We start from the raw sequence: 107966 nt of genomic DNA, 5'->3' as shown, positions 1-107966 counted from the left end.
AAGGTGCTGGAGAAAATTCTGAAAGAGAAACTAGTTGAGGACCTGGAGGTTAATGGCAATTGCGATAAATTACAACATGGTTTTACGAAGGGCAGATCGTGCCAAACAAATCTGATCTCCTTCTTCGAGAAAGTAATGGACTTATTAGATAAGGGAAATGCGGTGGACCTAATATACCTGGATTTCAGTAAAGCGTTTGATACTGTACCCCATGAGGAATTATTGGTTAAACTGGAAAAGATGGGGATCGATATTAAAATCCAGAGGTGGATAAGGAATTGGTTAATGGGGAGAATGCAGCGGGTCATATTGAAGGGTGAACTGTCAGGTTGGAGGGAGGTTACCAGTGGAGTTCCTCAAGGTTCGGTTTTGGGACCCATTTTATTTAATCTATTTATTACTGACCTCGGAACCGATTGCAGGAGTGGGCTGATAAAGTTTGCGGATGATACGAAGGTGGGAGGCGTTGCAAATTCGGAGGAGGATAGGGATATTCTGCAGGGAGACTTGAATGAGCTTGTGAATTGGAGTATCAGAAATAGGATGAAATTTAATAGTGAAAAGTGTAAGGTGATGCATTTAGGGATGACTAACAACAATTTTAGTTACAAGCTGGGGATGCATTGGTTAGAAGTAACGGAAGAGGAGAAGGACCTAGGGGTCCTTGTAGACCGCAGGATGACTATGAGTCGACAATGTGACGTGGCGGTGAAAAAAGCCAATGCTGTCTTGGGATGCATTAGGCGAGGTATATCTAGTAGGGATAAGGAGGTCCTGCTTCCGTTGTATAAGGCGCTGGTGAGACCTCATTTGGAGTACTGTGTGCAGTTCTGGTCTCCCATGTTTAAAAAAGATGAACTCAAACTGGAACGGGTGCAGAGAAGGGCGACTAGGATGATCAGAGGAATGGAAAACCTGTCGTATGAAAGGAGACTAGAGGAGCTCGGGTTGTTTAGTCTGACAAAACGAAGGCTGAGGGGGGATATGATTGCTATCTTTAAATATATCAGAGGGATTAATACAAGGGAGGGAGAGGAATTATTCCAGCTTAGTACTAATGTGGACACGAGAACGAATGGATATAAACTGGCCGTGGGGAAGTTCAGGCTTGAAATTAGACGAAGGTTTCTGACCATCAGAGGGATGAAATATTGGAACAGCCTTCCGAGGGAAACGGTGGGGGTGAGGGACCTGTCTGGTTTTAAGATTAAGTTAGATAAGTTTATGGAGGGAATGATTTAATGGTAAAACATATTAGCCAAGGAAAACCAAGCAATGGTAGGTAAATAGTATAATGGCTAACAGGGGTCAGGCTGGAGACTCTTGCCTACATGCTCGGGGTCTTACTGATTGCCATATTTGGGGTCGGGAAGGAATTTTCCTCCAGGGTAAATTGGCTGAGCCTCTGGAGGTTTTTCGCCTTCCTCCGCAGCATGGGGCAGGGATCACTAGCAGGAGGATTCTCTGCCAATTGAAGTCACTAAGACGCAGGATTTGGGGACTTCAACAGCAGAATCAAGGGAAGGGGTAGGGACGGTTTTGTGGCCTGCAGCATGCAGGGGGTCAGACCAGATGATCATAATGGTCCCTTCTGACCTTAAAGTCTATGAGTCTATGAGTCCAGTGAATAGTGCTTAACATGGGACAGTGCTTAATAACACAGTATTGGCTAGGCCCACAGCTGGCACCCTGAAGTCAAGACTATTATGGGGAACCCACCATGCCTTTCCTGACGGCTGTACAATCCTACACATACACACGTAATGTCTGCCCGGTTTGTGACAATACCGGTGATGAATGAGGAGAGGGGACAGAGGGCTGGGGAGAAGTACAGTGTGGTTGAAATTAGGGCTGTCAAACAATTAAAAACAGTAATCGTGTTTAATCGCACTGTGAAACAAGAACAGAATACACCCAGTGAATTTTATTATATCCATTTTGGGATGTTTTTCTACATTTTCAAATACATTAATTTTAATTACAAGGCAGAATACAAAGTGTACAGTGCTCACTTTCTTTTTTTATTTTTGATTACAAATATTTGCACTGTAAAAAAAGATAAACAAAAGAATGTTTAGCATATCTGGCACCTAAATACCTTGCAACACCTGTTACAACAGTGCCATGTGAACTCCTGTTCTCATTTTCAGGTGACATTGTAAATAAGAAGAAGGCAGCATTATCTCCCATAAATGTAAACAAACTTGTTGTCTTAGCAATTGGCTGACCAAGGAGTAGGACTGAGTAGACTTGTGGGCTCTAAAGTTTTACATTGTTTTGTTTTTTGAGTGCAGTTATGTACAAAAAAAATTCTACATTTGTAAGTTGTACTTTCGTGATAAAGAGATTGCACAACAATACTTGTAAGAGATAAAATGAAAAATATTTTTTGTTTCTTTTTTATAGTGCAAATATTTGTAATAAAAATAATAATAGAAAGTGAGCACTGTACACTTTGTATTCTGTGTTGTAATTGAAATCACTATATTTGAAAATGTAGAAAAAACATCAAAAATATTTATAATAAATGTAAGGTGGTATTCTGTTTTACAGCGAGATTAAAACGGCGATTAATTACAATTAATTTTTTAATTGAGTTAATTTGTTTTTAGTGAATCGCTTGACTTAACTGCGATTAATTGACAGCCCTAATTGAAATACAAAATGTTGCTGTGCTGTATGTGGGAAGGGTTCAGGCCTGGACCCACAAAAGGATGTGGGCGTTGCAACAGCATCACACCGCTTGCCTGTTAGGTGCCTAGCAAATCACTGGCTCACTCTGTGATCCACGAGCCCATGGTAGGTGCCCAGGTTCCCTGTACGCTGCCCGGGGTGAGATGGGCTCCTGAGAAAGGGAGCATGATAGGTGGGAAGCTGCCTAAGCTAGCCAATGGGAGAAGCTGCCCTGGGGGGGTGCTGGGCCCCATCTCTCTCTCAGAGATAGGTCCGGAAGGCCAGGCTGCAGGGAGGCACCCAGCTCTGCTAGTGAATCTCATCTGAGAAACAGCTCCAGAAGGTGGGTGCCTCTTGCAACAAGCTGGCGGGAGGGCAGAGGAAGACACCCTCCCTTGTGAGACTTGGCCCAGCGGTTAGTGAACTCACCCAGCCTGCAACTGGGCCCTGGGTCCAGTCTCTCCTGTCTGATGAGAAGGGGACTGCTCCATGTTGGCTAAATAATGAAAGTGGGGGGGGGGCTGGAAGGAGCACACGAGCACGAGAATGATGCTGCAGCCTGGTGGGAGAGCGAGGACCCTGCTCCAATGACTCTGAGCAGGACCACCGGATCAGGCCCAGCAGGCAAGCACCTCTCCTCCCCCCAGGTGTGGTTCACTCTGGGGCTTAGCTGAGTGACAGACCTCCAGACCCCTAGAGGGAGGAAGCAGAGCACAGGTCCAGAGGGAGAAATGGAGACACTCGGGAACTTTTACTGCAAGACCTTGGCTCCTGGGGAGCGAAGGTGCCTGCAGGGTTTGGTGGTGGTGTGAAGTGCATCAGCACCTCCCTTAGGCAGCTAAGTGCCTCTGTGACTCCAGCTCTCAGTGCCAGCCCAGTGCAGCTCCATGGGGACAGGAGCCTGGGTGCTCATCGAGTAAAACACAGTATGCAGGCTGTGTCGTGAGCTGGCCCTGCCCAGTGGGCACCGGGAAGACCTCTGGCCCAGAGGCCTTTGCAGCTGGGCCCATGCATGAGCCCAGCCCAAGCTGTTATTCTGAGAGCAGAGAGGCAGCTGGAACTGCCCTAGGGCTGCAGCGGTGCAGGCAGGGTTCCCGGCGCTGCGTCTCCAGCAAGGCCCGTTTCTGGTGGCTCGGGAGGACACTATGTATTGTAGGTTCCCCCCACTGATGGCTCCGGCTTCTCCTAGCTCCACACACAGCTCACACCCTTGCTGAGGGCCTGTCGGGGATTCTCACTCACCGCAGGTGGTGCCTCCTCCTGGCTGCTCTGGGGAACAGCTCGCTTCCAGATCCGACACATCCCCTTGCCTCCCACAGGCTTCCTAAGTCTGCCCTTCCCCCAGAGCCAGGCCCCCAGGGGTTCTGCTCTTTTCCTGGCTTCCCTCCTACCCTCCCTGCAGCCAGTTCTGGAACCAGCTTCCTGGCTTTATTCTAGCCCAGCCCGCACCAGCTCCACCACCCAGTCAGGGGTTGCATCTCCAGCCTGAGCCCCCCCGTGGCTCCCTAATTGGCCCTTTCTCCTCCCAAAAGGCCTGATCGGAGGGGACTGGTCACACAAAGGGGTTAACAACAAAGGAAGACCCACAATGGACACAAAACTGCCCGAATCCCATTTGTTTAAATGGGATTTGGGTGTCTAAATCCCTGTGGCTACATTGAAAGTCTCAGCCATGGTTCCCAAACACCCCAGAGGCTGGAATTCATTTGCATAAAGTGTTCATCAAACAATTAAAATAAAAAAAAATAGGAAAAATCAATGTTTGTGAACAGTTTGGGCCAGTCTGATCCCCTTAGCTTCTTACGCTGGTGTAACGGGCTATTCAAGGAGTCAGGCACTAGTCACCATGAGCCAGGGGATCAGAACCTAGTCTTCTGGAACCAAAATATGGGCCAAATCCATCCACTGAGCTGTTTGTTACAAACCGGTCGCCCAGCCCAAGGCCTGCATTCTGTCATGCCAAAACCTAGAGACAGATAGTAACTTTTAACATGGAATCCTTCTCATTGGCACATACCTTAGCACAAACACACCTCGTGCGCACACACCCCCTATGATTACACACATACACACACACATGCCAGGTTCCTGTTACAAGAGGTCCCCCCCGAGGTAATTCACATCAGCCAAATTTATTGAGAACTTTGTGGAGGGATAAAAATATTTGCACTAGAGCTATACGATTTTATAAACCTATATTCTTTATATACTTTAATAAATGCCTCTCTGACAATCATGCAAAGATAGGTATTTCTGTAAGAAAATAGCTAGATAAAAAAGGAAATGGAAAGCACTAATCCATCTGGTGGGGCTCTCCTGCCCTGGACAGCTGCATGGTCCCTCACACAGCCAGGGAGAAGAGACCCTCTGGCTTTTTAGCCTACTCAGGAATGCAAATCACTCATGACGTGGTACAGTTTTCCCACAATGCCCTGCTTCTATCAGACTAGCCAGACCTGTCCCCTCAGAGTGTGGCATGACCTACAGACCTCTCGCCCAGCACAGGAGACGTCCTAGAAAAAGCTGCTTTGACCTATACTGACTACAGCGAAGGGCGGCAGGGAGACAGTTTGAGCTGAGCTTACAGGGGAAAGAAACAGCTTCCTTTCCTCCTATTGCAACTCTGTCCAGCACACCTGGAGAGACAGTGTGTCATTTGCGTCTCAGAAATCCTGTGGCCAGGAGGCTGACTGGCAAGTGCTCACAGCTTTGATGTAGCCTGCGATGGAAAATGGTGTTGAACTAGAATGTGCAAAAGCAGCCAGTATTTGGAGACAAATACATGTCACTGAGTGAAAAGCAAACTGTGCAAAAGGCAGAAGAGAAGGGGGTAGCCCACCAGTCAGACTTGAGCTCAGCTTCTGACCATCCGGCATGGGAGGGATGGGATCTGGGTGGGTGGTGAGCTTATCTGCACAAATACACACGCCAGTGGCAGGAAGCTTCTCTGTTGCATCCTGCCCTGCACAGGAGCAGGAAGTCTAGCACGCGGGCTGCGAGCTTCAGTGGCAACGAGACCGGGAGCAGGGACATGGCTGTTGGAGGAAAGCAGGCCACCTATTCGAACTTCCCAGCAGAACTCAGCCATTTCCTAAAGGTGGCACTAAGGGAAATGAAGCCCAGTTAGGCCTAGGAAACTGCCCCTTCCCATGAATGATGCCTTCAAAGAACCTTAGCTTGGTCTGGCACCCTACTAAGAAGCAGACATGTAGCTGTCACATTGGGCAGAAGGTTCTTGCCCTTGCTTATTAGGACCTTTACATACAAACAGGACCACTGGGGCTTAAGCATCCATGGGCTGCTTCTTGTTCCCCAGATTCTTCTGTGTGTGACATCACAGTGGTTGCTATGGAGATGATCATGATGTCACACAGAGGGTGCTCACTACTTCTGGGGAATAAACACTAATGAGCCTGCTTTCATGCAAACATCCCTTGTAGGAGACAGCATGGAGGTGACTTCTAGAGCTGCCGGACTCGCAGAGTGTTATTCAGAGCTCTCAGCTGGTCTGTACGGAGAAGGAATGGGCTTGCACTGCACAGCCTCTGGTTGGCGCATCCGCATTTTCTATGTTCCTCAATGGCTCCTCCGCTGAGAGGGGGCAGCTAAGTGAGGTCAGCTGTGCAGGGGCAGATGCAATGCCCTCAGAGGGCTCAACCTGAGAGCTACAAAACCAGAAAGGGACTCTTTTGCCACCTGGAGTCTGATTGTTCAAACCCAGGACTGCCTCTAGCTGGAGTTGCTCTGCAGAGCACTCTCACTGGGGTAATGATACTGTGCGTAGAGTGGGAATTGCTATTGTCAGTTGTACAGGATAGTTGCTTAGGACTAATGCTCACTCGGGTGGAACTTTGTTGCTGAAAATGGCTAGTGGGAAGGGATCGCCGGTCTGAGCCAAGCTGCTCAGAAATCACACAGCGCTTAAGAAGTTCAGGAAAGCCTTCCCCACTGGTCACTGAACGTTTGTTTCAATGGACATTTTTGATGGAACTAATTAATACACTGGCATTTCAAAGGAGCTGATTGCCATAGTACTTGAGCACCAGACACAAGAAGCTGAAGAATTCCCCTGTATTCGGCACTGGTGAGACCACACCTGGAGAATTGCGTCCAGTTTTGGGCCCCCCACTACAGAAGGGATGTGGAAAAATTGGAGAGAGTCCAGCGGAGGGCAACGAAAATGATCAGGGGGCTGGGGCACATGACTTATGAGGGGAGTCTGAAGGAACTGGGCTTGTTTAGTCTGCAGAAGAGAGAGTGGAGATTTGATAGTAGCCTTCAACTACCTGAAGGGGGGTTCCAAAGAGGATGGAGCTCGGCTGTTCTCAGTGGTGGCAGATGACAGAACAAGGAGCAATGGTCTCAAGTTGCAGTGGGGGAGGTCTAGGTTGGATATTAGGAAAAACGATTTCACTAGGAAGGTGGTGAAGCACTGGAATGGGTTACCTAGGGAGGTGGTGGAATCTCCATCCTTAGAGATTTTTAAGGCCCGGCTTGACAAGGCCTGGCTGGGATGATTTAATGGGGTTGGTCCTGCTCTGAGCAAGGGACTGGACTAGATTACCTCCTGAGGTCTCTTCCAAGGGAAGACCCTGAACTCTTTGCTAAAGGGATGCTGAACCAGAGACTGCAGCTGGTGCAGGGCCTGCGCATGGAGATTGACGTGACACAGGGACACCCACAAGAATCACCCATCTTTCTCCAGATGGCATTGGTCATCATCTGACAGAGGCAGGATGCAGAGAAAGTGATGGGAACACCTCAAGGACCTGGACTGTGCCCCAAAGTGACACACCCCAAAGGGTGGAAGCTTCTCAGAATTTATCTAAACTACCTTGAACCTAGTGAGTCTGCAAAGTTAGGCTGGATGACTCACAAGAACCAGCTTCCTCAGGAGATTTCTGGTCTTCTTTGCTTTGCTGGGCTGGAGATGCTGTCAGGACAATGCTCCTCTCCATTCTTCAACACCTCTGTTTCGGGGCAGAATGCAGGCTGCCACGCAAGTGTGGAAAGCCCTCAAAAGGTTTGGTTCAAGTTTTGGGCAAAGGTTCAAGTCAGTCTATTTTATTCAAACTGGTTTCTCCATCTGTGGTGTCCCAGTAGGATAGAAATACCAATCGTCTGAATGAGGAATGCTCTCCGGGCACATCTCGAGAAGTCAGTTGTAGGGGGTAGAAGCTCCATGAGGACCATTGAGGCAGGTCTTTAATCTGGATTGAGGCAAAGGGGTTTTCCATTGTGTTTGTGAGTGATATTTAGTAAGAGACTTTGCGAGACAATGCAGAAGACACTGAGAGTGGAGGTCTGGGTGTGGATAGATGAAAGCTGCTTCTGTCCTTGAAATGGTTTGGCCAGTCTCCAGGCCCCACCTTGTTGCCAAAGCTGGCTGGGAGGGTGAGCTCATCCAGGTCTTCTTGGTTCCTGTTCTTTGCAGTGATGCTGAGAAATCCACTCTGGACATTGTGAGTCTGTGGCCTCACCCACCAGTTTGCTACAGTCACGCTCCTTGCAAGGTGGAGTCCGCAATCAGCAAGGGGGGGTTACAGGGAGCGGTCAGCTGCTGTGTCCCTGGACTGGTGTACAGCACCCTGGGGGAAGGGAGACTGGAAATGGGGCCTTAACCTCCAGCGTGGCCAATGGAGGCTCTTCGAGCCTCTCCCAACGAGGCAAGGGCACTAGCTGAAACAGGGCAGAGAACGGCAACTTGCCCGGTCAGGGGATTTCTGGGAGGGCCTAGCGTCAGGGATCTCCTTGTGCACTGCCATGTACAACTCACAATGAAATGCTGCCTTCCTGCCCCCTTCACCCAGCTCACAGGAGAGAGGAGGGGCCCTGCAGTGTCTGTGTGCACATGTCAGGAAGGGACCTGGTGCCTGCTGTATGTGTGCGTAGGCACCTGTGCCAGGTCAGGGCTCTGCAGTGTGTGTGTGCATGTGTGAGCAGTGCAGCACCAGCCCTGTGCTCGCACACACAGCGTGTGTTTCTCACTGCCCTGCTGGGGGAGTGGCTGGTCAGGGAGATGCTGCCTGGCCACACCCGGATTAGCAGAGCAGACGGGGGTAGGGTGACCAGATCACCAAAGACAAATATCGGGACGCGGGGGGGGGGGGGGGGGTGACGTGGGGGGGGGCGGGGCGTGGCGGGGGGGGTGACGTGGGCGGGGGGCGGGGCCAAAAAAAAAAAACAAAAACTTCCTCCGCAAGTGCTGGAGGGAGGCCCGGGAGACTCAGGGGAAGCGCGGGCCGGGGTGAGTAACAGTCCGGCCTGGCCCCGAGCAGGCAGGACTCAGTCGGGCGGTAGGGAGAGGAGGGGGGCGGCCCGCGGGGCCAGGAGGCGGCTGTTCTCCCCCCCGGGCAGCGGGACTCGGGAGCAGCCGCTGCTGCAGCTCCCACTGCCGCGGGGGGAGGAAGCGGCCGATGGCCAAGCTTGGCGCCCGCGGCTCTGGCGCCCCCGAACCCCCCGAGCCGGGGCCTGCTGCGGGGACCCAGCAGCGCGCACGCTGCGCCCAGCCCCTGGCCAGCGTCTGGGCTGCTGCCCAGCTGGTGCTATCGCGCGGCGGCCCCGGAGTGGGGGCAGCAGGCCCCAGCCCCCCGTCCCGCAGGGGAACAAACGGGGCTGGGCGGCCGATGCCTCCACCCCGGGGCCACCGCGCGATAGCACCAGCTGGGCAGCCCAGACGTGCCTAGCCAGGGGCTGGGCCCAGCGTACGCGCTGCTGCAGGCCCCGGCTCGGGGGGTTCGGGGGCGCCAGAGCCGCCGAGCGCCATGGCCGCTTCCTCCCCTGTCGCCTGGCCCCGCGGGTCGCCCCCCTCCTCTCCCAACCACCCAACTGAGTCCTGCCTGCACTGGGCCAGGCCGGACTGTTACTCACCCCGGCCCCGCGCTGCCTCTGAGTCTCCCGGGCCTCCCTCCAGCACTTGCGGAGGGAGGGGGAATGGTGAGCCCGGGGAAGAGGCGGGGATTCGGGGAGGGAGCCAATCGGGGGAGGAGGGGGCGGAGTCGGGGCAGGGGGGGGGGGCGCGAGCACTTCCGGGCTCGAGGCTCGGGGCATTTCCTTGTTTGTCCGGTTGTCCCGACCGCACGTCGGTCGGGACGCGGGACAAACAAGGAAATATCGGGACGGTCCCGATAAAATCGGGACGTCTGGTCACCCTAGACGGGGGGCACTGGAGGATCCTGACATTCAGTCCCTTGAGGAAGGGGAGTTCCTGAGCATATTTACCACTATGGGACACGGGTTCTGTGGCACTGGGACTGTTTCTATCGTCTCTGCTCCTCTCCCACAAGGGCCATTGGGCCACACTCTTCTCTGAGTGCCACGCATGGAGCCCACTGGCTTCACTAGCATAGCACATGTAGGAGAGAACAGAATGTGGCCCACCCGTCCCAAGTCCTGGGTAGGTCCCTGAGGATGGCTCTCAGCTGGTGGCTGGGGGAGGGGGCTCACGAGGCTACAGGCACCCAGCAAGCTGTGTATGACTGTGGCTTGGGGACACAGACCCACACTAGTTTTAATCTAGCGAGGGTGGGTAACGAGAAATGAAGCTAACTGGAGTATGGACCCAGCGTCCTGGGAGGGCTTTACTTGGGTGGCTAGCCCATGTCGAAGCCTGTGCTGCCATCATTACTCATGCTAGCTAGACTGACGCTAACAGGGGCATGCAACCTCTGCTACCCCTTCGCTTGCTGTGTCGACATCCTGTACATCCAGTCTGCCTGGGCAGGGCTCTGGGGCAGCAGCTCATGCTTTGGGAGCAGAGCAGAGCACCCTGCAGAGGGATAGCTCAGTGGTTTGAGCATTGGCCTACTAAACCCAGGGTTGTGAGCTCACTCCTTGAGGGGGCCATTTAGGGATCTGGGGCAAAAATCTGTCTGGGGATTGGTCCTGCTTTGAGCAGGGGGTTGGACTAGATGATCTCCTGAGGTCCCTTCCAACCCTGCTATTCTATGAGCTGCCAGGCCACAGGCTGCCTCGGGGACTGCAAGTTTTGCTCCGGAACTGCTGCAAAATGCTGATTTCACTGGCTCCTCACACTGCTGGGGAGCAATCTGGGCACACAGCCATGGCCACGGCACTGCACCAATCAGCCACGTCTGGGGCCCAACTGTGCAGGAGCCTTGAGGGGAAAATGTGTGAAACCCGGCACGGTGTGGAGAGGGGGGGCTCTGCACACAGACAGGCGGCTGCACACATTCAACACGCGGGAAGCAGCCCAGTGGCTGGGCCTGACTCAGTCAGACCATGGGGAAGCGTTGCCGGCAGCCGTAGGCGGGCCAGGCTGGGTTTGCAGGAGCCTTGCCAAGGAAGCAGGCTGAGTCCGAGGCATGGGGAGGGTGGCTGCAGAAGCTCTGGTGCGGGTCAGCCTTTATTTCCTGTAGGTCGCTGAGGAAAGCGCAGCAAGGGTCCATAATAAGGCGTATCGCATCAGCTTAAGGTGCTAGGTGCGCTGTTGGTACCGAGTAGCAGAGCTGGCTTTGATGGCTGGGGTTTGATGTAAACATTTCTGGTCTGAGTGGGGCGGGAGCTGGAGGGGAATGTGGTGGCTAGTGGGAGTCCTTCATCTGCCTCTGGATCTTCTGCAGCATCTCCTGCATCCTCCGCAACTGAAACGAAAGAAACACACGTGAGGGCCAGCTCCCCGCAGCCCCTTGCCTGGGCACTCAGCATTCTGCTTCGGAGAGTGGGACTGCAGCACTGTGAGCTTCCCCAGGGCAGTGCCAGCTGGGACACAACCGCTGTGCTCCCTTGGGCCAGCCAGTGGGAGTTACACACAGGAGACTCGTCCTCTAGGCAAAGCCATGGGAATACAGAGAACGAGGTTTCTCCTGGGAACTCCAGCAGCAGGAGTTAATTAGAGCAATGCAGCGAGGAAGGAGGGGCTGGTGAGGCAGAAGGGGCCCAGGCCAGGTCTGGCTTTAGCTCATATCTTCAGTCCTGAGCTGGCAGAAGGCAGCAGGTCCCTGGAATGTGCAGAGCACGCCAGCCTCGGGGTGTGCCAGGGCCAGCGAGGGCAGCAAAATGGGCCGGTTAGCACCATGGACAGAGCAAACTCGACCTTCAAAGGATGCAGCTAATTGCTCTGGGGGAAAAGAACCCAAAGCCCAGATCTGCGCAAGGGAGACCCAGGGAGGTGGTAATGGCTGCAGGACAGCTTTGCACTGTGGATGGAGCTGGACTCTGTTAGCTCCTCCAGTGGGAGGGGAGTGGAAATATGCAAAGCGGGGAGTGTGTCAGGCCCTGCTGCAGGCTGCCTGTGCTGCCACGGAGAGCGAGGGGACCAGAGCCCAGCACAGCTGCATGGAGAGAGTGCAGCTCTCAGTTCTAGCCAGGCCTCCCACATGCGGCAGTGGCTCTGGTGCGGCCCCTGGCAGGAGACACAGGCCCCGACCCCGGCACTCACCTCTTCATCCTTCTCCCGAATGAGTTTCTCTGTTTCAGAGTCCGGCACTGCTGGGATAGCTGGGATGGGGAAATCTGTCCCGCTTTCCCGCGTCAGTTTGCTGGGAGGCAAGAAACACACGTGTAGTTAGCACGGCCCCAGTGCGCTGGAGAGGCCAGGCCAGCCGGGCAGGGGGCATTCAGAGTGACGGCACGAGGGCAGTGGAACCGCGGGAGACTGTGCCCCAAGAGCCGCACCTTCCAGTCCCTGCGAGACTGTGCACCAGTGGTACCAGCACCAGGGGAACTGGACCGGGCCTCAGACTCTGGTGCCCTGTGCCTCGTGTCCGTGTTTGCAAAGGGGAAGCGGGGACAGAGCAGCACCACGCTCACAGGTCGGCGTGTCACACCCAACCTGCACTAGGGAACGCGACCCCACAGACAGCAGACAAGGCGGACTCAGGCCGTGGCTGCGAAGGCTCCTCACAGTTGCTCTGGTGTCTGTGCTGTCCATGGTCACAAACTGCTGGGCCTGTCTCCTTCTGGGGAGCATGCAGGGCCAGGGCAGCCCACATGCTCATTCACTCTCTGGCCTGAAGGGGAAGTGAGCAGGGCCTGCTCCCTTCCGCAGAACTCCTGCCCCCCAATGGTCATGGTGCACAGGTGACTTCCCATCACCAGAGACAGGCCCACAGTAGGATCTTGCTGGAGAATTGGCAGATCAGAGAAAATCCAAATGCACAGAGGGATGGATTTACCACAGAGCCCAGAGCTGGGGGAGGGGAGTGACAGAACAGGCCAAAGTTCCTAATTCCCCCCGGGGTGGGGCCCACACTCAACACCCAAGCAGCTCCCCTTTGCCACTCAAAGCCCAGCCAAAGCACCAGATCTTGGAGACGGGGGAGCCCACTGGTAGGGCCCCAGTGCCTCCTCCCTCTCCTCTCACCTGTGGTGACCTGCAGATATGCACACTGGGTCCGTGAGCGCTGGGGCTTCTTTCCAAGAAGTCAAGCCCCAGCAAACCGCACACACAAGAGGGACTGACACTGTGCCCATCACCTTGGTATTTGATGTCTTCCAGAGAGGCATTCATGACCTGATTGGCCCTGGGCCCCCTCCCGCTGCTGTGCAGTGCTGAGTTTCAATTGGGGATGGCAGGCTGAAGCAGTGCACCTCAACTTGGAGCAGGACGGGGCGAGATTTCTGGAGGTTCTCGGTCCCGGTGGAAGCGAGTTCCACAGTCCCAGCCTGGCCCCTGAGAAAGCTCTGTCCCCTGCGCAAGTGAGCTACCTCCATGCCACTGGCTGCCAGTGCTGCAGGTTCCACTCCTGCTGCTGAGGGGCCTGCCAGACAGGCTCTGGGGCTACTGCTTGACCCCATTTGGATGTATGGGGATGTTCCATTCCCCACCCGAGAAGGCCCAGGCACACAGGCTCTGTGGTCACATCCAGCTACCCAGAGAGGATGCTAACGCATCCTCGGATCACGGTGCTCAGGAACAGTCCGGCTGGCAAGTGCAGCCTGGCCACTTCATGGCAGACACTCTCTTAGTCGCTAGCTTTGCATCCATTTATCTCAGGGTCAGTCAGCAGCTAGCCAGAGACCCAGGGCACCTCGCGTTCTGGCCTTTACAAAGGACACACCCAGGCCCTGCTCAGCGGGACAGCTCTTCCGAATGCGCAAGCTGTGTCTCATGTAGGGATCAGTCTTCTAATCCCCACCATAAGACTCATCATGAAATGTGCTAGCCCAGAACGACAATCCACCCAAGGCTTTTACTACAGAGCATCACCCTGGGACGCCAGGAACCTGTTCCTCCAGCATTCAGGGAAATTCCACAAGAGCATGAGTGCCACCTTGTGGGGCATCCAGGATTGTTAGGATGTCCCACGAGGTGTCCCTAACACCCACTGGGCCTTGCGTGTCTCTGGGCACTAGGAATAACTGACGGTCCCCGAGCATACTCCCATGGGGAACACACACTGGCCTCCCCTTGTCACTCTGCAGACAGAATGGGCCCATCAGCAACCAGGGGTCCTCTCTCCTGTACAGGCATCTGCGGCGCTTTTGATGGGTCAGGTACCCTAGCAAGGCCCTTCCCCTCCGTCAGTGGTCAGTGTCCTCTCTCAGCCACTGGCCGACATCCGGACCCATCAGCCACACAGCTTGGGGACCTTGATACTTGCCATCAGACGATCAGTTTGTAAACAGATAAGAACTGCTGTTGAAAGAAGCCCAGGACAAGTAGAATCCAAGGCCAGTGCGGGGGCAAGTGCTAGGACTAGAGCCCACCCTGCCATTTGTGCAGCTCACCAGTATAGCAGCAAACTCACTGTACGACAGGCAGCGCTCGCCAAGCAAGCGCTCGCTCCAGGAACTGCTGGATTCCAAACTCGGGTGCAAAACTTCAAAATACATTTCTTTAGGAGGAAACTCAATTTGTATAAACTTGGCCAGATTGGGACGGTCCCACGCTTCCCATGGGCAAAGGGCCATTTCACAGAAAGTGAGATTCCTGGGTGGGAGAAGAGTCCGGAATAAAACAATGGTGACTCTTGTTACACGAGGCGCAGCTCCTGTGGACAACTGCTCCGGCTGAGCTCAGTGACGAGTGAGTCACCCCAGTGCAGAGGGTTAGCGCACGGCCTGTGCACTGCTTCCCTCCCACCTAAACTTATGCCACTTCAGCGCTGCCCATGCCCCGGGCTTGCCCTCTGCCCAGCAGTGAATGCCACCCAACAGCAAACTGCAGACAAAAAGGCAGCATGTGTGCAGAGGAGCGGGACAGCGCTGGGGCGGAGGGGGTGTCACTCCAGGTAAGAGACTAAACTGGCAGCTGGAATGACCCATTCTGGGTGATGAATCAAAGCATGTCTCTTCGCACGCGGTGTTTTGCCACTTGCCCCTGGAGAACGAGGAGTGACACTGTGCTGCAGTGACTGCTCTCTGGAGTGAGCCTGTGGAGCGCTCGGCATCGGCTGACACCAGCAGAAGGGGAGAGGCTGTGGCTCTATGGAGCACTGGACTGGTTCATGTCCATCCTTGGGTGGAGTGTTGCTCTGACTTGTCACAGATCGTGGCCCCCTTGGGGTGGATCTTCAGACGCACTCAGTGCCTGGTTCTGCTCCCACTAACGTCAGGAGGAGTTTTCCCACTGACTTCACGGGCACAGAGAAAGGCCAGCACTGAGCACTGACCAAACTCCCACCCTGGGGGATTTTGTTATTTATTATCTAACGTGTGGTCATGCCCAACGTCCCAGCTCTGTCCAGACCTCATTGTGCTGGGCGCCGTACAAACCCAGAAGATGGAGACTGTCCCTGCCCCAGTGAGCTATAACCATATAACAGCGCCTGCAGGGGCTTGCTGCTTGTCACTAGCAAAGCATTGGGAGAGAGTCCAGGCTGGGGAGAGTTCAGGAGGCACAGTGCTCCCACGCTCCCAGGCTGCACCCCGGGGATCCCGTCACAGTGGCACTGTGAGCAGGATGAATTGCACAGCTTGTTGTACTGAGCAAGATTTGCACTTCATACACTGGTGTAAAGATTTTAAGTGTGGTAGCTAAGGAGAGTCAGGAGGAGGCTATCGGTTTGTTATTTTCTGTTTGCTTATTTCGGGAAATGGAAGTAGGGACAGAAAAGCAGGGAAATGACTGAAAGCAGTGAAGTCTTTGCAAAGTAGGAGCTTTTTAGACTGCAGGTTGCAGAAAAAGAGAGAGAACACCAGAGACTCTTAGCACTAAAGAAACTGGCCATGGAGGAGAAGGAATGCAAGTGGGAGGAAAGAGAGAGAGAGAGAAAACGTGAACTGGACCTGCTAGAAAAGCAGAACCAGAAACCAACAACCCCAACCATTCCCATCACTACAAAAATTCACAATTGGGACCACCTATGGGCTGCATACAACAAGACCAGCTCCTGCCCTGCAGCTGGAGGCAAGACCATATCAGGAAGAGATGGTGATGTAATGCCTGCCCGGGAGTGAATTGTCCAGGTTGTTAGCTGCCAGCAAATGGCAGCTGAACCAGAGACAGGAGCATAAAGAAATGTGTCCCAGAGGAGAGCCCAGAGAAGGGAGAGGGGATCTCACAAACCACTGAGGTGGTGAGGATTCTTGTGACTCTGTAACACAGGGAAGCAGGGTGCTTCCAAGTATGGGAGGGGCTGAGACTAGCTCCTTTCCTGCAGAAGGCAACATGCCCTCAGGCGCAGGGGCAGGAGCGGTGTTGCCAGTAATTAAGGAAACTGCCTCAGTTGGTAGCTGGCAGAGTTTTGCAGCTGAACAAGGGATGGATCCCTTCTCGGGGAGCACAGAGAAATGTGTCTTGGAGGGGAATCCAGAGGAGGAAACTGGGGAAGGAACAGTGGGAGTACAGGAATATCTCCTCATTGGTCACTTGGGAGAGGATGCTCAGGACCGAATGGCTGAGTCAGCATCTGATCAGTCTGTGACCCAGGTTTTGAGAAGGAACTGTGTAACTGACCTCCTGGAGGGGAGCAGTCACACAGCTGACTTCTCAGGGACAGAGAAAGGGGTGGCGGAGGGTACCCCAATCCAGGTCCCAGTTTTTCAGAATGCTATTTCTGAAAAGTTTTTGGAAAGTAACTGTGTCTCTTTAAATCAAGATGCAGCTCCAAGGCCTGTGATAACAGAGGAGTTGAGACCAGGAAATTGCCAGGTGGTAGTTTGTGAGAATGCCAATGGCCCAACTGACAGAGAAGGAGGTGAGACACAGAAAGCAGCTGTGGAAAAGGTGAATCTGATCAAAGGGTAAACACACCAAGCCCAGAGAGCACAGATCACAGCTCTCTAGGGGGCAGGGAAGGATTCAGTGGTGGGAGGGGGAAACACAGGGTAACCCCAAAAGGGGAGCTGGATTTTTTCCATATGTACACTCCTGGGGTTGGGAGACCGCTCCCCAAAGGGCCAGCCAATGTGCAGGATCTCCCTAAATCCCTATCTTGCCAGACCCTGAGGTACCAAAATCCCAGAAACATGATTAAAATAAGAACCCAGGCAGAGGGGAACACTGGAGGGAAAGAAAAGCCAGTGACTGATTACATGGGAGAGAGTCAAAGGACACCATGGGTGATGAACAAACCAACCTCAAACCAGACTGTCTGAACAGAGGGCGTGGTATCATAATGATACTTGTAAATGCCCATCGTGATAAAAATGTTGGTATTAATGTTAAATCTTGGGGTAAGAATTTTGATACTGATGTTAAAACTTGTGGTAACGCTCAGTTAATACATGTAAACAGATTTAAAGCTTATCACAATACAGAAACCATAACAAACTTGGCTTGCTGTATGTGAGGGGGAAACTGAGGCACACTGCCTCATGGTCTTGATGGCTGGATGCCAAGAGAACTATGACACAAACTGCCTTCAAGTTAGTCAGGGACTAACCCTCTTACAGTAAACTAAGGGGGGAGGGAGGTGTGACATTCTGTACCTTGGGGAACACCCTGTATTCCTCATTTTTATATAATTGTGATATTACATATAAAGCATACCTTGTAAGGTATCAGGGGAAAGGTTATGATCTGCTGAAAGTCATTTCTCTATCCATATATGTGTATTATTAATGCACATGAAGTTATGAGAATTGTGCAGTATGGTTGTCACTAAAACATGCTGTAAGTTGGAGAATCAGCCAGATATTACCTCCCCAGAGGCAACAGCCAGGAAAGTAGCCAGCACCTGGGTGGATGTCAAACCACCATCAACAGCCATGGTCCAGCAAGGGAGCTACAATGCAATGACTCACCTGCATGAGGCCACACGAGGGGAATTGCTCAACTTTGCCTGGGGACTCAGCAACGCCCCCCAGACATTCCTGGACTTGTGTTCCCCAAGCACATGGACTGAGGGTATAAAACAGAACACAGGAGGCCCATGCTTGGATTTTCTCCTTCACCCACCTATGCTGCAAGCAACAAGGACACTCTGAAGCCTCCAACTGAGGGGACTGGCCCAGATTTCAAGGGTGAAATCTGTGTATGATGAACTGCAATATCCAGTGGGGTGAGAAAAACTGCTTAGTCTAGTTGTTGCCCAGTCTAATAGGGTTGAGGGTTTCGACTGTATGCTTATACATTTTTTTCTTTTGGTAACTATCTCTGACTTTTTGCCTATCACTTAATATCACTTAAAATCTATCTTTTGTAGTCAATAAATTTGATTTACTGTTTATCTTTACCAGTGAGTCTGTATGAAGTGTGTGACAAATCTGCTCTGGTTTTGCAAAGGCTGGTGTCCACTTTCCATTGATGAAGTGGTGAACCAATTAATAAATTTGCATTGCTCAAGCCGGTATATTCCTGAGGTACAGTGCTGGGAGCTGGGGGGATTTGGCTCTGGTGCCTTTCTCTGTGTGATTCATGAGTGGCTCTGGGAGCATTCATGCAATCTAGCTGGGTGTGGGGCTCTACATGCTGTTGTGCTGAGTGATCACAGCACCTGGAGGGGTTTGCTGCTTGTCACTAGCAAAGCATTGAGAGACACAGCCCAGCCTGGGGAGAGTTAAGGGGGCACAGTGGTCCCACGGTCCCAAGCTGCACCCCAGGGAACCCATCACAGTTCATACTCTGTACTGTGGCCAAATAAATCTTCCTCTTGCTACCCCATAGCCTACAATTGGGCAGCACAGGGCATGAGGGAAAGCTCTGCTTGGCTACATAGGCCATGTGATATTTTTTGTGTTACCAGATAGGACGACTAATATAACTAGTCATAACCCCAGCACCAACCCCGATACCTGGTATTGACCCTCAGCCTGATTCCTGACTCCGTCCCTGACCCTTAGCTTGACTGCTGACTTGGACCTCAGCTTGTTCTTGACACGGATACTGGCTCTGACACCTTGCTTCAGTTCCTGGCTCCCAAGCTGTTGTCACTAGTCCTGCCTACCTCCGCCTTGGATCCTGAGAGTTTGCCTGGACCTCCACATAACGCATGGAGAAGGATAGCCCGGTAGGGACATGGAGGCAGCAGGACACTCCTTATCCGGTGTGACGTTGTGAGTGACATTGTACGCCATAAGGCTTCAGGGAAATATGCTTGTGAATGTATATATGATATAACTGGAATATGTTTTATGCTACATATGCCATGTAACATATCTATGTAAAGGTTATGATCTACTGAATATATTCATCCTATTTGTATGCATGTGTCATTGTTGTATTCAAAGTTATGAATATTGGCTGGGTACTTGCTTGATTTCTAAGTAGCCTTAGTAAAGCATTTGGTCAGTTTCTTGAGAAAGGAATGTGCAAATTAAGTGCCCAATCAAGAAACACTTAAAGGACAATGAATCTTGGAAGGCTCCAATCCACTTAAGAAGTCTACCTGAGGACGTTCAGGGTAGCATGTAAACAATGGCTGCTGCCTGTAAAGACTGAGTCATTCATGGACATGTGATTAGCCCATGGGACTCCAAAACTCCATGTTGGAGCTGGACTTTGCATAGGAGAGAGGAGGGGTCTCCACCCACAAGAGAGAGTCTATTTAAGCCCGTGGGAGACCCCTCCATTTTGTCTTCAGCTGGCTCAAGAGATAGCCTCTCCACCCCCAACGATACCTGAAAGAAACTGGAACAAAGGACAGTAACTATGGACATGACTTATGAGGAGAGGCTGAGGGAACTGGGATTGTTTAGTCTCCAGAAGAGAAGAATGAGGGGGGATTTGATAGCAGCCTTCAACTACCTGAAGGGGGGTTCCAAAGAGGATGGAGCTCGGCTGTTCTCAGTGGTGGCAGATGACAGAACAAGGAGCAATGGTCTCAAGTTGCAGTGTGGGAGGTCCAGGTTGGATATTAGGAAAAACTATTTCACTAGGAGGGTGGTGAAACACTGGAATGCGTTACCTAGGGAGGTGGTGGAATCTCCTTCCTTGGAGGTTTTTAAGGCCCGGCTTGACAAAGCCCTGGCTGGGATGATTTAGTTGGGAATTGGTCCTGCTTTGAGCAGGGGGTTGGACTAGATGACCTCTTGAGGTCCCTTCCAACCCTGATATTCTATGATTCGATGATGTGTTAATCACAGTTAGCAGGGCATTGGAGAGCAGTGCAGTATCCATCCTTTCACACAGAGATGGCGGGGCGAAAGCAAACAAGGGCCGTTGAAAAACTACTGCAAACTGAAGAGAGAAGCCCATGGAATTGAGTGGGCCTGACTGGTATATAAGGGCAGTCAGCAGCGAACCAGCTGAGCGGCGAACAGCAGAGGCTAACAGCAGGAGTTTGCCTGGGAGCTGTCCAAGAGGAGGTACGCTAAGTGCTGCATTAGGGGGGCTGTGTTGGTGAGTATCTGAGTGCCTGCTGCTGGGACAGTTGGTCAGTTTGACCGTGTGCTTGATTGCTTGCTTGTTTGTTTGAAAAGTGTGAATTGGGAGTGCTTTGTTCCAGGTGGGCCTTGAGTGGGCCTGACTGGTATATAAGGGCAGTCAGCAGCGAACCAGCTGAGCGGCGAACAGCAGAGGCTAACAGCAGGAGTTTGCCTGGGAGCTGTCCAAGAGGAGGTACGCTAAGTGCTGCATTAGGGGGGCTGTGTTGGTGAGTATCTGAGTGCCTGCTGCTGGGACAGTTGGTCAGTTTGACCGTGTGCTTGATTGCTTGCTTGTTTGTTTGAAAAGTGTGAATTGGGAGTGCTTTGTTCCAGGTGGGCCTTGAGTGGGCCTGACTGGTATATAAGGGCAGTCAGCAGCGAACCAGCTGAGCGGCGAACAGCAGAGGCTAACAGCAGGAGTTTGCCTGGGAGCTGTCCAAGAGGAGGTACGCTAAGTGCTGCATTAGGGGGGCTGTGTTGGTGAGTATCTGAGTGCCTGCTGCTGGGACAGTTGGTCAGTTTGACCGTGTGCTTGATTGCTTGCTTGTTTGTTTGAAAAGTGTGAATTGGGAGTGCTTTGTTCCAGGTGGGCCTTGAGTGGGCCTGACTGGTATATAAGGGCAGTCAGCAGCGAACCAGCTGAGCGGCGAACAGCAGAGGCTAACAGCAGGAGTTTGCCTGGGAGCTGTCCAAGAGGAGGTACGCTAAGTGCTGCATTAGGGGGGCTGTGTTGGTGAGTATCTGAGTGCCTGCTGCTGGGACAGTTGGTCAGTTTGACCGTGTGCTTGATTGCTTGCTTGTTTGTTTGAAAAGTGTGAATTGGGAGTGCTTTGTTCCAGGTGGGCCTTGAGTGGGCCTGACTGGTATATAAGGGCAGTCAGCAGCGAACCAGCTGAGCGGCGAACAGCAGAGGCTAACAGCAGGAGTTTGCCTGGGAGCTGTCCAAGAGGAGGTACGCTAAGTGCTGCATTAGGGGGGCTGTGTTGGTGAGTATCTGAGTGCCTGCTGCTGGGACAGTTGGTCAGTTTGACCGTGTGCTTGATTGCTTGCTTGTTTGTTTGAAAAGTGTGAATTGGGAGTGCTTTGTTCCAGGTGGGCCTTGAGTGGGCCTGACTGGTATATAAGGGCAGTCAGCAGCGAACCAGCTGAGCGGCGAACAGCAGAGGCTAACAGCAGGAGTTTGCCTGGGAGCTGTCCAAGAGGAGGTACGCTAAGTGCTGCATTAGGGGGGCTGTGTTGGTGAGTATCTGAGTGCCTGCTGCTGGGACAGTTGGTCAGTTTGACCGTGTGCTTGATTGCTTGCTTGTTTGTTTGAAAAGTGTGAATTGGGAGTGCTTTGTTCCAGGTGGGCCTTGAGTGGGCCTGACTGGTATATAAGGGCAGTCAGCAGCGAACCAGCTGAGCGGCGAACAGCAGAGGCTAACAGCAGGAGTTTGCCTGGGAGCTGTCCAAGAGGAGGTACGCTAAGTGCTGCATTAGGGGGGCTGTGTTGGTGAGTATCTGAGTGCCTGCTGCTGGGACAGTTGGTCAGTTTGACCGTGTGCTTGATTGCTTGCTTGTTTGTTTGAAAAGTGTGAATTGGGAGTGCTTTGTTCCAGGTGGGCCTTGAGTGGGCCTGACTGGTATATAAGGGCAGTCAGCAGCGAACCAGCTGAGCGGCGAACAGCAGAGGCTAACAGCAGGAGTTTGCCTGGGAGCTGTCCAAGAGGAGGTACGCTAAGTGCTGCATTAGGGGGGCTGTGTTGGTGAGTATCTGAGTGCCTGCTGCTGGGACAGTTGGTCAGTTTGACCGTGTGCTTGATTGCTTGCTTGTTTGTTTGAAAAGTGTGAATTGGGAGTGCTTTGTTCCAGGTGGGCCTTGAGTGGGCCTGACTGGTATATAAGGGCAGTCAGCAGCGACCCAGCTGAGCGGCGAACAGCAGAGGCTAACAGCAGGAGTTTGCCTGGGAGTTCGCGTGGGGAGAGCGCATTGAGGCTTTCATCCGCAGGTTTCTCCGAGTAGTTCCTGCAACAGTTGAGGAAGCTCCTAAGAGGACGGTGATATGGAAGGTGAGCGATCAGCTGTTGTAACCTGCACAGGTTGTGCCATGTTTGTCTTTCTTCCGCAGGACAGAAGTGACTTTGTCTGTACAAAGTGCAAGCTGGTCTCCATATTGGAGGAGAAGGTTCGAGGGCTGGAGAAACAAGTATCGACTCTGCGTTGCATAAGGGAAAATGAAGATTTCCTGGACAGACGTCAGGAGATGCTTCTACGGCCGCAATGTTCTGAAGATTCAGAGCAGGCGCAGCAGGGACAGAAGGATTGTGAGGAGGTTTGGCAGCATGTGACCTCCGGAAGAAGAAAGAGGAGCGTCCATGCACCAGCAATGGAGATACAGGTGAGCAATCGTTTCCATGTTCTCTCTACAGGTGCTAATGCGGAGAGTGGACTAGATGGCCCATCTGAGGGAAGGGAGCAGAAGGAGACTCCACCGATTGGAAGGCAAAAGATGCACTGTCCTAGGGATGGGGGTTCCACGACCACCACTCCCAAGAGGAGGAGGAGGGTGGTGGTGGTCGGGGACTCCCTCCTCAGGGGGACTGAGTCATCTATCTGCCGCCCTGACCGGGAAAACCGAGAGGTCTGCTGCTTGCCAGGAGCTAGGATACACGATGTGACAGAGAGACTGCCGAGACTCATCAAGCCCTCGGATCGCTACCCCTTCCTGCTTCTCCACGTGGGCACCAATGATACTGCCAAGAATGACCTTGAGCGGATCACTGCAGACTACATGGCTCTGGGAAGAAGGATAAAGGAGTTTGAGGCGCAAGTGGTGTTCTCGTCCATCCTCCCTGTGCAAGGAAAAGGCCGGGGTAGAGACCGTCGAATCGTGGAAGTCAACGAATGGCTACGCAGGTGGTGTCGGAGAGAAGGCTTTGGATTCTTCGACCATGGGATGGTGTTCCAAGAAGAAGGAGTGCTAGGCAGAGACGGGCTCCATCTAACGAAGAGAGGGAAGAGCATCTTCGCCAGCAGGCTGGCTAACCTAGTGAGGAGGGCTTTAAACTAGGTTCACCGGGGGAAGGAGACCAAAGCCCTGAGGTAAGTGGGGAAATGGGATCCTGGGAGGAAGCACAAGCAGGAGAGCGCAAGAGGGGAGGACTCCTGTCTCATGCTGAGAAAGAGGGACGATCATTGAGTTATCTTAAGTGCCTATACACAAATGCAAGAAGCCTGGGAAACAAGCAGGGAGAACTGGAAGTTCTGGCACAGTCAGGGAACTATGATGTGATTGGAATAACAGAGACTTGGTGGGATAACTCACATGACTGGAGTACTGTCATGGATGGATATAAACTGTTCAGGAAGGACAGGCAGGGCAGAAAAGGTGGGGGAGTTGCGTTGTATGTAAGAGAGGAGTATGACTGCTCAGAGCTCCGGTATGATACTGCAGAAAAACCTGAGAGTCTCTGGATAAAGTTGAGAAGTGGGAGCAACAAGGGTGATGTCGTGGTTGGAGTCTGCTATAGACCACCAGACCAGGGGGATGAGGTGGACGAGGCTTTCTTCTGGCAACTAGCAGAAGTTGCTAGATCGCAGGCCCTGGTTCTCATGGGAGACTTTAATCACCCTGATATCTGCTGGGAGAGCAATACAGCGGTGCACAGGCAATCCAGGAAATTTTTGGAAAGCGTAGGGGACAATTTCCTGGTGCAAGTGCTGGAGGAACCAACTAGGGGCAAAGCTTTTCTTGACCTGCTGCTCACAAACAGGGAAGAACTAGTAGGGGAAGCAAAAGTGGATGGGAACCTGGGAGGCAGTGACCATGAGATGGTCGAGTTCAGGATCCTGACACAAGGAAGAAAGGAGAGCAGCCGAATATCGACCCTAGACTTCAGAAAAGCAGACTTTGACTCCCTCAGGGAACAGATGGGCAGGATCCCCTGGGAGAATAACATGAAGGGCAAAGGGGTCCAGGAGAGCTGGCTGTATTTTAAAGAATCCTTATTGAGATTGCAGGAACAAACCATCCCGATGTGTAGAAAGAACAGTAAATATGGCAGGCGACCAGCTTGGCTAAACAGTGAAATCCTTGCTGATCTTAAACGCAAAAAAGAGGCTTATAAGAAGTGGAAGATTGGACAAATGACCAGGGAGGAGTATAAAAATATTGCTCAGGCGTGCAGGAGTGAAATCAGGAAGGCCAAATCACACTTGGAGTTGCAGTTAGCAAGAGATGTTAAGAGTAACAAGAAGGGTTTCTTCAGGTATGTTAGCAACAAGAAGAAAACCAAGGAAAGTGTGGGCCCCTTACTGAATGAGGGAGGCAACCTAGTGACCGAGTATGTGGAAAAAGCTAATGTACTCAATGATTTTTTTGCCTCTGTCTTCACGCACAAGGTCAGCTCCCAGATTGCTGCACTGGGCAGTACAGCATGGGGAGAAGGTGACCAGCCCTCTGTGGAGAAAGAAGTGGTTCGGGACTATTTAGAAAAACTGGACGTGCACAAGTCCATGGGGCCGGATGCGCTGCATCCGAGGGTGCTAAAGGAGTTGGCGGGTGAGATTGCAGAGCCATTAGCCATTATTTTTGAAAACTCATGGCGATCGGGGGAGGTCCCAGATGACTGGAAAAAGGCTAATGTAGTGCCCATCTTTAAAAAAGGGAAGAAGGAGGATCCGGGGAACTACAGGCCAGTCAGCCTCACCTCAGTCCCTGGAAAAATTATGGAGCAGGTCCTCAAGGAATCAATTATGAAACATTTAGAGGAAAGGAAAGTGATCAGGAACAGTCAGCATGGATTCACGAAGGGGAAGTCGTGCCTGACTAACCTAATTGCCTTCTATGATGAGATAACTGGCTCTGTGGATGAGGGGAAAGCAGTGGATGTGTTATTTCTTGACTTTAGCAAAGCTTTTGACACTGTCTCCCACAGTATTCTTGCCACCAAGTTAAAGAAGTATGGGCTGGATGAATGGACTGTAAGGTGGATAGAAAGCTGGCTAGATCGTCGGGCTCAACGGGTAGTGATCAATGGCTCCATGTCTAGTTGGCAGCCGGTTTCAAGTGGAGTGCCCCAAGGGTCGGTCCTGGGGCCGGTTTTGTTTAATATCTTTATTAATGATCTGGAGGATGGTGTGGACTGCACTCTCAGCAAGTTTGCAGATGACACTAAACTAGGAGGCGTGGTAGATACACTAGAGGGTAGGGATCGAATACAGAGGGACCTAGACAAATTAGAGGATTGGGCAGAAAAAAACCTGATGAGGTTCAACAAGGACAAGTGCAGAGTCTTGCACTTAGGACGGAAGAATCCCATGCACTGCTACAGACTAGGGACCGAATGGCTAGGTAGCAGTTCTGCTGAAAAGGACCTAGGGGTCACAGTGGACGAGAAGCTGGATATGAGTCAACAGTGTGCTCTTGTTGCCAAGAAGGCTAACGGCATTTTGGGCTGTATAAGTAGGGGCATTGCCAGCAGATCGAGGAACGTGATCGTTCCCCTTTATTCGACATTGGTGAGGCCTCATCTGGAATACTGTGTCCAGTTTTGGGCCCCACACTACAAGAAGGATGTGGAAAAATTGGAAAGAGTCCAGCGGAGGGCAACAAAAATGATTAGGGGTCTGGAGCACATGACTTATGAGGAGAGGCTGAGAGAACTGGGATTGTTTAGTCTCCAGAAGAGAAGAATGAGGGGGGATTTGATAGCAGCCTTCAACTACCTGAAGGGGAGTTCCAAAGAGGATGGAGCTCGGCTGTTCTCAGTGGTGGCAGAGGACAGAACAAGGAGCAATGGTCTCAAGTTGCGGTGGGGGAGGTCCAGGTTGGATATCAGGAAAAACTATTTCACTAGGAGGGTGGTGAAACACTGGAATGCGTTACCTAGGGAGGTGGTGGAGTCTCCTTCCTTGGAGGTTTTTAAGGCCCGGCTTGACAAAGCCCTGGCTGGGATGATTTAGCTGGGAATTGGTCCTGCTTTGAGCAGGGGGTTGGACTAGATGACCTCTTGAGGTCCCTTCCAACTCTGATATTCTATGATTCTATGAATGCTGGGACAGAAAGCAATGCATCATGGGACACTGAGCCTGGACCCATAATGCACTGCAATCCACTTCCACCTTCCCACAGGATCTAGCGGCAGAAGGTGGTGAGCTGAACTGTGAGATAGCTACCTACACTGCTCTCACTATCGATGGTAGTGCCCCAAGTGTGGATGCCCTCTGCCGACAGAGGGAGCATAGCGTGAACATGCAATATTAATTTTCTTATAGCTCTTTTTGATCGTCAACAAAGCTTTTGCTGACAAAATTCTGTAGTGTAGTCAAGGCCTTGAATGCATATCAGCAAACTATCCTGATGCAAAGGAAGAAAAAGGAAGGGACAGAACTGTTTAAACTGTGCCCTTCAGTAGGTGTGCGTGCTCGCCACATGCACAAGTGTTGTAAGTTTTTCCCCTAGCAGTACCCATAGGGGGGAAGCGCCCCTAGCGACCCCTGGAATGGTGCCTCCATGGCACGGTATAAGGGGAGCTGCGCACTCCCCCCACCCTCAGTTCCTTCTTGCCAGATAACTCTGACAGAGGGGAAGGAGGGCTGATGTGGACTAGACATGAGTAACACATCTCGAAGAACACCAGTTTCGGAAAAGTGGTGGAATCTCCTTCCTTAGAGGTTTTTAAAGGTCAGGTTTGACACAGCCTTGGCTGGGATGATTTAGTTGGGAATTGGTCCTGCTTTGAGCAGGGGGTTGGATTAGATGACCTCCTGAGGTCCCTTCCAACCCTGATATTCTATGATTCTATGAACTACAGGGGGTGTGAGTAATTGCTGGACTCAGACTAGAAGGGGACTAGTCTGTAAAAGGAAACTTACTGGAACACTCTGAGGGTGAGGTTTTATCTGTATTCAGTTTTATTACTGTATTAGGCTTAGATTTGCGTGTTTTATTTTATTTTACTGGGTAATTCACTTTGTTCTGTCTGCTATTACTTGGAACCACTTAAATCCTACTTTCTGTATTTAACAAAATCACTTTTTCCTTATTAATTAACCCAGAGTATATATTAATAGCTGGGGGGGGGAGGGCAAACAGCTGTGCCTACCTCTCTATCAGTGTTATAGAGGGTGAACAATTTATGAGTTTACCCTGTATAAACTTTATACAAGGTAAAACAGATTTATTTGGGGTTTGGACCACATTGGGAGTTGAGCATCTGAGTGTTAAAGACAGGAACACTTCTTAAGTTGCTTTCAGTTAAGTCTGCAGCTTTGGGGCACGTTGCTCAGACTCTGGGTCTGTGTTGTTGAGTCAGACACGCCAGTCTGCTCCAATACAGGGTGCTGGAGTCCCAAGCTGGCAGGGAAGGCAGGGGCAGAAGTAGTCTTGGCACATCAGTTGGCAGCCCCCAGGGGGTTTCTGTGATCCAACCTGTCACACCCGGCATGTCCCACCAGGCACTAGACATTCTTGAATGGCTTGACAACCCCCCAGAGGAACTTCCCCCATTGCGAACACAAGTGGTGCAGCTCTCATCTGAGAACCAGGCTCTGCCGGTGCAGGTCACCCAGTTACAGCGAGAGCAGGCCGCCCAGACTTGGGAGGAGAACACTGTGCAGTCGTTCACCTGGACCCCAGACTGACACTCCCCTTCCCAGAACACTTCAACAGAGACTACCAAAACTTCAGCAGGTTCCTAAACCAATGTTATCTGCTCCATCCCCACTGACCAGGCCACAGTAGGACTCATAACTACTCTCCTGTCAAGGGAGGCGCTGGATTGGGCTTTGCCTCTACTAGAACGACAGAGCCTGACACTGTCACACTGGGAAACCTTCCTCCAGGCCTTCTCCTCTATTTTTGATTACCCCCATCATGCTCGGTTGGCTGAGGCAGCTCTGCAAAAACTACAGCAAGGGCAGAGACCACTTGCCCCCTCAGCCACCCACTGTAGGTGGCTCCTCTCCAATACAGAGTGGAACAAAGTGGCCTAGCTCTACCAATTCTGGTGAGGATCATGCGAAAAGACCAAAGATGAGCTAGCTCACGTGGAAATGCCGACCCGTCTAGATGACTAAGCTGGCCTCACCATATGCACTGACAAGTTGCACAAGCAAAGTGAAGAAAGGAAGGGGCACTGCGTTGCCTCCTAGCTGATGGTCCCGAGTACCCATCTCCAAGCTGATCCCAGAAACCAAGCAAATTGGTGCAGCCCATTATCACGTGACCCCGAAGGAGAGGGAGCACCACCAAGTATTTCTACTGTGGAGAGTCCAGCCATACTCTTGCCCGCTGTCCCTTGCAGGCTCTCACACAGAAAAAGACAGTAATGACCAAACACAGGCCCGGAGTTGTGTGCCAGCATGGGTGGGCCCTGGGGTATATATCTTGCTGGCTGCCCACATCCTCATCATACTTGAAAATCCAGGTTTTCGTGCACATCCCAGGGAAGCCCCAAACAAATTCCTCACAGCAGCACTCATGGACTCCAGGGCTACGGTCACTTTTATAGACGCCAATATGGCACAAGCCTTGGGCATCCCACTGCAGCAAAAAACAGCCCCCAACCTCATAGAGACTATAGATGGCTCACACCTGTCCTGGCCCAGTAACTCGAAACTGTGCCCTTGAAAGTTGTTATCCAGGACCATGAAGAAATCCTATGGTTCAGAATGATTCGCTCGCCCCACTTCCCCATAATTCTCAGCACCTTATGGCTGGCCACTCATGACCTGCATGTCCTTTGGCATGAGCAGAAAGTCAGTTTCTGCTCTGAATTCAGTCAGCAAGTTTGCCTGAGTGCACCAACAGACAAGTCTTGGCTTCAAGATACACTCCTCCAGGCCAAATCCAGGTCGCCCCAGAGGTGCCCTCAGGCCCAGCGTGTGGCCCAGCTGTGTTCCACCATCCAAGCTGACTCCTGCTCTTCCTGCAAAGCGCCGTGACTATGCAGATGTTTTTGAGAAGAACACTGATGTCCTACCACCGCACTGTGACCAGGATTGTCCAACTGAGCTGCAACCTGGGGCCAAGATACCTTTTGGCCGCATCTATGCCATATCAGAGCTGGAGATGGCCACCCTGTGATCCTATGTCCAGGAGAACCTAGCTCAGGAGATTATCCATCCCTCCACCTCCCCTGCTGTGGCCCCAGTGCTTGTTGTGCACAGATTACTGGGACCTCAACCAGATGAACCATTAGAAACCAGATGAACCATTCCCACTCATTCTGGAATTGTAGGACTGTGTATGATCAGCCCAGATGTTTACCAAGCTCAGCCTGTGAGGCGCCTACAGACTGGTGCGGATCCGTGCAGGGGATGAGTGGAAAACAGCCTCTTGAACCTGGTCTGGCTGCTACAAATGCCATTTGGTTTTACAAATGCCATTTGGTTTTACAAATGCTCCAGCAACATTCCAGCACTTTGTGAACAAGGTATTTTGTGACATCCTAGATCACTATGTCTTAGTCTACCTTGATGATCTATTCATCTTGTTGGAGAGCCACGAGTAGTATATTCAACTTGTCCAGTCAGTCCTGGATCGATTCTGCTAACAAGATCTATATGCACAGCACCAAGTGCACCTTTGATCAGCACTCCATGGAGTTCTTAGGTTACATCTTGTCCTCTGAGGGCCTCCGAATGGATCCTGGAAAGGTGAATGCTGTTCAGTCCTGGGCAGTCCCCCAGAACATCAAGGAACTGCAACGCTTCCTGGGTTTGCTAATTTTTATAGGCACTTCTTCAGTCCTGGATTCTCAGACTGAATAGCCCCATTGACAGTGCTTCTCTGCAAACACAGCTCCTTCACTTGGTCTCCAGAGACTCAACAGGTGTTCAATCAACTGAAGATGGCCTTCACCAGTGCTCCAAACCTGATCCATTCCAACCACACATGGGCCTTTGTCCTCGAGACTGATGTATCTAATGAAGCAATTGGGTCAACATTTTCACAAAGATATGGGCCCCCAGCAGCAATTGCTCCCCTGTGCCTATTACTCCCAGAAACTCACTCTGGCAGAATAAAATCATTAGATTTTAAATAAGGAACTTCCATCAATCAAGGCTGCCTTTGATGAATGGTACCACTGCCGTGAAGGTGTCTGATACAGGTTTACACAGATCATAAAAACTAAGAGTATCTGCACAGGGCAAAGGTGCTCAGCCAAAGACAGCTTTGATGGGCCCTATTCTTCACAGGCTTTCATTTTACCATCATCTATCACCCAGGAACCCAGACCAAGGCAGCCGACATCCAGTGTTTCATATGTCTCTTTTAATGCCATACCCCTTTGTGCATCAAACACAACCACCTCCCCACCAGTGCAGGTCCAGGGTCATAATGAACACGTGATCCACAAAATACTGGATTCTAAAATGAAACGTGGCTCTTTCAGGTATCTAATTGACTGGGAAGGCTATGGCCCCCGAGGACTGATCCTGGGAGCCAGCATCCCAGCTCCCAACCTCAGGAAGCACCCATAGAGGGCGAGAGGTAATGTAAGGATCAGTGGCACTTGAAGCTGGGCCTGAAGGGCTACCAGGCAACCAACAGCCTCACACGGCCACCTGGTGGCAGCTGTAACCTGGCCACTCCCTGCGACCTGCAATCTGCAGAGATGGCATGCCATGGGAAGTTCTGCCCTAAGTGATCCGACTGATAGTTGTCTGGTGATCCCTGATTGGCTCCTTGATCCTATATAAGCTCATGGGGCGTGCCAAGAAGTATCCAGTTAACAATGTGGATCCTGGCTCACTGCCACAACTGCCCTGCTTCTCTGTTCCTGAACTCTTGGTATTGACCTCAGCTCCAACTTGGATTCTGAGTCCTGATCAACCCCTGGAACGCCAACACGTACCCCGATACCTGGTATTGACCTTCAGCCCGATTCCTGACTCCATCCCTGACCCTTGGCTTGACAAGGATACCGGCTCTGACCCTTGGCTTCAGTTCTTGGCTCCCAAGCTCCTCCCAAGTTTCCACCCAGGATCCTGACAGCTCCTTCTAGTAATCCAACTAGTACCATCACATGCTACTGAATCGGTCTGGATCTGGGCTTTGGGCACATGGAGACCCGAATGGGGGTGCCTCACTGAATCGGGAAATACACTTTGCAGCATGAACAGCCCCAGTGGACAAGCGGAGGGGGCTGCAGCAGTCTTTGGTTTTAGACTTGAAAGGAATTTTGGTTTCTTCTGTTCACGCCCACTTCACAATTATCTTCAGTTGTTCAGAGGAGCCAATAAAGCAACAAAGGTCTGTATGTATCTGTGGTATCAACCTTCCATCTCCAAGCAGCATTAGGTCTCCTTCAGATTTCAGGGAGGGAAATGAGGTTGGAATGACTGTGTAGTTTTGGTCTTCTCTGGCACCTGCTCCTGACCCACCTGCTCCTGACCCTGCACCCAATTGTAGCTGGACTTCCTTCTGGTAGAAAAGATTGAGATCACCTCAGGTGTTCCAAGAGCTGCTATTCTGAGAATCAAGGAAGACTCTGACAGAGATGAAACAATTCCCTCCCTTTGAGATGCTCAGGGCCTGGGGTTCATGCACAGCATTGTAGGTCAGGAGACCTGGCTTTTATTCCTGGTTGGGAACAGACTCATGTCTCAGCTGCCAAATGGGGATCCAATCCCAAGTGCCGTGTTTGTACAGTCTGAGAGACCCAAGCATGGAGGATGCTATACTGAGCAAGGGCAACTATTATAGTGCCAGGGCTTCTGCTGGAGTGGATTGGCACAGCTCCACTGCCTACAACGGGGTTACACCAGTTTACACCCCCAAAATACATATACATCACCACATGCACACACGATCACTGACACTTTTAGGACCCCAAAGCAACCCCCTGAATCAGTACAGTCCACGTGGAATGACAGAGGCAGGCTTCTCCCTGATCACAATATCGTGTGTGCTGGGCATGGACCTGTCATTTATGCCATGGAAGCCGGCCCAAGAACCAGTGATCCTACCTTTTACACACAAGAAACAGGGGCCACCCGCAGGGATGGGAATGGCTCATTAGCATCACCACTGTTTTACTGCTCAACGGCCTTCCCAAGTGACTGACAAGCCTGTATCTTCCTCACAGGCAGAGCATCTCAATAGTTCGTACAGATGTATCAGTCCAGGCTGAGGGCTGAAAACAGGTGGCCCCTATCTCTTGTGGCCTGGACACTGAGTGGATGCTAGGACCAGAAGCTTATCACCACATCTGGGATATCAACGGGGTGGGTAATATGGCCTGTTCCAACTCCCAGGGATTTGGGCAGAGGTTGCGAGCCAAAAACACATTAGCAGCATTCACTTGTTTTAGGGGGCTGGACTCCTCTTCCACACCATAATAGAGGCTCAAATTAAATGTGTATCCCAAATTAAAAAACATAGTAAGAGGACCAAAAAAGTGCCATCGTGGCTAAACACGAAAGTAAAAGAGGCGGTTAGAGGCAAAAAGGGCATCCTTTACAAATTGGAAGTGAAAATCCTACCGAGGAAAGTAGAAAGGAGCATAAACTCTGGCAAGTCAAGTGTAAAAGTATAATTAGGCAGGCCAAAAAAATATTGAAGAGCAACTAGCAAAAGACACAAAAGCTAACCGCAAATACATTTTTAAGTGCACCAGAAGCAGGAAGCTGCCAAACAGTCAGTGGGACCACTGGATGATCAAGGTGCTAAAGGAGCACTCAAGGCAGATAAGGTTGTTGGAGAAGCTATATGAATTCTTTGCTTCACTGCAGAGGATGTGAAGGAGGTTCCCACACCTGAGCCATTCTTTTTAGGTGACAAATCTGAGCAACTGTCCCAGATTGAGGTGTCAAGAGAGGAGGTTTTGGAACAAATTGATAAATTAAACAGTAATAAGTCACCAGGACCAGATGGTATCACCCAAGAGTTCTGAAGGAGCTCAAATGCAAAATTGTAGAACCACTAACTGGTATGTAACCTATCGCTTAAATCAGGCTCTGTCCCAAATGACTGGAGGATAGCTAATGTGACATCAATTTTTAAAAAATGCTCCAGAGGTGATCCTGGCAATCACAGGCTGGTAAGATCTAACTTCAGTACCAGGCAAATTGGTTGAAACTATAGTAAAGAACAGAATTATCAGACACATAGATGAACACGATTTGTTGGGGAAAGAGTCAACACAGGTTTTGTAAAGGGAAATCATGCCTCACTGATCTGCTAGAATACTTTGAGGGGCTCAACACACATGGAGAAGGGTGATCCAGTGAATATAGTGTACTTGGAGTTTCAGAAAGCCTTTGACAAGTTCCCTCACCAAAGGCTTTTAAGCAAAGTAAGCAGTCATGGGATAAGAGGGAAGGTCCTCTCATGGATCAGTAACTGGTTAAAATAAAGGATAGGAATAAATGGACAGTTCTCAGAATGGAGAGAGGTAAATAGTGGTGTCCCCCAGGTCTCTGACCAGTGCTGTTTAACGTATTAGTAAATGATCTGGGAAAAGGGGTAGACAGTGAGGTGGCAAAATTTGCAGATGATACAAAATTACTCAAGATAGTTAAGTCCAAAGCAGACTGCGAAGAACTACAAAAGGATCTCACAAAACTGGGTAACTGGCTGACAAAATGGCAGTTGAAATTCAGTGTTTATAAATGCAAAGTAATGTACATTGGAAAACATAATCCCCACTATATATCCAAAATGATGGGATCTAAATTAGCTGTTACCCCTCAAGAAAGAGATCTTGGAGTCACTGTGCATAGTTCTCTGAAAACATCTGCTCAATGTGCAGAGGCAGTCAAAAAAGCGAACAGAATGTTAGGAACCATTAGGAAAGGGATAGATAATAAGACAGAAAATATCATAATGCCACTATATAAATACTGCAGGCAGTTCTGTTCGCCCCATGTCAAAAAAAGTTATATTAAAATTGGAAAAGATACAGAGAACGGCAACAAAACTGATTAAGAGTATGGAACAGCTTCCATATGAGGAGAGATTAGAATGACTGGGACTTTTCAGCTTGGAAAAGAGACGACTAAAGGGGGATATGACAGAGGTCTATAAAATCATGCCTGGTGTGGCAAAAGTGAATAAGGAAGTGTTATTTATGCCTTCACATAACACAAGAACCAGGGGTCACCCAATGAAATTAATAGACAGCAGTTTTAAAACTAACATAAGGAAGCACTTCTTCACACAACACACAGTCAGCCTGTGGAATTTGTTGTTAGGTGATGTTGTGAAGGCCAAAAGCAATATTGTGTTCAAAAAAGAACTAGTTAAATTCATGGAGGATAGATCCATCAATGGCTATTAGCCAAGATGGTCAGGGATGAAACCCCATGCTCTGAGTGTCCCCAGCCTCTGACTGCCAGAAGCTGGGAATGGACGACGGGATGGATCACTTGATGATTACCTGTTCTGTTCCTTCCCTCTGAAGCACCCGACATTGGCCACTGTCAGGACACTGGGCTAGATGGACCTTTGGTCTGACCCAGTCTGGCCATTCTTATGCTCTTACCCATGTGAAGAAATAGTAGCAATAACCATGTCCAAGAGGAACCCTGTAGGTTCTAGGATGCTCCTCTGTCTTGGGGCTTTCTGTAGCACCTGTCACCACTGCATCTGAGTGCTATATGGAGTCTTTTGCCCCCTCCCTTCTCTGGTTATGGTCTGAAGGCCAGATATGGTGATGAAGTGTTAGCCAGCTGTTAGTGGAAATGTGGCAAAGAGATAGGCACATGTCACGATCCACCATGGAGGCATTGTCCTCAATCGTTCAAGAATGTGTGTGAGAGAGAGCACCTCGGATCCATCAGCCTCATCGTACATGAGCCCTAGGTACCCCACCAGCTGCTGTAGAGGGAATGTGGCTGCCCAGACTGAGTTTGCTACAACTGAGTGGGGAAGGAACTTGTCCTTTTTCAGTCTGGTGTTAAGTGATACTTTCACTGTGGCAGTTTATGGCAGCCACACTCTGAGCTCCCCGAACTCTTCTTATCTCTCTCCTCCCTGAGAGCCTGAACAGCTAATCTGTCCAAAAGCTGCAGGCCTTTACCACCCGAGCCCCAGGGTCGATGCACTTGAAACAGCCCCTCTTGGCTCAATGTTTGGGTGTGTCCTACGACCATACTACTTCACTTTCACATATGGTAGGGCTCCACCCGTACGTCCAAACTAAACTCCTTGGTCGTATGCTGCTACTGGATTCCCTCAAGACAGCAGCTCCCTATTATAATCCTAGAACGAAAGGCCATTGAATGTTGGCTCAGATTCTCAAGTGTAGTTAAGCACCTAATGCCCATTGATTTCAAAGGGAGTTAGTTGATTAACCCCAAGGAAATCAGTTAGGCACCTAAATATCACTGAGGATCTGAGCCACTGGGACTGAATTCTAATCCCTACTCTGGTGTCTGACCATCAGGCCTTTGCTGTACTCCACCTTTAAGCACAGAACTTGGGTATGGCCTGAATTTCCTGCTCTGCCAGTTGTCTGAAGGCTCAGTAATGCAGGAGGCTTAGCTCAGGAGAGGCAGCACCATGCTGGGCTCAGCAGGGTAAGTACCTGTGTCTGCCTTTGGTGGAATGGTCCATCTCCTGGCCACTGTTTAGGGCAGTGGTTCCCCTAAACGCCTCCTGTGTCCACTTGGCCCGGATCCGGGGCTCTGGCCAAGCTGTCTCCAGAGCCACCACGGGGTGCTCACAGACAGCGCATGCTTTAGTAATACTAGGGCTGCACAAGAAGGAATGCCTTCCCAACAGCACTGGTTACTGAGTCCCATTCACAATGCCAGCCCGTTAGACTAGTGCGTGCCACTGGTGAGTCTGGGCTGCAGAACCACCATGATTGATGATGATGCACAAGAAAGGAAGAGACCAACTTGACTCTCAGACTCCAGGCAGAGTCTGAAAAGAGACAGTCATAGTAACTGAGCCCTGCTGGATTGGAAATGACTGGGGCACAATAAACCATGGGCCTAGTGTGCCATTTCACATGGTCACTTTCCGGAGGAGATATGGACGGAACCAAGACAGCATTTGATACAACAAAATATTTTTTATGAACTAACACAGGTAGAACAGATACACAGGGCCGGCTGCAGCCTGTGACAGCAGATCAGAGCAACACTCCACCAAAGGACAGCCATGAACCAGCGCAAGGGAAGGGACCAGGGGAGAGTTCAGTACTCCAGAAAGCTCCCAGCCTGCTGGTGTCCTTGGGAGACAGCACTGCCTGGTGTCATCTGATGCCGAGGGATCAGCGGGGTCACTCCATAGAGCAGTCGCTGCAGCACAGTCCCAAGGTGGAGGACTCTCTCCTTCTTCCCCAGGGGGATGCCGCAAAACAACGTACACGAAGAGACGAGCTTAGAATGAGCCATTAGAGCTGCCAGTTTAGCCTGCTACCTGGGTGTCACCCTCCACTCAAACTATGGGCAGACAGCTCCTTACGGGACCGACCTGCCCTCTGCTGTGTTGGCCTAACTCCGGAGTAGCTCTGCTGAAGCCACTGGAGTTACACCAGGGTGAGAGGAGAAGCAGCAGTAGAGGCCAGAGCCACAGCTGGTGTAAACGGCAGTCATTCTCTGATTGCAACACGGGTACGGAGCTTTTCCCCAGCAGAGGTTCTGGCCCTACAGCTCAGTGCATACGTGAGGGCACTGCAGACAGTGAGCAGCAGATACAGGGGCAGAGGGCCTGGCTCTACCCTGCCCTGCGCCCTAGGCCACCACCTCCACCTGGGCAAAACGTGATCGGAGGAGAAGCCAGAGCACTGTGTACAGCAGCGAGTGACTCCACAGGGAGCTCTCCCTCCCTCCTGGAGTGCGACTGGAGAGACCTGTGCTCCCAGCCCTGTGCTGGCCCCTTGCTTTCCGGCTGTGCACATGGGGGAGGAATTCACCCTGGCCCTGCAGCCATGTTGTGCCAGCTACACGCGGGGTTGGATGTCCCGCCCAGGCAGTACTGCTGGCACAAGCACCTTCCGGGCTCGCTCGGAGCTAACTGTCCTGGTGCCAGGGATAGCCTGGGGCAAAGGGGCTTGTCGGGGTGGGAAGTGGCATGGCTGGGATGTTCCAATGATCTGGCTGGTGCCTGGCTGCTGCAAGGCCCATCTGGCAGGGATGCTCTTACCAGCCCCCATCAGCCACAGGAGTGGGTGCTTCAGGCCCCCCCTACTCCCGGGACTCTGCACAGCGCACAGATGAACGTGACCCATGGTTTTTCTGCACAGCGCCTGTCATCATGGTTCAGTGTGCAGGGAAGGGTGGCCTCACCTTGCACCCCTGCTGCCCGCACACCGGTATCATGCCACGTTCCTTCCCCAGCAAGGGAACCAGCCCAGCCTTGGGCTAACCCCCAAAGGGCAGAGGCTGTCAGGGATACATAGTTTCCTCTAGCTCTCGTCCCTGACCTGCCTCTCCCAGGCCCATTCCGGGATGCAGGCACCATGGCTCTGCTCCCCTGGACTTCTCTGTGCAATGCTCAGTGCAGAGGCTGACAGAGGCTGTCGTTGCGGGCTGAAGACCCTGCTTGTGACTCCCAAGGTTCTCAGCAGGGTGGGCACTTGTGCCTGGCTCCGTGCTGCTGCTCCTGTGCCTGCTCCCCCCGTACACCCCCAGGACCTCAGCCCGCTCCCTCCATACCCCCACAGGCCCTGTGCCCGCTCCTTCCCCTGAGCCCGCTCCCTCCATACCCCCACAGCCCTGTGCCCACTCCTTCCCCTGAGCCCGCTCCCTCCATAGAATCATAGAATATCAGAGTTGGAAGGGACCTCAAGAGGTCATCTAGTCCAACCCCCTGCTCAAAGCAGGACCAATTCCCAACTAAATCATCCCAGCCAGGGCTTTGTCAAGCCGGGCCTTAAAAACCTCCAAGGAAGGAGACTCCACCACCTCCCTAGGTAACGCATTCCAGTGTTTCACCACCCTCCTAGTGAAATAGTTTTTCCTGATATCCAACCTGGACCTCCCCCACCGCAACTTGAGACCATTGCTCCTTGTTCTGTCATCTGCCACCACTGAGAACAGCCGAGCTCCATCCTCTTTGGAACCCCCCTTCAGGTAGTTGAAGGCTGCTATCAAATCCCCCCTCATTCTTCTCTTCTGGAGACTAAATAATCCCAGTTCCCTCAGCCTCTCCTCATAAGTCATGTGCTCCAGACCCCTAATCATTTTTGTTGCCCTCCGCTGGACTCTTTCCAATTTTTCCACATCCTTCTTGTAGTGTGGGGCCCAAAACTGGACACAGTATTCCATACCCCCACAGGCCCTGTGCCCGCTCCCCCTGGACCCCCACAGGCCCTGAGCCTGCTCCACCTGTACCCCCACAGGCCCTGTGCCCACTCCCTCCGTACTTGCGGTTCCTCTCCTTCACCACCATGCGGGTCATGCTTTGGATGCACTGCGCCCGGTAGTTCTCGTAGTGGGTCTCTCGTGTCACGTCCTTGAGGTCCTGCATGTGGGTCTTCACCAGCATGGTGCGCAGCTTCACAAAGTCGCAGTGCGCAGGGTTCTCCACTGCAGGGGAGGGGCCTGGCTTAGATGGGCAGATCTCGGGGCCACCCAGCAGAGCAGGGCCTCCCCCAGGTGGGTGGGGGAGCTGAGGGCTGAGAGAACAAATGGCCTGGCACTGCAGAAAGGCAGAGCACTGCTTTGAATTGGCCTGGCTCCATAGCTGCACAAGGGGATGATGAGGGCTAAGGAGGGCCCTGCAGCAGGCCGGGGACCTCGCCCTGGCCTCCCCCAAATCATATGGAGGTGGGGCAGCACCTTAGTGCCCCCGAGCACCCCCACTGAGCTCGCCAGCCATGGCTCTGCCTGCTGAGTCCGTCAGCAGTCCCCGTCCGTGAGCACCACTGCCCTGGGGGTGGGGGTGGATGCAGGAACATGGAGGAGGACGTGGTCCCTGAGCCTCTGAGCTACAAGCCAAACCCGCCTTACCTTCCACGATGCCCCAGGGATACAGTCGCCCACGGACTCGCCTTCCTTTGGCCTCCACAACCGTGTTGCTGCCGATCACAGCGAAAGGGATGCTCTCCTGGAACAGAGCCATGGGGTTATTCCTGGCCACGGCCTCCCCCAGCCCCAGTGCTCTGGGACCCCAGGGTCCATCTGCACTGAAGTGGGGTTTGTCATTCCCCATGTGGGCAGACACACCCGCACCAGCTTGCTCACTACACTGGTGTAGCTCTGGCTGCCCTGAGAACAATCCCATCGGAACTCCTATGCACGTACTCGGACGGCCTGTCCAGCTGCGGTGACACTACTATTTTTAGCATGCGAGCTCTGATCCAGCTAGCGCGGGTGCGTTCACCTGAGTGGAAGTTACACAGGCAGCTCCAGTGTAGACGCACTGGAGTCCTGCTAACAAGCCTGGTTAATGCATTCACTGGGATCTCACTAGCCACCACCTAGCACAAAGTTGCCCAACCTACAACTGGAAGGATACACCGTGTCTCAGCCCTTGCCAAATCCAGCCCCTGGCATGGGAGTGCAAGTAGCTTTCCACTGCTGGCGCTCCTTCCCCTTGAGATCAGACTCAGGGAAGGAGCGGGGCCAGCGGGAGCAGTGAGAGCGGAGATGGGCTGGAAGGGAGAAGCCAGCTGCAAAGGGTCACACAGGGTTGGTAGTACCAGGTGTGTCCCGCTGAACGGGAGCCAGAGCACCCCAGAGCAATGGCTGGAAAGGACCTGGAGAGCTGCTGCTGGCGAGGAGCGCAAGAGCCATGTAAACTGACGGTTCAAGGGGAGCCGGAGCCGGGCGAGTCTGGGCCCAGACACTGATCTAGCAGCCCAGCAGCAGTGGACTCGCGACAAATCACTGCTGTGTTCATCCTGCTGCAATTCCTGCCAGCTGGGCAGGGAAACAGCATCTTACTGGCCCTCCTGGTCCTTTCTGCCAGCCCGTCATCAGACGCTCACCTCCCATACTCTCAGTAGCTCGCAGAGCTCGCTGGCAGATCCCCTACTAGCCCAGAGAACCAACTGGATGCCTGCCCCTCCCTCTGCTCCATACAGCACAGTGTGATGCTGGGGTCCACCATCCGGGCCTGACGTGCCATGCTACGAGCTGCCCTAGCCTGGTACCTCGTGCTGGGCCACCACCCTGGTTCTGTGCCCCCTGAGCTCAGAATGACAGCAATGCGCTGGCTGGGCAGGGGGGGCCCAGGGAGGAGGCTGGGAGACGCCATTGCAGGCGTGATCCTGCCCATGCTGGACTCAGTAGCAGGTTTGCTGTCGACGCCGGCGGGAGCGGGAGCAGGAGCAGGCCCAGGGTGCTTTACAGGCCACTCTGGCAAAGGAGCCGTGAACTCAGCTGACGCGCTCAGCAGTGTGTGTCCAGCTCTCCTCACTGCCAGCAGCTGTCAGCAGCTAGTAACACGAGTCCCCGTGACCACAGTCTATAATCTTCCCTTCAGGTTTCTTTTAAAAGATTTCTTGTCAAAGACAGCTGTCACTCTGCCGGCTCCCAAACCTCCCTAACCTGGGCACTGTCTCTCTCTAGTGCTTTCCCCCCAGGGTTCTTCTAATGCCCGCCCTTTGGAAGACCTAGCTGCCTTAGTCCTTTGGTACATGTCCACTCATTCCTTTATCTGCCGCTGGTCGCTCTCCCTCCAAACCCTTTGCTGGTCCTGAATACGGACTGGTATGGTTGCTTCCCCCACACTCTGTATTTTCAGGGTGTCAGATCTCTGAGCAGCCCCTCCTGCAGCCACACTGCCTGATTCGTGCTCCTTGCCTCTTTCCTTTTCAGAGGATCTAGCCTTTAGGGATCCCCCACCCTTCTCCCATGCCTGTGGATTTTAACCCTCCCTCCCATTGCTCCTTACTCACTAGATCAGGTGATTCTCCAGAACTGGCTAATGCCCAGGGGCTGCTGTGTTCTGCACATACCTTGTGGGGTCTAATTCCATTACCTCCTGTTCTTGGTCAGAGCCTCCCTCCCAGTAAACAGATGATCCAGGAAGGTTTCGCTTCTGGCTGGACTATAAAGCTGCCCTTCTCAGAGTGCAGAAGCCACTGGGCTGAGGCATGTCTGGCTGCATTTGTCACGCAAGATATACCTGGGGCTTAGCAGGTGACGCTGACCCTGTTCCCTGAGCTGCATTCAGTGGGACAGCCGCTCTCATCTGCTCACCTTCAATGCCTGGTCCTGCAGCTTGAAATCCTCATCTTCATCAGAGTCGCACTCAGGGAACTGGTAGATCCGGATCCCGTAATGTTCGATTTCTTCTCGAATCTGAACAAAGAAACAAGCCCCCAGACTGATGGCTCTGGCCCTCAGCCCTGTCTTTACAGCACCCTCATTTTAAGGGAGAGAGAGGAATACGTTATGCTCACCTACATGCCAACTACTGTCTGTTCTTCCATCTCACACCGAACAGTAGAATCCAGACACCGGTGGTTCATTTCCTATCGTTTCCAAACAGGCCAGGACCCCGACATGGTACATTGGCCGCTTTCTCCCCAGGGCCAGTTCTGACCATTGCCCCAGGGACCCTCTGGCACACAGGGTGTGGCAGCTGCACTCTCTGCAGCCTGGCCTGTACCTCCCTCCCTCTTCTCACCAATCCTCAGACTCCATGAGGCCAGAGGGACCAGCTCCTGTCCCTTACATCCTCCATGTCAAAGGGGTTGCCTCCTGTTGTCCCTTCCCTTAGTATCCTGTAGGACTCTGCAGCTCCCTCTCTGTCCTGGCCTCTCCCATTCCTGGGATACTGAGGGGGGTACTGGGTACTCTGGGAGGAGCCCTATAGAAATGCCTGTTTAAAACAGGCCTTGGCTACAGTGACCCAATGGGACGGAATCCCCTGAGGTGCAGCAGCACCCGGGGAGTGATGGCGGAGGCTGGGGTGTAGACAGGCTCATGGTACCAGGCCGGTGCCCAGACATGCGCAGGACACCCTGGCTGAGTCCCAGGAAGCACACAGCTGCTCCCCTGGCTGTCAATGGTTAATGGCACTGGTGGGGAATTGTGGCTCCCATTTTTCCAGAGGCAGTGCCAGAGTGAAAGACCCTAGTGTCAGCCAGGGGCGGGGGCGGGAGGAGCAGTCCATTACTTGGGCTGGGGGGAGGGAGGAATTCAGAGGCAGCCAGGCCTCCTCTCACCTTGCTTTTCTTACGCTCCACCTCTGAGGGCGTCAGGGTGTCAGCTTTTGCCAGGATGGGCACAATGTTCACCCGCTGATGGAGAGCTCTCATGAATTCCACATCCAGGGGACGAAGGCTGCCGACAGAGAGCAAAGTTAGCCCTGTAAATTGGGGCAGGACGTTCTCGTAGCTACAGGACTCCGGCAGTGCGAGCGTCCGCCAAGCATTGCCCTGGCAGTGCCAGCTGGGGACTCCACAGTGTGAGCTTCCCCAGCGCAGTGCCCTGGCAGTGCCCAGACAGGACTCCGGCAGTGTGAGCATCCTAGAGTCATTGCCTCCCCACTGCCCACTGAGCCCCCTGCAATGCAAGCGTTCCCACAGCAGCCCTCAGTCCAGACTCCTGCAGCAATGCCGTTAGTGCTTGGCTGGGAGTCCAGCGCTGTGAGCATCACGCCCAGGGCCAGCACTCATTTACTGAGCAGCAAGTCCAGCTCACTAGTGCTGTGTCTAGGACTTGTGGGTAAGGTGGTTTTTAGCATTCTCAGGGAAGGAGGGAGGGATCGGCTATGGATTTCCCATACCCATGTCCAAAGGGTGAGATGAAGTAGAGGCAGCAGTGCACGCGGTTGTCCTGGATGTTCTTCCGGTTCAGGCCGCTCTCATCCCGGAAATATTGCTCAAATTGCTGATCTATGTAATCAGCCACAGGTTTCCAGCTGGGAAGAGAGGGGACAGGGTGGAGAGAGCCAAGTGAGCCCAGTCCCCAGTGCGCCGGCCAGCATGTTAAAAGAACTCCCTGCACTAGGAAACGTAAGACCATCAGCTCGGAATTAGCCTGCTTCCATTGTCCTGCAGGAGCTGCAAGGAGCTGCTGCTCCTCTCCAGCCGGGACCCAGATGTGAGAAGCTATGAGCTTCACTAGTGCTGAAACACAGGGATGGCTGCACCAGAACCCAGGGCAGCATCTGATCTCTGACACTGCAAATGGCGGAGGGCAATCAGGGGAAATTCTCATCCTCCTCTGTCAGCCTCGCATCCTGAATTAACCTCGCAGGCCTGGGGAACTGTCCTTCATCCAGGCCTCAGCTAAGATAACAGAGCATGTGCAAGAGCACATCATAAAGTGCTGAAAATGTACCAGAGCCGCCCCGCACCTGACAGAAGTGATGTGCCAAATCAGGTGCTTCTGTACCCCACACTAGCACAGTGTGTTACTCATTAGTAATTACACCACAGCTAGAGATCTGGGACTCTGCTATTAGACCCATGTTATGATAGCTGCCTCTTTAGCTCAAGCAGTAGAAGCTCATGCTTTCCCCCCCACCCCCACGGTGCTCCCGATGACCCACACACGGGCACAGCACTGTCTATGAGCACTAGCTCACAATCTGCTCCCACAGGCAGGAAGACAAGCCACAGATCCCGCTGCCCCATGTTCTGCTGCTGTCTCACAAATACTTGTGTAGCCCACTGGACAGAGGAGAGTTGTGTCCTCCTGTCCAGGTCAGCCCACGGAGAACAGCAGCTAACGTAGAAGAGGTCTGAGCTATGGAACTAAAGATGATGGTTCACACCCAGCTGCTAAGCCGGGGGAGCAGTAAATATAGACACGTATAGCTGCTAGGGAGAGGAGCCTGGTGTGACTGTTAGCAGGGGTCTACTGTACGCTGTGCTATGAGAAGGGAATGGGGACACTGTACTAACATTCATTCTGCTGGGGCAGTTTATTATTTATTGGGTTAATGGGAGCTGACTGTTTGCGGCGGCCTGAGACCGAGAGCAGTTGTTGGGGTGGGATTTTCCCGGGGTCCAGGGCAGGAGAGCAGCCTCACTCTCCTTCACACCTGGGGGAGGGGGAGAGAGGGTGCTGGGTGTCTGTCACCAGTTTGAGTCCTGCCCAGTCTGGGGGCTCTGCCCCATGTCCAGCTTCCACAGCCCCACGCACTCCTGTACTCTGCATTACACTGTAAGCTCTTCAGGGTAGGGCTGTCTCTGACGTGTGTTCAGACAGAGCATAGCACCATTGGGGCCGAGCCCAGCATATCCCTCTGTGCAGCAGGAACCACAGCTGCCTCCCTGGGCATGTGGCAGAGCTGGCCCCGCTGTGACTGGCACAGAGGGGATGGGAAGCAGATCAAACAGAGAAAAAGCCACTCATCTTTTCTGGTAAATTGCTGGGTCGGTCTCATCATCTGTTGGAGTCTGGCTCAGGATTGTTGAACTTTTAAGGTTGGCCATACAGTTTGTCTGATCTGTAGCTGTGTCTGGGGAAAGGCAGTGTTTCCCAGTGGGTAGAGCACTGGACTGGACTGGGACTCTGGAGACTTGGGTTCTAGTCCCAGCTCTGCCACTGGCGGGCTGGTGACCTTGGGCAAGTCACTGCCCTGTGCCTCAGTTTCCCCAGCTGTAAAATGAAGATAAGGACCCTACCCTCTGGAGTGCTGTTTAAGGGCTAGGTGTCATTATTTCCTTTACTTCCTTTGGTTCAAGCTTAAGTGTTTCTCTGCACCACAAGCTAGACTTACTGGCAGAAATGAATCCAGAACAATGGGGTTTGTTAATGGGCGAACCTCACACCACAGGTGGGGTCAGGGCTTGCATGCACACATCCCTAACCCTGGAGCTTTGGCAGATGTAAGAGTTGGAGTGTGCCAGGCTGGCTTTCCAAAGTCATTTTCCTGGCTGAGTCCCTCACATGCTGTGCATGCATTGTGCAGATAAATCAGAGGAGCGACAAACAGCCAGGCCAGACCAGACATTTACCCCGCAAGGCAGCCTGAGAAGCCAGGAATTCTGTGCCAGCCATGAACATTGCCACTTTGTTCAGCTCCCTCTCCAGGGTCATCGATAACTGTATTGACAAGCACTGACACCAGGACTGCCCTCCGGGATTGACCCCTTTGCACACGATGGCTCAGTTACTACTGCTTTTATGTTCCTCTCTCCAGACCAGAGTCTGCCCGCACAGCCACTGAGCACCAGGCTTCCAGGTCATTAGCAGAAAGCCTGATTTGCACCCTGAGCCTCCTCCAGTCTCTGCTGCTCCACCCCAGGAGGATGTGAGCAGTTCAGTGAGGCAGGGCTGGTTTGCGTGCAGCGGCCTGCGCTCATCTAGTACTTGGTGTCATTTCTGTTCTCTCCAGGGCCCAGACTGCCCAGTGGGCGTGGCTGCCCGGGCTCCTGCTCATCCTGCCAGGCGAACTGCGGAGCCATGGCCCCTTCCTCTCCCGTGGGACGTACCATTCCGTGTTGTTCACGGCGTCGCCGAATCCTGGGGTGTCCACGATGGTCAGGCGCAGTTTGACCCCCTTCTCCTCAATGTCCACCACGTGTTTGATGATCTCCACCGTCTGAGTAATGCGCTCTGGAACAGCAACAGAAGCAGTCAGTGGGCTGATCCAGCAGGGGCCGGGGATAGCCGAGCGTGGCTGCACCAGGACGGCGGAGACCCAGATCAGTTAGCTGTGGGGCAGCTGCAGGGCCAGCCTGTGCCAGGTACCGGTGAGCACTGGCGCAGCCTGGGGGCGATGCAGAGCTGGGCCTTGCCAGCGAGCATTAGAAGGGATTGTCTCAGCTCCGCAGCACAAAGAGGCAGGGCTGTATGTGGGCAAGACCATGGCCTGGCCTCTTCTCAGCTCCTCCCCTTGCTCTCTGGGGCAATCTGTGCCCCATGGATGCTCAGAGGGGACAGCCCTTGTGCTCTCCTGACTGCAGGCCCCTCGACTGGGCCTGGCCCTTGTGCAGGGGTGCAGGGGCTGGGGGTGAGAAAGCTACTGGCTCCCTCTTCCCCCACTGCGCACCTGTGCCAGGGGCACTTGGAGCACTCCTCTGGTGGTAACGCACGGCGGGCAGGGAGCTGGGAGCACGTTGGGAGGTAGAAAGAGATGAGTGGAGAAGAGGCAGCTGCAGGGCTCCCCTGAGAGAGAGGAAAAGGGAGTGATGGGAATATCAGTCCCACGGTGATTTCCAGAGGAGTCTGGGCTCTTTACATTCACCAGAGCAGGGCAAAGGCTGAGCAGGAGCCGCTCCCTGGCCATGCCCAAGGCCCCATGCTGCAGTCTGTGCCTACATTAACGCTGCCACACTGCCCCCCTGCCTTGGGGGGAGAACTCGGTGCAGGGAGGGTTGCAGCCCTGGAGCCCGAGCAAAGGCCACACTGGCACTGCTTAGAGATAGCAGCTCCTATGGCTGCAGTGTGGGGACAGCGAACATATGGCCCTGCACTGCAGCAAAGGAATTGGCCTGCTGTAGACCAACCATATATAAACAGATCTGGTTTGTCCCCGGAGAGCCCCAAACACATTGCTCAGGGCCCTGGCTGTGACAAGCGCTTGGTTCCCGTGCAGCTCCCCAGACCCTGAGAAGGGAAGGTCGGTCAGGACCCATCCCAGCCCTGCAGGAGCTGACTCCAGGGGCTGACGTGCCAGGAAATGTGTGAGCCCGCCCCCCATCCCCTGCTCAGCTAATGCAGCGGAGCCCTTTGGATTGTGTAAATGGGCCTGGAGTCATTTCAGCATCCCTGACCTGTTTACAATTCTCAGGCTGTCATTTAACCCTCCCTTTTCAGAGGCTATTCCTGAGTGCTGCGTTCTCCTGCTCCAAGCCAAGGCGCGGTGCTAGGCCCACCAGCACCTTGGCACTCTTGGGGCGGGGGGAGTCATTTGGCAGAGATCTTCACTCAGCCTTTGTCATTGGTTGGGCCATCCTGATTATCACTTCTCCTGCTGATAATACCTTAATTAATTACTCTCATTACAGTTGGTATGGCAGCACCCATTTTTTCATGTTCTCTGTGTGTATATATATATACACACACCTTCCTACTGTATTTTCCACTGCATGCATCCGATGAAGTGGGTTTTAGCCCATGAAAGCTTATGCTCAAATAAATGTGTTAGTCTCTAAGGTGCCACAAGTACTCCTGTTCTTTTTGCTGATACAGACTAACACGGCTGCTACTCTGAAACCTGACACTTTAAGAACTGTTTCAGACAGCCTTAAAGGGGGTGTCCCCAGGCAGGGCTTCAGCCTTCTCCATACAGGACAAGCTCCAACAGGCCAGTGGGGAGCAATGGACCCCAGAGCCAAGCTGTGCGTGAGCAGGGAGGAACGGGGCCAGTGCACCGCCACGGAGGCAGCAGAGCCCCCAATTCCTGTGGGATGGGGGAGAGATATACACAGAGTCCCCTCTGTGCATGGCTGAGGGGTACAATGCTGCCCCCACTTCCCCAATACCAAGGCACTGACCATGCACACAGGACTCTGCGCTGGCCGCTCGGGGCATCTCTCCTGTTCTTTTGGTGGTTTGATTTCCTGTGGGAAGTTTGTAACCACGCGGACTCCAGTCGTCCCCGAGGAGGGGAGTGTGACGTTGCACTCCATATGCTTTATGAAAGTATGTTTATAAATGGGAATATGATGTAACTGGAATTCGCTTTCTGCAAAAGGTCTTTTGTAAGATATCATTACAAAGCTTATAATCTACTGAGTGTGTCCATCCTATTTGTATGCATGTATCATTAGGGTTACCATATTTCAACAAGCAAAAAAAGAGGACGGGAGGAGCCCCGCCCTAGCCCCGCCCCTGCCCCTCCCACTTCCCGCCCCCCAGAACCCCCAACCCTCCCCCCGTTCCTTGTCCCCTGACTGCCCCCTCCTGGGACCCCTGCCCCTAACTGCCCCCCAGGACTCCACTCCCTATCTAAGCCTCCTTGCCTCTTGTCCCCTGACTGCCCCAACCCTTATCCACACCCCCACCCCCAGACAGACCCCTGGGACTCCCACGCCCCATCCAACCACTCCCCACCCCCTGACAGCCCCCCCCCCAGAACTCCCAACCCATCTAAACCCCTCTGCTCCCTGTCCCCTGACTGCTGCGATCCCTCTCCCCACTTCTACCCCCTGACAGCCCCCCCCAGAACTCCCAACCCATCTAAACCCCTCTGCTCCCTGTCCCCTGACTGCTGCGATCCCTCTCCCCACTTCTACCCCCTGACAGCTCCCCCCCAGAACTCCCAGCCCCCTACCCCCCTGCTCCTTGTCCCCTGACTGCCCCCTCCTGGGACCCCTGCTCGTAACTGCCCCCCAGAACCCCACCCTCTACCTAAGATCCCTGTTCCTTGTCCCCTAACTGCCCCCTCCTAAGACTCCCCCCAACTGCCCCCCAGGACCCTACCGCCTACCTGTACCCTGACTGCCCAAAACTTTTTCCACTCCCCCCAAAAAGCCCCCCCCCGTTTCTTGACTGCCCCCTCCAGAACCTCCCTGTCCCTTCTCCTGCCCCCCCTTACCCTGCTGCTCAGAACAGGGTGTTGGGCTCTGTGCCAGCCGGACACATGGCTGAGCTCCCCAGCACAACAAAACCCGGTCCCTGGCCCTGCACAATGCTGCTGGACCGGGCTGCAGGAGGAGGAGCTGCCGGCCGGCTCAGAATGCAGGGAGGAGGAAGCTGCTCCGGAGTCCAGCCCGGGACTTTCCTGCAGCCCTCCCAGCTCTGCTCTGCCGGGGGAGGGGGGAAATCCCGGACATTTTGAGTGCTTTACAGATTCCCCCCGGACGCTATTTTTAGCACGAAAAGGAGGACATGTCCGGGTAAATCCGGACGAATGGTAACCCTATGTATCATTCTTGTATCTGAAGCTAGAAATACGAAGTATAACTCTGAGGTCCTATAGTAATTATGCAAAGTGTGGGCCATTAATGGTGGTTTAGAATTTTGATGGTTCCCACTGACTAGGACAATTGGTTGTAGATGGTTTATTTACCTGCAAGCCTTCCTGTGTACGTGTGGGCCAGCCCATGGGGAATGAAGAATGAGGTCTCACAGGATCCTGGAATCCATCTAAAATCTGGTGCTTTTCCATTTAGAAGGAAGGGTGGGAACCCACAGAGACAAAAGATTCCTGCCTTGTGACAAAGCTATAAAAGGGGGTGGAACAGAACAAAGGGGGCTGCCAGTCATGAGAAAGCCCTTAGTTTCCACCTAAGCAGCGCCGGCTTTAGGACCTGCGGGGCCCGATTCCAATACCCGGCGGCAGTCCGGGTCTTCGGCGGCACTTCGGTGGCGGGGGGTCCGCTCCACATCTTCCGCGGCACTGAAGGACCCACCGCCGCCGAAATGCCCCCGAGGACCTGGAGTGGACACCCCCCCCGCCGCCAAAATGCCACCGGAGCGGACCGCCGCTGGCTGAGCCTAAGCCGTGGGGCCCTCTTAGCTGTGGGGTCCAATTCCGGGGAATCGGGGGAATTGATCTAAAGCCGGCCCTGCACCTAAGATGTCTGCTGGAACTATCAAGGACTGTACCAGGGGAAAGGATTAGGCCCAGACTAGGAAGGAGTCTAGTCTGTGAAAGAAGCTTATTGGAACATCTCTGTGGGTGAGATATTACCTGTAATCAGTTTCTTAATGTATTAGGCTTAGACTTGTGTGTTTTTGTTTTATGTTGCTTGGTGACTTACTTTGTTTTGTCTGTTATTACTTGAAACCACTTACATCCTACTTTTAATACTTAATACAATCACTTTTGTTTATTAATTAACCCAGAGTAGGTGATTAATATCTGGGGGAGCAAACAGCTGTGCATATCTCTCTATCAGAGAAGAGAAGAGTGAGGTGGGATTTGATAGCAGCCTTCAACTACCTGAAGGGGGGTTTCAAAGAGGATGGAGCTCAGCTGTTCTAAGTGGTGGCAGATGACAGAACAAGAAGCAATGGTCTCAAGTTGCAGTGGGGGAGGTCTGGGTTGGATATTAGGAAACACTATTTCACTAGGAGGGTGGTGAAGCACTGGAATGGGTTACCTAGGGAGGTGGTGGAATCTCCATCCTTAAGAGGTTTTTAAGGCCCATCTTGACAAAGCCTTGGCTGGGATGATTTAGTTGGGGTTGGTCCTGCTTTGAGCAGGGGGTTGGACTAGATGACCTCCTGAGGTCTCTTCCAACTCTAATATTCTATGATTCTATGATCAGTGTTATAGAGGGCGGACAATTTATGAGTTTACCCTTTATAAGCTTTATACAGAGTAAAACGGATTTATTTGGGGTTTGGATCCCATTGGGATCTGGGGGTCTGGGTGCTGGTGATAGGTGACCTGCTGAGCAGTTTTTGGTTAAAATCTGTAGCTTTGGGGGCGTGGACCAGACCTGGGTCTGTGTTGCTGTAGGTTAGCGTGTTTGGCTGAACAAGGCAGGGTTCTGGAGGCCCAAGCTGGCAGTGAAAACGGGCTCAGAGGTAATTTCAGCACATCAGGTGACAGTCCCAAGGGGGTCCCTGTGACTGAACCCATCACAGGGAGCTTTGCATGGAGCTGGGATCAAAGGGAGAGCCCAGAAAGGGCACGGAGCATGGCATTGACACCTGCAGTTCCCCCACCTGGGTGATGGCCAAGCAGAAGTGACAAAGGAGGCTGCAGTTTGGCTGGATCTCAGAGGAACAGGATCGGGCCTAGGAGGGGAGAGCTCTCCTGGCCCCTGATCTTCTCCTGGGCTCCAGAAGCAGGAACAAGCCTAATTAAACTTACTCACTCCATTTCTCTGCCAGCTACAGGGTAACTGCTGAACGCCACAGCCGATACTAAAAGATACCATAGTATACTTGCCAGCAAGTTAAAAAAGTATGGATTGGATAAATGGACTATAAGGTAGATAGAAAGCTGGCTAGATTGTTGAGCTCAACGGGTAGTGATCAACAGCTCAATGTCTAGTTGGCAGCTGGTATCAAGCGGAGTGCCCCAAGGATTGGTCCTGGGGCCGGTTTTGTCCAACATCTTTATTAATAATCTGGATGATGGGATGGATTGCACCCTCAGCAAGTTTGCAGATGACACTAAGCTGGGAGGAGAGGTAGATCACTGGAGGATAGGGGTAGGGTCCAGAGTGACCTGGACAAATTGGAGGATTGGGCCAAAATAAATCTGATGAGGTCAAGAAGGACAAGTGCAGAGTCCTGCACTTAGGACACAAGAATCCCATGCACTGGCTGGGGACCGACTGGCTGAGCAGCAGTTCTGCAGAAAAGGACCTGGGGATTACAGTGGATGAGAAGCTGGATATGAGTCACCAATGTGCCCTTGTTGCCAAGAAGGCTAATGGCATATTGGGCTGCATTAGTAGGGGCATTGCCAGCAGATCAAGGGAAGTGATTATTCCCCTGTATTCAGCACTGGTGAGGCCACATTTGGAGTATTGCATCCAGTTTTGGGCCCCCCACTAAAGAAAGGATGTGGACAAATTGGAGAGAGTCCAGTGGAGGGCAACGAAAATGATTAGGGGGCTGGAGCACGACTTATGAGGAGAGGCTGAGGGAACTGGGCTTGTTTAGTCTGCAGAAGAGTGAGGGGGCATTTGATAGCAGCCTTCAACTACCTGAAGGGAGGTTCCAAAGAGGATGGAGCTCGGCTGTTCTCAGTGGTGGCAGTGACAGAACAAGGAGCAACGGTCTCAAGTTGCATGGGGGGAGGTCTAGGCTGGATATTAGGAAACACTATTTCACGAGGAGGGTGGTGAAGCACTGGAATGGGTTACCTAGGGAGGTAGTGGAATCTCCATTCTTAGAGGTTTTTAAGGCCCAGCTTGACAAAGCCTTAGCTGAGATGATTTAGTTGGTGTTGGTCCTGATTTGAACAGGGGATTGGACTAGATACCTCCTGAGGTCTCTTCCAACCCAAATCTTCTATAATTCTATGAATTCCAAACTCACCGGGAATGTTCTCAGCAGGGGTGGCCAGAACGCTATTGATTTGGGGATAACTCAGAAGAGGGAAAGTGGGAACACACGGAGCCATGGGCAGCTGTTGATAGCACTCCCTGCGCAGCACACACCACTGGACTACCGTCACAAAGGGGCCCAGGCACCTCGCCACCTCATTAGGTGTCACTGGCATCCGCAAACCCTCGCTCAGCTGCCACCGAACCCTGCAGGTGCCTAAACTCGATGGTTTCCGAGTGGAAGTTCCACACACACTGACATTTCTACCTCTGGGCATCGCAATGCAGCCCCCTGGCAGGCCTGCAGCACCTGAGCCCCAGTGCGAGCCACGAATGGGGCATTCCTCCACTGCACTCTGCTGCAGGGCCCGATCCCACAGGCGCACTCACAGCCCACCCAGCTCCACCCAAAGCATCCACGAGAAGCAGAGGAGCAGGTGTTCCCTGCTACCTGCCAGCCCAGCAGGCAGGGCACTCACCTGGGAGGGGAGACGCGCGGTTCTGGTCCCCCTGCTCCAATGGCTCTAATTCTGTACCTACCATGGAACAGCTTCACCAGGAGAGACTGAGGAGCCCAGGGCAGATAAACCCTTGGCCCCTGATTAGGGCACTCTCCTGGGAGGTGGCAGATCCCTGTTCACAGGTCTTCTGCTCAGGCCAGGGGAATGCTGCAACCACTGGGCAAGAGGTTAGGGGCTCATGGCAAGCAGAGACAGGCGCCGCTCTGCAGCTTGGATTGCATACCACAGACCCTAGAACTCCCTCCAGCGACTGGAGGCCCTTTTCCACCCTAGTGTTGGGAAGGAGGAGGGTGCCGATGCAGGGGTTAGGTCAGACCCAACTCGAGGCCTGAAAACATTGAGGAAGCTTCTGCTGGGAGAGGTTGCTCATTCTCCCCCAGAAGCAGAAGGCCCCACTTTACGGAAGGCTCTTTCTCAGTCAGTGGGCTCCTGGCAGGGACACTCTATCTTCAGCCCAGAGACACATGGGGGATTGTGCCAGAAACTAACCATCTGTGACTCTCCATCCGCTGTGGCCGAGGTGCTGACAAGTGATGGCAGGGCAGCACCGGGGGCTTGGCAGTTAGTCACTCCAACCCAGAGCTGCAGGGATAGTTAGGACTTTAATTGGACTAAATCAGTGGAAGTTAGGAGCCCAGTTACATTACCTTGGAGGATCTGGGCCGCAGTGACTTCCCCAGCAAACAGGTTCCATTATAAATCCAAGGATAGTTTCTCTAACTGCCTCCAGTCCAGGCAGGATCTCAAACCCCATCTGTACTCTGCATACATCCTACCGTATAACAGGGCATGAACCCCATCCGAACCCAGCTGCAGAGCTCAAAGCTGGCTGAATTTAGCTCCTGCTCTAGTCCACAAATCATGCGGGATTAATCCTGATTTTCCGTGGAGGCAATCGTTACACCCAAATATGTGAGCAAGCAATGTTCAGCCTGTGTGTTGTTCAGGCTGTTGTGAATATTCGTTACTCGTGAGGTACGATTAGTCATCTGAGCTACCTGATTCTGTTTCTGCTCACTGATTGGATGGCTGAATAATGAACAATCCAAAAGGGCCCATTAGACCATCTAGTCATGTTTCAGACTAATGTATTTACAGGAATGGATGTGCAAGAGAATACTAATTCAAGCTGCGACCTGTGAAGCTTCCAGCACCCACAGACATCTCCATTAAACCTGGGGGAAATTTGTCTAAATGTTGAAATTCACAAAATTACAAAATAAAACCAGGAAAGTTTGGAATGACGTTTTTGTGATTTCCCTGCCCCCTGCCCTTCCCCACCCCAAATGTTTGAACAAGGGGTGAAAATGTTTCAGACTCTGAGGAGATTCTACCCGGCTGCTGCGGATAATCAGCGGGCCCAACAAGGGGCTCTGATTCCTCCTCTGGCCGTGCCTCCATGAGAAGGCTTTTCACAAACGGTGCTATTTACATTGCTGTAGTTAAACTGTAGTTAAACTCTGTGTGAACAAAGCTCTGTGTGAACACTCTTATTTCCTTTAAAGAGCAGCTATAGCGGTTTGGCTTAAGCCTGTTTCTCAGCGACACAAGCAAGAGGGATGGGGTTGGTACAGCAGACGTGTTCTCCTGTGCATGAGGCAAGTGCTCAGGTGAGAGGGGCCTGGGCAGGCTGAAGACTTTCTAAACCCCCCCCTTTGTAACTCATCCCTTGGGGGACAGTGATCCTGTGGGTCCACCTTTCCTGCCTCCCAGTCCAAGCAGCTTGTCTCTCTGGCAGCAGAGGGATGAGGGCGGCTCTGCGTGGCACCCATCGGCTCTGCTCCGGCTGGGACACAGGGACTGCCAGACCAGGCCATCTAGCCAGATACTGAGGAAGGATCCCTGCAGTGGACGCTTACCATCAGTGATGGTCATTCAAGTGACACACTTCACTCGGGGGGGGGAAGGGGGAGAGGAGGGCCTGGGCTTGCTGTCCCCCACCAACCCTGCCTGTGGACAGGACACAGGCCTAGTCCTGCTCACTTGCGGCCGCAGGGAGCCGAGCGGCTGGGAAAGGAGGGGAATGGATATGCGGGACCGTTACCGGGGCGCCACGGGAGATGGCAATAGCTACAGCTGTTTTTATAAAAACCCTCAGAGACAAAAGCAGCGGGGAATGGAGACTCCTCTCTGCTCTCAGCAAGTGGGCCTCAGCACACCAGCTAACTGCAGCGGAGGTGAAAGGAGCCAAGCCTTTGAGAAGCCAGACAAGATCCTCACTGCGCTAATCAGAGCAGTAAGCAGGCCTCCTGCTGGATGTTAGAGCAGGAGATGTGCCACCTGCCCAAGGACTAGCACAGTCTGCCTGCGCCCAGAGCAGCTGGAGCCACCCCAGGAACTACGTTCGAGACGATCCCAGTCAGGAAACAGCTGCCCACCCGACCCCGCCTTGAGCTCATCAGCAGGGGGCCTGGAACCGGTCAGCTTGGGCCAATGGAACCCGGCAGGGAGCACAGACGGAGCCGTCAGCCAACCGGACCTGACAGGGACTAGGACACATGTGGGCCAAACCCTTTGCCCTTGTAGTGCAGGGCTGGGTCTCCTTGGGCCAGCGTGAGAGGGCCAAAGCAAAGCTCTCACTAGCGTCAGTGGGAACCGACCCACGCCCACAGGTATGAACTCTACACAATCTCTCCAAATAAACCCCACCCAGAGGGCCTCAGTCAGAGCTCCCCTCGGGGGCGGGGAGGCTTCTCCCAGAAGGCCCCCCACCAGGACTCCCCCTGGTGGGGGGTGTTTTGCCAGAGGCCCCCAGTCAGTCTCACCCCTCACAGGAAGGTCTCTACAACAGCATCCCACTCCCTCACTGTGTTCTTGAAGCTCCATCTAAGGAGCAGACGCTTTCGACCAGCTCCAGGGCGTTGATTTCCACCAGCCGGGGATCTTGTCCAGTCACCTGTTTCACTTCACTCCTAAGGCCCCGGCATAAGAACGTCCTCAAAAGAGAGCAGGAAACCCCACTGAAGATCCGTCCCTCTCACCTGAACAGTTCGTCTATGCTGCGTCACCCATAGCTGCCTCCTACCAGGCACTGAGCTCTAGCAAGCCCCACATGTAGTGCTCCCTGCTGAGTGGGCCAGGCTGCTGCTCCCTGCCGATCCCCTGGCTGCTCCCAGCTGGCTGGGACAGGGAAGGTTTTGATCTCTCCTCTTACCTTCTGCACTGAGGAGTTTGCGATCCCTGTACATGTCAGTGAGGAAGAGGCTGTTCACCAGGGTGGATTTCCCCAGGCCAGACTCTCCTGGGGAAAGCAGAAAGACAACAGTTCTTGAAGATCAGAAGCAAGGCAAGAGGCTTGGGTTCCTTTGGCCCCTGTTAGGGTCCCAGGGCACGTTCCAAAGAGACAGGATCCGGAGCTGCTGCTCCAGAAACAAAGGCACCACAACCCAGGAAGTGTGACCCCAACCCACAGACCCCATGTGTCCGGAATCCTCTGGGATTTCTGCTTCCTCCCCAAAAGCAGCAGCAGGGCCCTGGCTGGAGCCCAGGCACTCCCAGGATTACAGGGGAGAGAAACGGAAGACGCGCATCTCTTCCACTGTGCTCTGCGGCTGAGTTCCCGGGACATGCTGGGCTCCTGAACACGGGAGTGTGAACCCACCTGCCCAGCGCCCGCAGTCTGCACTGCTGGGGTCTCTTCTTCCTTCCTCCTCTGCCCATTTTCACCCAGCGTGCAGGTCAGTTCTGCTCCCGCAGCAGGAGGCACATCCCCCACAGCTGTCCCAGCACACCTGTGCCCGGGGGCCCCTTTGTAGGGCTACTGGGTGAGGCCTCAGGGGTGCCCCTACCTGCCACCATCAGCGTGAAGTCAAACCCCTTCTTCACCGATTTCCGATGGACCTGATTGGGGAGCGTCGCAAACCCCACGTACTCCTTATCATCCTGCAGGGCAGAGGAGGGGGGCATGTGAATCTGGAGTGCCACCCCCATCTCACTCCCCCCTTACCCCTGGGGCATACCCGCCGCTGGGATGGAGAGCAGTCAGCCAGCCCCATTCTACGCCCTGGCCCTTGTCGCCAAAGCCCTAAGCAGGTTAGGGCTCCCTCTGACCTCTGCCCTTGGCAGGGATGCTCCGGTTGAAGGAGTCCAGAGCTCCCGATGGGCAGGGGAAGAGCCTCCGCTGACGACTACAGAGCCCGTCTGCTGGGCGTGAAGCAGTGTCTGAATTCCCCGGCTTCGGGGCTTGCCCTCAGATGCGCCTGCTCAGGCTGGCTTTTCCCCGGCCAGCTGTGTACGGGATGCCTGCACCGCTCTCACAGGCCTGAGCAGGCAGACAGCATCGGAGACCGGGGCAGGCGAGGCCGCCCTCCACAGGGGTGAGGGCCAGCACCTGCATTTCACAGGGTACCCGGCCACTGCGGCAGTGCACAGCATCATCCTTGCCACCTAGTAAGGAGAGGCCAGGAGGCAGGGACAGGTCTTTGCACAGGGACTTGGTACACTTTGGAGCCAATCCCGGCACAAGTCGAGTACCCTCAGCTCCAGGGAAGTCCATGCGAGATCTAGGAGCGCCCGGCCCATCGCAGGCCCGGGCTGTCAGGCACAATGGATTTAGGAGCCCATGCGAGCCCTAGCCCCAGTGTGTAGGGGTCTTGATCCCTGGCGTCTCGCACAGCGAACGGGCAGATCCTTCAGCAGATCAGAGCTGTACAAGCCACCTGGCTCCCTGCTCCCCAGTAACCCAGAGGCTGGAGCTCCTCGTCGACTGAGAGGCCTGGCCCGGGATGCACCGTACCTCAGAAGAGTCGTATGGATCAAGCTTGCCCCATGGGCTCCTAGGCCGCGAGGGGCTCAGTGGTGCCGGAGCTGCGATGTGCTGCTGAAAGTCCAGGGGCCGAGGCCGGGAGAAGGGCCTCAGTTCCTTCTCGTCTAGCAGCTCATCGGCAATGGGCTGGGCTACGCTGGAGAACACGCCGGGATCTACGGGCCCCTGGCCATGGGCCCTCTTGCCCTCCTCCAGCTCCACTTTCCTAAAGCTCTCGCCTGAAGGGAACTCCTTCAGGAACTGGGCCAGCTCTGCCTCCTCCGAGTCTTCTTTCAGGAAGCGCTTTATCTGCAGAGAAGGGAGTGCGGGGGGAGGGAGAGTGGTGGGGGAGATCAGGGCAGCCAGGGGGAGCGGGGCAGAGAGAGGAGCGTGCTGGTTTATGGAGAGTTAGACACGACGGAGTGAGGGCAGGTGGAACGAGCCCATGCGCTCTGCCCACTAGTCCCATCGCAGGGCTTGTTACCCACATTTGCAGGTTACTTTCAGCTCAGGTGGAACTTTGTAGGCTGGGAGCTGAGCAGCTGTTGTAGATATCTAGTGTCACCAGCCCCAGCCCCACCCCCCGCCGTATGAGTCGTTAATACAGGCGTGCAAGGAATCTGCTGTTAATAATCACATGCACCAAGAGGGGGGCTGGGAGAGCATGGGGATGGGTCAGGAAAGTGGTAGGATCTTCCTCACGCCCGAAGGGTTCAGGGCTCCCAGAGGTTAGGGCTGGGGACCCATTGGGGAGCGGTGTGGGGATGGCCCAGGCTGGAGGGACACTCCCATGCACCTCGAGATACAGTTCAGACTCTTACTGCTTGCGTCTCAGCCGGCTCCTCAGCATGCTCTGGGAGGCAGGGGCTGGCCCCTTCCCCAGGGACGGCCTGCTCCACTGCACAGGGCTGGGTCTCTTCGGGGTCTCCAGGAGCAGCTGGGCCCCCCTCACACTCTGCTGCCTGATTGCAGCATGTGAGGGGTGAGAGCGTGTGGGGTGGGATGGAGAAAAGGAATCAAAGACAGAAAAGATCAAAGGCAGGGAGAGAAGGCAGCTGGCTGGGGAAACCCCACTGGGGCTTGAGCCAGAACTGCACAGCTCCCTGCGGAGAGAACAGCCAGGCATGTCTGCGAGCCCTGCATGAGCTCTGTACCGGCACTGCCAGAGATCAGTGGAGAGGCAGCACTACCAAAGGAGACCATCAGGGGCCACAAGTAACTCTGGGTGCTGGGGACAGCTCGGCACTTGCTGCGTCTTCAACACAGCACAACCCATGCACCCCACAGCCGCCCCCGCATGCGGCAAGGCAATGGACACTGCAGGCGGTGCTAGCCAGCCCCATACCCCCACGCCCCAACTCCTGCTGCCACATTTTGGCTTCCTCCTATCCTGTCATATGTCTGGATGTGCATGGGGCACGGGGCTCCCATCACATCTGAATGTGCCCCTGTCTGCAATGAGTCTGCCAGTGTTTACACGTAGGTCTGTATATATGGGCATGTGCACATCATGCAGGTGAGCGTCTGCATGTGCACACGAGGATGCCTGTGTCACTGATAGGTAATGGTCAGGGCTGATTTCACCGTGCACGCACAACCTGATAATAAATATCCATCGACGCTAATCATAATTTACAGCTAGGCAAAGTAAGAGAACTGCTGCTTGAGGCCGTATCAGAGTGGATGGAAGGAGATTTACTTGGTATATTTTGACATGGGATGTGGCTAATTTGTGTGTTAATTTGTGCTTTAACTTTCTGAATCTCAACATCTGCTGTCATTAAATAATTAGTCTGATCCCCAGAACTTCCTGCAACTGTGAACATTGAAATATCGAAACCGCTTAAAATTAAACATTGCCATTATCTGCTGCAATTATAAAAACCCAACTGCCCAGCCCAAGAAAGTGGTTAGAAGCAGAAGCAAAACAGGCTGGCCTCACCCTCTGCAGGGTTCTCCAACTTAGCTTTGTCCCCTTTTGCTGAGAAGGCCCAAATAATCCCCCCTCCACCCCACAAAAGGCCTTTCAGCTCCCCTGGGAGATGGCTCTGCAACCTGACCTCAGTCAGGCTCATCTTGGATTGTTTGGCTGCATGTGCGGGGAGTATGTGGCTCCGTGTGTCTGGCTGCACATGCAAGCGCCTGCGTGTATCTCCCGTGTTCACACATTCACTGGCATGTGACAGAGCTGCATTATGGATGGTGAACATCACAGCCAGACCAAGGGTTCGTTCCAATTTTTGCTCAGTTTGGGGACCACCCACAGACTTTTGCAGGTCAGGCCCAGGCCCAGGCCTCTCCCCTGCAGTGGTGAAGCTCCCTCTCCTGTGCTGGGAGGCTGGGACCACGGCAGCTGGCAGTTCCTGCTCATCATTTCAGGCACGCTACTCACAGCGCAGGGACCAGGGAGAGCAGCCCAAGGGGCTGGCTCACGTCCTCGCTCCCCGCCTTCCCCAGCAGAGAACAAGTCCTGTTCGCAGGCAGGCAGTGATGGAGAGCCTGCTGTCCTGTAACTGGGGAGCACTAGGAATAGCAGGCATGGCAGAGTGGCTCAGGAAAGGATTAGGTGCTGCTCTTCCCATCCCTAAATGGCTCCCCAGGGCTTAGAGCCCAGGAGGAAATGTTAAGCAGGGGCCTGGCCTGCATGCCTGAGGCACCCACAGGTCCCTAAATGCACCTCAGCGGGAGACAATGCCTGCAAATACCACAGGAGCCAGCCCTACCTGAGAACGGGGCCCAGCCCGCAGATGGGGCAGCAAGGAGCAGCTATGTCACTTCCTCCCATTCCTGTGCTAGCAGATTTGCCCTTCGCCCTGGAGAGCACAGGCTGTCACTGCTGCGTGTGAAATCCCCGCGAGACTGGAGAATTGCCTTCCTCCCTCGCTGGGGCCCCAGCCCACTGGGTCAGGGGCGGCAGGGGGCACTGCCATTTCATGAGAGTCCTGATACCCACCATGAAACATAGAATCATAGAATCTCAGGGTTGGAAGGTTCCTCAGGAGGTATCTAGTCCAACCCCCTGCTCAAAGCAGGACCAATTCCCAACTAAATCATCCCAGCCAGGGCTTTGTCAAGCCGGGACTTAAAAACCTCCAAGGAAGGAGATTCCACCACCTCCCTAGGTAACCCATTCCAGTGCTTCGCCAGTGCTACTATGGCCATGGCTGAGAACAACGGGAGTCCCCTAGGCTGTGGGAAGCCTCTACGGACATGCCCTGGGCCCTCCCCAGCCCTCTGGCACGCTGCACTGCTCAGTCACTGCCCTAATGTCCAGGGCGCCTCCTCCATCCAATCCACACCCCCCCCACACACACACACACACAGGAGCTTGCTGCTGACACTTCCCCAGCAGGGGGTCCCCAACCCTGGAGGAGACTGTGCCTGGGCCAGGCCAGGGCATCCCGTTCAGTGAGAGCCGAGTGCTCGGCTCTGCACCCACAGTCTGCCCCTGATGGCAGACTGGGCGCCAGCCTCTACCCAGCCTGGGCATGCAGCTCCCTCTGACAATGGGAGCAGAGGGACAGACTGCTTGGGAGAGGGGAGGAGCTGGCCAGAGAAGAACACAGCACACACCTGAGCTGTTGCAGGTCAACAAGCTCATGACTTCTGGCCCAGGAACTGGGTCCCTCTGGCCTCCAGTGACACACTCTCCACAGCCTGTTTACAAGGCATCCCAAGCAAGGAGGGATTCCCTGGAGGGTCACCATGGGAGGTTCTGAGGACAGAGACCTCCAACCTGCGGGCAACAGCCCTGAACCCGGTGCAAAGTAGCTCTGCAGCACCCAAGAGCCCTCCAAAGCATGCAGGAGTCCCCACTCCTCTCTGCTGCCCACGTGAGACCTGAAGGGGGGCCTCAGGCCAGACTGGAAATCCCTCCCAACCTCCACAAGACTTGGGAGCTGGGCAGTCGAGACATACAAGTTCTCTCCCCCTCCCAGCCTGGAGGATCACTTCCTATTGCTATGTCAGATAGATCATTTTACCAGCCAAGAGCCCAGAGCCAGGCCAGCCATGGCAGGGCCAGCAGAGCTCAGGATGGATGAGCCAGGGCAAGGCACAGAGGGGCCAGCCATGCTGAGGGCCGGTGCAGAGCAGATTGTAAGCAAGACTCAGGTCTGAACCCCACAACCTAGAACAGACACACAGCTGAGTTCTCCTGCTTCGGATCCCAGCTCTGCCCAGATAAGTATGAGCCAGAACCATTCCCCCAAATGCTGAGCTCAGAGATCACAACCCCCAAACCTGACCGAGCAGCTTTTGCCCCAGCAAAGCCAGTGCAGGTGTGAACTGTCTCTGCCCAAGGAATTCTGCCCACCTGGCTTTGCCCTGAACTGCTGCACCTGTCCTCGGGGGGTGGGGGAGAGTTCTGTGTACCCCCAAACCAACAGAGACACAAACATTTCCCACAGCCCTCCCTGCACTTGCTCTTTACTGGGATGGGAAGCCCAGTAAACGTGCAGCACCCTTCTAGGCCATTTCCCCAGGTCCCACATGGGATCCTGGACTGGATGCATGAAGTCATGGTGGCTGTAGCCCCAGGTTCGCCAGCAAGCTCCTCCACATGGCAGCTGTCCTTTCACAGCCTGGTGTTTCTAAGGGCCAGGGAGTGCTCCCAGCTGCCCTTTGGACTCCAGCCCTATGAGAGACAATGAGATTGACAGCAGCTGCAGCCGAAGCTGGAGGCAATATGTGACTCAAACAATTAACTGGCTGGGCTGCACCAAAACCAAGGTCATGCTGCTTCCCGGGCTCCCCTGCCTTGCTCAGCTGGCCCTCCGGCACCGACTTCCCCTGCAGGGTTCTCAGCACGCCACACCCAACCTGCTGCTCCCATTTCCTCTGCTGTCACCTGAACACCTGTCCCCCCTGCCTCCTACAGGCAGCAAGGAGCCATCTCCACAGTGGGCTGGAAGAGGCTGGAATTGGGGTCACTGTGGGTCCCCTCCCCCAGCAATCCGGAATCTAGAGTCGAGTTTGCTATTACAAATCAATGCCGTTCATTATGTTTGTGGAACTGCAGCACTTCCCGACCCCCGCCGCCGGCCTCGCTCCCTCTCCACCCTTGTAGAGGTCACCACGCAACACAACAGTGCTTCGCAGCCGCGCACACACTGCCTCAGTGCTGCAGCACCGCTGCTCTGTCTATCCCACAGCCAGGCGAGCAGGTGCTCCTGGAAAGCCCTGCTCAGCACAGGAACCCCCGCTGCCACGCTGTGGGCTCAGGTCCTGGAAGGGTGAGCGAGCAGCTCCAGACAGCAGGCCAGTCTGTGTCAGGTGCTCCTGGGAAGCCCTGCTCAGCACAGGAACCCCCGCTGCCACGCTGTGGGCTCAGGTCCTGGAAGGGTGAGCGAGCAGCTCCGGACAGCAGGCCAGTCTGTGTCAGGTGCTCCTGGGAAGCCCTGCTCAGCACAGGAACCCCCGCTGCCACGCTGTGGGCTCAGGTCCTGGAAGGGTGAGCGAGCAGCTCCGGACAGCAGGCCAGTCTGTGTCAGGCTGGTGCAGCTCACAATAGCCCATCTGGGTGCTAGCGCTGCTAGCTGGGCTGGGCTCTCCGGTTGTCTACACTGCAATAAAAGACCCACGGCCCAGCCACCGCTGGTCTGGGTCAGCTGACTCGGGCTGGGGCTGCAGAGCTGGAAAACTGGCGGGTAAATGTTTGGGCTCAGGCTGGAGCCTGGGCTCTGAGACCCCATGGGGGGCAGGAGTGGAGGGTCCAGCCCAAGCCCAAATGTCCACATGGCTATTGTGTGCCCCCCAGCCCAAGCCTGAGTCAGCTAACCGGGCTCTGAGATTCAGTGCCAGGGGGTTACTGCAGTGTAGACAGACCTTCAGTGGTCACACTCAGCAGCTCTACCCCCTGCTAGGGCTTCCCTGGCTGGGTTCCCGGCTGGCCATGGGAACGAGCCCACAAAGTAAACCCCTAGACAGACACGGCAGGTCCCAGCAGGCTGTGCCGAGGGGGCAGACCCTTCCTGAGCGGGGGCAGGCTAGGAGGGAGGGTGCAGCATGAGAGAGGAACAGGACCAAGCCCCTCGAGGTGGGAGTGGGAAAGAGAATGCAGGGCGAAGTGTCTCTGCGCACAGCATAGCAAATGCCCTGCACAGAGGGCCCCGGTGTGGGGTCAGCCCCCAGGACAGCGTTTAGGGCAGCCTGAGCCATGCACACCCTCCCCGCCCGCCACACAGTTGGGGCCCGGGCGGACGTGGCTGGATACTCTACCTGCAGCTCACTCTTCAGCTGGGTGCCGGAGGCCATGTCTGACCCTGGGGATGTCCAAGGGCGAAAGAGGAGGCGAATGGGGACGCGGTGCTGCCGGGGCTCATTAAGAGGGGCCGGGGATGGCCCTGGCAGAGCTCCGCCCTCCCAGGGAAGCTGAGCCTATGGCTATGGAGCAGAGCTCAGGGAGCTGCCACTCCAGAGGAGCGCTCACAGTGGTGTGTGCTGGAGATGCCTGGCGCACGGGGAGGGCAGCTGGCCTGTGGCTCCCAGTGTGGCCATCGTGGCTCAGCCACATGCTGCCTGGCTCACTGGCAGGAGCTGATGGGAGCAACTTGCCAGACAGTAACGCACGTCCAGGGCCTCCCAGCCGTTCCAGGGAGCTACAGACACTGCCGGGGGGGGGGGGTCTGAACAGAGGCAAGAAGATATCCTTATCCCCAGTTCAAGATGGGGAGACCAGGACAGGCAGCCCCACCCCCAGCCCAGGAGAGGGGGCTTTGGGCTCCTTCGCTTTCGCTCTAGCACCACTCTTGGTGGCAGCTGGCGGCCGTGAGGGGCAGCTCTGCGGGAAGGCTGGAGAAGCGGCAGGGGATGGAGCGGAGCTAAGCTGAGGGCGCTGGGAGAGAACAATCTGGCAGAGTCAATGGAGGCCTGGGCTGGAACATGCAGAGCATTTACCCAGCTGCACAAAGATTAACGGCTGAAGAGTCAAAGCCCAGGAGACAAACCAGAAAACTGGCTGGGGAGCAGGAGCCAAAGGCGGAGCCCCCCTGCTGAAAGCGCTGGCTATGGGGCTCCCGGGCCCTGCTGCTGCGAGCTGCCCCCACTGCCTTCACAGATCATTATTCAGCTAGTGGCATCATGCACAGGGAAGACAGGAAACGCCAGAATTACGGTTTCCCGGGTGACCCTAATTCGGCTGCCTTGTGTGTCTGCGCTCTGAGACAGCCTTCGTCGCATGCCCACGCTCGATTCTTCCCATAGGATCCTGCCTCCCTCCGTGCCAGGACGGAGGATGCGCAGAGAACGAGCAGCTCGCGATTCTTTACCCTCGTCATTCAGTGCGTGGCCCCGGCCGTACCAGCACCCAACCGAGAGCCTGCCCTGAACACCGAATTACCCGTTTCATTGTGGGCTCTCCCACAGGCACTCGCTCAGCACCGGAGTATCGAGTATCACGGCACTGGTGATGCCGGGAGAGGAGAGCCCAGCGTCACCCTAACTCACAGACGGGGAAGAGACAAAGGGAGCAGGCCACGCAGGGAACCAGTGACAGATCCGGGATTCGCACTCGGGACCTGTCCCTCCAGAGCGCGCTGAGGGATACTGACTGCTCCTGGCTCCCGCGGACGGCAACTGCAGCTGGCAGAGTCAGCAGCTCTGCAAAGCTGAGCCCAGCTCACTCAAGGGCACACAGATAAATGAGCCTCCCCTCCCCAGTCAGTGGCTACACCCCTTATGCAGGTGGAAGGGAGGTGGCGGCATAGGAATCCTGGGGAATCCCGAGGGGCCAGTTATGCAAAGTGCAGGGCAGCCATAGGCTTGGGCTGAGTTAGCTCTGATTGACAGCAGTGGGAGCGAGAGGAGAATCAGGCTGGTTTTACAGGACTCTCAAACTGGAGACAGAAAATAGTGATGAAAATGCAACCAAGCTCCAAAGGATCCAGCTGATGAGCTGGCAGATAACGCACTGGGGAGCCCTTGGGACTCAATGGGGACCGCGGGGCGAAGGGCCCCAGGAGACCGTCTCGGAGAGTAGGGTTTGGGGCCTGCAGAGAGGCTCTATAACCATTTGCTTGCTGCCAGAGACAGCCTGGCTGTAAGGCCCATGGGCAGCATACAAAAGCCAAGGGGCTGAGCCTGGTGCTGCAGAGGGGACTTGGGGACACGGTGGGGATGGGGTCCTGAGCCTCTGTGTGCCAGAAGCTGGGAATGGGTGACAGGGGATGGATCACTTGATAATTCCCTGTTCTGTTCATTCTCCCTGGGGCACCTGGCACTGGCTGCTGTCGGAAGACAGGACACTGGGCTGGACGGATCTTTGGTCTGACCCAGTCTGGCCGTTCTTATGTTCTTCTAACATTCAGGGCCCAGAAGGAGCAGTGAGAATCAGTGGCATTGCCCAGTGTGAACGGAGTCAGCGCACCTGCGTGCAGAGCTAGGCGCTTCCCACCAGACAACATGATAGACTCCAGGGGCAGCAGAGATGCAGATAACTCAGCTCTGTGGGTGTGTCCACACTAGGAAAGGGAGGGGAGTTCTTCCCACCCACTGGCTGGCCCGTGGGGGGATCCTAGTGAGGAGAAGGCAGTATGCACACAGTAGGAAGCCTCCGGTTCACCACACTCTGCTAAGACGTGACCACTGCCTTGTCTTCACTAGGACTTTACCAAGTGGGAGTTACCGCAGCTTTTCCCAGAGTGTCCGAGTTATGGGGGCTCCGGTCGGGAAAGAAGAGGGTACTTTGAGGTGGCAGCAGGGGATGGAGGGAAATGGTTCACTCTAGTGAGGAAACCAGGGGACATACAAACCCCTTCAGGCAAAGAACTCATCCCTAGGGAGAGATCAGTCACGCTTCACCGACATGACAGCTGGGACGAATGTGGCCCCATAGCCATGTGCAGCAAGTTACTTGGGCAAATGACTTTAGCAGAGTCTAGGCGCGTTAGATGGACTCTGTTTCTGGAAAGGATGGAGAGGCCTGGCGCAACAGTTTTTTCCTTCTCCGAAATAGTCTTGTTTACACAGCCCTGTGCCCTCCCAGAGCTGGCACACTCTCAGGAACACACACGTATGGTCCCTCACCCACATGCAAAGGCAGGGCTCTCTACTAACTATACATCCAGCACCACTGAAATGCAGCCATTTCTGGGGTGGAGGGTGGACAGAACAAAGCATAACAGTAGGGGCATGCTGGCCTAGAGTGCCAGGTCACTCCCTGCTCTAACAAACAGGGCGATGGCGTCTTCAGTGTCCATGCAGGGCGGACAGGGCACCTGAGGAAAGCTGAGGTCTCACCCTGGTTTGGGGTGGCAAGGTGGGGAGTGGAACACTCCCTCTTACATAGGAAAAAACAATCATCGCATATCAGGGTTGGAAGGGACCTCAGGAGGTCATCTAGTCCAACCCCCTGCTCAAAGCAGGACCAATCCCCAGACAGTTTTTTGCCCCAGATCCCTAAATGGCCCCCTCAAGGAGTGAGCTCACAACCCTGGGTTTAGCAGACCAATGCTCAAACCACTGAGCTATCCCTCCAATCAAATGACAATGCTGAGCACTTCCACAATCCCTCCACACAGGGAGCTGACAATACCTTACAAACATTCACCTGCTAAGCCCCCTCCCCCACTGTGGGGCAGGATCACTATCCTCATTTCACAAATGGGGAAACTGAGGTACAGAGTGGGGCAGTGACTGTCACGGAGTCCCCGGGCGATGCTCTGGAACTGCTCCCCACAAAGCCAGTCAGGACTCTGGGGAGCCTCCTCTCCCTTGGAGCAGACTGTCTTCAGGGCAAGGAGCTCACACGGCTTCACCTCCTGGGTCTCTACTGGGAGCATTCAGCATATGCCCCTCCGTGCGCTTCCCACAGTGAGTCCGCCCAGGCGAGGTCCTGGGGAAGCCAGAGGGTCCTGCACCCCCCACTTCACAGTCAGACGTGACTTTTAGCCAGCCAGTAAAACAGAGGTTTATTAGATGACAGGAACACGGTCTAAAACAGAGCTTGTAGGTACAGAGAACGGGATCCCTCAGCCAGGTCCATTCTGGGGGCCAGCGAGCCCGACACCGACATCTGCCCTCACTCCCCGTCCCCAGCCAGCTCCAAACTGAAACCCACTCCAGCCCCTCCTCTGCTGAATTCCTTTCCCAGGCCAGGAGGTCACCTGACCTCTTTGTTCTCCCACATCTTTGCAGGGGGGAAGGGCCTGGCCATTAGTTGCCAGGAGACATTGTGTCAGTGATTTATGCACACTGGCCTTTATCCCACCTCCTAGAGACTTAAGAAATGCATAGGGGAAACTGAGGCACCCACACAGTATTCAGAGGAAACATTAAGAACATTCCCACTTTGTCACAGTGACTCGCCCAAGGTCTCCAGGGATCAGTGGCAGAGCCGAGTCTAGGAGGAGCACAGTGTCCTGACTCCCAGTCCGGTGACCTCAAGACCATGCTGCCTTTATGAGCCCTATCAGCACAGCAAGGGGTGGGGGTGGGGGCGGGCAGAGCCATGGTCCCAGGCAGCCTGCAGCAGCTGTTTGTAGCGATACCAGAAGCGCTTGCCGTCCCAGCTCCTGAGCTCGCTCCATTTGCAGAGCATAACTAACCCCCGCATCCCTGGCCCTCGGGTCTCCCCTGCGAGGGTTCAGGCCTGCAGCAGAGCAAGCAGCTGGAACATCTCTGCCCAGCCGCCTTGCCAGCAGGAGACTGGGAGCAAGAGCCACCCTGAAACGTACACCCGTTCCCTGCAGAGCCAGACCTTTCAGGAGACACAATGCCACCGCACATGGGCAGCCACCAGAGAACTCCTCCGGCTCGCCGACGGGAGCTCATCCACAGCCACTCATCACCAATGAGAACACACACAGCAGTTGGAAAGCCCACTGTCACTGGGCACAGTGCCCCTTTACTCAGACATGACAGTCCCACTGTGCCCAGAGAAAGCAGCCAACGCCAGAGCCTACCTGCTTCTGCTGACCCGCTGCCTCCAGGGTCTCTTACCACCAGGGCTGTGTCCTAATGGCAGGGCATCCCCTGGCTAATGCCGAGAGTTCCTGCCTCTCACTGTGCGGGCTTCTGTGCTCGCACTGGACAGAGGGGCAGAGCAGGTTGGAGCAGGGCCGGCTCCAGGGTTTTGGCCGCCCCAAGCAGCCAAAAGAAACAAAAAAAAAAGCCGCAATCGCGATCTGCGGCGGCAATTCGGCGGGAGGTCCTTCACTCCCAGGCGGAGTGAGGGACCATCCGCTGAATACCTGGACCTGCCGCCCCCTCTCCAACCTGCTTGAGAAGCTGGTGCCTGGAGCCGGCCCTGGGTTGGAGACAGCTACCTCTGCTGGCCAGTCCAGCTGGGGCTCTTTCAGACGGGTACTTTCCAGGAGAGTCAGGAATGTCTCCAAATGGTCACTAATAACAACAGCACCATCAAGGGACACAGCTCTTTTCATCCCAAAGCAATTTACCAACACACACAAATGTAGCAAACTGATACACAAACTCTATATAGATCATGTACAACAGTGAAATGCAGCCCCCTTGGGGGTGGAATGCAGCACCAGTGTAACAGTGCACAGCACCACTATCCACAGGCGAGAGTAGACAGTGAAGAGTAAGACCCAAAGGAAATGGCAGGGGGTATTTTGGTTGGCAGTATGTAACCCTCCAGATTGGCATTTTCATGACAGCAAAGGAAACACCCCTCCTGTTGGGGAGTGTGCCATGGGGTCTCTCATGCCCATCAGTGGGCAGAGCCTTAGTTTCATATCCTGTTCAAAAGCTGGCACTATCTTCTCAGGATCACTGGCAGCTGATGAGGAGAGTTGGAGTTCTTTGCCCCCAATGCCCTGGGTCTGAAGGCTCATATATCCCAGTAGATTTCATCCCCGGGGGTAAGCTGGATTTTGTCTCTATTTTGTTAGCAAAGAGCATGGGTGGGACTGCCTTATAAACAAAAGCGCACGCTCACTAATTACTGTTATTACAGCCCCAGCAATTTGGGATGATCATACTGCCTCCCATCTCGCTCAGCACGAGGTTTGAATGACAGGGTGTCCCTAGCCACACGTGGTGTCCAGATGTGAATCCAGTAGCATGACAGCCACTGCTGGCTGGAACTAAAACAGCTCTGCTTCATGACTCAAGACAGCTATTTGTTCCAGAGGAACATGAGCAGGGAGAGTGTCTCGCTGCCCTGGCCTCCTGGGAGTACAGGGGCTCCCGGCCCCATGACTCAGTCATTTCCCATCTCTCGGTCTCTGGCATGTTGGGGTCTTTTTGCAATGCCCAGCTAAGCCTGTTTGAAACACCATATGTTGTCTCCCTGACCTCATTCGGTGGGCACACCTGGAGGGACACAGGCATACAAGGACAGAGAGGCTCCCTTAGTCCAGTATCTTGCCTGACAGGGATTGATACTGAATGCTTCACTGGAAAGTCCAACTCCCTGCCATGTGCAATACTAGAGCATGGGAGGATATTACTTCCTGCCCCCAGTAATGCCCGGAGGCATTTTATCATAGTTAGGGTCACTGCAGATGCTCTTCTTCTCCATGTGACGGCTGAGCCTTTATTAGACCTCACTAGTGACTGGCCTCAACAACGTCCTGCCGCAGCATTTCACCAGTTAGTTGAAAGCACTTCCTTCCATCGCCTTTTACACTTGTCGCCCTTTAATCTTAAGGGCTCCCTTTATCTCACACTATGTCAGGGGTGGCCAACCTGGACTCTGGAGCCACATGCAGCTCTTCAGAAGTTAATATGCGGCTCCTTGCATAGGCTGGAGCGACAGGCACCAACTTTCCAGTGTGCCGGGGGGTGCTCACTGCTCAACCCCTGGCTCTGCCACGGCCCTGCCCCCACTCCATCCCTTCCCACCCCCTACCCAGAGCCTGCTGTGCCATCGCTCCTGCCCCTTCTCCCCCCAAGCCTGCACGCCATGAAACAGCTGATCGGGAGGCACAGGGAGGGTGGGGCTGCCTGTGGGCAGGAGGCGCTGGGAGCCGGGGTGGGGGAGCTGATGTGAGGCTGCTGACGTATTACTCAAAAAGAACAGGAGTACTTGTGGCACCTTAGAGACTAACAAATTTATTAGAGCATAAGCTTTCGTGGACTACAGCCCACTTCTTCGGATGCATATAGAGTGGAACAAATATTGAGGAGATATATATACACACACATACAGAGAGCATAAACAGGTGGGAGTTGTCTTACCAACTCTGAGAGGCCAATTAAGTAAGAGAAAAAAACTTTTGAAGTGATAATCAAGATAGCCCAGTACAGACAGTTTGATAAGAAGTTGAGAGTACTTACAAGGGGAGATAGATTCAATGTTTGTAATGGCTCAGCCATTCCCAGTCCTTATTCAATCCTGAGTTGATTGTGTCTAGTTTGCATATCAATTCCAGCTCAGCAGTCTTTCGTTGGAGTCTGTTTTTGAAGTTTTTCTGTTGTAAAATAGCCACCCACAGGTCTGTCATTGAATGACCAGACAGGTTAAAGTGTTCTCCCACTGGTTTTTGAGTATTATGATTCCTGATGTCAGATTTGTGTCCATTAATTCTTTTGCGTAGAGACTGTCCAGTTTGGCCAATGTACATGGCAGAGGGGCATTGCTGGCACATGATGGCATATATTACATTGGTAGATGTGCAGGTGAACGAGCCCCTGATGGTATGGCTGATGTGATTAGGTCCTATGATGATGTCACTTGAATAGATATGTGGACAGAGTTGGCATCGGGCTTTGTTAGTCTCTAAGGTGCCACAAGTACTCCTGTTCTTTTTGTGGATACAGACTAACACGGCTGCTACTCTGAAACCTGACGTATTACTGTGGCTCTTTGGCAATGTACATTGGTAAATTCTGGCTCCTTCTCAGGCTCAGGTTGGCCACCCCTGCACTATGTGATGGGACACATAGAAGCAATTGCCTGGCCTCCACTATGCCAGTCAGCAGCCCCAGTAAGACATTGTGGCCAAAAGGGCTAATGTGATCCTGGGATGTATAAACAGGGGAATCTCGAGTAGGAGCAGAGAGGTTATGTTACCTCTGTATTTGGCACTGGTGTGACTTCCGCTGAAATCTGTGTCTAGCTTAATAAAGGGAAGGTTAAGGGGTGACTTGATCGTAGACTGTAAGTACATCCACGGGGAACAGAAATGTGATACTAGAGGGCTCCTCAACCTAGCAGAGAGAGGTCTAACAGGATCCAATGGCTGAAAGTTGAAGCTAGACAAATTCAGACTGGAAATGAGATGTACGTTTTTAATGGTTGAGAGTAATTACCCATTGGAACAACTTACCAGGGGTCATGGTGGATTCTCCATCTCTGGCCAGTTTTAAATCTGGCTGGTTTTCTAAAAGCTCTATCGTAGTTCAACCAGGAATTAATTCAGGGCAGGTCTCTGGCCGGTGCTATGCAGGGGTCAGACTAGATGATCACAATGGTCCCTTCTGGTCTTAGAATGTCTGAATCATTGTATTTCACACTTAACCCATTTTTCTTACTCTTCCTGTTCCCCTCGGCTCGCTAATCTCCTTGCCTGATAGTCCCTGCCCTAATACCCACACTCAGCCATGTTCATTGTTCGTCTCCGGGTCTCCAATTTCATCTGCATCTTTTCTGAGATAAGAGGACTCTATCCCAGTGGTTCCCAAACTTTAACAACCTGTGAACCTCTTTCACAAAAATGTCAAGTCTCGCAAACCCCCTCCTAAAAATGAATATTTCCAGGGATTTTCTCCTTTACCTGAGTATAAATTATAAAAGCAGTGATCTTGGAAATACACAATTTGTTTTTATGACATGATTATTACACACTATTTATTATTAATTATTATTTATCATTACAGTATTTTTATTACATTATGAAAACGGCAACACTCTTCCAAGATCTCACTTTCATTGCTTGTATCACTTTGAACAAGCCTGTTATAAGACAAGGTTCCTATGTTTCATCAAGGAGTATCAGATGTGAAACAGCAGGAAAGTATTTAAAAAGTCAACTCAAAGAGTTCCTCCTACACAAGCATTCAGGTCTTGAGCAGTCCAGGCAAACAACGCACGTTACAACAAAGCTTAAACTTGTTCTTCATAATAATTTTAAAAACAATACTAGCTGCCTATTTCATTTTAAAAACAGCAAAAAATATCCACCTCCCTTTCCATTTCTTATAAGAAGTCTTGAAGTTTAAATCTCCTCAGTGTGATAGATAGGCTTGCTTTGATCTGCTTAGCTCTTGAAAATCCAGGGGCTCTGGGCTGCTGGCCTGGTGCTGCCCAGGATTTTTAGGGACAGCTCTGTCTGTCATTAGGGATTTTTTTCCCTGAGAACCCCCTGTAACATTTCGCGAACCCCCCAGGGGTTCCACAGTATTCTTGCCAGCAAGTTAAAGAAGTATGGGCTGGATGAATGGACTGTAAGGTGGATAGAAAGCTGGCTGGATCGTCGGGCTCAACGGGTAGTGATCAACGGCTCCATGTCTAATTGGCAGCTGGTTTCAAGTGGAGTGCCCCAGGGGTCGATCCTGGGGCCGGTTTTGTTAAATATCTTCATTAATGATCTGGAGGATGGCGTGGACTGCACTCTCATGAAGTTTGCAGATGACACTAAACTGGGAGAAGTGATAGATACACTGGAGGGTAGGGACAGGATACAGAGGGACCTAGACAAATTAGAGGATTGGGCCAAAAGAAACCTGATGAGGTTCAACAAGGACAAGTGCAGAGTCCTGCACTTAGGATGGAAGAATCCCATGCACTGTTACAGACTAGGGACGGAATGGCTAGGAAGCAGTTCTGCAGAAAAGGACCTAGGGATTACAGTGGACAAGAAGCTGGATATGAGTCAACAGTGTGCCCTTGTTGCCAAGAAGGCTAACGGCATTTTGGGCTGTATAAGTAGGGGCATTGCCAGCAGATCGAGGGACGTGATCGTTCCCCTTTATGCGACATTGGTGAGGCCTCATCTGGAGTACTGTGTCCAGTTTTGGGCCCCACACTACAAGAAGGATGTGGAAATATTGGAAAGAGTCCAGCGGAGGGCAACAAAAATGATTAGGGGGCTGGAGCACATGACTTATGAGGAGAAGCTGAGGGAACTGGGATTGTTTAGTCTGCAGAAGAGAAGAATGAGGGGGGATTCGATAGCTGCTTTCAACTACCTGAAAGGGGGTTCCAAAGAGGATGGATCTAGACTGTTCTCAGTGGTACCTGATGACAGAACAAGGAGTAATGGTCTCAAGTTGCAGTTGGGGAGGTTTAGGATGGATATTAGGAAAAACTTTTTCACTAGGAGGGTGGTGAAGCACTGGAATGGGTTACCTAGGGAGGTGGTGGAATTTCCTTCTTTAGAGGTTTTTAAGGTCAGGCTTGACAAAGCCCTGGCTGGGATGATTTAGTTGGGAATTGGTCCTGCTTTGAGCAGGGGGTTGGACTAGATGACCTCCTGAAGTCCCTTCCAACCCTGATATTCTATGAACCCCAGTTTGGGAATCACTGCTCTATCCCCACAATGATGTACCCTCAATTCAGATGGCATTCTAATATTTCTACGTTCCCCTCTATTCCTGTTTACAGCCTGCCATCACACACACCCCTGACAGCAGCTAGAATCCAGCTCCCTCTCCCATCACTGGGCCGGCTGGGCAGGGCTAAGCAAGGAAACACAGTTTTGAATTCACATCAGAAAGCATCTTTTTACACAGAGCCTTTTCAGAGCACACTTGCCCTTCAGTAGCCCCTTGGGAGAAACTTGCTCACAATTTTATAAATTCGATTCACCAATTTGATTTTAAGTCTTTCAGAAAGTGTGACAGGTTTCTAACCTGTACAGCACAGCCTTAGAGAAGCCAAGCCGATTACAACACATTCCTCTAGCAGCTTTTTATCCTCTTTAGTGACTTCACTATTTGTCCTGGTACTTAAATATGGCTCCCTGGCCCCTAAATCCTGCACTTTACCTGTAGAGACGTCTACAGTGCTGTCTGCCTGGCAGCCAAGCAGTTATCTAATGCTACATTGCATATTTCTAAAGGGTAGGTCAGACAGTTCCACAGGTAGTTCTGACAGAGCCCCTGGGCTGTAATCCCTTTGGGGCAGGGACTCCATGTTCTGCAAAGTGAAGGCTGTATTTCAGGGCAGCTCTCTGGTCTGTGCTACGCAGGAGGTCAGGCTATATGATCACAGTGGTCCCTTCTGGCTTTGGAAGGGAATTGAAGAATCTATATACAGTAAATCCTCATTTAAAATCGTCCCACTTAACGTTGTTTCGTTGCTGATCAATTAGGGAACATGCTCATTTAAAGTTGTGCACTGCTCCACTTTTACGTTGTTTGGCTGCCTGCTTTCTTCACAGCTGGCAGCCTCCCTATGCCCCCCTCCCCCAGCACCTTCCCCCTCCTCCCCCCCGCCTCCTGCCTGCAGCAATCAGCTGGCTTGGGACGTTTTGGAGGCAGGAGGGAGGAGCGAGGACTCGGCATGCAGGCTCCCCCTCCCTCCCGATCGTGGCAAGCCAGCTGCTTGCCCCGGGCAGGAGAGAGCGAGGACTTGGCGCGCCTCCCCCCTGCCTCAGTGGCGGATTAATAATTTTGCTGCCCCTAGGCCGGGAAATAATTGCCGCCCTGGCCCCGCCCCGACTCCGTCCTTTTTCCGCCCCCATTCCACCCCCGTCCCCAAAGTCCCCGCCCCAACTCCGCCCCCTCCCTTCCCCTATTGGATCCCTTCCCCCAATTCCCGCCTCTTCCCCCAGCGTGTGACGTTCCCCCTCCTCCCTGCCCCACGAAACAACTGGGAGGGGAGAGAAACAGGACGCAGAGGAGGCGGAGGTGAGCTGAAGCAGGGGGGACGGGGACTTGAGCTGGAGCAGGGGGGCGGGGCACGGAGGGGAGCTTCCGCCCCTGAAAATTTGTCAGCCTAGGCAATAATACGGCGCTGCCCTGCCTCCCGAATGAATGTGACAATCAACTTAGAAGGGAGGGGAAGGAGGGGGGAGGAGCCAGGATGCAGCGTGCGAAGTAAAGGGGGAGGAGGTGGGGGGGGAAAAGAGGTGGGTCAAGGGTGTGGGTTTGGTGGAAGGGATGGAGTGGGCGGGCTGAGGGTTGAGCCCCCCGCCTCTGGTGCTTGCAGAGTAGGGGAAGCTGCCCTGGAACCTAACCTCCCATTTACATTAAGTCTTATGGGGAAATTGGATTCGCTTAACATCGTTTCACTTTCACAGTCGCATTTTTCAGGAACATAACTACAGCATTAAGTGAGGAGTTACTGTACATGGTTAGTCCTGTGGCACCTTTAAGACTAACAGATGTATTGGAGCATAAGCATTCGTAGGTGAATGCCCACTTTGTCGTATGCATATAAAGGTGCCACAGGACTCTCTGTTGCTTTTTACAGATCCAGACTAACACGGCTACCCCTCTGATACTGTACATGGTTATTAACAATGATGCCACCAAGCCCTGTTGAGTGCTGTGTAATTTTGCAATTCTCCTGTCTCTGACACCTCACCTCCGCCTGTGGGGAGTAACGCCAGGGCTGGTATTTCACCCAACGCTCCATGTGGTGAAGGCCAGTGGAAAGAGAGGATTTCACTTTTCTGCAGTCCTCTTAACCTCTCTCACTGCCACAGCCTTCCGAATTGTGATATCCATCAAAAGTTCATTAGAATTTTACAGCTTTGTCTAGTTGTTTTGCAAGTTTCCTTAGTCTCCACCTTATGTTTTACCAGGGAAACATGATGTTGCTCTCAGACAGGCCTAATTTGGGCTGGATTTCTATGCTTAAAGTGCATTTGCAGTAAACCACAGTAATCCCTTCTAGCCGTACACATCTGCATGAGGCGGAAAGCCAGCTCTGTTCATTTTACCTTTACTACAGAACTACGAAAGCACAAGCTGGATGCAATTCTGCCTCTCCCAACAGTCAGACAAGTTCCAGCAGCAGAACCTTTTGCCTGGTACCACTGTGCATGGCAGAAACCACCAGCTCGAATCCCAGGCTGAGCGCCCAGTGCTGACGCTTTGCAACACCAACTTTCGATTTGCAAATTGCATCGATTTGCTCTGAAAGTCTTTGAGAGTAAACACCGGTCCTACGGGACCTGTTCTGCACTGATTTTTCTAATTGCAGCCACACACTAACGCACTCTACCCTGGCCCATATATACTCTTGCATAAGTTGCATTGGTCTCTGGCCCTGTGCCTTGTCCTGGGCTGGAGGTGCCCTCCGTGGCCTGGCAGATCAGCTACCTCCTACCCAGCCCGGTGTCACTTTGGTCTCAGGAGATTTTGAGGAGAAAGGGACAGCGGCTGAAGGGGCAGCAGCTAAACTCTCCAGGAAACAAACCTCACTTGGAGCCCATCTCCCAGAACAGACCTTCCTCCCTCCAAGAAATGGGTAAACAACTTCCCAACAACAGAATGGGGGACACGAACTAACAGAACTCAACCTCCACTGGTGCCCAATGGCAGCTGGTGCACATGGTCATGGCTGAAGGAAGCAGGGTCACCTTTTGCTGCCAGGTTCCCGGCTTGGGTGACTTTGAGTCACAACCAGAATGTTAATGAGCATGAGTCACATGACCCAAGAGGACAATGTGTTTCCAGCCCTGGTAACTGCAGAGCAGATCCTATACTGGGATTTCCCTTGAGGCTGTCCCCAGCTCATATTTCTCTGCCTGAAGCTAGTCAAGATCTTTATCAGCTGCATATATCCTGCCCCAATCCCTTTGCCATGCTACGTGACAGAAACTCCAGGGCCTCCATGCCTGGGGCAATACATTAATAAAGGCAGGGCACTTCCAGAAGGCTGTCACTGCTTTCTGTGCACTCCCTCCCCTTTTCCAGACCCTTGTGTGACTGGATGGAAGGTGGCGCTGCTCTGCATGTTAGGTACGCACCCCAGGGGAATGGTTATAGTTTGAACTATAGCTTTGATCTGTATTTCTCCTTTAAAGGCTCCCATGCCAGGATGGAGGCTACATGTAGGTGCCCAGACACCATGGTGATGGGCACAATATGAGAAGCTAGATGCGCTGATCTCTATGTGATCTCTTCCTGGGGTCCCATCCCCAGGTTGGCATGGTTTCTGATAGCACTGGCTGCTGTGCTTGTGTTTCACTCCCCAGGTGGTAGGAACCATCTGTGTCTCTCTCTCCTGTGGTTCACCAGCAACCACGCACCGCATCATAACAGCTCTAACTCAGGAACCAACCCATGCAACAAACCTCGATGCCAACTCTGCCCACATATCTACACCAGCAACACCGTCACAGGACCTAACCAGATCAGCTACAACATCACCGGCTCATTCACCTGCACGTCCACCAATGTTATATATGCCAGCAATGCCCCTCTGCTATGTACATTGGCCAAACTGGACAGTCACTACGCAAGAGGATAAATGGACACAAGTCAGATATCAGGAATGGCAATATACAAAAACCTGTAGGAGAACACTTCAACCTCCCTGGCCACTCAATGGCAGATGTAAAGGTAGCCATCTTACAGCAAAAAAACTTCAGGACCAGACTCCAAAGAGAAACTGCTGAGCTCCAGTTCATTTGCAAATTTGACACCATCAGATCAGGATTAAACAAAGACTGTGAATGGCTATCCAATTACAGAAGCAGGTTTCTCCTCCCTTGGTGTTCACACCTCAACTGCTAGCAGAGCACCTCACCCTCCCTGATTGAACTAACCTCGTTATCTCCACACTGATATATACCTGTCTCTGGAGATTTCCATTACTTGCATCTGAAGAAGTGAGGTTCTTACCCAGGAAAGCTTATGCTCCCAATACTTCTGTTAGTCTTAAAGGTGCCACAGGACCCTCTGTTGCTTTTTACAGATTCAGACTAACACGGCTACCCCTCGGATACTTGACTCTCTCCTGTGGTTCGTCATGGGGCGGAGGGGGTGTCACGTCGTGCCCCGCGGGCTGATCTCTGTGACTGTTTCTCTCGCATGGGCCCTGCCCCCGGAGTGTTTCGGGCGAGGACAGACGTGTGTGTGCCATGAGCCTAGCAGGGACGGGAGTCAGTGTGAAAGGTGGCACTGACCTCGGGGTGTGAGTCCCATCCCTGTACTCAGCACGTCTCTCTCCCTGCTCTCTGGGCTGGGCCCAGCTACAGCGTCCATTGCATGGGCTAGTGCTGATCTGTCCCTGCGTGTTCCTCCGGCCCAGGGTCCCAGCAGGTGGCTGGAGGGGTGGGGGGCTCTGACCTGCACACCGCTGCGGCGGGAGTCCTGAAGGTGAGAAGCTGCCCGCGGCTTGGCCCCGCGGCTGCCAGCGGGCCGGGGTAGAGCAAGGACCTTGGCCCCTTGCCCTGCTTCGCCTCCAGCTTCTGCAAGCCCAGCCCGGCGCCGGGCGGACCCACACTCACTGGCCGCGGGACCCCAGCCGGCACTCTCCGCCTCCGAGCAAGCCCGGCCAAGCGGCCCCAGCGCTCCCCGGCCGGGATGGAGCCCGCTGCCGCAGCGCATCCCCACCTGAGCGGTGGCAGGGCAGCGAGCCAGCGCCTGGCTCCCGCAAAGGGCACGGGGCGGGTCTGACTGCAGACAGGACCCCCAGCGCCCTGCCCCGCGCCCCCAGGCCCCCGGCCGAGAACCCAGGCTCACCATGGCGCAGCTCCGGCGGCTCCCGGGACCGCGCACAGGCTGCTCCGGCAGGCTCGGAGCGCAGCGCAGCGCAGCGCAGGGGAGGGGGGGCACCTTGGCGTTGCTGGCTGCAGTCAGTGGGTCACGTGGCGCGGGGGGGGGGGCGCAGCCGGCCCGCAATCGCACCGCCCGGCCCGGCCCGGCTCTCGCCTTGCGGAGGCTCGGAGGGAGGGGGCGAGCTGCACGGGCGGAACTGGTCACCCGCACGGCGCCCCCCTACCTGCCTCCTTCCGAGGGCCCCTGGCTCCCCATCGTCGCGCCCGGCGTCCTGCCCAGAGGTCCGGGGACACGCCAGACTCTGCCCCCGCTTCGGGGGCTCCGGGCGGCGGTGGGAGCCGCTCCTTGGTCGTCCGCACAGGAGGAGCCATCTCTCGTCTGAGCCTCCAGCGGGATTTTTCAAAAGCAGCAGTTGGCGTGTGGGCTCCTAACCCCCAATGCCAATCAGTGCTGCGCTCGCTCCTCAAACTGGCCTTAGCCCCCACGTCAGGCCGGGCTTGGAAATGTTACCCCGGTCTATCAGCCCCCGCCTCCAGCGCCCGCACGGATTGCTCCAGAGCACCAGTTACTGGGCAGCGCTATGGCGGGGGGTGGGAGGCCATCACAGGGCCCATTTTGGCCATACGCATGAAAAGATTTTGGAGACAGTCCTCCTGAGCACTTGGGAAATCTCCCAATTAACAATTGTTTAGCAGAGCCCTAAATGTACCCGGCACATTGCAAACCGGGGAGAGCTTCCCGTGGAAGAGAAACCAGCCAAGAGGATGCAGGACAAAGATTGCTGAGTCAGGTCTCATCTTGGGGTTCCTTAATGTCCCTATTCCACCACAAGAGAGGTCTGCTACCCTCAGGTTCTGGGCTCTCTGACCACACCCTCGGAGTCCAGCCCAAGGCAGCAGCTTTCCCAAAGATCCCTCCGACCACCGGGCTTGGCAGTCCCTGCTTGGGGAAAGAGGAGGTCAGGCCGTCTCCACACAGGATGATGAAATCATTGTTGGAATGCACTAGCCTAGGTAACATGCTCTGCTTTCATGAGTGTTGCCATATATTGCAGAGGAAGGGTGGTCCAGTGGTTAGCACACTAGACCCAGGTCCAATTCCCTGCTCTGCCACAAACATCCTGTGTGACCTTGGGCTAGGTACTTAAGTCTATCTATGCCTCAGTTTCACATCTGTACAATGGGGATCATCCTGTGTGGAGACGGCCTGACCTCTTCTTTCCCCAAGCAGGGACTGCCAAGCCCGGTGGTCGGAGGGATCACCCTTTATGGTGCATGATTTCTTGGCTGGATGCAACCAGGTCAGCTCTGGCCCAGCTGAATCATCCAGCCAGATTTCCATGATACAGGGTCAGGCAAAGTGCGTGAGCCTGTCACCTCTTCTTCCTGAAATGACCCCAGGCCAGACCAAGATAACCAGTTGTGCTCATCTCCCCATGCCATTCCTGACAGATATGAGTGCCCCATCCCAGATCCTCAGCAACACTGCTCCGCTTCCTAGGCCACAGTGCTATCATGGGCACAGCTGCCACCTCTGGGAATCAGAGGAGAATGCTGAGGGCATCTTGGTCACAGCAAACCACTCTTGTTCCACAGGAGGAATCCCTCTGGAAATCTGAAAGGCTGCCAGCAGGTTTCCACTGCAGGAGCCTGCCTTAGTCACCTTGCAATCTCCTAGCTATCTTAAGTACTTGTATGCCCTCCCGTAGAGTCCCAATCTCTGCTATATTTAGCCTCACACCATAAAGGGTGGGCGGGCTAGGAAGCAGTTGCAGCTGTGCTTCTATGCAGCTGGTCCCACCCCAGAGACAGTGCTGTGACTGTGTTGACCTCGTCCATTAGTCCTCACATGGAAAGAGCACAGGGATTCTAGGACAGCCCACTGCTGCTCCGGACTTCGAGGAGCTGATCAATACCTACATGGCTGATCTCTCTTCAGATTTGACTTTGGAGTTGCCCAGGTTAAATGCCCTGAGTTATTTCAATGCTCACTTATCATGAGTTTCATGAGTTCCATGGCAGCTCTGGGAGCTGGTGTGCTCTGGCTCTGAGCTGTGGTGTGGGACTGGAGACTTGGCATTTGGACATTCCCTTCCTGGGCATTGCCCCCCTGCGGGTTACTGCTGTGCAGATGGCAGATGGGACACAAAATGGCAGCAGAGACAGGAATGATGGTGGCTGTCGCTTGCTCCCAGTCTGACTCACTGAAGCGGGGGCATTTTTACATTCCTGTGCCAGGGAAGTGGTAGAAGCACAAGCGTCATATCTGCCAAGATACGGCCAGCAGAACCACTCCTGGAGTGGCCGTTCTGGGAAAGCCTGTGCTCAGTCAGAGAGTCGAGTGTTTCTAACACTCAGGAAGTTTCTGTCCACTCCAACAACAATCAGTTGCCTCTGGACTGATTTCGCCAAGGTAGCAGAGCCAGAATGTGAGGAGACAAAACATACCGCCATCTCTGGTCGAGTTTAATGCAGTTTCATCAATGGAGGAACCGGAGATGCTGGGAGAGTGACAGAATCCAGCCCAGAGCTTCTGGGCGCCTTGCGGGTGGGGATTGTTAATACCTCCCTTCAGGAAGGTGCTCCAGGATGCAGTGCTGGAGCTTTGCTCAGAAAGCTGCCTCTTCTCTAGTTGGAACTTTCGGGTGTTGGGGAGGAGTAGGCCATGTCTATGTCCACAAAAACCAGCGTTTCTCCACTTTTTTGATACCAGGGACCAGCTTGCTGCCTTCCTAAACTGTGTCAGGGAGATCCCAGGGACCGGCGCCGGGCCATGGACCAGTCATTGAGAAACACTGCGCTAGCCCACAGTGTAATGTAGCCCTTCTGTTTCTCGGTTTCGCCATCCGTAAAATGAGGACAATGCTATTTGCCACAAGTGAAAGGTGAAGCTAACCGCATGGTAGAGGAGTGGATGAAGAATGGGCTTGTTCTGGTAATGGCTCGAAATGAGGCGAAGGTTTCTACCCATCAGAGGAGTGAAGCTCTGGAACACCCTTTCAGGAGGAGCAGTGGAGACAAAAAACCTAACTGCCTTCAAGCCTGAGCTTGGTAAGTTTATGGAGGGTAAGTCCCCCAGGTAAAGAAAAGGAAGTGGGCACCTGACCAAAAGAGCCAATGGGAAGGTAGAACTTTTTAAAATTGGGAAAGAAACTTTCCCTTTGTTGTTCTCTCTGGGCTACAGGGGCACGGAGCAGCAATGCTATAAGCAGGAATGCTGTGTAAGGTTTGAACCAGGTATGAAAAATTATCTTCTATACCTAGAAGGAATCATTGGGACAGGGAATGTTTAGATAGACACAATCAGGTTTATTTATTTATTTTGGCTCGTGGATCTCCTTTGTGCTAACCCCAGATACTTTTGTTTGCTTGTAACCTTTAAGCTGAACCCCCAAGAAAGCTAGTTTGGGTGCTTAATTTTTGGAATTGCTCTTTTAAAATCTAGCAAAAGCCTAAGTTCCCGATGTATTTTCTTCCTTTTTGTTTTTAATAAAATTTACTTTTTTTTAAGAACAGGATTGGATTTTTGGTGTCCTAAGAGGTTTGTGCACATGTTGTTTAATTAACTGGTGGTAACAGCTAATTTCCTTTGTTTTCTTTCTCAGCTCTTCCCTGGAGTGGGGTGAAAGGGCTTGAGGGTACCCCACACGGAGGAATTCCCAAGTGCTCCTTCCTGGGTCCAAGGGTGTTTTTTTTTTCCTTTGGGTGGTGGCAGCGTTTACCAAGCCAAGGTCAGAGAAAAGCTGTAACCTTGGGAGTTTAATATAAGCCTGGAGTGGCCAGTATTAATTTTTAGAATCCTTGCGGGCCGCCACCTTCTGCACTCGGAGTGCCAGAGTGGGGATTCAGCCTTGACACTATTTGATCAGAAAATAGAAACGTTTAAGAAAATGGCTGTAGTTCAGGGGCACTTATACGCGCTGGAAACAGGCAGATTTGCTTGGCGAGAACGTTTGCATTGATGTTTGCCCAGCTCCTGCCCCAGCTGAGGCTACAGCATGGGCAGGACCTCCTCGTCTGCAGTGTTGAAGTCTGAGATCTCTGTATGCCCCGCTGGTCACAGCGCCCCTCTAGGGCGAGGAATAAACTCCATTCTGCTCTCTGTGCTGCCAGCCCCACCCTGCTGGGCCCCGGGGGACAATCGTATTCTTGAACTCAAGGCTCTGCCTGTATCCTTCCAGCGGGAGTTCTCAAGACACAGAGAAGCTCACTGACAAAGTGTGATGAGATGAAGCTAGTCCCTGGCACATACGCAGGCTCCGGGGTTAGGAGAGGCTGGGAGAGGGAGGAGACTATAGATGTCTAAATCTCTAATCCCTCCCCCGAGTGCTTTCTTCCAAGACTCGGCATTACTGAGGATTACCCTCTTAAACTCTTCAGGAGATCATCTGCATCTCCGTGTGCCCTTCAGGGGCCAGCAATGCTGCAGTGCTGGATTAACGTTCACACGCCCCTTGGGAGGAGAGGGAAATCTGCTCCTGGACATTAGTGAGATGAGCCTAGCAGCCTCGGCTCAGTGAGGGACAGATATGGGGCCACAAATTCACATACAGAAGCATCAAGCAACCAACAATAAGCCAACCGGCCGGGGCCCTGTGTAAAGTGCAAGGTCTGAGGCAGGTCATGGCTGGATGCAGCTGCTCGGGGTAAGAGAGGGAGCTGCTGCATTGCCTTTAAATAAGGCATTAAAATCCCAAGGGCATCAAAGGCACAGTGTAGGAGGGTGAGACAGAAGGGAGGGAAATGCTTCCAACCAGGAGTATGTTTCTGCAGTCATTCTGCCCTGGTCTATGAAAGAAGCTAAGCAGGACTGGGCTGTGCCCATGTGGGATCGGAGACTTGCTGGGTGGACTTCTCCCCTGAGTTGTGAACAAAGTGATGCTCAATGGAGTGTTAGGGGTGCCGTGCTGCTGCAGGGGCCAACTTTCTTCAGAGACTGCTTCTAATTATGAAAGATCCCCAAGAGGCAGGCGCTGACTCTATCGTCCGGTCAAATTCCAATTGGAGTAATTACATCCTGATTAATCCCCGCAGGTTCCCATGCTGCCCTGCAGCCTTTTGCGGCTAAACAGCAGCTGTATTTCACCCCAGAGGTGGCTGCACTTCAGTGGTGGATGTGGTCATTCCCAGGTTTAAAGATGTTTTAGGATAAAAGGAAAAATATGTTATGAAAGATCCTCAGATGCAGGCATCAGGCAGACGCTGATGGGCGCCTGCCCTGCTTGGGACGCTTGGAGCATTCGAGCGCTCAGGAAGGCTACAAGCTAATTCTGGGCATTGCAGGGGGAGATGGGCTGGGAACTTGCAATCACACGGAATGGTTCCCTTGGGCAAGGAAAGAGCCTTCTCCCCTAGGCCCCCAGCCAGAACTGTTCTGGGGGAAGGACTTCCTGCTGGTGAGCCCTCCCCTGAGAGCCCCACCAGAACCCCAAATTGGTTTCCTTCGGTCACAGCTTCCAGGGAATGTAGCCTGTCTGTTTGTTTCCTGGAGGAGGGTAGCTCAGCGAGACTGTCCAAGTCAGGCAGAGTGCAGCACGGTTCCCAGCACCTCCCTGGGGCTCTGTGAGAAGACGGGACTGCTGACGCTAGAGAGTGCTGGCCTGGGCCTCGGGGGGTTACAGGAATGTGCTTTCCTTTGGCCAGGCCCATTGCAGAGGAACAGATTTTTGTGCCTGCTCTCTCAGCCCCAGGATGGTGGGGCTCTGGGACGCACCGCCCCACATGCAGAAGATGTGGGCAGAGGTGCCCAGTTGGCCCCCCAGAAGGGGGCTTGTGCCTGCTGGGGTGTAGTGCATGGGACCTGACTGATCAGTTTAGCCTTCCTAGTAGAGGCAGAAGTGGAGCTGAGCGGGTTGCTCCAATGGCTGGGGGAAGCCCCAGTGCCCTGAACCATTAGGCAGATGCTGCTATATCCAGCTGGCATTTCCTCGGCAGAGTCCCTTCCTAGCAAATGAGAACCAGAGAGAGTGCTGCCTGCCACTCAGAGCCAAGTGCAGGCACTGGGCATGCTCTGTGGGCTCTCCCGAGGCGAGGGACATTGGTGGTGGCAGGATGCAGAGAGAGATGGGCAGAGACTGACATTTTTAGCAGACTTGCTTCTCCAGCCGGGGTGCAGTGACCAAGCTCCCCTATGCCTGGGCCTGGCCCATGACAAAGGGGTTAGTGAGGACACAGCAGGGAGAATTCTCATGCCGTGTCTTGGGAAGTGGAGCGTCAGCCAGCAGCTAACGGGCTAGAGAGCTATAATTATCTTTGGAGGCTGAGTTATTTTGGGAAGAGGCCACGCTGCTGCCAAGGCTTTTATTCTCCAAACCAAAACAAGACGGAAAGAACCCAACCCAGAATGTCCTATCCAGAGTGCAAGGACCGATTAACCCCGCGCCTGCCTGTGCGCAGCAGGGTCCTGCACAGATTGCTGCATTCCAGGCGGCCATTGTCTTGCTCTGTAATGCCCAGAGCAGACTAGCTCACTGGCTCTGCCACCGGAGATTATGGCACACCAAGGTCTGGACAACTCAAACACTGGTCACGCTGCCCGGGGTCACAGCGTGTTCTGCAGCACCACATCTGATGCTAAGCGCCTCCTCATGCCCACCAGCGGGGAGCCACCAACACTCTCCTGTGGTTTGGAATTAGTTGTAAATGTTTCCATGTGGACACAGGACGTGTTTAAAACACCAAACACATCTGTTTCCTTAACCCACAGGGTCCTAGCAAATCGCCAAGGCCAAGATAGTCAAAAGTGCCCTCTGCTTTCGCTCAAACGCCCTGGAACCCAAGCACCCAAACCAGTGGCTGCTTTGAGTCCATGGCTCACTGTGAGTGTTAGACCATGAGAACCAACGTGTCTGAGAGGAAGTCACAGGGGCGAGGTGCACAGAGGAGGAAAGGTTTCCTCCAGGGGAGCCCGGACTTCCAGGCCAGTGGCAGCTGGGCCAGGTTGGCCCTTGGTCGAGACTGCAGTTTCACTGCACCTTGCAGGTGCTTCCTCCTCCATCCTGTTCCCCATGTGCTCTGCCTTTCTGCCATGTGCTCCTTTCCACATGCCAACCCCACCACACCGGCTCCTCCCAGAGGACGTTCGTAGGTAGCAGGTCTGAGGTTTATCGGAGAGGTTATTTGCAGATTGGAGCTGTAATGGTCTGTCTGTTAATGTCCACTCCAAACACACTCAGCAATGACTTGATGGACAAGCTGTGGGTTTGTATTCAGAGCTCTCCAGTGCACGGGACTTTGTGAAATGTTCCGTGCAGGAGCTAATGCAGGCTGCCTGTTCCCCAGCCATGGCAGAGCGACAAAGCCCACCAAATGCCTGGGCCAAGGGCATTGGACATTCCTGCCAGCCAGGAAGCCAGGCACTTTAGTCCCACCTCTACTGACTGCTGGTTCTACTTCTGTGCACCTCAGATCCCAGCCTTCCAAGTCAGTCACAGCAATCACCATTTTACAAAGAAGTGAATGGAGACTTGGCTCAAAGTCACTGCAGGCAGAATTGAGAAGCGAAGCCAGGTCACTGATACGGCCCACGCTAGGCTCATGTGCTCATGTGCACTGCCTTATAGTAGCTTGGCAGTGCCAGATTTATGTGCTTCAGCTAGACTACATCTAACCACTCTACACCACTCCCCATCCAGACCTGAGGATGGAATCCAGGATTCTACTGCTGTCTTGTGTAACCCACTGGAAATGGGTGTGTCACATCCCTCACTAGTGGCTGGTCCACACAGGGAAGAACAATTTCTCCTGGAGACCCAGTGTTGAGATCTGTGGTGGGGATGTGAACGTTCAGGGTCTAACACCTGATGAGCCGTGTGCACAGTTCCTTACATGGCTGCATGGGATAACATTTGTTTTCCAGTTTCCTTGGGTTTTTAAAGTGGTTTATTTAATCCACACCTTGAGAAGAGACCGTGAGAATCAGGTTTGTTAAGCCACGCCCCTCTATTCCTTATGGTGTGACAGGCTACAGGTGTTCCACAGCCAGTCCCATGGCATGTGCTGGCAGTGCTGATGTCACACATGGGTGGCTGCGAGATCTGCTTGCTTTATCCTCACTGAGCACCACCTGGGGGGGCACTATTTTTGGAGATTTCAGTTATTAGAGGCTGTAGTTTTGGTGTCTCTCTTTTCTGCAAGTTCTGAGTGATCAGAGGAACGTTACCATCATCCAAGTGAAGCCGTGGGGTTAAAGAAGGGTTCCCAGCCCTCTCCCTGATAAAGAGCCTTCCTAAGTCAGTTGCTGTAAGGAAAGGGGCCAAGTCCTGGCATGAGGGGGAGATGGGTAATGAACTGGGGCTGCATATATAGAGACACCCTGGCCATTTCAGGGGTTGAATCCGGGCCTTTCGGGGTGGGCGGAAGAAATCACACTAGTATTTGTACAAAACAGCAGGCTCTTGCCTTGCCTGGAGCCCGTCGCTCCACGCACCCCCTCCCAATCTGGGGAATTCCACACTCCCTAGACAAAGCTCCACCTGAGCATCTGAAGTTCACAGGAATCCAGTTACACCTCGGGAGCCATTTTATCATTTCTAGGCTAGCCCCAGCACCAGAAGCCTGAGCCACGTGCCCTCCCCACCCCTCCAGTTCCGTATGTCCAGTGTTCACCCGTCCCGCCCCACATGAGCAGGCCAAGCCTCACCCCAGCGCTGCCCCGCCCTCAGAAGAGTTTACATAATTAACGGGACGTTCAGCTGCCTTACTGCCCAGGGCACCAGCACTGAAGTGGAGCTACTAGGGCTGCAGTCCAGACAGCAGGTCCGAACCGCTCAAGGACACGGCCTGGGTGGGGCTGCAGCCTAGACAGAAACATGGTCACTGCTCTGGCCATGCTGCCACACTCCTTTGTAGCACAAGCTACAGAGAAAGGGCCTCATCCCCAGGAGAGATGAGCTCCTTGAGCTCTGTCTCTCGGGGGGCCCCACATCCACCCAGCTTTGGAGCTCAGGAAACCTCCATGTCTGGGAGGACCCAGAGCACTTAATGGTTGAGGGAACCAGTGTCAACTACAGCAACTGCAAGTCCCTGTCTGGCTGGGCTGGCTTCTTGGGTAACAAGAGAGGCAGCTATGTGGTGTGGGGGGCTAGGCACAGGCTGCCCTGGCTGCCAGAGCCCGAGCTCACTGGCCTTTGGGGCTCAGAGCAGGTGTTCGCCCTGATCTTTGCCTGAAGGGAGCCGGCTAGAAAGGCAGTTGGTTTTGAGATAAGAGCTGGGAGTTCAGGGGCAGCTGCATGTTTCTGGCTCTCCCTGCTCTGATGGAGACATTAATTTGCCATCTTTGGCTGGAAGTGCACCCAGGGCTGTGCATGTGGAGCATGCTCTACCAGAGAGAACCAAGAGCGGAGGAAGAGGGCTGTCCCAGAGAGCGCTCAGAGTCAGGGCGGTGGAAATGTATGGGCAGGCAGGCAGGCTGTTGGGGATGGCAGGCATGGGCACTAGAGGAGGAGGGCCCCACGCAGTGTGAGCAGAGAAGAGGCCAGTGCTGGATGGATTGAGGGAGTGGGAAGGGGAGTAGAGAAAGGCTTAGCAAATTTACAAAGGGTTTTAAACAATGGATGTGCCGTGGCAAGGCGAGCGGAGATGAAGGCCTGGCAGAGAATTTTAGTCCAGGTGGTGCTGGGGTGATGGCAGCACTGGCAGTGCGGTGGCACAGGGGACTGGCAAATACGGGACCCTCCGAGATGCAGCCTACGGAATGTTCAGCAATAACTGGATGGAAAAGACCTTAATTAGGTCCCATCGAGTCCGTTTTCCAGCTGGTGTCAGACAAAGCAGAACCAGGCCCAGAGCCACAAGTTTACTGGCAACGCTCGGCAGAGAGAGGAATGAGGAGGGGTCATGAGGATGGCAGGACAGACAGCACTCCTGGGAGTGTGTGACAGCGTGATAGTGATAGTAGATAGTAGACAGTGCGCCCTGCATTACACCCTATAGTGCATGACAGTGTGTGACAGCGCCCCATGTAGCACGCCCTGTAGTGTGACAGCAGTCCACCCTGTAGTGCATGACAGTGCAGCCTGTAGTGTGTGACAGTGGTCCCTGTACCGCACCCTGCAGTGTGTGACAGCGTGCCCTGTAGCACACCCTGTAGTGTGCTTGTAGAGTGTAACAGCGCACCCTGTAGTGTGACAGCACGCCCTGCAGTGCGCGACAGCGTGCCCTGTAGAGCACCCTGTAGTGTGCCTGTAGAGAATGGCAGCGCACCCTGTAGTGTGACGGCACGCCCTGCAGTGTGTGACAGCATGCCCTGTAGTGTAACAGCACGCCCTGCAGTGTGTGACAGCATGCCCTGTAGTGTAACAGCACGCCCTGCAGTGTGTGACAGTATGCTCTGTAGTGTGACAGCATACCCTGCAGTGTGTGACAGCGTGCCCTGTAGTGCACTCTGTAGTTGCCTGTAGAGAATGGCAGCGCACCCTGTAGTGTGACAGCACGCCCTGCAGTGTGCCCTGCAGTGTGTGACAGCATGCCCTGTAGCGCACCTTGTAGTGTGACAGCACGCCCGGCAGTGTGTGACAGTGCCCCATGTAGCATGCCCTGTAGTGTGACAGCAGTCCACCCTGTAGTTCATGACAGTGCGCCCTGTAGTGTGTGACAGTGTTCCCTGTACCGCGCCCTGAAGTATGTGACAGCACTCCCTACAGTGCGTCCTGCAGTGTGTGACAGCATGCCCTGTAATGTGACAGCACGCCTTGCAGTGCACCCTGCAGTGTGTGACAGCATGCCCTGCAGTGCGCCCTGCAGTGTATGACAGCATGCCCTGTAATGTGACAGCAAGCCCTGCAGTGTGACAGGGTGCCCTGTAACGTGACAGCGCGCCCTGTAACGTGACAGCGCGCCCTGCAGTGCGCCCTGCAGTGTGTGACAGCATGCCCTGCAGTGTGTGACAGCATGCCCTGCAGTGTGTGACAGCGTGCCCTGTAACGCACCCTGTAATGTGCCTGTAGAGTATTACAGCTCACCCTGTAGTGTGACGGCATGCCCTGCAGTGTGTGACAGCGTGCCTTGTAGTGTGTAACAGTGCCCCATGTAGCACACCCTGTAGTGTGACAGCAGTCTACCCTGCAGTGCACCCTGCAGTGTGTGACAGCGTGCCCTGTAACGTGACAGCACGGCCTACAGTGCGCCCTGCAGTGTGTGACAGCGTGCCCTGTAGTGTGACAGCATGCCCTGCAGTGCTTCCTACAGTGTGTGACAGCGCACCCTGTAGTATGACAGCACGCCCTGCAGTATGACTGCATGCCCTGTAGTATGACAGCACGCCCTGCAGTATGACAGCATGCCCTGTAGTGTGTGACAGCATGCCCTGTAGCGCACCCTGTAGTGTGACAGCATGCCCTGCAGTGTCTAACAGTGCCCCATGTAGCACACCCTGTAGTGTGACAGCAGTCTACCCTGCAGTGCACCCTGCAGTGTGTGACAGCGTGCCCTGTAGTGTGACAGCACGCCCTACAGTGCGCCCTGCAGTGTGACAGCGTGCCCTGTAATGTGACAGCATGCCCTGCAGTGCTTCCTACAGTGTGTGACAGTGCACCCTGTGGTATGACAGCACGCCCTGCAGTGTGACAGCGTGCCCTGTAGTGTGACAGCACGCCCTTCAGTGCTTCCTGCAGTGTGTGACAGCGCACCCTGTAGTGTGACAGCATGCCCTGCAGTGCGCCCTGCAGTGTGTGACAGCATGCCCTGTAACGTGACAGCACGCCCTTCAGTGCTTCCTGCAGTGTGTGACAGCGCACCCTGTAGTGTGACAGCATGCCCTGCAGTGCGCCCTGTAGTGTGACAGCATGCCCTGCAGTGCTTCCTACAGTGTGTGACAGCGCACCCTGTAGTGTGACAGCACACCCAGCAGTGTGTGACAGCGTGCCCTGTTGCGCACCCTGTAGTGCTCCTGTAGAGTATGACAGCACACCCTGTAGTGTGACAGCACACCCTGCAAAGGGGAAGCACATCTACGATTAAAGGTGGAAATACGATGAAGGTAGCCAGATTGTGACAGTCACTAGAGATTCAGTCACGTTCACTAACTCATTCTAAGTGTGCTGACAGCCGGGGTTCGTATGAAGGCCTCACAGCAAAGCCTGTGCTTAAACTCCCCGAATTCCCCCTGGGCCCCTCGCTCCCAGAATCTGTTCCCTGCAGAATTAGCTAGCTCTCACTGTCTGTGTTTTTGCTGAATAGCTATAGATGTTCCTGAGCCAGGGTGAGAGTGTGCGTGTTTGTGTTTCTCTGCACATGTGATACCAGACACAGCTGGGTTCTCCCCTCACTTTCTACAGGGGGAGTGCTGGTGAAACATGCCGGCTGGCAGCCTTAGCATCTAAGCCCTCTATGCAAAGGCTCCTCCATGCTGCCCCACCAGCCTGCCCCAATCCTGAACTAGATGAGATGAGAGAACTGTGACCCATTAACTCCTGTCTCTCCTGAGACCGATGACGGGGGTCAACTAGTACCAATGGTCATGGTCCATTCTGAGATGTGGGCACCTGTTCCATCCCCAGTTCTCCAGGCAGTTGTTAGTGACAGGAGGGCATGAAGCCCTATTGCAAATTATATCCAACTCCAAGGATGACAGCTTTGCAAACTGTATCGATACGCTCCTTTAAAATCCTCTGTGTAACAAAACCGTGTCCCAGCATTGGCCCACAGGGCAGATCTTAGAAAGAGCAAATAATTAAAAAGCTAATTAGTGGATAGTTTTGTGAATAACAATGAGGAGCCAAGGGCCACCATTATTCGTTATTCCTGAGCATTTAGACAACCCCAGGGATTACATAAACGCTTGTGAATGCTGGAACTGTCACAGATTTTCGCACACATCGTTCGTAGGGAAATCTGCACCAGAAAGTGCACTGTTCGGTGTTCTCCTGTTGAAAATGTTTTGTTCATCCAAACAGGGAGCAGAAACAAACCAAGTGTCTGAGGTGACCAACCACACAACACAAACAGCAAGCACCCATTGGGCTGGAAATTATCTGCCCAAACTATTTGGCAAATCTTGCAAAATGGCAAACCTGCCCGAGGCTCAGCCTCAGAACACAAAGGCTGTGCTGCGTTTGTTCTGACCACTTTCCAGAGTGACTGACCAGCCCTAGCGGCTGATGTTCCCGCTCACCATTAGACCTGGAATCACTCTCGCTGCCCAGGGGCTTTGGGGCAGCAGGAGATCACATTCCCACACTGTGTGGAAGGCCTCACACTGCCAGACAATGGGCTCCCCTCCCTGTCTTGGCCACATGCAGCAGTGTCCTCTCCTTCCCATGCAATCCCAGCCCAGCAATGCCAGGCCTGGCTGCCAGGTTGTGTAACCTCCGCCATGCACATCACACAACACACCCTCCTGGGCAGCTGCTCTCCCCCACAGAAGCCCCTCACCTTATGCAGTCCTTCCAGTCCCTAGGAGCAACCCCCTGTTTAGCTGCACCTGTGCAAGGCACACACCCGACTGACACCTGCTGTAGCCAGCCAGCATCTGGTCTATTGGCACTCAACAGTGGCATCTGCTGAGCCAATGCATTGTTACACAGATGCCTGGATAGCCCAGAGCACAGAACCCTTCACTGCCCAGGGCAGCCCTTCAGAGGAGACTCCCCGCTGTTGTCAGGGTGACTCAGAGCATGCCCACCGCTCTCTAACCTAGGGCAGGAAACAGGCTGCCAATGTAGGGTTTCCAGCGCGTAACAAGCCCTGAAAGCCGGCGAGTTGTGTGCGCCTTTGAGCTTGGGCAGAAAAGATTCATCCCGCTCTCGTTCCCAGAGCCTTGGCAGGGGCCCTGTGCTGTTCGTGCCCCCCATTGTGGGGGATCCAGGGCAGAGATGGTAAGTTTCCCTTCCTCAGTCAGAGAGGTGAATTCAGCGAAGCCCAGAAGGTGCCCAGACCCCAGGGTACATCTTCCAGGTGCCCAGGCCAGCGAGCATTCGTGGCAGCGTTGGCGAAGCAGGGCACTCGCTCTGAGTGTGACAGGGCAGTTTGCTTGTGCTGGAGAGGTTGGGGCCAAGCCAACCCGGATTACGGAATGAGCCCACCAGGCCATTGCCCACAAAGAGCAGAAGGTGGCTGCCGTCAGGGAGGAAGCTCAGGAGACTGCAGTGAGGGAGGGAGGTTTCGGCAGGGAAGACCCTGAGCCCAGGGGAGTTGCTCCGGCTAGGAAGGGCTGGGAGTAGCCTGCTAAGGCAGAAAGGACTAGGGTGACCAGATGTCCTGATTTTATAGGGACAGTCCAGTTATTTGGAACTTTGCCATGTATAGGTGCCTATTACCCCCCATCCCTGTCCCGATTTTTTACACTTGCTGTCTGGTCACCCTAGGAAGGACGCTGACCAGACCGGGGAGCTTGGGCTGTACCAGGCTGGAGGGAAGATTTCTGTGTTCAGCTCTGAACTTTCATTTAATGTGTCAGACCCTAAAGAGGGCTGTCATGATGGGACTGGAAAAACCCTGTGTGGTGTTTATTTGCGGTTCCAAGAAGGGAAACTCAGGTGAGGGGCTGTGTGCAGGGCTGCTCAGAGGCCAGCAGGGGGCGTTGTGAGGTGACAACAGGGTATGCTGGAGGCCTGAACCATGGAGCGGACAGCAGCTGCCCAGATGCCCTGCTCCTTGCCAGGGTGGGTAAATGGGAAGAGTGCTGTCCAAGAGAGCTGAGAGGGCCCAGGAACCCACCTGCCCAGCTCTCGTCTCTCACCGAGGGGAGACCCTGGAGAAGTGGGGCCAGACCAGGCAAGGGGCTACAAGCAGGAGAGAAGTGCCATGCCAAGGGATCTCTTACCTCTTCGTCTGGTGACACGGGAGTTTGGCAGAGGCGCCACGTGCAGGGAGGAGAGCGAGGATTTGGAAGCAGGTGGAGAACAAAGCAGGAGGGAAGGAGAGAGACGAATACAGGTTACTGCACCATTCAGCGACATGCACTCCAAAAACACCCAGGAAGCTGCTGACGGATCAAACAGACAGCCAAGGGAAAGCTGTGGGGAAGATGCTATCTGCTGTCACCCAGCATCCTACCCAGCAAGGCAGCCATCCTCCCTTGTCTGAAAGCTCAGCAGACCGGGGGTGTAATGCTGGGTTTAGACACCAGCCAAAATTCACCTGCTGGCTTTTGTAGTAGAAATTTCAGCTTCAGAAGCACCTGATCACACCCTCCATCCCTTGGCTGCAGATGCCTCATAGATGGAGAAAGATGCCCCAGGGAAGAACCCCAAAAAGATCACAGGCCACAAAAGCTTAAAATCCATCTTTAATGCAGTCTGTGATTCAGGGTTTAGCCATGCATAAGCAAAACACTGTGTTTGTGTAAAGAGTCCTATGGCACCTTATAGACTAATAGATGTATTGGAGCATGAGCTTTCGTGGGCGAATACCCACTTCGTCAGATGCAGGTTCTACAAAAATAGCAACTTGGGATTCTGGTTGCAATTTCTTCGTGAGACGATAACGTGTGGGGCAAGGGAGCCTTAGAGAAAGGGAAATCAACAACCAGGGAGGGAGAGATCTCTGAGCTCTAACCATTAAAACAAAGCAACCCCTGAATCTAAGATTCTGTACGAAATGAGGTGAGACACCAACCTCTCAGCCACCACAGGATGTCAGTGTACATTTCATCGGTGAGATCTGCAATGGAGAGAGAGAGAGGGTGAACTGAATCCTGGATGTGGTGCCATGGAAAACCCTGCACTAATGTAAGCGGGGGAATGGTCCCGCTATTGTGGGGAACTTTCCTGGCTTCTGCACTACCCCAGTGAAGTGGGCTAGCGAAAGGATCTGAGTCCTCGCTCCCACTTCCTTTACCCAGAGGCCTCCCTGCCCTTGAGGACTCCCCTTCCACTCTCCTGTCTGGCAGAGTCCTCGTAAACCCCGACAAGGCTGGGCCCAGGATTCCTGGGGGGCTCGACCCCCAACCCTGCTGTGGTCACCCAGGACAGGGGCTAGGGTGTCCCCACTCCGGGGTACTCTCTCTGCACTGGGCACCTCCCTGACCCACTGATCATTGCATACAATTTAAAGCAAATGCAAGTTGTTTAATTAACAATTTAAAAAAAGAATAAGGAAAAATGGGAAAGGTTAAAGGAAACACATCACCCCGCTCTGTGGCCGGGAACATCACAACCAGTGTCTCTGGAGCGTCAGGGCAGGTCACAGGCTGTTCCTTGTAGGTCCCAGGCTCCTTCTCAGGCCCTGGCCGTGCTGCAGAGACGCTGCGGGTTGGACACTTGCTCGGGCGGTGGCCACACGCTCTCAGGCTCTAGGTGGCAGGACCCTTTTTCCCAGCGTTGCCCCTGCCCTGACAGGGTTACGATCCCCCTCCAAGTCTGGCCTGCAGAGCCTCTTGGCTGAGGCGTCTACCTGCGCTGGGCCCTCTGCCCAGGGTCCCCCTCCTCTCCCCAGCTGCTCCCCGCACCCAGCTCCAGCCCCGGCTCCAGCTCCAGCCCCGGCTCCAGCCCCAGCCCCGGCTCCACTCGGCCTCAGCTCTGCTGCTGCTGCTAGGCTGACCAGACAGCAAGTGTGAAAAATCGGGACGGGGTGGGGGGTAATAGGAGCCTATATAAGAAAAAGACCCAAAAATCGGGACTGTCCCTATAAAATCGGGACATCTGGTCACCCTAGCTGCTGCTGCTGCTCTGCCTCCAGCTCCCTGGGCTGCTTCTCTGGCCCCTCTGGCTCTGGTTGCTGCAGCTCCGCTCCCAGGACAGCTCTGCTCTCTCTGGGCCGTGCTCTGGCTTTGGGGCTGCAGCTCTGCTCCCAGCTCAGCTCGGCCCCTGCTCTCTCCTTAGCTCGGCCCCACTCTGTCTGACCCAGGCCATTCCAGCTCACCCGGAGGATGGGACCTCCCTGGCCTCCTGACTCCCTGATTAGCTGCCCACCCTGTCAATCAGGCTGATCTGGAGCATTGGCCTCTCCCCATTGTTCCTGGGGACTGTCCGTCTCAGGCTCCTGATTTCCCATCGACCCCTCCCCTTTTAGTGCTGGGAGCAGCCAACCAAAACACCCCCACTGAATGTTAGTAAGTAGGGTTACCATACATCCGTTTTTTCCCCGGACATGTCCGGCTTTTCAGCAATCAAACCCCCGTCCGGGGGGAATTGCCAAAAAGCCGAACATGTCCGGGAAAATGCCGGCCGGGCACTTCCCCTCCCGCGGCGGCTCTGCTCCTCCCCTGACTCTTTGGCTCTGTTTAAGAGCCAAGCGCTACCGGCTTTGGGCAGCCCCCATGCCTCCGGACCCTGCGCCGCCGGATTCCGGGAGGGGAAGTGCCCTGCTGGGGGCGCAGGGTCCGGAGGCATAGGAGCTGCCCGAAGCCCAAGCGCTACCGGCTTCACGGTTTGCCGGGCAGCCTCCAGACCCTGCGCCCCCGGCTGGGCGCTTCCCCTCCCGGGCTCCAGCTGTGCTGGGGAAGCGCCGGCCAGGGGCGCAGGGTCTGGGGGCTGCCCGGCAAACCGTGAAGCCGGTAGCGCTCGGGCAGCCCTTTTCGCGTGGCTGGGAGTGGGAGGGAGGAGGGGGCGGAGTTAGGGTGGGGTTGGGGCGGGGAAGGGGTGGGGTTGTGGCGGGACTGGGGGTGGAAAATGGGCGGGGCCAGGGCCCCATGGAGGGTCCTCTTTTTTTATTTATCAAATATGGTAACCCTATTAGTAAGGGGATAACAGTCCCCTTACACTAACAAGAGTTCAGTGCTGTCCCAGAGCTCAGTGCAGGGCAAACACAAGCACACACAATCCCTGCTCCACATTCGCTCTCTTTCCTGCCCAGATTAACTGTGCTGCAGTGAGTGGCCAGGCTAAAGAATTGGTAAGGGCCCCCAAATCTCCCGCTCCTGGGTGCACTGGCTGCTGGATGATTTATCCCAAACTCGGCAAAGTTCCTGCCCTTCCCTTAGAGAATGTTTTCACTTGACCAGAGCTGGCTTCTGTCTGGGGGGCCATCTCAGCAGCAGGTAACAACACATCCTCTTGTTATGTGAAGGGTCAGCAAGCTGTAAAGAAGCTGCCCCGAGCTGACCTCAGCCCCTGGCGTCAGGGCTTTTGGAGCAGCTGCCATGTCACCTTCAGTAAGGGTAGTCTGGTGGGTGAACCACACCATATAGACCGATCCTAGGGAGTTTAAAGAACATGAATGCCTTTCTGTAGATGCATTGAACCATCCTATACTCATGAACAGACTCGACGGCTGGAGAATTCTGCAGATTGGTTCCAAAATCTATGGCAATGATCACATTTTCTATTCAATGTAACATATTTAGAGTAATTTCTGTAAAGACCTGTCAAATATCTACCGCACCCGAACACTTTCTTCCCTGCGGACTGTGATAGGACTTTTCTGTAAGGGCGGTGGCTGGCTATGACTCACCCCCGTCCGGCTGATAACAATACCTTCCATTTATCTAGAATCTTTTACCTGCAGATCTCAAAGTGTTTTAAACACATTCATGAATTACACCTCGGAACAACCCCCATGGCACAGAGAGTTTAAGCAAGTTAGGAGGAGAAGCTTTGCCTCCTGACTCCAATCTCCTCTCCTCATCCACTGCTCACCACTGAAATGTGCTCCAGGATCTCAGCTTTGAAGCACATACACTTCATAGCCACATGTGGCTGTGTGCACCTTCCTGGCTGTCACGGGGTCCCCGGGCGATGCTCTGGAACTGCTCCCCACACAGCCAGTCAGGACTTTGCAGAGCCATCTCTCCCTTGGAGCAGACTGTCTTCAGAGCAAGAAGCTCACACGGCTTCACCTCCTGGGAGCATTCAGCATATGCCCCTCCGTGCGCTTCCCACAGCAAGTCCGCCCAGGCGGGGTCCTGGGGAAGCCAAAGGGTTCTGCACTCCCACTTCGCAGTCAGACGTGACTCTCAGCCAGCCAGTAAAACAGAGGTTTATTAGATGACAGGAACACGGTCTAAAACAGAGCTTGTAGGTACAGCGGCAAACGGGACCCCTCGGCCGGGTCCATTATGGGGTTCAGAGAGCCAGACACCCACGTCTGCCCTCACTCCTAGTCCCCAGGTAGCTCCAACTCTCAAACCCCTTCCAGCCCCTCCTTCTCTTGGCTTTGTCTCTTTCCTGGGCCAGGAGGTCACCTGATCTCTTTGTTCACCTTTAGCTATTTCCTTGCAGGGGGGGAAGGGGCCCTGGCCATTTGTTGGCAGGGAGACAAAGTATCAGTGATTTATGCACACTGGCCTTTCCCCACCACCTAGAGACTTAAGAAATGCATAGGGGAAACTGAGGCATCCACACAGTATTCAGAGGAAACATTAAGAACAGTCCCACTTCGTCACACTGGCGCCTGCCCATGTTGCTTCTAGCTCTCACAACCATGAAGAGAACCTCAAAAATGTGAATCAGGAACTGGTGCAGTAGTCACTGCCTCAGTACTGAGCTGAAGGAAAATCTCCGTTCTCTGTCAGCAGTATGGAGCCTGTGATACACCAGAGCAATTCTGAGTCTTTCAGTGGAGGGCAGAGGTGCATGCATACAAACACACACATGCACACACGACAGCTCACTACTATATATTTTGAAGGACTGATAGAAACAGCCCCAGTAAAACAGCTAAGTCAGGTGGTAAAGTCTTTGGCAAACAGATGCTAAGAGAACACGGATAAAATCCAAATCTGACAAATCAATGAATGGTGGCTCGGAGATTAAGAATCAGTTTCCCCAAGCTTTATAAATCCAGGCCCTCCTGGTCTACTGGCTGTCAGTGGAGTCTTCAACAACAGCAGGGATCACTGTTATTCCCTGACTGCAAACACCCTCTCATTCCTGCCTTGGCAAGCCAACAGTTCCCAGACTAGGTAAGCACGTATTGGTCACGATCTTTATTAGCAAATCTTCGCTTTAGTTTTCAAACACCAGCTGGTCTAGTGGTGGGGATCTGCCATTCACACAGACGGAGAGATGTCAGCGTTGAGCAGAGCAGAATGAATGACATCAGCAACTCAGCCTCCTGATCTGGTGGTTCTCCTCCAGTGTTCACAGGTTGTTTGAATGACACACAGTGAAAGACGCTGCAGACTCTCATTACCCAACAGCTCTTTGATACTGTCCAGAGTAGGCAGGGCACTGCCAGGGTTGACGCTCTGAGCACAGTGCCATGTACAGAGGAGGAAGATGTAGGCAGTTGGGACTAGTGGTTGGAGATGGAGCCAGAGTTGGGTCTCTTTCCCAGGCCAGGAGGTCACCTGATCTCTGTTCTCCAACACCTTCAGTTGGCACCTTTGCAGGGGAGGGCCCAGGCCATCAGTTGCCAGGAGACAGGGTGTCAGCCATTCTCTGTGCAGACAGCATCGCACTGGCCCTCTAAAGCTCTGCAACAATCACACACCCTTATCCCACTACCTAGATACTTAAGAAATGCATAGGGGAAACTGAGGCACCCACACAGTATTCAGAGAAAACATTATGAACTTTCCCACTTTGTCACATTTCTCCCCCCTTCGAGACCGAACTGAGCGAGGTCACTTTAGCCTGGGGAAGTTCGAACCAACCAACGTTCCCATGGATGCCCCAGCACCTCTCCCATTCCTTGGTGGGAGTTACACCAGGCCCTTCCAGTTTCACACCCTCCCGTAGGTCGGGTGTGCTTGATGGTGCTTGCAGGCTGCATGTGGGAAGGTTTATGCGGCCCGTGCCCTTTTGCCACCCCAATACCCTTGGGGTTTAAACTGGAATTGGGTCTTTTTCCAGCGCTCCAGGGCTCTCTCTCCCCCCCCACCCAGCTCCTCCTCTCCTTTGTTCCGTCTCCGGGCAGAAGGTGTTATTTCTCCCAACCGCCCTCCTGGCTCAGGTTACAGCTCAGGTAGCTTCCTTCAAAAGAAGTCCCCCATCCCCAGTGCAACCCCCTGCAACATTTCCAGGTCAAATCTGCCCCACTCCCTGCTCCGCTCCCTGCTCCGTCACACCTGAGTCCCAGGGTCATCCTCTATTTCCCCGGGATACGTTGCAATCCCATCAACTTCTCAGTGTCTGGTAGCTCAAATATGTCCATCTCCCTTGGTTGCTGTAGCCCAACTGAGCTACAGGGTCTACCTTTTATACTTCCTGTTCCTGTCCCGCCCCTCTGCTTACTGGTTCATAGAATCATAGAATATCAGGGTTGGAAGGGACCTCAGGAGGTCATCTAGTCCAACCCCCTGCTCAAAGCAGGACCAATCACCAACTATATCATCCCAGCCAGAGCTTTGTCAAGCCTGACCTTAAAACCTCTAAGGAAGGAGACTCCACCACCTCCCTAGGTAACCCATTCCAGTGCTTCACCACCCTCCTAGTGAAATAGTTTTTCCTAATATCCAACCTAGACCTCCCCCATTGGAACTTGAAACCATTGCTCCTTGTTCTGTCATCTGCCACTACTGAGACCAGCCGAGCTCCATCCTTTTGTACCCCACTTCAGGTAGTTGAAGTCTGCTATCAAATACCCCCTCATTCTTCTCTTCTGCAGACTAAATAAGCCCAGTTCCCTCAGCCTCTCCTCGTAAGTCATGTGCCCCAGCCCCCTAATCATTTTTATTGCCCTCTGCTGGACTCTCTCTAATTTGTCCACATCCTTTCTGTAGTGGGGGGGCGCAAAACTGGATGCAATACTCCAGATGAGGCCTCACCAATGCTGAATAGAGGGAAATAATTACTTCCCTTGATCTGCTGGCAATGCTCCTACTAATGCAGCCCAATATGCCATTAGCCTTCTTGGGAACAAGGGCACACTGCTGACTCATATCCAGATTCTTGTCCACTGTAACCCCTAGGTCCTTTTCTGCAGCTGGTGTTAAGCCATGTAGCCCACTGAATTCAGCCCAGCTCCATTGACTTCAATACAATGACACAAATTTACACCAGGTGATGATGGTTCTCAAACTGTGGGGCGGGACCCCAAATGGGGTCGAGCCATCAGCAGATGGGGTCATTGCAATCCCTAATGTGTGGAGGATGCCATTGTGCTCCACTCAGTGTGACCATGTGTGCACAGTGCGTGCAAGGTCAAAAATGCACGGAGGATGCCATCCCTCATGCGGCCTGACCCCGCATGCACCATACGTGCGAGGTCACTCGGTGTGGAGGACATAAAATGCCATCCTCCTTGCTGTTTGGGGTCCCAGGAGGAAATAATTTATTAAAATGGGGTCATGCTGGCAAAAAGTTTGGGAACCACTGCCCTAGATTTTGCAGAATGCAGCAAAGCACTGCATTGTCTGAGACCCCACATGAATTGTCTGCGATTCTGACTCTTATAGCCCGTATGTGTGCTCTGGTAAGGTGCTGCACCCAGGACTGTCTGCTTGGCATGGAACCAGAAGTTAATAGGAAGTTCCAAACCTGTCCCCCTTGCTTTCCTGAACACTCAGTGTCTCCTTTCCTTTGACTTCCCCTCCACATATTTCCATATACTGGTGGTTCCTCCCTGAGAGCCTCTGCACCAAAGTGACCCTTAGTGATAGCTCCCTCCATGGGAGCTCTGCTCCCCTGATGTTTGGATGCATAGTCTCCCCCGATGCACTGGAGGGTCTGCAAAAGCCCTGCAGAACTTTCCAAGGACTGTGTATTCCTTCTGCTCCATCCCTGTGAAGCCTCTTTCAGGCTCATATTCGGGGTGGGGGGATGTGTGGCTATAAGCAGCAATGGAGACCCTGCTCCCAGTATGAGGCTAAGGTTGTTTCTTACAGCAAGCCAAGAGCTTTGCACTCAATCCCATCCAGCCTCAGCGTGAAGCAGGCACAGTGACAGCTGCTACTATAGAAGCAGGACTGAGCACAGCCCTGAAGTGTGCAGAGTGACAGGACACCAGTCCCAGCCTGCAATGTTCACTCTGAGAGGCCCCAGTAAATTCATGGTCCAAGATTGTTTATACATACCCACAAAGAAAGCACTAAACCTGGGAATTGTTCTTTCTCTGGCTGGTTTGATCATGTCTACTGCTTCATCGCTGGGCCCAGCACGCTCTGGCTCGTCCTTATGCGATGGGACAGCAGTGAGTTGCTTGTCTGGTAATACTGGCATGGCCAAGTCTTTGCCTGAGATACCTGTGCCTTCACACACACAATCGGAGACCACGTCTGTCTCCATAGGCAAAGTTCCAGCAGAGAGTGGCTCAGCCGCTGACACTGACGACCCTGGCCACGCGGGAGCCTGGCTGTCTGGCTGGAGTAAGGTCCACCATGTTGATTCAGGTCCAAACTTGGCTAAGGCCCGAGGAGGTAAATCCCTGGGGATTAATGTAGTCTGTGGCAGGGGCGAGCCCCTGTGGGTGGCTGCACTCGCAGCCTGGGGGGAGCCCCTGCAGGTTGAGTCAGTCTCTGAGTGGAGTGAGACCCCAAGGAAGGGTTCAGTCTGTGTTGATGCATCCTTTGGGACAGATAAATAGCTGCTAGTGCATCTGGTCTGTGGGTGGAATGAGGTCCTCGGAGTCACTTTGGACTCTGGATGGAGTGAGCCCCTGCGAATCAATTCCATCTCGTGGTGCAGTGCGCACCTGTAGCTTGACTCACTCTCCGGATGGAGAGAGCCCCTGCGGGTCCCTTTGGCGTCGGGATGGGGAGAGCCCCTGCAGGTGCCTTCGGTGTCAGGATGGGGAGAGCCCCTGCAGGTCCCTTCGGTGTTGGGATGGGGAGAGCCCCTGTGGGTCACTTCGGTGTGGGGTTGGGGAGAGCCCCTGCAGGTCCCTTCGGTGTGGGGTTGGGGAGAGCCCCTGCGGGTCACTTCAGTGTCAGGATGGGGAGAGCCCCTGCGGGTCACTTCGGTGTGGGGTTGGGGAGAGCCCCTGCAGGTCCCTTCGGTGTTGGGATGGGGAGAGCCCCTGCAGGTCCCTTCGGTGTGGGGTTGGGGAGAGCCCCTGCGGGTCCCTTCGGTGTGGGGTTGGGGAGAGCCCCTGCAGGTCACTTCGGTGTGGGGTTGGGGAGAGCCCCTGCAGGTCCCTTCGGTGTTGGGATGGGGAGAGCCCCTGCGGGTCCCTTCGGTGTCGGGATGGGGAGAGCCCCTGCGGGTCACTTCGGTGTGGGGTTGGGGAGAGCCCCTGCGGGTCCCTTCGGTGTCGGGATGGGGAGAGCCCCTGCGGGTCACTTCGGTCCTTGGCGGAAAGGAGACTGCATAGATGGGTTCAGTCTGGGTCGATTGGTCCTTTGGATTGAGGATGGTTCTGCGAGCACGTTTGGTCTGTGGCTGAGGAGTCTCGTTGCTGGCTGAAGCAGCCTCTGGCTGCAGTGAGCTCCTGGGGATTGCTCCTGTCTGCAAGGAGTCGCTCTTTGGGAGGGCAGGAGGCCTGTGAACGTGTCTGCCATCCAGTGTCGATGTTCCATGGTTCCGTTCAGTCTCTGGCAGGTGGCTAGCTCTCTGGTGTGCTTCCACCCTCTGGGCACCGAGGCCCTGCTGCACAGTTACCAGCAAGTGGCTAGCTGTCACCGACAACTTCCCTGGCTGGACCGAACATTTGCCACTTCTCAGTTCCATTACTGTTTGGGGGGAGGCGCTTCGGGGGATCTCGCTCCCCCGCTGCAGTGAGGCGCTTTGAGGGCGATCAGGCCCTTGCTGGGGGAAGACACTGCGCAAGAGCTCACTCTCTCGCTGAGGTGCGGCGGTTCGGGAGGGGGCACTCCCCCTTCGGAGCAGGGTGCCCTGGCAGAGCTCCTTCCCTCGCTGGGATGAAGCACTTAGAGGAGGCTCACTCTCTCGTCGGAGCAGGATGCCTTGGGAAAGTTGTCCTGCTCGCTGGGGCAAGGCGCCTTGGGGGATCTCGCTGCCCCGCTGGGGCGAGGCACTTCGGGGGATCTCGCTGCCCCGCTGGGGCGAGGCGCTTCGGGGGATTTCGCTGCCCCGCTGGGGCGAGGCGCTTCGGGGGATCTCGCTGACCCGCTGGGGCGAGGCGCTTCGGGGAATCTCGCTGCCCCGCTGGGGCGAGGCGCTTCGGGGGGTCTCGCTGCCCCGCTGGGGCGAGGCGCTTCGGGGAATTTCGCTGCCCCGCTGGGGCGAGGCGCTTCGGGGGGTCTCGCTGCCCCGCTGGGGCGAGGCGCTTCGGGGAATTTCGCTGCCCCGCTGGGGCGAGGCGCTTCGGGGGATCTCGCTGCCCCGCTGGGGCGAGGCGCTTCGGGGGATCTCGCTGCCCCGCTGGGGCGAGGCGCTTCGGGGAATTTCGCTGCCCCGCTGGGGCGAGGCGCTTCGGGGGATCTCGCTGCCCCGCTGGGGCGAGGCGCTTCGGGGAATTTCGCTGCCCCGCGGGGGGGAGGCGCTTTGGGGGATCTCGCTGCCCCGCTGGGGCGAGGCGCTTCGGGGGGTCTCGCTGCCCTGCTGGGGCGAGGCGCTTCGGGGGGGTGCACTTGCTTGTCGGAGCACGATGCCTTGGCAGCGCTCGCTCCCCTGAGGAAGTGAGGTGGTTCGGGGGGGCGCACTCCCTTGTTGGAGCAGGATGCCTTGGAGGAGCCCTCCCCCTTGCTGGGGTGAGGCGCTCCGGGGGAATTTTGCTGCCGGCTGACCTAAACTATACCCTGTCTGAGTAGAATCCATAATCTGTTGCCTTGAAGGCTGGCTGGCCTGCAGGCTGAACAAACACCATCTGTTAAGAAATTCGCATTTTTGACTTCCACAAAAAACTTGTTTTGCTGGGAGCTGTTCAATCATCAGTTCCCTTAGCTATGAGCCAGCCTAGAAATGTCATAAAGAAGTGATGTCATCAATTTCTCTATGACATCAGTCCGGTTGCAGGTCACGTCGGCAGCCATCTTTTTTTCTTTTTTTCCTACTTACTTTTTATTAATTTTTTAAAAATATATATAGAAAAACTAACATTATAAAATATACATAAACTTGTCATAATACATCAACTTCTAATATATTAACCATCTGCTACCTAATCTTAGCTATACTTTAAATATTTAATTACATATAAGATGAATGGTTAAAATATGAATCAATTATTTGTATTACACAACTTACAAACAAACAAATTTTGTTTAAAAAAAATCCGACTAGTTAAAGAAAAATTATTTAAAAAGATAAAGACTAGAAGCAAAATTCAGAAGCGGGGGATCCGGATGGAAAGGGAAGGAAATGGGTAGAGAAGAGAGTGAGGTAAGGGGGGACCATGGATTTCATAGGATCATTCAGATATTTCTAGAAAAGAATCCCATATCTCTGAGAATTTTTCTTGGGTGTTTCTGTTACAGTATACAATTCTTTCCATGGTGGCCAAACTTATGATGTTTGACCCAATAGGGTTGTTCTTATATTCTGGCTCTCACCAGCCATGGCTATATTGCAGGGTGACGCCAAGTCTTAGATTTCCCCCCTGTAGTGCGCAGCTCTCTCCTGGACAACACAAGTTATATAAAGTCTTTTATTTCTTTAATAGAAATAATATGCACACAACTTGCTCCCCCAAATGGAGTTTCCCAGACACTTCAATTTAAACACACTGGATTACGTCAAAAACAAAAGTCCAAGTTTGCTTAACTACAAAGAGATAGATTTAAAGTAAGTACATAAGAACATAAGAACAGCTATACTGGGTCAGACCAATGGTCCATCTAGCCCAGTATCCTGTCTTCCAACAGTGGCCAATGCCAAGTGCCCCAGAGGGAATGAACAGAACAGGCAATCATCAAGTGATCCATCCCCTTTTGCCCATTCCCAGCTTCTGGCAAACAGAGATAGGGACACCATCCCTGTCCATCCTGGCTAATAGCCATTGATGGACCCATCCTCCATGAACTTATCTAGTTCTTTTTTTAACCCTGTTATAGTCTTGGCCTTCACAACATCCTCTGGCAAAGAGTTTCACAGGTGGAATATGCGTTGTGTGAAGAAATACTTCCTTTTGTTTGTTTTAAATCCGCTGCCTATTAATTTCATTTGGTGACCCCTAGTTCTTCCGTTATGAGAAGGAGTAAATAACACTTCCTTCTTTACTTTCTCCACAGCAGCCATGATTTTATAGACCTGTATCATATCTCCCCTTAGTCATCTCTTTTCTAAGATGAAAACTCCCAGTTTTATTAATCTTTCCTCATATGGAAGCTGTTCCATACTCCTAATCATTAATAAGTAGGGGCATTGCCAGCAGATCGAGGGACATGATCATTCCCCTCTATTCGACATTGGTGAGGCCTCATCTGGAGTACTGTGTCCAGTTTTGGGACCCACACTACAAGAAGGATGTGGAAATATTGGAAAGAGTCCAGCGGAGGGCAACAAAAATGATTAGGGGGCTGGAGCACATGACTTATGAGGAGAGGCTGAGGGAACTGGGATTGTTTAGTCTGCAGAAGAGAAGAATGAGGGGGGGATTTGATAGCTGCTTTCAACTACCTGAAGGGAGGTTCCAAAGAGGATGGAGCTCAGCTGTTCTCAGTGGTGGCAGATGACAGAACAAGGAGCAATGGTCTCAAGTTGCAGTGGGGGAGGTCTAGGTTGGATATTAGGAAACACTATTTCACTAGGAGGGTGGTGAAGCACTGGAATGGGTTACCTAGGGAGGTGGTGGAATCTCCTTCCTTGGAGGTTTTTAAGGCCCGGCTTGACAAAGCCCTGGCTGGGATGATTTAGTTGGGAATTGGTCCTGCTTTGGGCAGGGGGTTGGACTAGATGACCTCTTGAGGTCCCTTCCAACCCTGATATTCTATGATTCTATGAATCAGGCGAGAAGCACTGCCAAGTGTGAAATACTAGTCACCACAGGAGGTGTTATCTCCTCCCCAACAAAAGAAGGTCTGCGGACATCAGACAAGTCATTGTGGACAGAAGACTTTTTTGACTGCTTCCCCCACAGCCCTGAAGAGGGGACGTGTGCAAGCCCTCGTCCCATCACAGCTTGAACACTGGGGGAAGGGAATAAAAATGCCTATTAAGGAAAATTTATTATTATTCCTATGCTGCTTGAACTCTGAGGGGCAGGATTTCTAAGCATAAGCAAGGAGTCCCCAGCTGGGTTAGCCCTAAAGTCTGCTCACTATAGAAGTTTCTATTATCTTTTGAATCCTGACTGTAACTCACTAATATGTATGTTACCTGCTTTAACCTCATAAATAACTCTAATTTCTTTTTTCTAGTTAATAAACCTTTCGTTAGGTTATTACAGGATTGGCTACAAGCGTTGTCTTTGGTTTACAGTCTGAGTATAATTGACCTGGGGTAAGTAAGTAACTGGTGCTTTGGGACTGAGAACATCCTGAGTATTGTGATTTTTGGTGTAAAGCAACCATCTGTCACAAAGTCAAGCTCGTTTGGGTGGCAGAATAGATTGGAATGCCCATGGTAAGACTGTTCTAGTGCTTTAGGAGGTCACACTTTTTACTGGGTTTGTGAAATCTAGTTATAGACGATACCACCTCAGGGTCCTTGCCCTGCGTCTGGACAGCCTGCCCTGAGGTTAGCACTCTCAGTCAAGAGCCACTCCAGCCAGCATGACATTTCTGGCTCTTCCTTTGGAGATGTCACACACAAAGCTGCACAAAGCGTGGGAGCTTTGAACATGGGACATGATTTTCAGAAGTGCCCAATTGCAGTCAGTGGGAAACCAGACCCCAGGGATCTCAAATTTGGCACAGATAAGCACATAGATCTGGTGCATTTTGTATCTGAGAGGCTCTGTGGGTGAACCTCCCCACCTTAGTGCACACGGCTTTGTGCTTTTCTCTGACATAAATTTCCAGTGAGACCATTTGAGCCCCCGGACCCCAGTGATCCCATCCGCAAAAAAAAAGAGGAAATTATATTTGCCTCTGTGACAGAATACGCCCTTGTATTCACCCTACACACTATTGTAATAATCTTTGTAGAAGGTGTGGCTTGTGAGGTTGTGATTGGTTCCCTCAGGGTGTCACCTGGAACTGGGATATCACGGAGCCCCCTGATCCATCAGCCTGCACTCCCTTCTGCACTGTACGGCTATTTCAAGCTGCCAAGCCCTCCAGGCTTCAACCTGCACTTTCACAGTTACAGTACATGCAGGGAGGCCATTTAAATAGCCCCTGCATGAGAAGGCTTCAGCTAGGGCACTTCCCAGTCCCTAAGGCACACAGCC

At 53.6% G+C, this 107966-nt stretch overlaps 2 protein-coding genes across 8 annotated transcripts; one reads left to right on the top strand and one right to left on the bottom strand.

Annotated features, from left to right (window-relative positions):
• Nucleotides 1–11022: 11022 nt before the first annotated feature.
• SEPTIN4 (septin-4) lies at nt 11023–79078 on the bottom strand. Of its 7 annotated transcripts, XM_008174795.4 has the most exons (13): nt 78943–79057; nt 58218–58358; nt 57388–57705; nt 56441–56534; nt 55807–55893; nt 45667–45790; nt 43008–43142; nt 42445–42562; nt 41474–41575; nt 39278–39374; nt 38692–38854; nt 12074–12173; nt 11023–11276 (listed from the first exon to the last, which is right to left on the bottom strand). In XM_008174795.4, exons 1-13 carry the CDS (start codon nt 78943–78945, stop codon nt 11217–11219), a joined length of 1542 nt encoding a protein of 513 aa, XP_008173017.2. In that variant the 5' UTR covers nt 78946–79057; the 3' UTR covers nt 11023–11216. The 7 variants fall into 7 exon arrangements, with proteins under 7 accessions (XP_008173017.2, XP_005278917.2, XP_008173018.2 ...); XM_005278860.3 differs by lacking the exon at nt 58218–58358 and having other exon boundaries at nt 78943–79069; XM_008174796.4 differs by lacking the exon at nt 57388–57705.
• Nucleotides 22334–24888, top strand: LOC135976659 (uncharacterized). The gene is made up of 2 exons (XM_065573557.1): nt 22334–23467; nt 24767–24888. The coding sequence occupies exon 1, from the start codon at nt 22428–22430 to the stop codon at nt 23433–23435; it is 1008 nt and encodes a 335-aa protein (XP_065429629.1). The 5' UTR covers nt 22334–22427; the 3' UTR covers nt 23436–23467; nt 24767–24888.
• Nucleotides 79079–107966: the final 28888 nt, after the last annotated feature.

This window comes from Chrysemys picta, chromosome 19 (assembly GCF_011386835.1).
Source record: "Chrysemys picta bellii isolate R12L10 chromosome 19, ASM1138683v2, whole genome shotgun sequence".
Lineage (NCBI taxonomy): Eukaryota > Metazoa > Chordata > Testudines > Emydidae > Chrysemys > Chrysemys picta.
This window is presented reverse-complemented; position numbering and strand designations above follow the sequence as displayed.

Excerpts from the sequence above, each read along its gene's own strand:
- SEPTIN4 (XM_008174795.4), bottom strand. Across the intron at positions 45,791-55,806 it reads CAAACTCCTCAGTGCAGAAG|AGCGCATTACTCAGACGGTG; the intron begins GTAAGAGGAGAG and ends TTGCTGTTCCAG. Across the intron at positions 12,174-38,691 it reads GTGAAGGAGAGGAACCGCAA|CAAACTGACGCGGGAAAGCG; the intron begins GTACGGAGGGAG and ends CTTGCCTCCCAG.
- LOC135976659 (XM_065573557.1), top strand. The coding sequence starts at position 22,428 with ATGGAAGGTGAGCGATCAGCTGTTGTAACCTGCACAGGTTGTGCCATG.